Here is a 144,179-nt window from a genome sequence, read left to right on the forward strand (position 1 = left end):
GAAATATTTTTCCAGTCCGCTATGCTTACAGTTCTGCTACTTGACCTTCAACGTGAAATTCACTTTGAAATCACATTGAATTCCCTGCTATTTCCATTTCAGTGAACATTCCTGTTTATCTATTGACGTAGATTAATGAAATTCCTTGTTTGACATTGTTCTACTGAACAAAGAACTGGAAAGGAGCAAGGACAACCCAGTCAACTATACCCCTCACTGTCCACACTACAAGTTTAATCTTGAGGACTAACTTCAATGTGGGAACCCATAAACATGGGGCTTAGAGTGGTCACCTTGGGAATTCTCTGGGGGGGGGAAAAGCAACATGGGAACCCATATTCAGGTAATATGTTATTGCACCTGCAGTAATAGCCCAAAATGCTATATTCAGCAATCCTCTTCCTCCCTTTGTTGTGGGCTATTCTCTATTCTCACTTTTTAATGGTTATTTATTCACTAAACTTTGAACAGAAGCGAATTGAAATCCAACTCTTATAATTCAGGCTAAAATAGCCAAAACGGTCACTAGCACATAGTTAGCGAAGGTTTCCAGATATGCTATTTTCGCCCTAAATGTTGCCATTCAGACTTCAATTTATTACAATTCACAGTTTAGTCAATAAATCACAATGACTATTACAGCTCATTGTAGTGGTTATGGTGCGAAGAGTCTTCACACACGGACGTTTCGCAACACTTTGACAAAAACCAAAACCGAGCTCTATGAATACAGTGAGCGGTTACAGGTTTAGGGTTAGGAGTTACTGGTTTTGGCTGCAAGTTGCTATTTAAAGGTTAAAGGTCACTGACTCTGGGTTAGAGCCCATGGCTAGTTGTTTACTCTCAGGGTCAGAGGTTATTGTGTTAAGGTCAAAGGTGACTGTTTTAAGGTCAGAGGTCATGTTTTTCAGCATGTGCACTTGTTTTTTTTTAGCTTTACTAACGCAACAACATAAATAAATAAATGAAATCTGTATTATTTATTGCACTAAAAACAGGTTATTCTATAAAGTGTGACATTTGGGGAAATTCAAAGTGAATTGGAAATGCAAGTCTAAAATAAATTCCCTCAAATATCCCACATTACTGAATTCAGCTAAAAGTAAATACAGTATAATCTTTAAAACTTTATTATTATTATTTTTTAATCTGACATTAAGCCCTCCCTCACAGAAAGCACTGCATTGACATATAAAGCTGGTCTGGCACATTGATTATTACTATTATTTATTATCAATGACATAAAAATAAATAAAATAATAAACCCTGTCCCAGCATGGTGTAAACCCCTTTATCTCCCCAGTGTCATTAGATAAGGGAGATGAGAGGTAAATAAAATCAATAGAAACTAACAGGCAGGCCACCCAGTCTAGTGTGGAACTACAACTCCCATGATGCTTTGTCATGCTCAGAGCTGGCAGAGGATCACGGGAGTTGTAGTTCCATGCTGTTCAGAGGGGGCTTAGTGAACCCTGCCATACAGACTCCACTCTTTTGTAATGATGGCGTCACCCTCGCCCCGCCCACCAGCAAACGCGTCACCGTAGCCCCGCCCCGCTCTGACGTCAGGCCGCGGTGTCCGCCGGTCAGACCGGGCTCTCTCTCTCGCTCTCTGTCGAACAAGATGGCGGCCACAGCGCCCGGGGATCCCGGGACCCAGCTCCCGCCTCACCGAGCGGCCCCGGCCCGGATCGGGTACTACGAGATAGAGAGGACTATCGGCAAGGGGAACTTCGCGGTGGTGAAGCTGGCCACGCACATCGTGACCCGGGCAAAGGTAACCGGGCAACGGGGCCAGGGGGGGAGGGGGCGGTACCCCGGTGTCAGTCACCCCGAGACCCCCGGCCTTCACTGGGCCCCACACTGCGCCATTATCCCCTCCTCCTCCCTGAGATACGGCCTGGGGGGGCAGGAGGGGGGGGGGAGGTGTTTTTGGGTTGAAATATCCGGATTTGTGGTAAAAGGGGGGCTGGGATTTCCGGGATAATGGGGGTCCTGTCTGGGGGTGGAGGGTGGTGGGAGCAGAGGAAATGTCCCAGTGGCAGGAGAGTGGAGGGGCTTATCACCTAAATTGGGAAAAGTGGAGAATGGAATAGAAAAATGCAGATTTATTTTTTTAGCAAAAAAAATATCCAAATTGGAGAGAAAACAAATTATTAGTTCAGCTCTGTCATCCTGACTCCATTCTGTGTATATTGGTGGCCTACGTTTAGCCATCAATCTCTCTTTTTTTATTCACAATTCTTCGTTTAGTAAATAGACCCCCCCGGCTTTGGTAATAATGGTGGAGGGACAGGGTCCGGTTTCGGAGAGACTGACCGGTGTTGGGCTCAAGAGTGACGTTTTCATAGTCGAGCCCGGCCAAAGGAACCGGGGAGATAGGGAGAGGTATTGACAGCGGGAAGAGGATGCTAATCCAATATAGAAGGTTCCCATGGAAGAAGGCACCTTATAATTAAAGTATGAACTGTCACACTTAGAAATTTAAATTTTTAATCAGAATTGGAGAAAATTCTTCAAGCCGGCTAAGTATTTATTTCAGCTATTTTGGCCTAAAATTTGAAATTCCTTTTGAACTTCGGGAATAGTCCTCACTGTGGTTATGATGGCGATAACCAATTGCTGGTGTCAACGTTCCATCACTGCTTAGTTGGCTAACCTAGGTTAGTGAGTGTAAACGTTTCCATGTACCCCAAATGTCAACCTTGTTTGTGGGGACAAAGTACTCCGAAATCAACATATCCTTTGTAAAAACGCTTGCATATTGAAATTCTAGGGGCACTGATTGAACCCCGTTGTAAGAACCCAATAAGGTATGCATGCCTCAGGTTGAAGAAGTTTCACATAGTTATCAGTTACATAGGGAAAAGGTGGTATCACATGTATATTTGGGACAGTGTGACTGCTCTTACTTGGGTGTCGTATTTGCCCTGGGGGCGGTTGGTGTGAAGTATCATCTGCCTAATGAGAGTTGTGTTATAGATGTTTTGTCACCTGTCACTGGGATGTTTGTTGTAGAACATGACAGACCTGGCTCATGCCTCAGGATTTGGCAACAGAATTGTGAGATTTAAAGAGCTGCCACCTAAAATGAGGTGATGGTGTCATGGTGATGTGGAAGAAAATCTGTGATCCATTTTTGTGCACAGTTTGTTTCCATTCTTCTATTCAGTTTCCTTTGCAGTTGGCAATATTGTCACATCACCCCTGGTAGCAACATGATAATTGGTACCCCCAACCATTCCCCTGCAATAACAAATGGGATAATTACAAGGGCTTTGTGATTCTGTGTATACACGTCGGTCTATGAGCACAGATCACGCATATTCATGTCTACGTTTATCACCTCCAATATTAATCTCTTTTCTTTTCAAAAATCTGTAATATTTCTTCCTGGCTCATAACAGTTTGGGTTAATGCTTTCTCCTGGTTATATAATGCATCATGTAATAATTTAGTGTTTCTGCATTTTGTCATTCAGCTGCTGGGGCAGACAAATTTGTTAGACAAATAACTCCTTTGAAAGTTGAACTGTAGAACGACCTATTATGTTATGCTAGTGTTACATAAATGTTCCTAGAGAACATGTGAGCTTGAGTGCATTGATGGACATTAGGTAGCCCTCCAGTTGTTGATTTGTAAAATAAGCTATTCAACGGGAGCTTATTCTTCATCCGTGATTGAACATGTTTTTTGAGGTGTGGATTTTGCAGCTATATATAACTTGAGGTGTTGCTCATTAAATTAATAATAATTTTTATTGAATGATATGACTATTTTTCCAAATTTTGGTTTGCGTGTGTGACTAGTGCAATATCTTGGTTATAGTGGCCCCTTGAGATTAATGCTGCTCCTACAGTACATTAGCAGTTAAATTAACACTTCTACCACCCATAACTAACTTAATCTCAATGAAGTTGTTATGGGCACAAGAGTGCATGAGCACCGTCTTGCCTTCAGACATTAATACCGTTTTTCCAATGGTTTACCAGCAGCATTGGTCTCTGTGTCTGATTGCTCTGTTTGTTCTTCTGGCCACCATCCACTCCAGGAATGTTTGCTGTGGCTGCTGGTGATGGGCAGAGAGCGACAGCTGACTCTCTCCTCTTTTCACTAGTTTGTTCATCCTGTTCCCGGTCATAAAATAGATTAAATTATTGAATCTGTTTTAGTACAAAGCCCCCAATACATTCAAGCAGCCGTTAGTCAGGCTGGGATGGCAAAATGTAAACCGTGTTACATTCACAAGACTGCAGGGGCAGCATATATGCTCCAAAATCACTTAATTAAAAGGTCAATGTAATCACAATTAAGTTGTTATGGTGAGAGTATGTCCTGGGTGTGCCGTCTTACCCAAGAGGCTGGACCATAACAGTTTAACTCCAAATTTCCAAGAAAGTGCCCGTTTGCTCTGCCCAGCTACATCCTTTAGAGATCTGAGGCTTCAATCAGGAAACCTTGGATTGGCACTGCTGATAGACTGAAAGCATCGGCTACCCGTTTGAAACCTCGGAGGAATGTAGCTGGGTAGAGTGAACGGGCACTGTCTTTGAAATTTTGCACTTAAATTGTTTAACGGTGCTTTAAGATGAAGTGATTTTAGTGCATAGTGTCTGTTTGAGTCTTGATATCTGAGGTTTGCTGCTCACTGATCTAGTGCAAAGGGTTAGGACTGGAGGCCAGTATTTGCCTTTAAGACCCCATTAGATTCTGTTGTATTTCATCTTAGTAAACCTTAGGATCCTTGGTTCATAAAACTTTAGCTCATTTCTTGATTTTATTTTTTTGTTAATGGAACTTTTTTTTTTGATGTGTCTATTCTGAACGCTCGAAAGTTGGATGTAGTTCAACAATTACATGTTCTGTCAGCATATAATTTGAAGAAAACTTCATACATTCTATGTGAAAGATCTTTGTAAAAAGAATGCAGTAAACTTTTTTTTTTCTAGCAAATTACAGTTTTGTGTACACCTAATGTTGTGTTGATTTTCCACATAGAATTTAAAGAGCATTTCCCATATTGTGTTAAAAAAAACCCTCAAATTTCCTGTTTAAATTGTGCTATCACTTTTACTATCAAATTTATAAATTGGAAGAAAAATCTGTTAAAATATTTTTTTTTCTCAGCTGCCAATCATGTCTTTGGCACAGACTCTCTGCTGAGGAATTGAGTGGTAAAAGAGCGCACATGCTTTGGTTGCGATCCTAAGTCCTTAGCCTGTGCTAGGGGCATAGGAACGGACCATTTAGGCGCTGGCAGCAAAGCCACCATGTCATGGTCATGGAGGATATCTTATTCTGCTTGAGAAAATCAGTGAAGTGGCTGCATGGAGTGCGTGTTGATCAGAGGTTGGTGTTACAGAACTCTAATACCCACATCTGTAATGAGATCATGGTGTGTGATAGGAGAATTAAGCAAGGGGGTGACAGGTTTCCTTTAATACTTGTACGTAATTTAATCATTTAAGACACCTTATCTAGAAAGTTGACACCTCATGGTAGAATTGGGTAATTTTTTTGGGGAAGAAGATTCTTTTATGTTTATAAAAATTAGATTGTCCTAAGAGCTGTGTATTGCTCTCTATTTTGACGTGATCATTTTTCGGTATTTAAACCATCTTCTCAGATCAACCACCCAATAGTCATTCTATGCACCAAAATTAAAATCCGTTGATGATCAGTTATGAAAATAATTCCTCCGTGTCTGCATTTTTTTTTTTTATTTACACCAATTGGCTCCAGTATAAAACTGTTGTAGGAGATTTCTTCTTTAGTGGGTAAAATCTAGTTGGGCCATATGTTTGGAGAAAAGTCTCAATAAATCCACCTGGATACATATCTTCCAACATTCTTTCCAAGATTGCTACTGCTAACATTTTCTTCCATGGCAGACTTACTAATTCCCTCTCCATGCATATTTGTGTCTCTTGTTTTTTTTTTTTTTTTTTTTTAACACCTCCTCCCCCACAAAAAAAACCTTTCATTGACTGTGCTCAAGAAAATCTTTCTTTTATCTAACCACGACACATGACGAGAGACCGCTCATAGCCCAGTCATCTTTTTCTAATAGTGTACCATTCCCACTTGTGTATCATTCACATTCTAACATCCAGGCAACTATATATGTAAATGTCACTTTGTAAAGTAATACAGATCCTACTTGTTGATATTGTCCTTTTGTTTAGTGTCATAAAAAAAAATCTCTAAGTCTCTATCTTTTTAACCCCTTAAGGACCAAACTTCTGGAATAAAAGGGAATCATGACATGTCACACATGTCATGTGTCCTTAAGGGGTTAAAGGAACACCACATCTTACTGGAATGCTTTGTGTTAAGTGTGTTCTTTGGTTTTCATTTTACACTAGAGATTTCAAGAGAAACTGGAACTTTTTACAATGTATCATTGTTACACCCCCCTGGCTGTCTATCAAGCATCTGGTCATGTTACTCCCTGGCAGTTTAGCTATGTGGAGCTAAACTCAGTAGGCGGATAATACCCAAAGCACCTGCCTTTCAAAGACTTCTAATTGAGCTGCATTGGGATGGCTGTGATTGGACAGCCACAGAAAATTTGTGTGGAGTTAGAAGAGGAGGGCTTACCATGGCTGCAGATTTGGCAAGTTGTCTTTAGAAATACCCCAGTGAAAAAATGCATAATAGCGTTTTGGTTTTAATTTGGGGTATATCTACTATATAGTCATTAGAATTGTTTTTGGGCAGTAGAGTATCTTTATGTGATTTTAAAGATGACATCAACCCAAAGAAGATTATTTTGTGTATATCAGATTTCATTAATTTGAATACAGTATATCTGCGTTATTCCAACACTTTAACTTCTGTAACATGCTCTTTATATGGATCCTCTGATTATTTAATCAGCAAATAAGGTCATTGTCCTATAACACTGGCCTATCTGTCATGCTAAACTGAGCCATTGAATATTTTCATTTCTTTTCATAATCTCGTATTTTGTGTGTATATATGTATATGTATAACACAATAATACACCTTTTAATTCATATATATGTATGTTTTCCCTGTCTGAAGATTCATAATCATTTGGTGTTTTTTTGTCCAGGTTTGAAGATCCTGTTTTCCTCTCCAGGCAATCTCCAACACTGAGCTAAGAGTGGTGGTACTTAGAAATAAAATGTATGTAGCTTTCCATTTGCCCAAAAGTCAGTCCCAGCTTGGAATACCCTCAATACTTATGTATTTACCTTCTTCACTTAATCATAGACGCGTGTGCCACCCAATATAGTAAAGGCATTTTGCCATCCTTTTATAGCCATTTATATATTCAAATTTCTTAAGGGGACACTACACATTATAATCGCTCCAACTCGATTAAGTGATTATGCTGGTTGAAGGCCTTTGGCACTTCAGTGTTACACTATATTTGAGTGGTTTAAAACTGAATGAAGGTCCCTGGGTGCCCAGTCCCCTTTCTGCAGCTTGGGCACATTAGCCTGAGCAGTGATTCGCAACAGCAATTGGCTGGTGATGAGTTTGGTTAAGGCGTAGTGTAATGGCCAGGAATAAATCAGAAAAGTCTTAAAGGGACATTCAGGGCACCATAAACACTCAATCTCATTTGATTGGATAAACTTGTGTTAAACGGTTTTAAATTGGTTTAATTCTGAATGAGTGCGGTCAGATCCCTCTGTGCTTCTCAGGCTAATGCTTCTGCATTCATCTGAACAGCGATGGACAACAGTGATAGACTGAGATCTTCAACTGACTGTGTTCAGCCTATCACAAGCACACATTTCTTCTATGGATTGCTAAAGTGGAGTCTAATTTCTCCCTACCCCTACTTACATCAGGGGGTGGGCCTTACTCAATGTAAACCTTTTGAAAACGATTCAACATTGACCAAAGAGAACACCATGGGACTCAGGGCACTACCCACTTCATTGAGTTGAAATGGTTATAGAGTTTAGCTTGTCCTTTTACATTTTTCCTGTATTGCCACTTTTCGATTTTTATTAACATTCATATTTTTTTGTGTTTTTTTTTAGCATTGTTGTGGGGCCACCTTATTATGCCTCTGGATTCCTTCTCTGAGTCCTTTGGGTTTTCTGCAAACATTCCATTTTAACCTAAAGGGAAACTATAGTGCTAGGTAAACAAAGTTGTTTTACTAGCACTGTAGTGCCCCCCTTCCTCGCGCCCACCCACCCCAGTGCTGAAGTTAAAAACACTTTTATCACTTACCTGACTCCTGCACCGATATCCCTCAGCACCTAATGTGTATGTGTACCGAGCGCCTTGATCGCTTTAGGACTTCCCCCATAGGAATGCATGGTATAATGCTTTCCTATGATGTTTTGGGTGATGCTGGATGTCCTCATGCAGAACAGTTATCAGTTAGGTTGCCAAACCACCCAGATGTCCCTCTAGTGGCTGTCTGGTAGACAGCCACTAGAGGTGGAGTTATCCCTGCAAGGTAATTATTGCAGTTTATCAAAAACTGCAATCATTTCAATTCCCTGGGTAAAGGGGCACTGCGCCCAGACCACTTCAATGAGCTGAAGTGGTCTGGGTGCCTATAGTGTCCCTTTAAGTATACTTAAGTATATAGACCTCAATTTTTTTTCTTTTCCTGAGTAATAATTTTATAGATCTTTGACTCTGTTGGTGAACCCTCCTTTATATGTGTACATTTTGGATGCTTTATTACACAAGGCATATTGTAGATCTATGCAGGTAATGTTGAGTAGAATTCCAAGGTTTAAAAAAAGGCAATGTTATAAACATTTTCAATGTGGGAGATAATTATTAGCATCACATGTTGTATAAATTGGATAAAACAGCCAGTATCTAAAGTAGCTGGATGCAGTAGATTGGGAACATTGTTGTATATGAGAAGAGGTTAAAGGAACAGCAGATCTGTATTCAGTATTCTACGGCTATCTGCATTCTACTTCATATCCAGGGTACACCATGCAGCTGTCACTGCTACCAGTTATCCTTAGCAGCACTGCTGTGCTCCAGACGTTGCAGGTTTATACATCACTGCTCGGGACTGCAGTGTCTCTCTTATTCAGGACTTTAATTCATGCCCTTAGGAAGTGATTCATTGCCTTCTCAGAGCAATGTATTGAATGCGTTCATCAAGTGCGGAGTTTTGTTTAATATTTGATAGATACATTGTTCAGTGACACTGAAGGACAGTGTGTTTGCTCTGCTTTTTCAAGTGCAGACTCAGAGCTGACAGTACCTGGTGACATGGTCTAAGTTGTTGTCAAATAGTAAAATGGAAATTCCACCCAAAACGTGTTACGTGTAATACTTTTTCTGAACCGTGTTGGATGTTTGCCGTTGCACTCTTCTAATACACATGAATTACGTATTTCATAAAAATGTGCTGGGAGCAGCATTTGTCTTTATGTAGTACACCTGAGGCTTGTTGTTTTTGTCTCATGTGGTTATGTCAGCATAAACTGTCTCTTCCTTTTAGTCAGGTATTGGATTGCCTGCAAATCGTGCATGAGGAGTTTACTTTTTAACAAAGTTGCTAAGGAGGACTGCACATTCTTTCAGGTCGGTAGCTCGTTTTGAGCAGGTCCTTCACCTCTTGTCCCTGTTAATGTTCTGTATGGCATGAACTTGTCAAATATCCTCGTTCTGTAATTGGAGAGCATTGCTAAATGTTGGCACTTTATAAATGCTAATATTTTTTTTTAAAAATGGATACTTGTATACATGTACAGTATTTGTAGGTTTGTGTTGTAGAATAAAATATTTGTTGTACTCTGCTACTAGCCAGGCCTTAAAGTATACTTGCAACTAGAAGCCACGGTATACCCTCTTGGGGGGTGAATTTCTACTACTCCTTCACTCTCCACAACTAGTGGCAGAGGAAATGTTGAGCCCTGATAACATTTTAAGTGACAACAGGCACTACTTTGGTTTGGTGTTATGGTTTCTTATGTTTAAAAAAAAAAAAAAAAAAAAAGGATTTATATTTTTTACCAAAGCCTCCATCCTACATGTCCTCTTGCATGGTGAAACCCTGGGGAGACATTTGGAGGGGAAATATACTTGCGTAAAACAGTTCAGTGCCCTGCCCCCACCTTTAATTAACTTCCATAATCTGTTCCTGGTAGAGGAAACCGCATTACTGGTGTACTTTGGTGAATCTGTACGAAATGTGTCCTGTGGGAGATTCAATAAGACTGTGAGATCCACTGGAGATCCTTTTGTGTCTATGCAGTGAGGGGTCTCTAGATCAGTGCATTAAAAAGGTGTCTTTTCCCATCAGCCGTCATGAGTGGGACATACGTGAAGTTTTTCTGCTTGCTACATTTTGCCAAAAACAATGTGGGTGTTTTATTGCAAAATAACCACTAGCAATCTGATATCTTATGGTTGCCTGGGAGTTGTCATTGAAATTACCACACAGTCTGCATGATTTTCTTCTTAAAGGAACAGTTTAGGCAACATAGCAACTTAATCGAAATTAAGTTATTATGCCAGGTAATTTCTGTCTCTCTCACTTTAAGGGGTTAAACCATTCTCGAAAGGTTTAACCCCAAAGTCTGTGCTTCAGCTCCACATTTCACTGCCTCTCTGCCCTTCCATGTTCTAAAAATCTCTAAACCGTGAGGCCCTTGCAGAATTGGGCAGCAGTGCCACTTATTGGCTGAGAGCGGTTAGCTGGTGCTCTCTGTCAATCCGTGAAGCCCCCTTCATAAAACTGGTTTGAAAACATACGTTTCTTCAAGCAAGTTTTATGAATGAGGATTCACTAATTGGCTCAGAGCTTCAGAGCGCTTTAACCCCTTAAGGTGAGCTAGCCCCAGGGACCTCCTGACACCATAACAAATTCATTTTGAAGATGATGTTATGGGGCTCGGTGTCCCTTTAAGGATTCTATCTTTATAAAAAGCTCAAATTTGACCAAGTTGTTATCAAGTATGGCTTTTAACCCCTTGAGGACCAAACTTTTGGAATAAAAGGGAATCATGACGTGTCACACATGTCATGTGTCCTTAAGGGGTTAAAGGAAACCCAATTATTTTTTTACAAAGGTAATTGGAAGTGTTTGCTAAATAAATGATTTGAACTTACAAGCAAAGTTTTGTAGATCTGCAGCATTCTTGAATATAACTGGTACATTTTCAGTAGCTTAACTTAATAATTGATTTATGTTGTGTACATTCCAAATTGCATGGTCCAGTTATTCTGGTAGATTATTAAAATATATTTAGAAACTTGCAACCCCACTTCTGGAATAGTTTTAAGTAGCGATCAATTTCCGCTCACCCACTAGCCATTGGTGAATGGAAATCTTCAGTGCTGATTAAAAACACACAAAACAAAGTAGTCCCTAATTTGTCTAGTGATATATTTTTGACTGCTTTGAAATTTCATTGAAATTTCACCTGTCAATGTAAGTATTTCATTATTTTTAGTTTCTTGTTACCTATCTAGATGTCTGTCCGCCCCCCTCCTTTTTCTCCCCCCTTGTGAAGGTTTGAATTTATCTTTCAGCTCTTACTGTACTGGTCTCCATACTGCCACTCTGTCTCCTTGGCTGAGATCACCAAGATTGATCATCTCAGCCAATCTAACACTTAAAGAAGGGTTGGGTGGCTACTGTGCGCATGCACTGCAAAATACCCTGCTGAGTCAATCAAATGCTGCTCCAGGGGAGGTATACTGCACATAGACCACTTCAATGAGAAGTGGTGCTTGTGGCCACCTTTAATGTCTTTTGTAGTTGTCCCTTTAAGATATTAAATCCTTATGTCCCACCCAGACATCTCAGACTATAAACTACAGCCATAGCTGCTCCTCCCCCTTCCCCAAATTGAAATTCACATTTTGTGTTTTCTGTGTTTTTAAGTATTTCTGATCTGTGCTATCTCTGTTTTGTTTTTTTAAATTAATATTATTTCTGTGTACTAAACAAACCAGTAACATTGCGTTGGCTTTCAGAGCTGGTAATGATTCTACATGCATGCAATTTTAATAAACCACACCATTTATGGTTTACTAGTGAAAATGACAGCCCAATTAATGCAGAGAATATCCTAAGTATGTCTATTAATTTCATTATTGATTACTGCTGGTTCCCGACAGCCAGTAGAACGATTGCTTTCTGTGTATGAGGTTTATTGAAATATCATAGTGTCCACGTGCTCTATAATGTGCTGTGTAGTACAAAATGTTCAGCCCTTTGTGACCTGCTTCTACTTTTACACAATTTTGTATATTATGGTTAACACAATATAAACATAGAAATAAAAGATGAAAAAAAATCACTTTTTTTTATTTTTCCCCCGTCTTTGTTGCCGTAGTACAAAGTAATCGTTAACAAGTACAGGTGGCTAAAGATATTAAAATACCATACAGATGTGATGCGCATAAACATCTCGAGTGCCCCAGAACGTGAAGATCACAGATTTAAAAAATAAAATAAAAAAAGGAGATCTACTTGCCAGACATGTGTATTTATATAAACACTTGTTTTTCTACCACGTTACCCTTAATAGGAGATTTTCTTTTTTTTCTGGTATGTACACTACAGTACATTGTTTTGTTGCTGTGTTTGTTGTGGTTTATTTACTTATTCTTTTTGCACTTTTTTTTTGGTTACTGATCAGATAGATACTACTCAGGACATACTTGAAAACGAGAGAAATCTCAATGTATCTTTCCTGGTAAAATATTTTATAAATAAATAAACACTAGATCCGGCATGCATCACTCATTGTAAATCCGTGATATCTAAGCTTGGCTCTCCAGATGTTCTGAACTGCATTTCCCATGAGGCTCAGCTTGCCCCTACTCATTACCCATTCAGGTAATATATAGGTTCACAGTGAAAAAGGTACAGGTGGGCCTAAACAGTTTTGCGGAGACATGGAATGATTTATGGGTCATGTCATTTAATGGTTGATAATATTTGTTCATAGAAAAAAATGAAATGAAAATCCAAGTTAGTGGCATTCACCGCATGGTTTTTTGTTTTCTTGTGAGAGGAAGCTTCATTGGTGACTTTAACTGTGGAAGGTAATGACAGTATATTGGTGAATGCATCTGAAATGGTACATGCAATGATATTTATGTACTATGATATCCCGCTGAACTCACCGGGCAGGAATTTCCCTGTTATATCTATGTAGGAAATCTCTTAACAACCTCAGGACATATGAAGAAGGAAATTTGAAGGGTTAGGAGTGTTTTGAACCCAAAGATATTGAAGAAACTGGGTAGCCGGCTGTTGGCCAATTCTGCCACTGCTCAGAATTAGTAAATGGATGACTCAAAATGAACCCCCACCCACATAAATCTGATTTATGAAATACTAATTTACTACAATAATCAGTATTAAGAGCTATGCCTTGTTGGAAATAGCTGTGGGTTTATGCACTATTTAACTGTTACATTTTTTTTTCGTATTAAAGTATTTTGTTTATTATATTGACAAGATGATGCATTAAGAATTAGTTTTCACATCAGTTTGCTGGGGGTAGATTTATATGTAAGAATGTATCCATTGATCTGAAATATACTGTTAAGAATGCTTGGAATTATGAACGTCTTCTTCCGTCATCTCTTTGGCTGAAAGCAGCCAAACGTCTTATTCCAAACTAACTTTGATCAGGGTTAATGGATTTTATGAAATGATGGCAAATGTATGTTGATATTTTTCCCTTCAGATTAGAGGCAGTGCATTATGACAGGGATTTCTAATCTGGAGGAAAAATAAGGCAGGCAAACGTTCACACTTTTTTAGAACCTCCCACAAATCTCAAGCCCAGAAAATGGTGTTGTGCTCCCCCAAATCTCCTTTGTCACTATAAAGTGCATTTAACACCCAAGCTCCCCAGTTCTTTGCCTGCCGGTGGCAGATGAGGTATTCAGGCATACCCCTGTCTAAGCAGCAGCAAAGGTGTGAGGGAGCTGCGGCTCGGGAGGCTCTGCTTCAGGTCTGTTGTAACTTAAGAGTGCGTATTTTTTTTTTTTTTTTAAAGATATGTTTATTCATTTTTTCCTGGTCAACGTGGATAAAATAACTTTTTGAGTCAATATGTTTTTTTTTTAATTTTACATTTTATATGATTAACGTTCAGCCCTTACTAAAAGAGAAGCTAAGTGGATGCATTCTGGTTTGCTCACCTCACCAGTACACTGATGGTTATTGATCAACTCATGCAGGAGTCATGTTTTGCTCTGGGCAGAGTTATGAAACTGCCGTTGCCAGCAGTGTTGATAAGTGTTTGGTGATCTGCTCCTATTGTTGTAGTAAAAAATGTCTCCCATATACTTAACTTTTAAAAGAGCACTGTAGGAATACATCTTTGTATTGTTAACACTATAGGAACCCTTTGGCCTCCCCAGGCGATATAGATAACTCTCAATGCTGGGTCGAGTTACTCTTCTGCCAACGGTCATGGTAACCTAATGCACATACGGAGCAATACGCCATTTTGGATGACCGAATTCTGCTCTTTGTCTACAATTTTGTGCCCCAACCTGAAATTTTGTTCATTTTTAGGGTTATCTGGTGGAAGTTTTATGATAATAAAAAAGTTATAACCGTTTGTTTATACACTTGGTTTATGCTAGAATAAATATTTGATATTTTTTTTGCGATTAATGTATAAGTATTTTATTTAATAACCTAAGCTCTACTGTATTGTGGCCAATAAAAACAACCATGCTACATAATTCCATATTCCTTAAAAAATGAATCTTACAAGGAAAAAATGTAAAATACTTTTCATTGAATGTACCCCCTAATAAAATGTGTTTTTCTCTAGTTCCTGATCTGCCTTAGTAATACAATCGATCTCAGATATTTTTTTTTAATGATCTGTAAATATGATTTTGTTTAGAAAGAGAGGTAGTGTTAAAGTATACAAATTGTATCTATAAAATGGCATATTCTTTGTGGTTGTTCCATATATACATTAGGTGTGATTTCTACATTTTCCAGGTAGGCCTGCCCTCGTTTTGTTTTGTTGGCACTGGAGTTGATATTCTTTTTGAGGAAAATCAGTCTGTATATATTATTGATATTTCTAGATTCTGTGAGAAATGAATGAATATATGGCCGTGTTCTAGGAATACTTTATTTCCTATCACATTGGATATATACATCCTGATTTCCTGCGTGCACTCTCTAATTTTCTTCTTTAATGCAAATGGAAATTGAATAGGAAAAAAAATATCAGATGTATGATGTTATCCACATGAGGTTTTTTTTTTTTTGTTTCTCTAGAATTCAGATGTGGGTATATAGCATTGGTGGATTTACATATGAATGTGTGCAGTGTGGCTATTAGGCTGTGTTATGTGTGTGTGCAAGACTCTCCACCAATAGCTGCATTTATTGTGTATTTGGTCTCCAGGCAACAAGTGGATCAGATGCTCCGATTCTTCTAGGAAACTGCATAGCTTCTAAAAGACACACTAAACTGTTCCAGGTCTCAAACACGTCACTCTTCCCAGTCCCTGCACATAATATTCAGCTTGTCTTCCTACCGACTCCCATAATATCCAACCAAATATTAACATTTGTTCTTTACCTGTTCTCTCCTGTTCAATATTCAACAATACATTGTTCTCATTTTTATTTTAATAATCTGTGGCCCCAGCCTTTTGCATCCACTTTCTTTATGGTATTGTATCTTGAGAATACCATTTTCCTGCCTTAGCATTTGTTCCTGATCACAGCTAAACTCTATAATATTTCTATATAGAAGCTTTAAATGCCTTTAAAATTTTTATTTATCAATAATTCTCCTAACTGTTATCGTATATATTTATTTAGCCAAAAAAACATTTAATTATGTTTTTGCATACCACCCTTTTGGTACTTTCTAACCATTCGTTCTCTGACAAAATTAAAAACATTTCTTCAACGAACAAGTATCACGTTTATTTATTTTCTTATTTTTGGTTAAATATGCTGTCCCACTTGGCTAAAACATGCAAAGATTATTGAGCGGATCTGCTAATTTATTCTTTCTTCAATGGCTCTAAAGACATAAAAACAACAGAGCATTTAAGAAACTATTTTTGTTGCTATGGCAACTGGGGCTGTACGTTTCAAATATTTTAATATTTGAATAATCCCTTGTCTGCCATTGATTCCATAGAATGTTGTATAAAGACTCATTATCATTGCATCAAAATGCTCAATTACTTAAGCTACTAAAATAGTATTTACATTTTTCAATTATTTAAATACATTTAAATTGTTTCATCTCTAGCAAAAGATTTAGCCTGTCACTAGCCTCTAGTGTCACATGGTTGTAGACTGTTAATGTGCAAAAATAACAATGCTTCAACATTTAACATCACGTGGCATTGTCACTCTGCTCTTTTTTTCTTTTATTTTCTAATTTCATTCCACAATTGTCTTTCTATCCTCCCCACACTTTTCATTTTTAACTGTTTATAAATCCTCCTTATTTTTTATACATGCGATAAAGAAAGGACTCATTCTATACAGTGGTGCTTAGAGGGTCACTGTAGCCATTAGAACTATGATTTAGCAAACCATTTTCGAGCAGTTTAACAGTTAATGGTTGTCCCTGGCTCTTATAGCTCTCACAACACTGGAGGTAAAGCTGAGGCAGAGATTACACACTTCCTTGTAGCCATACTGATTCATATATGAATGGGCACTATGATAGGCTGAACATAGACAGCTGACACTCTGTCAATCATAATGCTTCTTTAGCCAGAGCAGCACAGGGTGGTATGGGCGCCTGTGGATTTGTATTAGGGTTAAAACATTTAAAAAATAATTAACAATGAATGGAAAGATGGTGCCAGGGGTTCCAGATACTGTAGACACGTTGGTGAGATGAAGCAGTTACAGTTCCTACAGTGTTTCTTTAAAGGGGCACTATAGTCACCCTTCAGGCATTTTCATGTAAAACTGCATTTTCAGAGAAACATGTTTACATTGCCCCTAGGGACACCTTCAAGTGGCCACTCTTCAGATGGCCACTGGAGGGGCGTCCTGGGTCAGGGCTGCACAGTAAGCAGCTCTGCCTTTCAGCGTCCCCACACTTTGAATGGAGACGCTGAATTTTCCTCACAGAGATGCATTGATTCAATGCATCTCTATGAGAAGATCCTGATTGGCCAAAATTGCATTTGGCCCCGCTCATGGCGATTTTTAGCCTCGCACTGCGCTGGAAATAAGGTGAGTTTTAAACTTTTATAGGGGGGCTAAGGGTGGGCAAGCCACCTATATGGTGGGTTTAGCACTCTAGCACTTTAAAGGACTTTAAAGGACCACTATAATGACCAGGAAAACATACTCGTTTTCCTGGCACTATAGTGCCCTGACGGTGCCCCCACCCTCAGGGCCCCCCTCCTGCCGGGCTCTAGGGGGTGGAAGGGGTTAAACTTACCTCATGCATTCAGCCAGTCCATAGGAAAGCATTCTCAATGCTTTCCTATGGACGGCAGCGTCTCCTCACTGAAAATCACAGTGGAAAGCACGCAAGCACCTCTAGCAGCTGTCAATGAGAGCCACTAGAGGCTGGATTAACCCTCAGTGTAAACATAGCAGTTTCTCTGAAACTGCTATGTTTATAGAAAAAAGGGTTAATCCTAGCTGGACCAGGCACCCAGACCACTTCATTAAACTGAAGTGGTCTGGGTGCCTACAGTGGTCCTTTAAGCATTCCCTTGTGAATGCAATTTACCCACAATCTTTCAGCTGAAAGAATCACACAGAAGGGCAAACTACAGACACCAGACTTTCTCCGCCTTGTGAGCTTGGTCTGTGCGGAGCCCTTGTGGGGTGAAGACTAATCTTTTTAGTCAAGTTTTTGACTTTTTGGGGGCTGAAGAAAAACAATGACAACATCTAATTGTACGTATTATTTTAATTTTATTTTACAGGTCTTTAGTTTATTGCCTTTGAGATACACCTCTGCGGCGCTCAACTAAAATGTGTGGTATAAGTATAAAAAAAAAAAGTTTAAATTAGAACTATCATTGATTTATACACAGGCTGTTAACGCAATCTATTGCCTACTTTTTTACTTAATTATTTTTAGTTTAGAGCTGTTGTCATTTTTAATTTTTGCAGGGGAAATTTACATTGTAGGCTTGCATTTCCTTGCACAGACAGTGCATCATGTAAATGAATTGGTATACCAATATCTGCAGATGACTGATACTTGCCTCATCTGTGCGATTATTGGTGCGAGGGAACAACTAATTGTCACTTCTCAAGAAGTAACTGTTCACTTTTAATTACCAGTAACCAATTTCAAGGATATCATCACATGACGAGTGAAAAATCTAATTGTCATAGAGACCAGTAATCAAAACCGTTAAATAGAGATGATGTCTATACACAGTGGCTTGTAAGGCAACCTTAAACATATGGTGCTTCTACCCCTATTTTCCCATCTTAAAATATATTTATTCATGTGAAACGATGGCTATAAATCGTGCTGCCAATCAATGAGACTGTACGTGAAGAAGCTAGTTACTCTAATGCAATGCACATCTTGCTAACTGGTGGGAGAGCTTCTTGATATTGGCAATTGCATTTTAAATTAATCTCTACTTACATAAGGATTGGATTTTTCTGTTTATATTTTTAGGAAAAACCCTGTTAAAAGTTGTTGTGAAATTGATAAAACAGAAGGTATTGTTGGATCTTTCTGGTTTCCATCACCTGGTATTTTCCACTTTGTTTACCCATTTATATAGCGCTTCACCCATACACTGTTTTTACTGCATTATTGAAAGATAAGATTGGGGTGGCACAGCAGCTGAATATTAGTGGGATTCCTTTGTATAACTGTATTTAACTTTAGATCTACATATCAGCGCTGGTACTTTACCTATTTTCTACATATGTGTATTTTATTGCAGTAAAAACTAACAGTAGTATAATAATATTAAAAATAAAAAAAAACATTGAGGGACCAGCCCCCAGATCTACATATCCATCAGTGTAGATTGTACCGTGTATTGCTGTTTCCCACTACTGTATTTTCCCTTTCCATAACGACTATATACCGGTATACTGCTGATGTTTACCACACAAAATGTTGCATAGACTGTTTAGGTTTTTTACGATGTGTTCAGTCCATGTGTCCTGGCTTTCAAGTGCTCTTCCTCCCTTTTGTCTGTGTGTGTCTGTTTTATTTTGTTGCAGGAATGCCTCTTAGAAGGACTGATGCACTATCACTGAACTGTTGACTAGGCGAGCAGGAGATCTGCTTAGTCAGATAATGATACCTGTCTCCTAAACCGTGTTCATTGTGAAACTGCAAAAAAAAAAAAGCCCCAGTATAGAATTATTCTACATAATATGCATGCAGAATAGCAAGTACATTTATATTTAAAGCAGCACTATACTATCAGGAGTACAAACATATATTACTAGCACTGTGTTTAACTAATTAGCACCCAATCCCACCTCAGATTGCTTTGAAAATGTTTAAAAACAACTTTTTTTTTTCGCATGGTGCGCCGGTCTCGCCGAGTTGGTTCCTCCTCCATGGTTGAGATCATTATCAGTCTAGATGGTCTCGATAAATCCATAATTTATCAGTAATAAGTATTGGGAGACTATTGCGCATGCGTGGCGAAACTTTGCACTGCACCAATCAACAATCTCCTTATAGAGATGTATTTAATCAATCTCTATGGAAACAATCAGCCTCTCCATGCAGAACATGGAGACGCTGATCAGCAGTGCTGCACTACACAAGAAGCACCGTCGTCTGAGTGACTGCCACTAGAGTTGTTTTATAGGCAACACAGTAAACACGGCCTTTTCTCTGGAAAGGCAGGGTTTACATTAATAAGCCTGCAGGGAGGGGCTATAGACACCAGATCCAGGTTCTGGTGGCTATAGTGCCCCCTTTAAGAAAAATATTGCTCTACCATGTGGGACGGGATATCTGGGAAGAACTCTTATAAAGATGAGCTGCCACTACTAGGATTTACCCGAAACCAATAATCATGTCAAAGTTTGTGAACCAAATGCTTGAGTCTGAGGGGGTGAAGAAATGAGAAATGATGACTTTAAGGAAAGTTACAGTCCTATTTTCCTCTTATATTATGTGTTGTGTTGTATAATATAAAGCTATAGTTCACCCTGGTCACGTTTATGTCTCTCCCTCCTGCTTTTGTATCTGCACTGAAATTGTACAGCTTTTGTTTTCTGTAATTTGATCGATTGTGTTGACTGGGTCACTATTTTTTCAGTGATTTGTCCCTCTACATTAAAGAGAGAACTTCTCTGAATTTACCCTCTAAATCCTTTTAAGGCATTGTCTTTACCCAGGCCTTTATGACGCAAATGGAAACTAATCTCCTAAAAATAAGACTGAGCTTCAGTTACCTTTTATAAAATGTTGTTTTTCTGAAACAATCTACTTTTGGGATGTATGCATTTTCATTCTAATGTTTACATGCATTCTGTAGCAAATAGATATGTTTAAACAATAATAGATCTTCTTAACTACGATCAGAAAATCATTCAAATTTGTTGGAGACCTCATACTTCATTGAATGGGTTTATAATTATTATTATTTTTTTCTATTAAAGTTTGAGGTTTCAATAAAGTTGAGCATAAATTAAATCTTTTGAGCTTTAGGTCGCCGTGAACCCAAATTCCTTTTGAAGTTAAGTATTAATTTGGAGCAAGAGTAGCAGGGGAGTGGTCAGATCAGGATATTGCATACAAAATAGGGGCATGCCGTGGCAGTTTCCCTTTAAGTTTACTATGCTTTCAACTCTGCTACTCTGGCCTTATGTTTGAAATTTAAATCAGTGAATAGTTATGACAACGTTTAACCCCTTTGGATGCCGGACATGTAACTCCACCTTCTACTGCATGCAGGGGCTCTAGAGTTTGGTTGAAGTTTTCGATATAGCACAATATATACTCACCAAAAACTACTTATAACAGGTGCATTTAACTACAGTATGCTTTGTCTAGGTGTGTATATGTATTTGGAGAAGTACATTCCTGTGTTGTTGTGCTGTTTATATTGAATGTCTCTTCCATAGTTACCAGCCTTGTCTTTTATCATTAAAATGTGTTCTGTTTTAGCTTCACTTGGGTTGAGCATTTTATGTTGCTTGTATTTCATATATTCCAGAATTCAGCATTATTTTTTATTTATTTATATTATTAGATGCTATATTTAATTTTGACCAACATACTACTTGTAGGGATGCATTCCAACTAGATTAGTGCTGGGTCTATAAATTAGTATTGTTTTCGTTTGGATACGTTGAGTCCTGTCGAAAAAATAGAAAGTGCTAGTGGGGTGTGTAAATCACATGCCATGGCCCCCCCCCTCCCCTTCTAGTGCTCAGAAGGGGCCGTGCCTTGCCAGACAAGCATTCAATTCATCCTACTTGTAAACATGAACTGTGGTAAGAAGTTGATGTGGGAAAAGGGTGTCAGCTACTCATGTGGTGATATTTGCTAAGATACGAATTTATCAGGGAAAAGAAATAAAGACCCAAAGTGAAATTCTTGCTTTTAGACGCAGAAAGGCGTCTTGCACATAAGAAGAATGTGGCCGTTTGAAAGCAGCTGTGGAGTATGTTTGCCGGATCATGTACCTACACACACTGTTTTCATTCTTTGTCAAACATCCCCCACATTTAAATATCAGTCTTCAATTAGTACCTGTCAAGATGCAGACAAAGTGGCGGTGATAGAATATTATGCTATGGGATTATCTTATCGATGTCCAATTATGAGCTTTCAAATAAATTTACACAGTTTAAAAAGAACCATCAAATTTTTTTTTATTTTTTTTATTTATCTATTATTTTTTATCTTTATTTTTTTTATCTTTATTTTCACTTTCTCCAATGTTGAAATTTTCACACACAAAAAACAGCAACATGGTTTTTAAACTTTTATATCAACTCATCGCAGCCTTGCTTTCCATGGGTTGACGTTTTTTGGGGGGAGGGGGATTCTTGCTATGTGAATACCGTATGGTGTTCACGTTCTCCAGAGTCTCATACACAGTCATGACAATGAGTAACGAATAGAAAATGCTTTTTAATGGGTATACGAATTACTCAAGCATCTGATGTACAAGGTCTTTTGAACGTCTTTAGTTAGAAGCATAACTTTTGAACCCAGATGCCAGTGTAGGTAATGGGTGTATTTCCAGGCAATGTGTACCTTTCATAAAGTGCAAATTGACAGGTCTGCTTGGATTAAACATTTTTAATTAATTAAATGCACTGAATCTGTATCTATATGTAAGGAAAATTAGTTGATATAGTAGAAACATAACTGCTTTAAAGGCAGCCAGCAAGTCTAAATGGGTGTCCATTATTTTTTTTCTGCTCAGTAGAGGACGGTATATTATATCTTGTCACCTTGACAAAACAACAAAGTACATTTGACTCTATATACAAAAATCAAATTCAATTTATTGAATGTTTTCCGGAGTCTCTTGTTGTCGAATAATGTTTTTTTTTCCTCTCCTCCCGTCCACTAGGTTGCAATCAAGATAATTGACAAGACTAAGTTAGATGAGGAAAACCTAAAGAAGATATTCCGGGAAGTGCAAATTATGAAGATGCTGTGTCACCCCCACATTATCCGCCTTTACCAGGTACATATTCTCTCCTATATTCACTTGTTGTACTTGGGTTTATCTGATTATTTGCATGGTTCTATCTGTGCCAGGTTTGTACTTAAATCAGAGAGAAACCAGAGAGAAATTTCTTGCTAAACCGTTTTCCATTAAAAACTTAGGAACATTGTAATTCTGCACAGTACCCGTCTCTCTAAAGAGATCATTAGTACTAATTTCATTCAATCCATGTACCTCACATAATCGGCTTCAGTCTCGGATGTACACATTTACCTGTCTGGCTATGCCTGGGGCACTTTCCGACACTAAGGCAAAGGACCTTGATTTCCCCTTTCTGTACGGAAATGATTTGCAACACTTTATTGCAGTACTAACAAACGGCCTAATTAAACGGCATGCACTATAAGATCTTCAAAGAAGTCTGTGATTATAACAATGCCACAGACTTGGTTGTGGTGATTGGGAGTAGATTTATTCCGTCATTCCTATTGCACTCTTCATTTCAAGTGCATTTTGTTAATATTAAAGGACTGCAGCTTTGAGGCCACTTCAAGTGACTTGGTTATTATAATGATTATTACTATTACTAATATCGGGGTGGGGGGGTTTGTAGACACAGTTTGCTTTAAATGGCTGATTTTATGGTAAACCAAAACTGCAGTGTACTTTGATGTGGCGTAAAATCTTATTGTTAATGTTTTGTTTCACACAATATTGTTGTATGTTTCAGTAGATGTTTGTCTATAGATTTGTTTCTTTTACTTCGCTTTGTTTATATTAGGGAGGCTTTGTAATATATATACACACTATCTCTGAATTAAAATCATTTCTGCCTTAAATTAACCTTTTGTAGGCATCCCTTATTAAACACCTAGTATTGCCACCATAGGTATGGGTCTCCCATCCTATCTGTCTTCTGTCTTCTTGGCTAGAATTATATCTGTGTCCTCTTTGCCAAACATATGCACCCTCCTTGCTTAAAGTGGCTCTGTCACCTAAAATTTACCGTTTTCCTTTGTTTCCTCTTTCCTAATCCGTTCTTAATTTCTGATCTGTTTCTCTGTTAAATAAAAGACAAAGTAGAGACTACTTTTCTTATGTATTTTTCCTACGTTTTACAAATGTGACAAAATGGTGGAGCTTCCTGGCTATTGCTGACCAATTGCTAATCCAATAAAGTGGGACTGGGCACCCGTTTCTCATGGTGGGGCGTCTAATAAAATAATTGGGGAGGACATGGTGTCCCCCACCCATGACCTATGTTTTGTAAATGTTAATTATTATTATTATTATTATTATTATTATTATTATTATGTGAAAATAGATACTTCAGGGTTGCATTTCAAAGTATGCTTTTTATAGTGGTTTCCCTTCAGTGAACTGCAAGTAATATGATAAATGGCATTTTTGTATGAGTGATACTGTTTTTAAGGATCTTTCTGACTCTGCAATGTAATTTGACTGATCTCTCTCCATTTCAACCTTCTCTATATTTCTTTTTCTCAAAGGTGATGGAAACCGAAAGAATGATCTATCTGGTGACAGAGTACGCAAGTGGAGGGGAAATATTTGGTAAGTGCAAGTTAGTCAAAATCCCTCAACTGAGGGCACCGGTTTAACCTATTTTGAGTTATGTTGTAGGCAAGATTTATGTGGGAAGTGTATTTTTGCGAGTTACAAAATAAAAAAGTAGCCATAAAAATATCCATTAGGACAGATTCCTCCTCTTGTATTTTGTTTCTCTCTTACAATCAGGACCAGTTTCTGGTGTCTTCATAACTAGTGTACTTCCTCCTGTCTCCCCTTTTTCTCCCTCTAGACTTGTACAACTTCACAATAAAGCATATGATCTCTTTTCTCGTATTCCCTGTCCGTTTTGTAGTTAAACGTCGGTTCTGCTGCAGTATCTGTCTTTGAAGTGTAGTTAGCAGAGTTTTTTTTATGTTGGTCCAGACACGACTGATTAAAGTCTATCCAGTCTAAACATTTGATGTGCCAGAGAAGTCCTCGAAAAGGTGGGGTATCCGCTACTGCTCTTTATTTCTCCTCCTCAACTCTTATCATGTATATACTCCTCCAGGTCTGGATTTCAGAGTTACTCTATAGATGTTGTAAAACAAGGTGTTGCTTGGCAGAGAAATAGTTAAAACGTGCCTCGTGACTGCTAATCATATGAGCCTGTCCTCCTTGCAGCAGCCTGACTCTGTAAACCGGATGTATAATGCGTGTGGGAGTCATAGCATCACTTAACCCCCTCAGCGACCAAAGGGCCCCACATTGGATGGGAAGATAGGTGGAGGGAGAATGGATTTATACAGCTTGTACTACTACCTTCTTATGATATCCAGATCACCTTGTCATGTATTATACAGCAGTAATAGGATTTCTGCTGTAGTATTAATCCATGCCGCTAAAAGGGATTAAAAATGGAAGGATTAAGTAGACATTGCTCATATGTCCTAATTTCTGAAGGTGCTAGGGGATTCCATTGAGCCCCTCTCTTTGGCTGAACATTCTGTTCTAAGTTCTGCTAACACAACCTCTTTCGCTCTTTTGAAAAACCCTCCCCTCCAGCTATCAGAATATTCGTTTTGTAGAGAAACACTTTGGTTTTTGTGCATTCTTCCAGCAACCACCCCTATAAATAGGACCATAGTCTTCGGTCAAACAGCAGGCATTCCTTCCCAAAGTACAGTGAGGAATCTTGCCTCTAATGAGCAGTGAGGCTGGGAAGGGGGTGGGAGAAGGGGAGCAGCAATAGGTTAGAACTGGTCCAGTATGGCTGTGACAGATATTTTTATATTTGTTTACAGTTTTTCATTATTTATTAATGCTAAATGTTTCTAAAATAATATTTATGACTGGGTCCTTAATCCTAAAGTTCTATATAGACACCGTACCGGAGTGCTTTATTACGCTATTTTTTTAAGTTGTGGCAACTGTAAATATTCAGTTTACCTTGAGCCTACAGTGTTAATGTTTGCACTGTTATTATATAAGGGCTTAAAAAAAATCCAGGGTATATGTCTCTATTAGGACTGTTTAAAAGCGCTTTCCTGGCTGCTAACTGTTATCAGTGGTCAGTATCTATGTGCCAGATGCCCAATGAGGTTAAGCTGTCTCTGCGTGATGGAGTAGCAGGAACAGCTACAAAGTTGCACTCTTTTACAACAGGTTAGCACTGAGATGAAATGGCATGACAGTATTTACTCCTGGTACTAAGCCAGAATGCAATGCTCAGGAATGCTTTGCTGCCATTTAGGGGAGGGACAGCTCACTTCCACACTTGATGCCAGGGACAGAGCTGCTGGCAACGATTTCCTCTTCTTTCTCTCTCTTAGAGGAGAGAGAATTATAAAACATGGTGTGTATGAATGTATTTTTGTCTGCTGAATGAATGTTTCATTTAAAAAAAACATATTTTTTATGTAATCGAAAAATTAGGCAACCGCACGTCTATTGCTTGTTGAACGTCCGTGATCGGCTATGGAGTGGAGTCATGTTAGCAACTCAACTCACACTGTGTCTGAGCTGCATTACGTACACATCCTTATAGGAAAGTGGAGGTGTGGCTGACTAGAAGGTTATGCTGCAGAGAAACTTCTATGTATTTATTTTCTCTCTAGCAAAACTTTGTGGAGAAAAATACAGCATGAATGAGGAAACCTGTCACTCTAATGTGATAATTTGAACATTAAGGAGGGTATTTATTAGTGTTCTGAAAAGTGACAGATAAATTCCATAGTTATTTTGATCATATTTATTAAGTAATTTAAAAAAGGATGTTTTTTTTATTTTTTATAATTCTTTATTTTTGCAGGTGAGGCAGTATGACATTTGTTAAAACGTTTACATGTTTAGTTTTTAGTGGTTACATTCTTTTAGCTTTTTAGTATGCAGGGCTCATCAGTGTGACTTACTGTTGGGTACTTGTGGCCCTTCTGGTTGTCATGGGGTGTAACTTGACCATATAGTCGCTAAAACATTCTAAAACCATTGCGCTGACAAAGAATAACATTAACGAAGGTACCGGTACAATGTATGTCAACTTATGGGTCTGAGGACCTATGTCTGGACGTTTGGATCTGAGCCTGGTTTGTGGAGGTCATGCGTTGCTCCTAACCATTAGGGACGTCAAGTGGAGGAGGGGGGTAGGGGGGTATAAAGGACTAGTTGTCAGTAGGCTCTGGTTGGGCCTTCACTTATGGTTGTCATATTTTAAGCACAGACCTTCTCTGGGAGTTCGACCTGGTTAAGAATGCAGTTAGTATAGAGTGGGAGTTTAAGAGAGGAAAGATTGAGGGGTAGCAATAGACAGAAACATCAGCAGTGGTGTCCTGGTCCCCTATGTTACGTATTCTAGTCCGTTTCGTGGGATGAAGGGGGTCATATTGGCCACGTCCCATGTACTGTTGGTGGCTTGGGCCCTCCGCTCTTGCGGACAGTCTTCTATTCCTATCGCTACCAGAAAGATGGTGGCCTCTGCCACATCGGTGGCCTTGATTTGCTTGCCTTCTTTTTTGACCATCAGAGCTCTAGAAGTAGTCCATCTATATGGTATTCCTGCTTAAGTCGTAGTGTGATGGGTTTCATAGTCTTTCTCCATAGCGGGGTGGAGAGGTGTAGGTCTTGGAAGATTGATATCTTGTGGGATTCAACGTCCACAGGTGACTTATTCTGAACAGCCCTTCTAAAAAAATGCAGTAGCTCTTCTGTGGAAAACATTTCTATCACAGAATATTAAATATGTGGTGTAGCTGAAAAGATTGTGCATGGTCAAGAATGGTAGGGTGCAAAAGAAGCACCAGATGAAAACCCCAAAAGATTTGACAACATTTTGCTGAAAATTGTTGGTGACACTTTGATAAATCTTCCCCAAAGTGTCTAATATGCAAAATCTCCATTTCAATCTTTTGCACATTATTCTTTAGCAACATTTGTTTCAGCTTTGTATCCCTAACGCTATAGTGTCTGTTTAGGTGACAGCACCCCATAGGAAAGCTTTTGGAAGCTAGTGAGACTATGTGGGAAAATGCGACGCTGTGCCAATCAAATGGCCTCTGTTAGACCATCTGATATTAAAATAACACAGTATTTCTCTATTTCGGTGCATGCATAGTTGACTGTCAGTGTAACCATTGCTGTTGTGGAGTACTACGGGGATATGGTACACCGATCACTTCATTAAATTGAGTGGTCTGGGTCCCTAGAGTGTCTCTTTAAATTCACAGATTAAAATGTACAAATACTAATTTGTAATAGTTTAATGGCTTTCATGTCTTGTTTGTGCTTTAAATATTGTTATACAGTTAGATGGAAAAGGTGTATGTATTTGTTTCATGGTTTGTTTTTTACTTTTCAAATACTATAAGAGCCCAACTGTGATCTTGTCATCCAAAGTGACGAATGTTGTGGTACTGTGCAAGATAACAGGAATATGACACCTTCATCTTACCTGTGTGTGAATCCAGACAATATAAGCAGTAGGTGGGAATACCACCTTTTATTAATATTGTTAACCATCCACTCTTTTGAATGACTTTTCCCTTTTAGGCTTTGCTGAGCATCACAGGAAAATGTTAGCAAGGTTAGCCATCAACGCCTTTTCTCCTCTGGACAAATAGCACTTGCTTCTCTGTCTAGAAACCCGAAGCAATACTTTTCCAGGCTGCGTCTTTTACTGAGCGTCATTCGGGATGTACTGGGTCTACAATGTGTTTCCAATTGATGTAATGCATCGTGTTTCCAGGACAGTCATCCTGTAAAACATTATACAGTGGTGTTACTTGTAAGGGGAATTAGGATTCATTCTATATTTGGGGTCCGTGAGTGAAATTTGTGTATGCTCTGCTTCCTTGTACTCACCTTTTTAGCATGTAGTGCGTGACTAATGAGTCTTGGGATTAGTAACAAGCTCATTCTCTAGACACCGCACCTGATCTTCAGCCCGTGGGAATGCTCTATTTTCACCTTTTACGTCCTTTATATGCTCTTCCCCAGGTTGTGCGTGTGTGTGTGTTTTGGAATTTTTCGTGTAGTTGATAGATTTGAGCACTTTCTCCCTACTCTATGTATGTTGGCCAAATGTAAACTGTATTTTCTATTTTCTTGACCGGATAGGTTTATTTACCTGATACCCGTTAGGTGTGATTTAGATTGCCGTGTAAGGGCTTTCTAGCTCTATACTTTTTTTTTTTTTTTTTAAATGGTTCTCTGAAAAGGTCATTTACCCTAATCAATAGAGAATTATAATGTGGAATAGATGTAACGGTGAAGCGCTATATTAAAATACTGTGTATTACAGTATTTTACGGTATTTTAATATAGCGCTTCACCGTTCCATCTATTCTACATTTTCACATTATAAGATAAGAATTTGGTGATAGAGCTGCTTGACTACCATCTATTTTACACATTGTGTTATTGACCCAAAAAAATTTTTTTATCCAATATATTAGCGCTGGTACTTCACTGCTTTTTGTAGAGAATTATAATGACTGAACTTGTGTAAGAATAGATTTCATTCATGTCAGGAATTAAACATGAGATCTGGTTCCCCTTTTTTATTACCTATTCAAAATGTATTGTGAAGTAACAATTGCTTGTTCTTTATAATCTATTTTCTAATTTTATTTATTTTGTCTTGGTCCATGTTTCATGGAGAACTCAGATTTCCATGTGGAAATGTTGGATCTGCATGTAACTTCCACACTCACTTATCTGAAAAATGTGTTGCATTACCCAAATAGTATAACTTATAATGAAGCAATCAGATAAAGTGCATTGTCCTATACCTCTCAACATTTTGAATATCCAGAGGGTCACTTTTGTCTTAAGGGGTGGGAGTGGAGAACTTGTTATTGCCAAGATGTTTTATCTAACAGCTAAATAATTCTAAGACATATTTTGCCCGTTCTCATATTCTCTGTTTTTGTTGCACTGTATTTGCTTTGGCTCTCACTAAGCTAAAAGGGTAATCCAGGTGGGGACCCTGTGCTCACTGTGCTTAGAAGGGTATCGGCTAAACCTTGCTGATGAGGCCCAAAGTAGGCCAAAACAATTGTCTGTGGTTGCTGTATGTCCCGTGCAGCGAGTACTTTCTAGTGACTAGTCTTTAGGTTCTGGACTGCCCTTATAGGTGGTATCAGTATGATATGCAAATAGTTCTCTTTGTAATGGCACAAGTGAGCAAAACCATTTTGGAGACCTGCGCAAGGACTATCCAAAGGACAAACTACAGAGTTTCTCTAAGCTTTGCCCTTTTACATTCTCTGGTTTTGTTGGAGAGCAAGTCATTGCCAATAATTATTTTATCTCACAGTTAATTAATTAAAAGGCATTTAGAACATATTTAGTTGCACAAACAAAACATTTGCTGGTTTCAACACATCATAAGTTGCATTACTGTAGTTTTATCTACACACACTGCAAATTAATTGGAGTTTTTTTGCTGTGCATATGCTCATAATTTTACGATTGTTAGTATTTTAAAGATAAGGACAAGAAAGAATATAATGCAAGTAAAAATTATTGGTGCAAAAAAGTATACAGCCATATTATTATATATACAATTTGTTTCTGGTAGCTGGTGTATTTTAGGTTTACGTGAATCAAACATTTTTAACTTTTTTCCTTTTGCCACGTGGGCTTTTTTGGTAATTTCTATATCCATACTCCCAAAATATTACTGAATATTTTCGTTGCGTTATCTTCTTCATGTACATGGGGCCCAAATTGCTTCTCGATCGTCAGTCATATAGTAAAATATATTGTTTGCTTTTTCTCGTCTTCGAAACGTAATTATCTCTGCTGCTTTGTTTATTTTCCTGTGTGGCCTGTCTGCCTGTTCCTATATTTTCCATGAGTCACCTACTTTTTTTTTTTTTCTTTCCCCCATCCCTTCTCTCCATGGCAGATCACCTGGTTGCACATGGACGTATGGCTGAGAAGGAAGCCCGTAGGAAATTTAAACAGATTGTGGCTGCCGTTCATTTCTGTCACTGTAGAAACATTGTACATAGAGATCTAAAAGCTGAAAACCTGTTGCTGGATGCAAACCTCAACATCAAGATCGCAGGTAAGGCGCTCGTTATAGAATAGGCTACATAACTACTGACCCGAATGCCACCATTTGGAACTTTCATCAGTGTCTTTAATGGACTTTTGTAAATTTCAAATGCTCTGTTCACAATGATATGATTGATAATATTTATCTACTGGCTGTTTAGATTTAAGTTACATTCTGCTTTCTCATCCGGTATAGTGGAAATAATGACTGTGGCAGCATTTATAAAGTGGTTTATGGCTGGGCAGATCATTGCCAATAGCACGTGCTCTTTAAGAACTCCCCGTTTTGGGCTTAGTTAGGGGTGGTGGGTGGATTGTTAAAAACAATTTCATAGTTTGTGACCAGTTAACCCTGAAATGATATTAATTGTTGTGTGGATAGTCATTGCCTGGCATCTTCTGACATTTACCTGGTTATTTTGAAACTTATGTTGCAATGAATAGCTTTCCACCCTTCTCAGACTCTTTTATTTTCTATATATTGAGAATCAGATGCAGACCAGTTACATGAGAGACAGACAAATCAGTCATAAACTACAATGAATCTATCTGATGATTTCATTTTTGTGGTTAAAGGGATCCATACATTGAGATAAATATAAAATCCAAGCAGACATAAGGCAAACCTGCTAATTGTTAAGGCTCCGTGCGTACCTGATTTTTTTTTTTTTTTTCTTATTCAAATTATATTCGTCATGATCTGGTGCCAGGTTTTTGAAAGGGTCTATGAATCAGAAATAACACCCGGAAAATACACATTTTTATGTATATATTTTTTTTAAAATGCAGAATCTTCTGTTTACCAATATCTGCGTTCTGTAAAAAAAAAAAAAAAAAAAGCTGGCCCTTCCTACCCCCGCAGGTTTACGATTATCTCTTTCAGTGCGTGGTTAGTCAGCAAATGGGTCTTGTTTACTCGGTATATTAGGACAGGTTGGTTAGCTAAAAATCTAAAGATGATAGATTAGGTCTATTCTATATATGTTTTGGTTTTTTTTCTCCTTTGATACAAGTGTTTGTTATATGCGAGGCACACGGAAAAATCATGTATAATTTGTGAGAAAACAGACTGTGAAAGGCTTAAAGGGAAAACCTAAACAGCTCATGGAAAAATAGCTGTTTTCTTTGGCTTGGAAGGACATGGTGTCGACTTGTGTGATATCACAGAAAGTGTCTGTTGATTCCTCATCTCCTTATCTGCTGTCTGGAAGCCAGGCCTTGACGAATTTACCCTGCGTTTGGGAGCAAGGCAAAATTAAACCCTGCGCTCAAACTCACATTACTGCTGGGCGGCAGCAATGACTACACTACACATCAGCCCCAACATGTACAATAATCACAAAAGAAAAAAGTTACTTTCGCACCATCCCAAATATCTGCGCACATTTACATAACTGTTTTTTTTAGTATCACTCCAATGGCTATTAAATTGTAAGCTCATCTGCCACGTCAAGGCAAAACCTCTAAGGTGGGTCCTACACTAACAATTCACCTTGCTTATTTCAGCTTAAAGGTAAAATCTGAGGCCGTGGTATTTTTCTAAACCTCTACACACACATTAACTTGGGGTGTGCAGCAGCACTGTAACATGGGTGTGTAATACAAGAGCAAATATAAACATACAACATTAAGATCTGCGCTAAAACTCCCACTACTCCTGGGCGGCAGCAATGACACATCAAATCCGAAAATCAAAGAAAGTTACTTGTGCACTATCCCAAATCCTTATGCACGTTGATATAACCGGTAAGTTTAATGGCCATTCAAGTGTAAGCTCAACCTGCCACGCCAAATTTCCATTAACTTTGAGTGCCAGAGGTGGTCTTGTATATCATATCTCATCACTCCTACCCCCATACCAATATCTCTCTGTTTCACGCACACCCATATGATTTAATTGGATGTATTCTCCAATACATTAGGTATGGTGGTTTAGTGATACCTTGAATGCAGAGTGAGTGATTGATTGTTGCTGCTCCTTCACAGTGTGAAACTGCTGTGATAGAGGAGACTTATTAAATCACACCCTCACAATCTCTGTTACAGTTTGATTTATATTGCAATGGACCAATGACAACAAGATGACAACATCTTGTGCTGAAGAATCTCCTGATTCATGCTGCTCTTTCACAGCGAGCCGTTAGGGACCCAATATTTCAGGTGGCATTCATAATAAACTGGAGCCGCCCCAGACTTGCCAGATCTGGCACCATTTGTGTTAAATTATTCGCTGTTGGGAATATCTTCTAGATTTCTCAAATTCTCATATAGCAGGACACAACAAAGCCCCGACCCTGCAAGTCCTTGTGCATTTCACATGAAGGCACAAACCATGCACTTCCTTGTGGGTCAGACAGAGGGGATGGGAAGCGGAGTTTTGTTTTTTTAAATCTCCCCACCAGGCATGCGGCAAAGAGACCCAATCCATGTCCATTTCTGTGTTGCCACGGCAGCCTGGCATCTTCAAATTGTTGAGCACCTCAATGGCAATAAAGCTCAAATACTCAACACTGTTTTCATCGTTCAATAACATTCAAATATTACCAAGTCCTAGTTAGAACTGAAAACGGAAACTGTATCTGGATGTAACATTTAATTTACCTGGAGTATAGAAGAGGACTTCTTTTGTTTCAAAACATATTGGCAAGCATGGCCTCCTGTTAAAATTTCATAGTCATTTTTAAGATATCCACCCCAAAATCATTGTGTGCTTACTTGGCAACACCAGGTTCCTCCTTGGTGAATGTCTGGTGGGCTTTATGGGGATTTGATGCTAAGCTTTGAGGAACTATTATTGAGATATCTTGGAGTGTCAAAGAGCATCTTTCTCAACTTTTCCCACCGCAAGTGTGAGTGGCCAAGCAGACACTGAACATCAATTACAACTGCATGAGGACAGTCCCATCTAAAATGCACATTAATAGGGTGGCCAATCCTCACTATGACTTCTCAATGTCATTATTATTACTGTATTAAATTTGTAAATATATTACAAAAGTGTTTTTGTTTTTTCTCTCTCTTAACTGGGATAATGGCCATAAAGGTTTGAGGGCTTTTCCCACCTTGTTTACTATACTACAACTGACAGGTAAAGTATTTTAACAGTGTAGTGGATTTACCCCCAAAGAAAATATGCATGTGTTTTTTGTTTTTATGCTTTTTCTTTGGGGTTAAAAGAAAACATCACTTGCAAAAGCTGCAGACCTAATGTCTGGAGCTTTTGCAAGCCCTTCTGTTTTTTCCCCAAATACAGGTTTTTCATTGATCACACTCTATTGTGGTTTTCTAATGTTTCTCAATAGGCTGCAGTACAGCTCATAGAGAAAGGAGGAAAGCAGGCACACGCTAGCACAGCACACCTGTCTGTTCGCTTTCTGTGTAATAGCGCAACAGTGTCTGGAAGCATCTCTTACATAATAATGTTTTAGCAGTCTGGGTACCTTTTTATCAGGTTCAGCTGTATACATTATCCACTAAACTGTGATTTGTCAGAAATTTAAAGTGAGAATTTTCCTATTATAAAATTTAAAATTCTAGGTCAAAAAAGCCAGCTGCTTTTTAGTTTGGCTTTTTAGTCTTAAAATTGGAAATACCTTTTGAAAACACTTTAGTGAATAACCCTGTATAGAATTCATAACAGTCTGTACAGAAATCACTTTGAGAAAAGCAGAAGCAGTAATTTCAACTTTCTTGTTTAGAAACCATCTTTTTTTTGTGTAGTTTAACATTGATCGGTATAGTTTGCTCACTTGCAGTGTTTGGCTCCAGTCTGTCTTGTGCCTAGGAACTTGGGAATAAGGACATCCCGACAGGAAGAGGCACAAGCAGCATAGGTGGAAGCCTGGGTTTCAGCCTTTTAACCTAACAGATCTGTTTGCTTTCAATCATAAAAGCTGAACTGTATGTGACTTACAGGAATAGCCGAGCTCTTGGCCTCGTAACGCCTGTTTCCAGTTATTAATTTGATCTGGACCTAGGCAGTGTTGCTGACGGATTATTGCTAAACCACTATTTTGGGGAATGAAGTACAATATTACAGGATGAAAGCGCTTTTAAAGTAAGGAGTATTCGTTCAGGCAGACTTTTCCTTTAAATGGGTTTTGGGACAGAGGATAAAAGTAACCCTGAAACAAGTTGGCATTTAATTCAATATGCATTGTTCAGACTAGATATGGAAGTAATATAAAGATTTAAAGTAGGCAAATAAAGAAAACTTTCGGGGTGCAAGTAATTAATGTGAGCTGGCTATTCGTGGGACTCTTGTGGGGTGGGAGCTGGTTTCTAAGTGCTCTGGAACCTCCCATCTGTTGTTTGCCTTGGCAGCGCCTGAAATCCGTCATCTGATGAGTAGGCTGCACTTACTGTCAGAGCTGCTTTGATCCCCTGCTTGTTTTTGTATTTTTATTTCAAAGATTCTAAAAAAAACCTTGAGTGTTTTAAAACCCATCTTCCTGCCCTTCTCATTCTCCACTCCTTTCATTCCTCCTATATCTCTTTTCCATTGCATGCGTTCCTTGTAACAATGTGAGCAGAGCTGACAGACCTCCTCTAGTGTTTTATATTCACGTGTGAAAACCATTTCTGTCCAGTACATTTATTGAGTGAATGTTTTATTTACGTTCTCACCCTGATTGATTTTACTGTGCTGTTATGTTAAGCCTGTTTTGTGAATATGAGAGGCAATTAGATCAAAAATAGTAATTATGAATTTACATCAGTAGAAAACTGGCAAGCTGCTAGTACAAACCATCTGCTACATTGAGATATTCCACATATACCTCATCAGACAAGCGTATCGGCTTCTCAGCATGCAGAGCTACCCCGAACATGCTTGATTCAAATACCGCGTTCCAAATAGTCTAAAAGGTTTTTACTGAACACCTAGAGGACCATTCACTAGGTGCTGAACAGCTTCTGAGTGATTGGTTGCTTTAATTTGACTGTTTCATTTGAAATGTTGCTATGTGAACCACATTTGGCTATTCACAAACCGCAGATTTGGTTATTTCAGCCATGTTTGCACTACTACACAACTACCATTTGGTTTCCTGTTGTAATTGTCCAAAATTCCCTGTACATTGGCTTAATCTGCTATTTCCGAACAACCAATTTGAGTCCTCTTAATTTGTTTGATGCAATTCCACTTACACAGAGCAGATAGCTTGCACGGATAGCAGTGAATTAGCCTATAACTGTACTCCTTAACTAGATCTCTACTTTTATTTGTTTTCTGATTTGTTTTTTTTATGATGCAGGTACATTTGGTTGCTGTTCATCTAGATCCATTTTCAAGTGAATTTCCCTACTTCCATTAGATCCATTTTAAAATACAGTAGTATTTCAGTGTAGATTCCGTTCGTTCAGTAGCCTTAAACTCAAGATTCCGCTGAATGAAATTGGCTGAATTTGTTAAAGCATATTCTACTTAGAAGACCGTGGTTATTAATTGACAGCTAGAATAATCTGCACCCACATTGTACAACCATAACATCTGTTAGATGCTGAATAAACTGCATGTTTATTACAACTGCCTGGATTTTTTCATGTTGTATATGGCCAAATTAATTTAAGCTCATTCATTTTTTTTTTTTTATTATTTTTTTTACCAATGCCTTAACCCCTTAACCCCTTAAGGACCAAACTTCTGGAATAAAAGGGAATCAGGACATGTCACACATGTCATGATTCCCTTTTATTCCAGAAGTTTGGTCCTTAAGGGGTTAAACAAATTTGACAAATATTTGTTTTGAATATTCTAATCTTGAGTACTCGAAATAGTCCCAAATTCTCAATTTTCCAATATTACATGATGTAAGCTCTGTATATTTTAGTAAACATCATCATTTTCTTATTTTGAAGTGTGCGTAGTTTTGTAAATCACATCAGTAGTATTAAGTTGGAAAATCTTTTCATGCAGTGGTGCACTACATTCACATTTACCATCCTTTGCACAGACTTTGGATTCAGCAACCGGTTTACCCCTGGACAGCTTTTGAAGACCTGGTGTGGGAGTCCTCCCTATGCTGCCCCGGAGCTTTTTGAAGGGAAAGAGTATGACGGACCCAAGGTTGATATCTGGGTGAGTGGAAAATGTGTATATTTGGGTACAGAAGTGCTTAATTGGATTATGTAATAAAGGTTTTGAAAAATCATAAGGGCAAGAATGTAATGGATCTTGAGTTTTTTTTTCCTACCATATGTCAACATTGAGTAGTGTTTGTTCATATTTATGTTTATAATGGCATATTGTGAGCTGTGTACGAGACGGTGTATGACAGTGTGGCAGTCTAAGCTAGTAACGCAATAGACATATTCTTGGAGTAGAGTGTGACTCCCAATTGTTTGATACTTCTAAATCAACATCATCCTTCGTACTCTTGGGTTTTTTTTTTCCTCTCTGGGCAGAGTTTGGGAGTTGTCCTGTATGTGCTGGTCTGCGGAGCACTTCCTTTTGATGGGAGCACCTTACAGAATCTCCGTGCGCGGGTCTTAAGTGGGAAATTTCGTATCCCTTTCTTCATGTCCACAGGTAACTGGCTTAATCTGTCTGCTTTTACTGCATCAGAATAAAGGCCTAGATTTTAATAGCTTTTTATAAACGTCTAAAATGATTTAACTTTTTTTTTTTTTTTTTTATTGTGATATTGTTTATTTTTTATTTTTCATGTGATATATTTTTTGATATGATAAAACAATTTCAAATTGTTATCCAAAAGTATTAAATCATTTGAAAAGCTTATCCAAAATATTAAAGGAACACTATAGTCACCTAAATTACTTTAGCTAAATAAAGCAGTTTTAGTGTATAGAACATTCCCCTGCAATTTCACTGCTCAATTCACTGCCATTTAGGAGTTAAATCACTTTGTTTCTGTTTATGCAGCCCTAGCCACACCTCCCCTGGCTATGATTGACAGAGCCTGCATGAAAAAACAAACTGGTTTCACTTTCAAACAGATGCAATTTACCTTAAATAATTGTATCTCAATCTCTAAATTGAACTTTAATCACATACAGGAGGCTCTTGCAGGGTCTAGCAAGCTATTAACATAGCAGGGGATAAGAAAATCTTAAATAAACAGAACTTGCAATAAATAAAGCCTAAATAGGGCTCTCTTTACAGGAAGTGTTTATGGAAGGCTGTGCAAGTCACATGCAGGGAGGTGTGACTAGGGTTCATAAACAAAGGGATTTAACTCCTAAATGGTAGAGGACTGAGCAGTGAGGCTGCAGGGGCATGTTCTAAACACCAAAACCGCTTCATTAAGCTAAAGTTGTTAAGGTGACTATAGTGTCCCTTTAAATTAAGGCCATAATTAGTGTCTACTTATTTCAGTTATTTTTTCTATCTTGTGAAAAGGCAATGCAGATATTATTACGCACATCTTTTTGTGCATACTGTATTAATATACAATAGAGCAGTTAAGAATAAAATAGAAGTGTGAAAATTATAATCCATAACCTGAATAGGATGAACTAATACCCCCTGAAATATTGTACGTGTTTGAACTCATAATCACCGTCTTTTACGCTGTTTTGGTATATTTGCATTACTTGCCGTGTTTTCTGTGCTTTATAAGTAATGTAGATAGATACTGCATTCTCAAGTGATCCTTAACTTTTGTATTTAATAAACCACATTTGTTTTGTTTGAACTAAATAACTGAAACCAAAGAATAACTGAGTTTGTTTTTTTATTTTCTAACGGGAGCTATTAAAATTGCAATTGCCTTTCAATTCTCCATAAGTCAGTGTTCAGTGAATTCCTATCTTTTACACAGTGACATGAGAACAGAGTGTTGTTAAACAGTGGTACTTGCTACCGATGTACACCCTTTGTGTTTGAATATGTCTCGTTTTTCCAATTCGTCTCCTTTCTTGCACAATATGCTTTTTAGTGCAGGCCATTTCCCCAGACATTCCTGAGCCAAACATTTTCATCAAATAGCAACACACTCACTTAAAGCACCACTGCCCCCTTTGAGTTTTTCATAATGATATAAACTTTATTTATATAGACTGCAGTCAAAAAGGTATTCTAAGACAAAGCTTCTGTGGTTTGATCCATTTGTGTTATTGTTTTGTATCCTCATTAAGCTTAGAACAAGTATATTGCTGTTTAGATCTCTTCTACATGCATGTGGAATAGCGATGGGGCTTGTGGGACATGGTGGCAAAAATTTGATTTACATTGGTTTAAATTGATGTGACACTGTTGGTTAAACTGTTATTGTTGGTATATTCGTATTGGAGTCATTAAATATCTTCCAGGCTTGTTTAACCCTGTACTGACCTCTGTCCCTCAGAATGTGAGCACCTGATCCGACACATGCTGGTTTTGGAGCCCAGTAAGCGTCTCTCCATGGAGCAGATCTGCAAACACAAGTGGATGTGCCATGGCGAGCAGGACCTTGAGTTTGAAAGAGTGAGTCTGACACACATGGACATACACTTATCTGTAATACTTTTTATGGTAATTCACTAAAGTGAGAATTGCAGTGAATTTCAAATTTATGGACAAACCAGTTGCCATGGAAACAGAACTGACTTGGAAAATGTTTCCAATTTGAATATTTTGGCCTAAATTTTGAAATTCACTTTGAATTCCTGGCATATCTCACTAATCTTCCGCACTAAGTGCAAAAGGGTCACAGCACCCAGACCACTTTAATTAGCTGAAGTGGTCTGGGTTCCTACAGTATCCCTTTAGGCCATTTGGATTCCAGTTTGCATCGGCTGTAAATTTATTTATCTATTTATTTATTTTTAACAAAACCCTGCAAAACATTTTGCTTTGGTTTCCCATTCCTTTAACAGGCCATGAAATTCTGAGTTCACTTTCGGTCAAAAGTGTAATTTCATTTGTCATTATTCAGTACCATTTCTTATTCTCTCCACCTTTTTGCAGCTAATAGCAGAGTGCCAGAATGTCAAACTCGAGAGACAGAGGGAGCCTTTGAATGAGCAAGTCCTGCTTACCATGGCTGAAATGGGTTTGGACAAGGAACGTACTCTGCAGGTGAAAACTGGTCCTTTACACCTTCTCCGTTCCCTTCAAAGGAACCCTTTAATTGTAAAAATGTTAATATTTTTAAAGTCAGACGTGTTCCTTAAATTTAAAAAAAAAAAAGTAATTAAACGTACTGTAATTCACAGAGACTAGAGGCACCCTTCTTGCTGAAAGCAAAACAACCCTATCTGAGATTATCAATCATGATGAGAAGCATTGGGACACATGGTAAATGCATGACAGTCCATGCTTCTCAAGACTCATTTGGTCCAATTTCTGAAAAAGGCAATAATTTACATTTCCATAGTAAAGGGGACAGCATCTATGCACTGATGCCACTTCATTAAGATGTCGTTTTTGCTATTAGGAGTGTCCCTTTAACTTCTGTCTTCTGTTTTATTGCTCTCATACCTCTTTTTGCTCCTCAATAGTCTTTAAGAACAGACGCCTATGATCACTACAGCGCTATCTACAGTTTACTTTGTGACCGTCTGAAACGTCATAAGACTCTTCGCCTCCCGGGTACCCCTCCTTGTATACCTCGCCCAGTGTCCTTCCCAGCTCTACCAGTTCAGGTAAGATTCAAGGCCATCTGGAAATTCTAATATGCTGGCAAATACCCAAAGTATTTCTTACTTAAACCACACAGAACAATTATTACTTTGCTTCTGTCTCTACACTATCAATCATTGTGTTGTTCAGTTCATGCTTTTGTTAGCATCCTTTCCCATGTATAGTGACCCGCATGTGTCTCAATCCTATGCAGGTGGAAGACACTGGTAGTGCAGTAAGTATGAATGTTCCTCAAGTTCAACTCATCAACCCTGAGAACCAGATTGTTGAGGTGAGCAAAGGAGATGTAGATTGATAAATAATGCAGTAACCTTTTTATCGTTAGGAACACTCCATTGATATATATTTTTTATTTATTTATATATTTTAGTAGATTTACCCCCAATGAAAGAATAGATGTATTTTGTTTTGCATGTTTTTATTGGGAGGTATGTGAAAAAAAGGCAACTTTGCAAGCCCTCCCCTCTTTCTCCGGCACATACTTTCAGTCCGCACCGGGTAATGCTCCTTTCAGAGGTTTCTCGTTGTTAAGCCTTTGTGGTGGAGCTGCACACACACGTTCATGGCTTTTCCCAGCTTCTCAATGAGCTAATGGAAGTGGAAGATAACCTCCGGGGATGTTTCTGCCATGGTGCCCCATGAAAAGTTGACACATTTTTGTGCCCGTTTTGGCATTTTCTAATCTGGTCTGGAAATGCAAGTGTTTATGCAAATATCTGTACATCCTTAATTAGCATTAATTTGTTTACATATTTTGAATCTACATCTTGTGCACATGAGTAACCTGCCATGTTTAACCCTTTCCATGCAGACTAATGGCACTATGAACTTGGATAGCGATGAAGGGGAAGAGCCTTCTCCAGAAGCGTTGGCTCGCTATCTCTCCATGAGGAGGCACACTGTGGGCGTGCCAGACACCCAGTAAGTTGCATTCTGCAGGTCAGATTGCGCAGTTAGATTTTTGTACAAGTTGTCGATTTTACTACTTAATCATGTCACAGAGTAATCACCAGAAAAGCAAAGTTCCCGCTAAATTAATCTCTACACCTTGAATGCTTTTAAACTATACAGTCTATGATCTTGTTTGAATTTTATTCCCATGCATCTTGGCATTAAATTTTAATATTCCATATATCTGGTGTATATATATATATATATATATATATAAACAAAATAATACTTAAGGCACTCACCCCTGAATGGTGTATGGATATATCTTGCCTTCGGTGCTTCCGGCGTCCCATATATATCCAGCAATAAAGTGGAGCACTCAGAAGGACTTCGTAATCGTGAATTTATTAATAAAAGTAGTTTTACATCAGCATGTAAGTCCTGTGATTCGACGTTTCGGCCCCTCAGGGTCTTTTTTGAAAAAAGACCCTGAGGGGCCGAAACGTCGAATCACAGGACTTACATGCTGATGTAAAACTACTTTTATTAATAAATTCACGATTACGAAGTCCTTCTGAGTGCTCCACTTTATTGCTGGATATATATATATATATATATATATATATATATATATATATATATATATAAATATACACACCCACGAGAGCGTGTTTAATGAACTCCAATAAATGACCCTAAATAGGGAGAATTTACTTGGGTGGTTGGCAGATCAATAGAACTACAGGAATTAACCCTGCACTCAAACTGCCACTACCCATGGACAGCGAGGGTGGCTATTCTTCAGATGTATTAACAAACCCAAACATGTTACCTGCTTAATATCCCTAACCCCCTTTTATATTTGGGATAGGGTGCAGGTAACTTTGCCCCAGTTTTTCTGATGTTAATCATGTTTTCCTAACTAAGGACCCGATTTAATAAGCTTTTGCAATCATTCAATAAGGTTAGGAAAACTTTCTAAATTATTTGTTTACAAAAGTTCCATAAAAGTAATGGTGGCTTCTACAGATAATGAACTGAAACAGTTTTTCTTCCGATATTGAATCATTTGGAAATCTTTTTATCCTGTATTTGAACCATTGAGTCCTTTGAAATCCTTATTAGAGAGAGGCCTGTGTTTTTATTATTCTACTGCATGAGAGGAATGATTATTTGACATATAGCCTAGCTTAGATTCATTAAGTCATCATTTTCCTATGACTGACCATATGTTAACTTTATTTCAGCACTGAAGGGGGAGCTGAAGAGCTACAGAAGATGATTCCTGGGTTCCCAAGGATCACTCCTCAGACTCCATTCCTACCAGTGACTCAGAATGCCAATGTTATGCACACGTTGCTTCCCATGCCACCCGGCTGCCATCTCGAATACAAGGTACAAACTAGCATTCAGTGTTAGTCAAGGATCAATCAGAATTGCTTATAAGCACATATATGAGTGCAGGATATTTGCCATTAGATTTGTGTTTTAAATCTATTTAGCTTATTTTTTTTTTAACTCTTATAGTTGAATAAACATTAGTAAATTTAGAGTTGCAGGAATTCCAATCGATGCAAGGATGCAAATGGCTCTAATTCCATTAATCCGGTATATTCTGTCGGTGTTCTTGAGTGTAGTGCAATATGCACAATTGTATATTTGGAACATCTTAGATTTATCTTTGGTTATCTTAGAGCACACTTGATCCATAATGTTTGGCTCCAGTGAAAACTCAACTGATGAGCTATGTTGGGGGTCTAAGGCAGCCAAACCAGTTTACAATGGCTTCATTTTCTTACAGCATAATTTAAAGGGGCACTATAGCCACAAGAACAACTACAGCTTATTGTATTTGTTCTGGTGAGTGGAATCATTCCCTTCAGGCTTTTTGCAGTAAGCACTGTCTTTTCAGAGAAAATGCAATGTTTGCATTACCGCATAGGGATACCTCCACTGGCCACTCCTCAGATGGCTGCTAGAGGTGCTACCTGGGGCAGTGCTGCATAGTGTGACTGACATTCAGTGTCTCCACCTTCTGCATGGAGACACTAAACTTTCCTCATAGAGATGTATTGATTCAATTAATCTCTATGAAGAGGTGCCGATTGGCCAGAGCTGTGTTTGGTTTTTGCTGGCTCTGCCCTTGATCTGCCTCCTTGACAGTCTTAGCCAATCATATGGGAAAGCATTGTGATTGGCGCAGACGATAACTTCTGATGATGTCAGCCAAGCAGGCAGATCAGGGGCAGAGCCAACAGCTGCAGACTTGAACAAAAGTAAGATTTTACTATATTTAGGAGTGCCATGGGGGCTAGATGGTGGTTTTAACACTAGGGTCAGAAATACATGTTTATGTTCCTGACCCTATAGTGTTTGTTTAATGCAGGGCCACTAGATTATATCATTTATCATCCCTGGAGGCAGAAGAGAAAGGTTAGTAATTTCATATGCAGCCACTTTTGGCCTTAAAATTGTACTCTTTTCACTACATTTGTACACCTAGTCTTGCTAAACCATTATGCTTATATTTTCATTTTCATTTTATTTTTTTATTTTTTTTACTTTTTACATAATAATCACTGTACACGTTTAATGACCTACCACTCATACCTTCATGGCAACTATTGCATTTTGACTTTGCTGCCACCCAGTGGCTCTTGTTTTCTTTTCTCTGCTCCATATGTTCGCTGTGACATGCTGGTGTTTTTAAGAAACAGACACCACTTGCCTAATGATATTAAGGATGCTTATTACAAGATAATGTCTTCCTTAACACCGAATGTGTTAATTTGTGCGCTCTCAATTGGGTGCTTCTCGCCCTCTGTTTTGTTTAGTTGTGCTTTTCTTCGTCTTCTTTGGTTCCAGCTCAGTTTACATGCCTCCATTTTGCATAATATTAGCTAACTACTAGCCAACTGCTAGTATTTCTCTTCCCAACAGACCACCATCTTTCCTGCCATGTTTTCAAAGACCGGTTTAACGCAGTTGTCCCACTGTGGGTTTTGTCTTCCATTACTAACTGACAAAATATCTCTATAGAAGCCTTGCATTTGCAGATCTACCTGCATCCCCAGCACACATGACATTGGCAGCCCAGATCTCTGTTCCAGGCTGACAAATTCTCTGCATATTTTGCATCTGTTGTCAGCTGACACTAGTTGTAGAAATGTTCTCCCTTAACCCCTTAAGGACACAACTTCTGGAATAACATGGAATCATGACGGAATATTTCCATCATGTGTCCTTAAGGGGTTAAGGCAGATGGCCTACATGGGGAAGACTGCACCCCTCCCAGTGTATGTGCCCTCACCAATTTATATTTTGAACCCTCCCTTTCTATTCCTTTCGCCTCTCCTGCCCAGAACACGCACATGTGCTCTGAGCCTGTGAAACGGACCAATCACCGGCCTGTGATTGGACCGCATGAGACCCCAGTGATGTTGGAAGGGGGAGCAGAGAATCAGCACCAGGAACTTCACCCAGCACCGGAAATATCCCCTCCTCCAAAAGGGATAATAGGGTCAGGAACACAAACATGTATTCCTGAACCTATAGTGTTAAAACCACCCCACCCCCGCTTAAACCCCTTTAAAGGTAATAAAACTTGGCCTATTTCCAGCTCGGCAAGAGTATTCCGACACTGGCCCCACCCCAGATCCGCCTCCTGCTAACATCACCAGAATTTCTGATTTCAGCCAATCCAGTGCTTTCCTATCTGAGGAGTGGCCACTGGAGGTTTCCCTTGGGGGCAATGTAAACACTGCCTTTTCTCTAAGTGAAAAGGCCTGCAGGGAATTGTTTGTAATCACCAGATCAAATATAATAAGCTGCAGTTGTTCTAGTGACTATAGAGTCCCTTTAACCCCTTCCCGACCGCGGACGTATCAGGAACGTCTGGGAGAAAACGGTCCATAATGACCTTGGACGTACCTGGTACGTCTGCACCTATTTTGAGCTCTGGAAGCTCTGATAGTATAGCAGTGATGCTCTGCATGTGATGAGTGCCTTGAGGGGTCCTGGCACTCAGTGCATATATAAGAATATATATATATAAAAATAAGTAAAATGATCAATATTAACTCCCCCCCCCCCCCCCCCCCACCCCCCTTTTTTTTCTAAAGGCAGTGAATCATGGGGCTTCTGGGGGCGTCCCTAGCAAGCCGCATCATAAGGGGCAGGCTGGGGTCATCCAATCACAGCTTGCCCCATTAGCAATTTCATCCCAAGTGTGTTCCCCATTTCTCTGATTAGTGTGGATCTGCCTCCCTCTCTTCACTTGTGTTTTAGTGAGAGAGGGAGAGAGATCTGCGGTTTAGCTAGAGAGATTTAGGTATTTATAGGTAGGGATTTGTAAAATCTTGAGACCCAAAGGCTCTTTTCAGAGCCATTAACCCCTGTCTTGCCAGTGATCACTATAATCACTGTTCTACTGTTTGTGCCCTTTTTTTTTTTTTTTTTTTTTTAGGGGTTCATTTTTTGTGATTTTTTCTTTTTTCTTTTTTGAGACCCAAAAGCTCTTTTCAGAACGATTAACCCCTGTCCTGCCAGTGATCACTATACAGATCACAGGCTCTTGCACAGCATCACTTATTTTGCTGTCTGTTCATTTTTTCAGGGGTTAATTTTAAAAAAAATTTTGTGACAGGTCACTAAGTAAAGTGATTGTGATCATGTCACATGGGTCACGGAAGACAACCAACGCTGAGCAGTCATATGCCACCCTTGCGCTAGAGTCTGACGCTTCTATGTCAGACTCTGACCCTGGTTTTGACCCTGCCAGGTGCTCAGATACATCATCACTAGATACAGTGTCTACTGCTAGTGATGTATCTGGTGATGTCGTATCTGTGCCTGCTAGTCCCCCTGCCAGAAGGAGACGTGCTGCTCCAGCTGGCAGAACTGCTGAGGAGTGGGTAGTGCCTCATCGCCAGAGGCCAGATATCCCATCCTTTACTGCAAATCCTGGCATTAATTTGGATGTCACAGGATTTAGCCCTCAGCAGTTTATGGAGGTGTTTCTGGGCGATGATGTATTGGGGAACATTGTCGCCCAAACTAATTTATATGCCCATCAATTCCGAGCTACAAATCCGGACTCTTTTTTGGCAAAGCAGCAATGGGCCCCCATCGATGTGCCAGAATTTAAAAGATTCTGGGCATTGACTATGCTGATGGGCATCATAAAGAAGCCCCATCTGCTCTGCCCCCATTTACTCCCAATGTATGTCGAGGAAGAGGTATGAAATGATTCTGCATTTCATGCACTTCAGCGACAACAGCCTATGTCCCCCTAGGGAGCATCCCCAGTTTGACAGGCGGTATAAAATCCGCCCCCTGATTACCCACTTTGCTGCCAGGTTTGCAGAGGCTTATACACCTGGAAGGAATATATGCGTGGATGAATCCCTGATGAAGTATAAGGGAAGGCTGGGATTCAAGCAGTATGTTCCTTCCAAGCGCTCTAGGTATGGTGTAAAGATGTATAAGCTCTGTGATAGCGAGACTGGGTATACTCAGGCCTTCCGGGTGTACCAGGGAAAGGATAGCCACCTTGACCCTCCAGGTTGCCCCGAACATATGGGAACCAGTGGCAAGATTGTCTGGGACCTGATATTCCCCCTGATGAACAAAGGGTACCACTTGTATACTGACAATTTTTATACAAGTGTCCCTTTGTTGAAGCTACTGTACTGTTTTGATACAGTAGCTTGCGGCACAATTAAAAAGAACAGCACAGGTTTCCCAGGACAACTTGCACACACCCGGCTACGAAGGGGGGAGACCTCAGCTCTGCGCCAAGAGGAGCTGTTGGCAGTTAAGTACAGAGACAAGAAGGATGTGTACCTTCTTACCACCATCCACACTGAGGGGACTGTGGAGGTCCCTGTACGTGGCAGAGCTGAGAGAACGAGGAAGCCAGTGTGTATCAAGGCCTATAACTGTCATATGGGTGGGGTTGATCTGGCAGATCAGCTGCTGCAGCCCTACCTAATTATACGAAAGACAAGGGCCTGGTACAAAAAGGTTGCAATCTACCTAATGCAGATTGCAACCCACAACGCTTTCTTGTTGTTCAAAAAAGCAAACCCCGGGACGCAACTGAGATTTTTACAGTTTCAGCTCCAGATCATTTTGGGAATTTTGTACCGTGATGCACCTGCTCCCCGGGCGGTGATGAGAGAGAGCAGAGTTGGGGCTACACAGGGGCAGAGAAAAGATAGTGTATATTACTGTCCTGATTGCCCTGGACAGCCTGGACTCTGCATTGGTTACTGCTTCAAACGATACCACACGCTGGTCCATTTTTTATTTATTTTTTAACATTTGGCGTTCAAATGCTCTCCTAAATCACAGTCAAAAAGCGGTGTGCGTGTGTAAAATTGAGGATTGAACAGTTACCTCCACACATATTTTTCAACTTTTTTTATTTTTTGTCTGGCTAAAAAAAAGTTGCATCAAAGTACTCCACATGCAATACCTCGGGGTGTCTACGTTTCAAGTATGTACCCTTTTGTGGCGATATATAAAACTGGGATATGTGATAAGCCCCAAGCTAAAGATAGGCCTATCAGAAGAAATACTCTCAATTTCAACTCAAATTGAAGTCATAGAATTGTAACCGTACCTTCCAAAAATCCTGGCAGACCTATGCATGGGGGGCATGGGTGTCCTAAGGAGGCCTTGCAGAAAACAACCCGGGGAGTTTTCTTGCAATAACCAACAACGGGCTCTCCTAAATCACAGTCAAAAAGCGGTGTGCATGTGTAAAATTGAGGATTGAACAGTTACCTCCACACACGTTCTTCAACTACTGTGTGTGTCAACTTTTCAAATATATGATGCCGAGTACATATTGGGGTGTCCTTTGGCAGTAACACCTAACAAGAGCTTAGAATCTATGCCCAAAGTAGAATGTGTGAGTGAAAAATAACACCACAAAAACGTTTGACAGAGACTGGTGGTAGAATTAGTGCATGTAAAGTGTTGAAATGCCACCATGTGAAATGCCCTAGGGTGTGTACTTTTCAAAAACATACAGTTTGACGGAGGTGAATTACATTGGCCGGCTTCAGACATGTTCCAACTGGGACATGGGTGCATGATGGCCAGCTGTGGGTTTTTTTTTCATCATATTTTACTTTTTTTATTCTAGTAAATTATATGATATGATGAAAATAATGGTATCATTAGAATGAACATTTAATAGCGAGAAAAATGGTATATAATATGTGTAGGTACAGTAAATGTGTAAGAGGCAAATTAAATCTAAACACAACCACTGCAGAAATGTAAAAAGAGCCCTGGTCCTTAACGGTAATAAAATTGAAAAATGGCCTGGTCACTAAGGGGTTACACATTTGTAGCTGTCATGGCTTATTTATTCAGTTATGGTGGCATACTTTGTGCAAGAGGGTTTCCGTTTAGGTATTTATTCTTTCAGTCTATTCTTTACATCTTTTGGCACATTCCCCTTTGGTTTGGCACTTCTTCCTTCGTTTCTGTTTTCCTTTTTGTGCATTTAAGTTTTCTTCTGAATTCTGCTTTTTAGACTTTGCATTTTATTCACTCGTAAATGGTCAACATTGAGTAATAATGTCTACATTCTCACTAAATTAAAGAATGATATAATCTATGCATTATGTTACAGTTCTAATTCGCTTTCCCCGTTCCAAGGCTACTGTAGTTAGATCTGTTTTTTGGCAGGTTCCAGCCCAGCCATAGACTGTGTCCTCTGCAAGGATCATCTTGTTTTGATATTATATTTATATTAAATACACTTTTCTATAAATCCTGTGAGTGCTCTTTTTTTATATTTTATATATCACATCACAAACTTTTTTTCTTATTGCTTCATGAATAATACTAAAATACAGAGTTGAGATCTTAAATTTTACCACAGCATCTATGCACCAAAGCTATATGACATACTAGGAGCTTACATACAATGTGCCAAATGACTGTAGTAAAATTAGTATAGCTTGTCCTTTCAGGGTTTTTAATGTGAACACTGCCTTTTCAGAGAAACTGCAGTGTGTACATTTCTGCCTAGTGACACCTCTAGTGGCAGTCACTCAGACGGTCCATAGACTTGCTTCCTGGGTCACTGCTGCACAACGTGCAGCACTTTTAGTGGCTCCACGGTGTGCATGGAGGCGCTGAACGTGTCTCATAGAGATGCATTTGGCTCGGATAGTTACGTTTGAACTTCGCTAAGGATGTGGCGCAGTGGCAGAAATCCGCACGGCACTGGAAAAAAGGTACAGGTTTGTATTCCTGATACCATAGTGTGCCTTTAAGTAACTCCAGTACATTTCTGGTGGCTAGTTCACTTTAAATAAAAATGTAATTGTCATAGTGAAGGTTCGTTTCAGAATGGAAAAGAATCGCTGAGTAAGAATGTTAAAACCACACAGTTGCAATATGTTTAACTGCCATAAATAAGTCTCAGAGGTTTCTTGTAGTTTTTTTATACTGGGTCACCTGAATCAGGAAAATCCACGATTTCTCATATCTGTAGGCATATATTTGCTATTCAGTTTGGACTAGTTGAATGTTCCACAGAGCTTTTGCAGTGTTATACAGTCCTATCTATTTATTGTGTAGGATAAATCTTATTGCAATCCTTGCAATGATTCTGTCAACATTTTCTTTCCTTCCTCTTACCCTAATCGATATACAAACTTTCCCAGGGGTCATAACTATTGATCCACGTCATCACTATGACTCTAGAGTTGCTAAAATATACTCTCTTCTTCTTTTTTTTTTTTTTTATATACCTTGCTCTAACCAGTCTTACTCATTTTATATTTTCCTCAGGAGCAGTCTCTTCTTCAGCCACCAACGCTACAGCTTTTGAATGGGATGGGTCCCCTTGGTCGCCGAGCATCAGATGGAGGCGCTAACATACAGTTACATGCTCAACAGCTTTTGAAAAGGCCACGTGGACCATCTCCCTTGGTCACTATGACAACTGTGAGTGTCCGCTCAGTTCCAAGGCAATGCTCTCTTGTTTGCCAATGTATCCCTTCCCATGATTTTAGACTATCCCATCTTTGTGTGGCATGTATAACACTTAAGGGTTTTTTAGAAAATTCCAGGAAAAAGTTAGATATGATCAGTAGTGTGTTAAAAATGGCAAATTACTTTTGCTAAATATTTGTATGCAAGTCCTTTATTTAGGTAAATGTTATGTGACCTTGGAAGCAAAATACTTGCAGATTGGGAAAAGCGATTCGGCGGAATCTGAGTGACTCTATAGTCACCAAAACAACTTAAACTTAATTAAGTATTTTTGGTGTAAAGATAATGACCCTGCAGTTTCACTGTTAAATTCTGTCATTTAGAAGTTAAAAAACTTTGTTTATGCAGCCATAGGTACAGCACCCTGCATGTGACTTACACAGCCTTCCTAAATGCTTCCTGTAAAGAGTCATCTAATGTTTGTACTTCCTTTATTGCAATTTATGTTTAATTTAGAAAATCTCCTGCTCTGTTAATAGCTTGCTATACCCTGCAGGAGCCTCCTGTATGTAATTTAAGTTCACTTTGCAGAGCAGGAGACAAACATCTGATTGAAAGTGAATCCATTTTTTATTCATGCAGGCTGTGTCAGTCACTGCCAGTTGAGCTGTGGCTTGAGCTGCATAACCAATAGTGATGTAACTCCTAAATGCAGTGAATTGAGCAATGAGACTTCAGAGGCATGATCTATACACCAAAACTGCTTCATTAAGCTAAAGTCGTTTTGATGACTATAGTGTCCCTAATATATAATGACTAGCACTTCTTTGTACTGGTGCAGAGGAGTGACATAACGTAGGTGTGGTGAGTGGGCACTCACTGACATTACAAACATGAATGGTGGCACAATAAATGCCCCAACCAAAAATGAATGTAATGTTTATTAAAAGGAGTGGGATAGCGTAGGAAAGCCCATCCACCATCTCCATAAGTATATTCACATCTCAACACATGATTAATTGTTATCCCATCACCTACATCACATATGTGAGAGTATGGGGTACACACAATGGATGCTGCTCCCATGGTCAGTCAGGGATATCACTGAGCACGATGTCTTCTTGATGAGGGTTCCCATGGACCACTTGTTTTTGTAATTGCCTACAACCCAGGGGATAATAAAATGTGTATGAACAGACTTTGCTGACCACTTTACTAGCCCTGACATCGCCAAGCCCCAGGTATTAGCATGGATCTCTTGGTTACTTGGGAGTTTAGTTTCTTCAGTTCTTTATTTTCTTGGGATTTCTTCAATTGTAGTGGAGTCACTGGCTAAAACAGGCAAATTCGAATCTCCAAACGGTTTCATGGGGAAATACTGAAATCCTAAATTATTGTTGTTGGACATTTTCTAGCAGTGTTAGTTTAGCAGACATCAATTTGTCACATATGGGGTTAATCTCAGAGGTCCCCTTACATTTGGAAATTCAAAAGTTAGGTTAGTGTCTTACCAAATGCACGCTTACTCTATCTATGTGGGTGTCTTCAGATGACTATTGATATAATAATGCACAATTGACAAAAAAAATCTCCTCCCAACACTATAATAGGTGAGTAAATCAAATACAATAAAAGATATAAAACATAGAATAATATATTGTCAGTGATTGTGAGAGAAATAGATATTGGTGGTTAATTTACAGGTTTCCTGGTAACGGAATCTTATTTCTATCTGTAGAATTAACAAACTGTATAGTTTATGCTGATCGTATCAGAATATAGAAGCTCTTGTGTGACTATCACCTTGTTTAGAGTGGCCCTGTAACCTGACACTTTCTTTCCATAAATGAATATAACAAAGTTTCTTGATTCACACAGTCTTACAGCTGACATTTCCCATAATGCAGCATACTTAAAATAATTTATTTAAATTCATTTTTAATCAATATAAATTCGATTCCAAATAGAAACTTTTTATGAAATCCATATGTCCAACCTTAGTGTAACGCTTATTTTTTTCGAAACTATGCAGAAACACCTCATCATTCACATAATATGGCATTTGTGTGCTGTGGTTAATTTTGTTTGGTAACCATGCTTTGACAATTACTTTTCTACCGTAGGCTGTACCTGCTGTTACCCCGGTAGATGAGGAGAGTTCAGATGGGGAACCTGATCAGGAGGCTGTGCAGAGGTGAGTGCATTTCACACACTTTTGACCATTATTCTTTGTAGCCAACTGTGTACAGAATAAGGCTCCCTCAACATAAAGGCCTCAAATGATAATATTTATTTATGTAGTCAAATCTCATCCTATGTTATTGCATGGAAATAAGCGAATACATCTACATTGTCTTTGTGAACAATATTACAAGCTCTTGCCTGTTTACAGTCTGTCCCAAGCAAAGCCTGGGTGGGACCTGTAGGTACATGTAGAACTGGGACTTGTTCTGTAGAATTATAATAAATCCCTGGATGGAGACAATGCTGTTCTTGAACACTTGGTGGCGCTGGGATATTGGTTTTTGATGTGATGTTGGGAAAGAGGATCACAAAATAATGTGCATAAATATCCTTCCAAAGGCTGTTCGTTTTATTTGAAAAACGGTTGCATTACTAGACTTCGTCTCACAAAATGTTACATCTTTCTTTTGGAGAGAGTTTCCGTACAATACATTGTGGCATTGGTAATACACTCTTACATGCTCACTGTGATAAATAAAAACTGACGGCATGCGTGGTGCAACGTCACTTGGATTTCATTTAGCTGTGCCCTAATATAACATTGGATGTGTGTATCTATTGTAACATCTAGAAATATGTATTGTTTCAGATATCTTGCCAATCGCAGCAAGAGGCACACATTGGCAATGACTAGTCCGACTGCAGAGATCCCTGCTGATCTTCAGCGTCAACTGGGACAGCAACAATCCTTTCGAAATAGAGCTTGGCCTCCCCACCTTGCAGCTGACCCCCACCGGTGAGCACATGTTACATGTGTCTGCTGCACAGTACACGTCTAATATGTTTTTTCCTTGCCATAAAAATACAAAATGTCCTTTGTGTTCCCGGAAGGATCTGACCAAAGGTGCCATGTCGACCTTTGACCACTGAATGCACACGGCAGCAAGTAAACTTTGTATGACTGCTACCAATTGCCACGCTGGAGAAAACACACACACGCTGTTTACCTAGAAAATAAATTGCTACATATCCTAGAAACCGTACTGATCTGATCTAGGACAGTTGTAGGATGTATGTCAGCCAAAAATGCTTAAATGAATACTATAGTGCTATGGGGAGGGGGCGGGTGCTAATGCGCATGTGCCGCGAACGCCTTAGGCTCTCCCATAGGATAGCATTGACTTAATGCTTTCTTATGGGGATTTTAATGACACTGGATGTCCTCATGTCGAGTGTGAAGACATCCAGCATTAGTTAAACAACCTAAGGTCCAGTAAAATCCCAGAAGCACCACTAGTAGCTGTCTTAGTGCTGTCTCTAAGTGTGACAGGGAGCGTGCACCAAACCGCTGAAATTAGTTGAAGTGGTCTTGATGACTATAGTGTCCCTTTAAGCACTGACTGTCTTACTCCTGCAATGCAGTAAAGAGTAGGGTGAAATTGAGGTGCTGTTATATTTCTGTAAATTTACATGGGACATTGCCTTCATAGAATTTCCCATTTTTCTAGATTTCATTCTTAAGGGAATTCTGCTGTATTCAATCATTTCTAAAGTGAATTAAAGTACACACTATTAATTTAGTATTATTTATGTTTCAGAGACCTTACTTCAACAGTTTGTGTGTTATGCATGCAATATATGGAGCTTTCCTTTTTCTGCATACTGCTAAAATGAAACACTAGTTTAAATTACATAGTTACATAGTTAGATAGCTGAAAAGAGACTTGCGTCCATCAAGTTCAGCCTTCCTCACACCTGTTTTTTGCTGTTGATCCAAAAGAGAAAAAAAAAAAAAAAACCCCAGTTTGAAGCACAATTTTGCAACAAGCTAGGACAAAAAATTCCTTATTGACCCCAGAATGGCAGTCAGATTTATCCTTGAATCAAGCAGTTATTACCCTACATTGAAAGATTATATCCTTGAATATTCTGTCTTTGCAAGTATGCATCTAGTAGCTGTTTGAACATCTGTATGGAAATTAGTTCTCCTTAAAGGGACACTGTAGTCATCAGAACAACTACAGCTTAAAGTAGTGGTTCTGATGAATATAGTCAGTCCCTGATGGCTTTTTGCTGTAAACACAGTCTTTTTATAGAAAAGGCAGTGTTTACATTAACGCCTAGAGACAATTTCAGTGGCCACTTCTTAGGTGGCCACTGGAGCTGCTTCCTGGATAAGTGCTGCACAATGTGCAACACTGCCGTTCAGCGTCTCCACATTGTACATAGGGACACTGAACTTTCCTCGTAGAGATACATTGATTTGATGCATCGCTGTGAGGCGATACTGATTGGACAGGACATTGTTTGTGCTCCGGCTCACCTCTTTGACCATCTCAGCCAATCCAATGCTTTTTCTACGGGTAAGCATTGGATTGGCTGACATCAATTCTGATGGTGTCGGCCAAGGAGGCGGATCTGGGGCAGGGTCAGCGCCGGCAGAGTGGATAAAAAGGTAAGTTTTTTTCTTTCCTTTTAAGCAGGGGTGCAAGCCACCTAAATGGTGGTTTTAACATTATATGGTCAGGAATACATTAGTGTGCTTTTGGACCAAATCCATTTTGGGAAACGTCTCTAACGATCGTAGGTATATACTTCGCTACATAAAAAGACAGGGTGTTGTGCGGGCTTTGGTTTTATTATTCTCCTGTCTCGGAAGGGAAAGATGCTGAAATATTTAATTTAAAGGGACACTATAGTTACCAGAACAACTACAGCTTAATGTAGTTGTCCTGGTGAGTATAATAGCTCCATTCAGGCATTTTTTGTAAACACTGCCTTTTCAGAGAAAAGACAGTGTTTACATTGCCCCTAGATGGCCACTGGAGGTGCTTCCTGGCTCAGGGCTGAACAGTAATCAGCCCTGCCGTTTATGGTCCCCATATTAAGCCAACTCTAATGTACAGCAATGATTACAGCTCTCCATGTGAGCCTGTAAAAAGACCTGGCTTAGAGAACATATAATACATTATGCAGACAACAACAAATGTGAGCAGTAGATATATATATATATATATATATATATATATATATATATATATATATATATATATATATATATATATATATATATATATATAATTTTATTTTTTTTAGTTGTCTTGGATTCATACCACCAACCCATCATTTGTAGTATACTCTGCAAAACACATAAAGCTATACACCAAAGTGAGAATTGTCTATAGAGTATCTCTGCTTCAAAATAAGCTATTTAATCTTTAATACCTAATTGGCGGTAAGCATGAATATGCCAGAGGAATCTTACCCAGCGTGGAAAGCTGAGTGGTATAGGTGTTGTGATCGGTCACCTATTACATTTTAAAATAGTGGTATGTGTTGGGTTGTTTAGTTGGTTCTTTAGCAGAGCCTAAAGAACAAAAATACAGAATTTTTGCCAAAACACAGAAGAATTATCGTCTGTGTTCAGGAAATACACAGAGGAAACTAAACAAATGCCAGCTGTTAAATCCATACTTCTTGGGGAAGTAATGTTAATTTATCAGCATTCCACTTACAAACTGATATGAAGCCTCTCAATCCTTTGTGCAACTAGGTAACTAGGGTATTTTAAAGGGCCAGCACAGTTTTTAATTATTTTGATAAATGGGTCAAAATTTCATGGAATCATATAACTATAATAACGTATTGTAAGAAGGAAAAAAAAAACTAAAAACTGGTAAAATCCAGGCACTGTAACATGCTATGATGCTGAGTTATAAGTCATTGACCTACCCTTGTCTCCATTTTACCCGTTATTTATTACTCCACAATACGGTATAAGTATATAGCATATACTCAAATACAGTAAAAAAAAAAAAAAAAAGTGTGTCTGTGTGTATATTTATTTATTTATTTATTTATACATGGCTCGACAAATCCCAGGTCGCCCTGGCGACAAGGACTTTACTCCTTGCGCCTGAGATTTGTTGGCCCATTCAGGCTGAAGTGGTCAGCCGCCTATGAGTGGAGGCGGCCGGCTCATAAAAAGCATGGGCATGCGGTCGGTTGGCCAGCCATCTGATAGAGAGCGTGGGCTGTGCGCACAGGCATGAGGCGCCTGGAGGATTGAGACAGACGGTCTGGTGCACGAGAGAGCTGTAACCTCCCTCCCTGCTCTGCTCCCTCGTGCGTCCTTCAGTGATGTCGGGAGCCGGAAAATGACGTCATTCTGGGCCCAGCATCACTAAACAGCGCTCTACGGAGATGACTGAAGCCCCACTGGACCCGAGGGAAAGTCAAACAACTCCAGCTCCAGGTAGGGAGGCTGGGTGGTCACCTTAATGTATGTATGTGTGTGAGTGTATGTGTTCAGGTGACTGGTCCCCCTTCAATCACACGTGTAAGAAGTTTTTACTCCCCGTTTTCCCCCCATGCTGTGCTTGATCTCAGCCAATCCAATGCTTTCCCATAGGAAAGCATTGGGAGGCTATTGCGCATATGTGGCAAAACGCCATGCTGCGCCAATCAGCATCTCCTTATATAGATTAATTGAATGAATGCATCTTTATGGGGAACATTCAGCATCTCCTTGCAGAGCGTGGCGATGCTAAACGTAGGTACTGCGTACTGTGCCGCATTAACCCAGGAGGCTGTGTGAGTGACTTTCACTAGACGTGTTAATAGGCAACAATGTAAATATACTGCCTTTTCTCTGAAAAGGCAGGGTTTACATTGAAAAGTGTGGAGGGACAGGTTGTAGAGACGCAAACTACATTAAGCTGTAGTGGTTCTGGTGACTATAGTGTCCCTTTAAGAATTGTATTTTTGATATTGAAAAAACTGGCTTCTAACTTTTTTTGCTGGATCCTAGATTTAAAGCAAATTTGTCAAGCCCTGTATTTACACTGTTTTTAATTTATTTTTGTATAATTTATGTAATGTTAAAATAGTTCTCTCAAGTCTGAATCATACTTATAAATTTCTTTAAAAGATAAAAAACAAAACCCAGAAACTCTCTTCTGGATACAGATGTTCTGGTTCTGCAGAAATCAAGAAGTGGCTGATTTTCTCATAATTTTTTAAACTGTTCTTTACCTTTAACCTTTATTGAATATTATAAAGGGCTGTAGTTGCCACCTTGATAGTATCCAATATTATTTAGTTTTGTGCCAAAAGGTTTTACAACTCCAGAAATGTTCCTTTAATCTATATGGAAGTACTAGTCCCTACGTGTAGTGCCCCAATATAGTCACTAGGGGACTCAATCGTCATTAGGCTGTAGTAAAAAACATACACAAGATAGAACAAGTGTCAGACGGGAGTACAAAAATAAGTGAACAATCTGCACTCAGGATGTATGTGTTTTGACACTTGTTATATGTCTGAGTGCTGGCAGATAAGTAGGGATACTGTAGGCTTGTTTCAGCCTGTTGGACAGAGCCTTCTGTTCTACAAACGGAGCACAACCCCCTACTGATGAGGTGTATAAAACGTATTTCCACAAAATTAAACACTATTGGGTACTATGTAGGTGGCAACTACAGCCCTTTAAATACATTCAATAAAGGTTATTTTTCTCCTCTTTGTATATCCCCACCTTTTTGATGTTGATTTTCTCACATTGAAAAGCTAAAACACTTGGTTGAGTGGACAACCAGATTCGACTCTAGGAACTCTTTCCTTTTATGTTGTGTTCTCCTTGGTAAATGAAACCATTCTGTAGTTTTTATGATCCAGGCAGTACTTGGGTGATTGTCTAGAACACTCCTACTTGGAGTGCTTCCTCTTTTGCAGTAGTTGTGTGATGTCACTTGGCGTTCAGCCTAATGTGACTCACCTTTGCAGCCGCAGTTATAATAAATATATTCTCTTATGGTGTTTTTATAATTTTGTTCTGTGTGCAGTTGTGTAGATGTGATTGCTTATCGTTGCCTTATATGTGGCATGTCATTCGTCTTCAATCCTCAAATATATCCATCGAACACAGTTTATTCATCGACTGTTTCTTCCCACTTTCTACAATCTTCTCTTTTCAGATCCATGTATAAAGACTCAAATACCCTTCATCTTCCCGCTGAGCGTTTCTCTCCCGTGCGCAGGTTCTCTGACGGTGCTGCCACAATACAAGCTTTCAAAGCTCACCTGGAGAAAATGGGCAACCATAACAGCAGCATCAAACAGTTACAGCAGGTAACTCGAAGCCCCCCAGATTCATATATAGTATTATGTTTATTTTCCAGCGCTTACAAATCAACATCCTTTAGAAATAACACAGGAGTCTGTTTTAAAACATCCATTACAGAATGAAAGGAAACACATTAAATATTTTAAATGATTGCTCATTAAGGCCTTTATTTAATACGCTTTGAAAATAAGTTTAATGCCGTTAGAAAAACGTTACAAATAATTTATCTGACAGAAGTCCCTATTAAATCCTATGGAATTCTTTGTAAATGAATCATTTGGAAATCTTATTAAATAAAAGCTGGTGTTTGCCAGGAAATGAGCGGGAATTGTAACGTTATATAATAGAAGGGGGAAAAAAATCGACCCATTTTTCCAGATCTGAATTTTGATCTAGAGATTGCAATTCCTTGATTAGTTACCATTTTTTTTGGTGGTTTACTGAATTGCTCTGCTTTCGAAATGTATCATTTTAACCCCTTAAGGACACATGACATGTGTGACATGTCATGATTCCCTTTTATTCCAGAAGTTTGGTCCTTAAGGGGTTAATAAATAAACCCTCTTTAGAAAGTCCCCTAGAAGAGTCTTCCTCTGATTTCGCTTATTTCTCAGACTTCTCAAAATGTGGATACGGTTCGATAATTCGCAAATAGTATATCGCGTGAAATTTGTCAAACTGAATCTAGAGTTATACACCTATAAAAAAAACAAATGAAATAAAATTTGCTTTAAAGTATTGACAATCTATCCCGTTCCTTGCTAGCGCACTTTGTGTTTTTGTCTTTAACTTGTAAACCTTATTGTTACTTTAATGTAACATTTGACCACATAAAGTCCTATTCATTATTACAAGAGCATCATTTAATTTTTTTTTATTTACTTGTTGTGATTTGATTTTATTGGGAGCTCCCCGATGCTGTGTTCGTACTCAAATAATAAAGGGAGCTTCTGAGAAACCATGTGAACCTCGTCACTGTCTTAATACTGTATATGGAAGACACTGGATGTCTGTGTAACTTCTCTTTGGAACAGTAGCTATTTTACTTTTCTCCAATGCAGGCGAGCAATCCCACAAGTGATTTATATTGGTGATGGGATTGCAGTTTAGTCAGTGGCTACTTGTTCACCCTTTGTAGGAAGGTGCAAGTAAGAATCTAATTCACCGTGTGTAACAGTGTTTGTTTGCCATATGGAGAAAGACAATCTCGTCTTTTCACAGGAGTGTGAGCAGCTGCAGAAAATGTATGGTATACATATGGATGAGAGGACACTGGAACATACACAGCAGCAGCACATTATGTATCAGCAAGAACATCAGCAGCACTTTCTGCAGCAGCATCTCCAGGTACGAGAGAGTCCATGAACTCCTTACCGGGATCCATTAACTACAGCTGGTAGACTATGCATTCACGACTCATTATTTGACCTCTGTCCCTTTTATAACATGCCTTAAAGGGATCTTCAGCATCTTCAGTTTTCAAACCTTCGTTTATAATGCCAATTTAGGAATTACGCATTAGAGCCTATAGATCGGTGATGGCTAACCTTGACACCATAAATTGTTTCTGGACTACATTTCCCATGGTGCTCAGCTAGTTTTTATACTCTAAAAGTTAGCTGAGCATCATGGGAAATGTAGCCCAGAAATAATTCATGGTGTCTTCTTTGCCATCACTGCTGTAGATCATGGGAGGAATCCTTCTGGTTTGCATTGTAAACACAAATTTGTAAAGTGTTCCCTTCTTGTCTTTGGTTAGGACTGTATCTGCCCCCCACAGCCGTCACCCCCTCTACAGACCTCAACCGTGGCACCAGCCTGTGAAAATCAGCCAGCTCTGCTTACCCACCAGCTTCAGAGGTATTGTCTTTGTCTGTAGTGTGTTTCCCCGTTGGTGTAAGACCTAACAAATTCCAGACCTGGAGTGTAGTGAACTGAAAGATATGAGAAAGCACTAGCACTCCAAATCCTCCCCACCCAAAATGCTAATTTTTCATACGCTGTTATTTAAAAAAATAAATAAAAATGCTACGCACATGATATGCTAGTTGCTATTGAAGCCTAAAATGCTTGATGTATCTACCTGTTAATTTGTAAATGGTGCATAAAGAGAGCAAGCAACACATCTGATAATCTGTCAATGTACTTATCTCGTATTTATTTTTCAATTCCAAGGGCTTTTTAGAAATCAGTGTACCTTGAAATGCCATAAGGTTATATATTTGACTCTGCGTCTGTTTTTTGCACCTACTAAGTGCAACACCACCTAATTGGCTGGTATTTCTTTACTTTAATATTATAAATGTCCCTAACCTCAATCTGTACCCCATATCATTATATTGTCCTATGTCTACTCCTGAACAGGCTCAAATAAATGTTTATGCAGAGATTGTTTTATTTCTGTATTTATTTTGAAGAGGCTAATGCCCATTATGTTCATAGCTTGTTCTTGTCTTTTTAGGTTGCGAATTCAGCCTTCCAGTCCTCCCCCAAATCCAACCAGCAATCACCTTTTTAGGCAGCCAAACAGCAGCCCTCCACCGTCCTCCAGTGCCATGCTCCAGACTCATGGTATGGTGTCCTCTATCCATCTCTATATCGTATCTGTATGTGTGTGTGTATATATATATATATGTATATACTCTGTATATCTGTATGATCTGTATATCTCTCTCTCTGTCTATATCTGTGTGTGTGTGTGTGTGTGTATATATATATATTATTTTATTTTATTTTTTTACCAGGGGCCTCAACTTCTACTCCATATCAGGGGATGCCTCCTCACAGTGCTATCTATCAGCCTTCTAGCAGTGGCTCTCCCCCTCCAAACATGCCACTGCCTCGGATGAATATCCAGCCGCAGAGCCAACAGTCTGCACAGCAAGTTACCATCCAAGTTCAGGAGCCATCAGATATGCCAGGATCCTCCCGGGGTGTGCCAATCAATCCTTGTGCCAACCATATACAGATGCAGCAGCGAGCTACGTTCATGGCATCTTTGGGCTGTTACAGTCACAGACCCTTGTCCAAGCAGCTGAGTGCAGACAGTGCTGAAGTGCACAGGTACGTAAAGGGCTTTGCTGTAGTTGTAAAAAGCTATATATTTGGCAAAGGAGAAAAGTGTAGCAACTGGTGGTGGAAGAGATTATAATAGCAGCTTCATTAAAACTTGGAACAGTCACTGTTGATTAAAAACAATTGTCTCAAAATTTTTGAATTGTCCGGTGCGCAATGTATTGCTGTATCTCCATTTACTGCAAAGTGCTATCCCATAATTCCAGAGCCTGTTTAAGAATTAGAAGTACTTCACATATTCATAATTAAAATAAACTCTTAGGGGCGTGACCTGGCTTAAAACATGCTTAAATGTGTGCTTATAACAGCTGCCTAATTTGCTGTTAAAGGGACATTCCACACACCTAAAGCACCTCAGTTCTTTATATTTGAGTGTTTCTCCCCTTTATTGCAGCTTTTAAAAGTGCTGACTTTTTTCCCCCAGAAACCGCACTTTTGTAACGAATTTCACAAACACTTGCATGCCTTCTCCCACAGATCCCATGTTAGCCCTGTCTGCTGCCTCCCTTGCTTTCAGTGTGGAGAACTTGGGCTGAAAGCCTGTACACACTCGCCCCTGATCATTAATTGTAGGTTTATCTACTAAAATGTTTAATAAAAATGCAGTTGTGGGGTAAAAGGTCCACATGGACAGTAGTCAGCAGGAATTTTATTATAGTATTTCAGCATGATTTTACCACTTGTATATCCTTTCAGCCACTTACCCTTAAAGGGATACTGCAGGCACCATTAGTGCTTCATCGCATTGAAGTGGTTATAGTGTCTAGTCTACCATTTTTTGTGTTAATCAAGAGTCCACAGAAACGTATCTCCTCTGTGCTGTTAGGGATGACAGGGTGGAAAAAATGTTTTATTTAGATTTCTTTTATTTATTTATTTTTCTTCTTTTTTTACTTACATCAGACTTCTTTTAATAAAATTAATTTGAATTAAAAATCTGTCTGGAGGATAGCCTTCTATTTTAAATAGATTATAGTCCAAAGGTTATTCAGCATGTAGCCTTAAACTGTATATTCATGGAATATTTGCATTCTAGGTAAGTGAATTCCATTAGTCCAAGTTCATTGAACTTGTGCCTGCAGAGATAACTTAGAGCTGCATTGAATCCATGCATCTCTATGAGGAAAATTCAGTGTCTCTATGCAGAGGATGGAAACACTGAAAGTGTGCAGCACTTCCCCAGGAAGCACCTCTAGCAGCCATATGAGGAGTGGCCAGTGGAGGTATCCCTAGGCTGTAATGTAAACACTGCACTTTCTCTGAAAAGACTGTTAAAAATAAAAAATAAAACAACAAAGCTATTTGAAGGTTTTCCAATTTGCACCAGAAAGGTGGAAATAATCTGTCTTGACTCCATAATGGCAATTGGATTTTTAATTGTAACAACAACTTGTTCACACACACACATTTTTTTATATCCTTACATAGTCTGCTTTTGCAAAAAATATCTCTTTTAAAATCCAGGTTATGTTTTCTTTGAATTCCTAACACTTCACACTTTGCTCAGTAACCTTGCATATCATGGACTGTCTAAGTACACTACAGGCACAGAACAGTTGGAATGTAACTGTGTGTGTGTTAACAGCTAAAATGCTTTTGTCCCAATAAGTTAATAATGTTTTTCTTTTCCTCACCAATTCCAATTACCCATGATGATCTTTCAGTCTGAACGTGGGCCGCTTCTCCCCTTCCACAAACTATGACCAGACCCACCTCCACCCTCACGTATTCCCAGATCAGCCTCGGCCTCCTCCTGTCGGGTACACTTCCACAGCAAGCACAGGATACAATACTTCTGGTGGCACAGGGTACCAGCAGGTCATGAAGGTACCTCAAATGGAGCAGTATCCTGGTTTCCCTGCCACCCCCCAGCAGAACTACAATCCCTCAAGTCTGCAACAGGCTTTACTATCCCCCACCCCTGCCACCTATACCAGGCATCACCAGCAGTTGCCTCACATGTTACAGGGTCTACTCTCCCCTCGTCATTCTCTGACTGGCCATGGAGATGTACGCCTGCCCCCTGCTGACTTCATGCAGCTTCTCAAACAGCACCAGCAACAGCAGCAAGAGTTGAATGAACTTTTTAACCAGCACCTGAGCCAAGGTGATGCTGGGAACATTTCCTACCAGAGCTCACCTGAGCCCTTCCACCACCTCCTTCAAATCCGAGCACAGGAATGTATCCATCCAGCTCCAACTGTTCCCTCATCATCCAGGTACCACCCAGCCATGCTGCACTCCGAGAGCATGGAGGAGGACAACTCTGGAGATGGACATGGGGTGGGCGAGGGAGAAACTGTCAGACCCCTGGTGAAGCCCTGCCAGGAGACTGGACATGGAGATACAGAATCTATGTTGGGGACAATGACAATTAGGGAGCAGGAGCTGGGAACACAGCAGTACCAGTCGCAGACCTACAGCCGGACCAAGCCTACCAGCAGAGGTAAGAGTTGCACATTGTAGAAAGAGGAAATGGTGCAAAATGGTTTTAGAGACAGTTCTACCTGATTGCTATAGAATATCGCTTGGTATTCTAGATAGATGTCAAAATCACACCTACACATTTTAAAAACTGTCACATCCCAGGATTTCCTTTTCTTTATATGCCTGTTAACTAAAGTGATTGGTGATATTCAATATTTTATTCAATAGTGTAATTTCCAGAGAAGTGACACTTTCCCTTTAAATTATTTTGGCTTGAAAATAATCCGTGATGATTGGAGTTCAGGGCATAGGACAGCATCTGTAATAAGGTGCTGAATTAAACAGGTGAAACTGCAGTGTGCTAGCGCTAATGCATGTGCTACGTAGATGCTGGTTAAGTAAAATATTATCTAAACAGCTTGACAAAGATACCAGCTGCCCTTACCATAAATGATTCATGTGTCTAGAATCCCTTTTATTCACCCTTTGCTCTCCTCCCCTCCTGCACACACTTGTCTCATTATCTCAGTGGCTTGTTATCTGTCTGATTCTTGGACTTTCTGGAGGTAGAAGCATCTCACAGCCTTTGGACACACAATGTATCGCTGTACTTAACCCATGCTTTGCCTCTCTTATGGAGGAAAGAACATTTTAACTGCTTAAAGGGTTACTCAAAGCACCTTGACTACGTCAGTGATTTAAAGTGGTCATGGTGCATGGAGTCTGTATGTGCAGTGTTTTGCTGTGAAATTTGGCACACACCAAGTGGAATCCCTTGGCTGCTGGAGTAGTAATTCCACCTCTGCTACTAGGCTAACAACCTGGCTAATGTTATTCCTGTGCCATTTATTCATTGGCTGAGAGCAGTCAGCTGATTCATACGCTGGAAATGTGTCACCACAGTAGCAGGGGGCCTCAGAGTCCACTGGGACCCAGGTATAAAGGCAAATCATTGCTAAACAGATTGGCAAGGGTACTCCTGGCGTTATAACCACTGTCGAGCTGACCCGTTAAGTTAGGTTTTTAAAGAACATTTGCATCTTGCACATCACGATGCTAGAATAAAAATCTTTACTCTGTTCCACAGTAGGAATTATGCTTTAATTGCTGGAGTTTGTATAACAGCATCCTAGTGGAAGCTATAGTTAACGTAATGTAACATACCGCACTCGGGTATTTTTCATTGTTCAAATATTTTGGAGCTTTGTCATTGTAAACTTGTTTCTCTTAATTTTTTGTAGAATTACAAAAGTCCTCTTGCTCACCTGGGCACTGTCATATTTACTTTTTGTTTAGTAATATTGATTATCGTGAAACTTGAAGGTCCTCTTCACTAACATAACTACCTGCGCGTAATCTCAGATACATTGGGTAGTGGAATAATACATAATGAGTACCATATTGATTTGTGAGAGACATCCTCAACTGTAGTTTTCCCAGGAGGAGCTGCTGCCTTTTGGAGCTGATCAATGTGAAGCTATTAGTGAATATCCATTCGCATCACACTCTAAGCACCTTACCCACTAGAACTTATTGTAGTGATTATGATGAGTGTTTTTTGTGCTATCCTTCCATTTTTTTGTTGAGCATTTGGTCATAAAAACACATAGCATTATCAGCACCCAAAGACTAGTCCCCTCTTCTGCAGCTTACTTGTATGGTAATATGTTGCGTGCAATGGAGGCAGGTTTGCACAGTTTGTTGGGGCAATTGCGATTGATGGTTGGATGAATAATACAGCAGGCAAAGTTCCACATTATAACACAAAGTGCACTGTGTATAAAAAGGCGCTTAATAGATGATTCATGTATATGTGTATATATATATATATATATGTGTGTGTATATATATGAGCGAGCGCAAGCAGCTGAACTCTCATGTAAATTCCTTAAAATTACGTAAAAATTATAGCAAAGAAAAATGATACCCAGTGGAGCGCTAGAAAGTATTATGTTCAAATTGACACTTACCACACTGGTTCTTTCTAATTACTGCACGGTTGCTGAATCCTAACCAGGTTGAGACTATTGCTATTCAGCTGAATGCTACTTATGACCTCTGCGCAGGTCACATGTTATGCTACAATAAAAAACTCTTGGCTTCAACTTACCACAACCTACTCAACAATGAAAATTCAATTCAAACTGCTCAGAACCACCTAGCACCACCTTATCGATAAATTGCAATCTTTAAGTTTGGATTCCAATATTGTTGAATGGGTAAGGCAGTGGCTGAGTGACAGGCAACCGAGGGTTGTAGTCAATGGAGTATATTCAAAGCTTGGGCTTGTCACCAGTGGGGTACCTCAGGGATCTTTACTTGGACCCATTCTCTTTAATATTTTTATTAGTGATATTGCAGAAGGTCTTGATGTTAAGGCATGTCTTTTTGCTGATGACACTAAGATATGTAACAGGGTTGATGTTCCAGGAGGGATAAGCCAAATAACAAATGATTTAGGTAAACTAGAAAAATGGTCAGTTGTGGCAACTAACAATTAATGTGGATAAGTGCAAGATAATGCATCTTGGACGTAAAAACCCAAGGGCAAAGTACAGAATATTTGATCGTCCTAACCTCAACATCTGAGGAAAGGGATTTAGGGGTGATTATTTCTGATGACTTAAAGGTAGGCAGACAATGTAATAGAGCAGCAGGAAATGCTAGCAGAATGCTTGGTTGTATAGGGAGAGGTATTAGCAGTAGAAAGAGGGAAGTGCTCATGCCATTGTACAGAACACTGGTGAGACCTCACTTGGAGTATTGTACGCAGTACTGGAGACCGTATCTTCAGAAGGATATTGATACTTTAGTGAGAGTTCAGAGAAGGGCTACTTAACTGGTTCATGGATTGAAGGATAAAACCAGGAAAGGTTAAAAGGTTACACTATAGTCACCTGAACAACTTTAGCTTAATGAAGCAGTTTTGGTGTATAGAACATGCCCCTGCAGCCTCACTGCTCAATCCTCTGCCATTTAGGAGTTAAATCCCTTTGTTTATGAACCTTAGTCACACCTCCCTGCATGTGACTTGCACAGCCTTCCATAAACACTTCCTGTAAAGAGAACCCTATTTAGGCTTTCTTTATTGCAAGTTCTGTTTAATTAAGATTTTCTTATCCTCTGCTATGTTAATAGCTTGCTAGACCCTGCATGGGCCTCTGTATGTGTAAAGTTTAATTTAGAGATTGAGATGCAATTATTTAAGGTAAATTACATCTGTTTGAAAGTGAAACCAGTTTCACTAAACCTGCGTTATTTAGCTAACCTAATTTAGGTGACTAATAGTGTTCCTTTAAAGGATCTTAACATGTATAGCTTGGAGGAAAGACGAGACAGGGGGTATATGATAGAAACATTTAAATACATAAAGGGAATCAACACAGTAAAGGAGGAGACTATATTTAAAAAAAGAAAAACTACCACAACAAGAGGACATAGTCTTAAATTAGAGGGACAAAGGTTTAAACATAATATCAGGAAGTATTACTTTACTGAGAGGGTAGTGGATGCATGGAATAGCCTTCCAGCTGAAGTGGTAGAGGTTAAGGAGTAAAGGAGTTTAAGCATGCGTGGGATAGGCATAAGGCTATCCTAACTATAAGATAAGGCTAAGGACTATGTAGATGCAAATATCCATTTTGATATCTATCCTAGCTGTCCATATAAGAGTTAATTTGAACAAAGAATGAATTTGGCAAAAGGAAACTTTCCCTTCCTGCTCTTGTTCAGCTGTCAGATACAGACTAGATCACCAGGCTGGTAAGGATGTGTAGGTTCCTGTGAGGGTAGAGGAAACTGCACGGAACTGCTAACTGCCTTACCTTAGACTGACACGTTATACCTCTGCATAGGCAGCAGTGCATATACTTCGGTTAAGATTTAGCTCAAATACTTGCAGCATACATACGCTGACTGGATATTCAGATGTTGCGAATTGCTCACTATTACCCATGTCGGAATTGCTGTGAAATGTTATTTGCCCTACCTTTGTTTGACATACTATGCCTCTGCGTAGGCAACAGTGCATCAATTTTTTTTTTCAAACCCGTGCTGTCTGCTACTATTTTGCATACGAAATAAAGAAACTATTTAACACAAATAGACACTTACCCTTCTACGTATAAAGGAAGGTATATTGGAACCGGGATATCTAAACCAAGAAAAAATAGCAAGATATGGTGTAGTATGTCAACAATTACAAAGTGGCATATACGTTTATATGGACCAAACTCACATTGTATTTAGCCCTATAGGGATAGGCTCAAATCACATTTGCAGGGGTATATCAGGTAAAACCAGAATTCTTTAAGATTTTGACTCGGAAGTTCTCAAATAAAAGGGAAAAGGAGAGAGAAAATGCTTCCAGCTTAATATCGTCAGGTATAGTAAAGAAGGGCATGGCTTTATGTGCCCGGTGAGCCCTTGTTTTGTCGAAGTGCTCAAATGGTTTGAGAGAATATGGGAGGATGGCACCCAAAGATTCCAGGCACCATAACCACTACAATATGTAAAGGAGCACTCCAAATTCAATTGAAGTCCTTTTATTGTGTGGTGTGTGTGCCCTCTTTTTGCAAAATGGTAAAGACAAAAACTAAAGTAACAGGACCAGTTGTCTGATCGAGAGCTGGGTTCTGTATTAACTTATAAAAGTGCCAATTTCTGTTGAAAACAGCTAGGTGGAGCTAAACTCAAGAGGCCGCAATTGCCCAGAACACCTGCCTTGCAAAGACTTCTCATTGAACAGCATTGGGAAGGTTGTGATTGGACAGCCACATAATGTCTAGGTGGAGTTAGAAGGGAGGGCTTGCATGGTGGTAAACAGGAGATCTGCCAAAAAAACATAATTAAATGCATGTATGTTTTCATTAGTGGTACATCTATTAAATATGGATTTTTATTTTATTTGGATTAGGGAGGTGGAGGGTCTCCTTAAATTTTTAATTTTTTTTGCATTTGTTTGTATACACAGTTGTCTGATTTTATATCTTTTCTTCATAAAGAACCTTCCGTGAAATGCATGGACAGGGTCTCTCCAACACAAGTCATGGATGTTCCGGACCACAATGGAGTTCCCTACCCCCCCAGGGGCCCACCCAGTGAGCACTCACGTTCCAGGATGCTTCAGCGACACCACACCATTCAGACTAGCGACGATGCCTACGTATGTTTACATTAGATTAAAGACTTGGTGTGACGAGAGTAATGAATATTTGTTGGTATCATACAAGGACATTAGCAGTTACCGGATGTCTAGAGGTTAAATGCTAGTGCTTACACATAGGAGATTTACTAAACTGCCATGTTTTGAAACGTGATGAAACATTGTAAAAGGGGAGGACTTGTCAATTGGTTCCACTAGTTTCAATGGAGATTGCTTTACTTTTAGTAATTACTGCTCATTTTCCCCAATATTGTAGAAAAATCGCAGATCAGAAAAAACTTTAATGAACCCTTGCGGTTTGGAAATCATAACTTATATAAAGTAGCAATGTGTATTTTTGATTTATTTCTTTTGTATGATAGGAGATTGCAAAAGAAACATTCTACCTACATTGACTGCATACATCTTCTTCTTTCCCAGGTGCAGTTAGATAATTTAGCGGGAATGAGTTTAATGGCAGGTAAAGCTCTAAGTTCGGCTCGTATGGCGGATGCTGTTCTAAGTCAGTCTTCGCTCATGGGGAGCCAGCAGCTCCAGGATAACGAAGGCGAGGGTGAGCATTTACTTTCCCTTTAGTCTTATTGAGCTCATCAAACTTACTCTTATTTCGTATCATTTGTTTTTCTTTACTTGTCCTTTCTTTATCTCTCAATCTGTAAATAAAAAAAAATGTTTAGACTGGGGTAGCCAGCAGCTCCTGGATGGAGAAAACAAGGGTGAGCTTTAATTATTTAAGGGTTCTGTCAAATTTATTTTTTTGTGTATTTGTTTGTTGTGTTTTCTTTTGCTTCTTCATTGATTCCTTCTTTCATCTTGTCTTCTTACTCTTGCATCCTCTTCTTGGTTACCCTCTGTCTGCATGATCCCCACCTCCTCCTCTGTGGATGCATGACCCATCCCCCTTACTCCCTTTCTGGGGCGCATAGACAGTACTCCTTCCTCCCTCCCTGTGGATGCATGACCCATCCCCCTTCCTCCCTCCCTGTGGATGCATGACCCATCCCCCCTCCTCCCTCCCTGTGGATGCATGACCCATCCCCCTTCCTCCCTCCCTGTGGATGCATGACCCATCCCTCTTCCTCCCTCCCTGTGGATGCATGACCCATCCCCCTTCCTCCCTCCCTGTGGATGCATGACCCATCCCCCTTCCTCCCTCTATGTGGATGCATGACCCATCCCCCTTCCTCCCTCTATGTGGATGCATGACCCATCCCCCTTCCTCCCTCTGTGTGGATGCATGACCCATCCCCCTTCCTCCCTCTGTGTGGATGCATGACCCATCCCCCTTCCTCCCTCTGTGTGGATGCATGACCCATCCCCCTTCCTCCCTCTATGTGGATGCATGACCCATCCCCCTTCCTCCCTCTGTGTGGATGCATGACCCATCCCCCTTCCTCCCTCTATGTGGATGCATGACCCATCCCCCTTCCTCCCTCTGTGTGGATGCATGACCCATCCCCCTTCCTCCCTCTGTGTGGATGCATGACCCATCCCCCTTCCTCCCTCTGTGTGGATGCATGACCCATCCCCCTTCCTCCCTCTATGTGGATGCATGACCCATCCCCCTTCCTCCCTCTATGTGGATGCATGACCCATCCCCCTTCCTCCCTCTATGTGGATGCATGACCCATCCCCCTTCCTCCCTCTGTGTGGATGCATGACCCATCCCCCTTCCTCCCTCTGTGTGGATGCATGACCCATCCCCCTTCCTCCCTCTGTGTGGATGCATGACCCATCCCCCTTCCTCCCTCCCTGTGGATGCATGACCCATCCCCCCTCCTCCCTCCCTGTGGATGCATGACCCATCCCCCTTCCTCCCTCCCTGTGGATGCATGACCCATCCCCCCTCCTCCTTCCCTGTGGATGCATGACCCATCCCCCTTCCTCCCTCTATGTGGATGCATGACCCATCCCCCTTCCTCCCTCTATGTGGATGCATGACCCATCCCCCTTCCTCCCTCTATGTGGATGCATGACCCATCCCCCTTCCTCCCTCTATGTGGATGCATGACCCATCCCCCTTCCTCCCTCTGTGTGGATGCATGACCCATCCCCCTTCCTCCCTCTGTGTGGATGCATGACCCATCCCCCTTCCTCCCTCTATGTGGATGCATGACCCATCCCCCTTCCTCCCTCTGTGTGGATGCATGACCCATCCCCCTTCCTCCCTCTATGTGGATGCATGACCCATCCCCCTTCCTCCCTCTGTGTGGATGCATGACCCATCCCCCTTCCTCCCTCTGTGTGGATGCATGACCCATCCCCCTTCCTCCCTCTGTGTGGATGCATGACCCATCCCCCTTCCTCCCTCTGTGTGGATGCATGACCCATCCCCCTTCCTCCCTCTGTGTGGATGCATGACCCATCCCCCTTCCTCCCTCTATGTGGATGCATGACCCATCCCCCTTCCTCCCTCCCTGTGGATGCATGACCCATCCCCCTTCCTCCCTCCCTCCCTGTGGATGCATGACCCATCCCCCTTCCTCCCTCTGTGTGGATGCATGACCCATCCCCCTTCCTCCCTCTGTGTGGATGCATGACCCATTCCTCCCTCTGTGTGGATGCATGACCCATTCCTCCCTCTGTGTGGATGCATGACCCATTCCTCCCTCTGTGTGGATGCATGACCCACCCTCATTCCTCCCTCTTGCATGACCCATTCCTCCCTCTATGTGGCGAATGTCCCCACCCCTTTGCTTCCTCCTTCGTGGTGTATGTCCCCACCCACTGCCTCCCTATATGTGGCTCACGTTCCAAACCTTTACTTTCTTTGTGGCAAATGCCGTTTATCTCTGATGTAGGTGCCCACTGCTTCCCTCTTTGTGGTGCATGACTACCCCCCAGGCCTTTCTTTCTGTGGCACATGTTCCCATAGGCCTCCAATTCTGTAGTGCTTGAGCCTTGTACTGTGTCTTCCTTTCTGTAGAACTTGCCACCCTTCTCCCAGTAGTGCATGGGCTCCCCCTGGGCATGGGTTTGGTTTCTATAGTGCGTTGAATCCCCATGCGGCTCTCCATAATATCCTTGAATATCTCTTGTGCAGCCATTCTTATGGTTCATTTGTTACACTGTTTTGTTCATCACTGCCATTTACCATGTTGCCTTTCTCCACTTATTTCTTCCAGCATGAGAATTTCTATTTTTCTTTTTACAGATTGTGAGAGAAATCCTGAAGCAACAGACCTGTCTGTGATGGGTGACAATGGACAGCATATCCCCAATTCCTGCTACCCCAGCACCCTGCTGTTGGGATATAAGCACACAGATATGAACTTCAGCATGGAGCAAGCGGGAGTGTGAGGAGAGGTAAAATGCCACATCCATTTCACTTTAAGACAGATCAGCCGACACATTGATGGCCATGTCAATACTACAAAATTCCTTTATGTACATGTGAATTTTGAATAGTGTGCAAACTTCTTGTTTTGAGTTCAGATCGGGACTAAATGATTATCTATTGCTGTGTTTGAGTGCAGTGTTTACTTTATATATTTTTATATCCTGTCTGTCATAATGTTTGATTAGAGGACAGCTTGTTGCACCAGACATGTCTTTTCCAGTAACTTTGCTTGTGAATTAGTGTATACTTCCTAATCTTTGCTTGTTGATCAATAACCTCATTAGATATTCTAATTTGTCATAATTGAGTGATTCGGCAAGACCTGACGTTGGAGCACACACATCTCAAGAGGTTTAACTAATCCATTATTGGCCTTTTGCAGGTTATCTGTCAAGACATAGAGGGTCCCATCTTCTGAACACCAACAGTATCTGCAGCTTTGGAGCCAAACTTCAACCGTATTCCTTCCAACTGACCCCGGTGCCGCTCCATTCCCCACAGACTTATTCTGGAAGTCGTCATGCCCTTTCCCCCCATTATGGTTCTTATTTTGTTACTCTGTAAACCCACACCTTCTAAACAAGAATCGGGGCTGCCACAAAAAGGGGAAGAGTGAATGGTGGGGAGATGTTGTTTTATTTTGTAAACATGAATCAGACTATGAGGTTCTGCCCATGTAGACAGAGGAGGGAAGGAGAATGTGAGTTTTCTTTGCAGGAAAGCAACAGGGAAAGTTAGGGTAATGGAGTATTTGGTTATTTTCAAATATTGAAATACCAGCAAAAGAATCCCATTCAGAAATATGGCAGAAGAACTGGCAAGAGGCTTTTGCCCCATCCGTTAGTGTATCTGCTGACATAGCTGGTACTTGCGCTGGTTCTGATGGGAGAATCTGGCGTCTGCGGAAGGCTACTTGACAGGAAATGTGGTTGTCTGAAGATGGGCTGGCAGGAGAAGTTGGCTGTTAAGGTTGAGGGTTGGTAATGAGGAGAGTGTGTGTATGCCATAGTCGATCCTTTAATGACCTGCTTTCTCTTAGTTTTTGAGACATAACAAAGACACTACACTGGCCAGTAACTTAATCTATGAACGTCACACAAACCCCTTTTTTTGTAATTTGCACTATTTTTTTATTGAGAGTCTAAATAGCTGTAGCATTAGCAGAGACTTCAATTCATTCTTGTTGAGTGAAGGGAAAGCCAAAGAATAGAAAGAATCCTCTACAAGGAGGGCACATAGATTTATCATTTATCTCTGAATTTCGCTGTACATATATTATCCAGATGTTTTCACTTTTTAGGGTAGTAATGTAAGGGTAACTCAATCTGTCAAATGTTCACTAAAGGGAGAGACTCCTTTCCTAATTTCAAGGTATATGTCCAGGTATAATTCCAGTCTTCAAATAATACTAAGGGCTTGGATTCCAGCAGTTATCCGTGGCATTTTACATAAAGTGGTGCTATTTTTTATTTTTTTTTAGGGGTGGCATGGAAGACCAAAATGGACTATAGAAAGATCAATCTATGTTCTGATGGGCTATTAAGTAAACTCCAACCATTATGGGGCTATACTCAAACCCCCTTTCTTACATACACCATCTTCTTCCACCCCTGCCCTTAGGGTTATTTACCAGAAATGTATTGCTTTGTTGTCATAACAACGTTGTTCTTAAAGACCAATGTCCTACTTGCTTGGTAACAGCAGGGCAATGTGGACATGCTAATGATGCTTTTGTAGGTTTTGCACAAGATTGTCATGGCTGCAAAGAAATGTCATTTGTCCATAAGGTTTTAATTTAAAATTTTAAGGTGGTGTCACTACTGTTTCTCTACCTATAAGGCACCGGAGTTGCAAATTGTGCACTAGTTAGACGTAGCTGTGTATGAATGACTGGTCCACTTCTAGAGATTTACTGCATTTAACCTTTAGTTCCCGTCCGAGATGATTTATATATATATATAGCGCCTGTAATACAAAGCTTTAAAACATATTTCCTTCCTTTCAGAGATCGAATTAATGTTTTATAAGTCAGCCCCACATAGTCCATTACCAATAAATATATTAATAATACTTCCTAGATTTTTAAAATTTTATTTGATATTTTTTTTTAGATTCATTCTCCTGGAATCCTTTTCCTAGATTTCAATTTGGTATTTTTATCATGTCACCTAGGCGTTGTGTTACTAGTGGGGATACAGCGAAACAAATGATGTACACACTGTGCTAAGATAATTAATGATATACATCCAAAGGAAAGGATAGCTTCATATCCTGTCTGTCAGGACCCACAGTGAATGCATACTGTTAATGTATTGTTAATGAATTATGTATTCAAAACATCTGTGGGTCTTTGTATATTTCCAGTTTTAACTAGCATGACAATCTTTCTTTTTGGGGGGGTGTAGGGGGTTATGATCTATGCCCAACCCACATGCTGCTCACAACTGTTTAGGTAACTGTGTCCACGGAAATTGGTTACCTGACTATTAAGTGCAGTCATGACTACCTTTGTAATTGGACCCTGAATCAAGCGTTAGGAATATATATATGTGTATATATATATGTGGTTCTGGGGTTTTACAAATGAACAATTCATTGGTTGCAAGCTTATTTTAAATGTAAGTTTCTAGAAAGCTTGCTGACAGATCTTGGCCTGTTATAATCCAATTTGTGATGTTGATGGTCTTCTGTTGAAGAAGCAGTTTTTAAATTAGTTTATAATTAATCAGCACAGCTTCCCAGAGTCTTTTAATAACACTTTTTTTTTTTTTTTTTTTTTTAAACCTTTTCGCTTGTTTAGTGTTCAAATGACTGATTAATTCTCGTGTAATCCCATTCCGTTAATCTGTGCTGAATTATTTTTGTCACATAGCATACAGTGTTCTTAAACATCCCATGAAAACCCTTTCACTTACAGGGTAATTTACAAACAAGAGAATTCAGTTTTTAGGTGCACCCCTCCCCCCTCTGCCTCTTTAGGGTTAAATCTTACCTTATTTCCAGCCCTTCACGGGTCTGCAGGCACTGGCCATGCCCCTAATCCGCCTCTTTGGCTGACATCAGAATTGATGATCTCAGCCAATCCAATGCTTTCCCATTGGAGGTGTCCCTAGGCTTCAATGTAAACAGTCTTTTTTTATGAAAAGACAGTGTTTACCCCAAAAAGCCTGTAGGGACTGACTATACTCACCAGAACAACTGCATTGAGCTGTATTTCTAGTGACTATAGTGTCCCTTTAAGGTCAGAATAGTGAAGCTGAAAGCATACCTTCCATTTAAGCTATTTTTACCTTAAATTTGAAATGTCCCTTTGGATTCTCACTTTAGTGATTAATTTTGTTAGTGTTTTGGCTAATGTTTGGGATTATGAGTAAAATTGTACTAGTTTTGTTAAACTTGGTTACTAGGGCTCAAGTTACAAGCCCTACTAGCTCTCTGTATTTAGCAGATTTTCTATACTTGGTTCACGGATTACTGTAGGTGCTAAAGTCTCCCCAGCCTGCACTCTGCGCTTGGTCTAATGCGGGCACTGGCAGGCTTATTCTAGGCTCAATTACCTCCATATCAGAAACAAAGCATATTACGTGCAAAACTACCTAGAGGGTAACACTGCTGCAGTGTATAGTATTTGTCCAAATCACACTTCATGCTGGTCAGCCGTTGAAAATAACTATGCCATCAACATAAGTGAAGGCAGCAATAGACGCTTGAAGGGTTTCCTTACTAAACCTAAACCAAGAATTGGCCATTTATAGAAATAAAAACGACTGAAATAGCCAAAAATAACGATTTGCCAGCTTCACAATTCAAGGTTTAGTGAATAAACCAATACTACGTTACAGTTAAGCACTATATTAGTGAAAAACACACTTCTCTTGCAAGGCTAAATTTTGTTGTTGCAATTCCAGGGCACTTTGTTGTAATTGTTTCATGTGGTCCACTGATGATTCACCGCTGAGACGTTGCCCTATAGTAACATACTCAGTATGTGCCAATGACTGATTTCACAACACCATGTGAAAAGACATACATACTATGGATGTTAATGGCATCTGTTGCCGAGTCAGTTTCTGAAACCAGACGTGCACTTTGTGAATCTCAGTCTCCGTCTGGGGGGAGAATAAATATAACCTATACAGTGCCAACTTCTCCTGTCCACCCATCCTCAGACATGTGGATCCCAGGCAGTGCCCGCAAGGTGCTTGGGAGTTTAGGCCTGGTGCAATATGCTACTTATTTTACATAGAATTATTTTTAATTTTTTTGTTTTGTGTTTTTTCCGTTTGTCATTTATCATGATCAGAGTTAACCCCTTGTGTGCCAAGGAGGCATCGTACCCAAATGGCACCAAAGGCTTACACTCTGCAAGTGTTCCATATGGAGTATATTTGGGGGACTGTGTAAATGTTGGTTATGCATGTGTTGTATACTTTAGTGACTGAGCATGTATATAAAGGCAGGGCTGCTTGCAAATCATCATATTAATGATCTGGTGATTTGTGTCCTGATTAAGCGGTCACAGTTGGTGATCTCCTAAATCTAGCTGACACATTTGCAGATCATTAAACATGGTGTCTAATACCATTGTTTACTATAATCAATACATTAACTGACCAATACTAATGTTATGCTACCTATATGATAGGTGCTGAAGATGAGACATATCCTCAACTTAAAAAAATCCCCCATAGACTTGACACATGCTCTAAATTAATTGGGAAATACAAACCATCAGCATGTTTTTTTTTTGTTTTTTTTATTAGTGGCACCTTGTATAGTACACTCCAAGTAGTATTATGCAAGTGTGTTCTCAAATATGGACTCCCCATAAAAACAGGAACATTCTCACAAAAAAACTTAAGCCCTAAAGCCATTAGGCAGTCTATACTTCACAAACACAAACAAGAATTTGTGCTGCACTTTGACCGTATAGACTTTACAATATGTATTGCCCCCGATCCCTCTCTAAACACACAAATTCCTAAGTGTCCAATAATCCTTTTGCTGCATTGCCAACCCCCAACTTTTGCACAGATCACTCACCCTTTGCTCATATCTCTTGTCTTCATCCCAATTTCACACTGCCCATCCTTTGTCACATACTGAACAATATCAGCATGAGGCATGTTATCTCTAGTCTTTCCCACTAAGCAAAATATTGAAAGGCATTTGTCAACGTGGTGAGCTGGCACAGCTGTGTTAGAAAGTTGTGTAAAGAACCACAGAGCAGCTTGCATACGTGCTAAAAAATAACAATCACCCTGTCTTTATATACATGGCGTGTATGTGCTGTCCCTGTACTCATTATTTTATTTTCGGGCAGTGAGGCCTCTTTCTCTTACAAACACAAATATCTAAGAATATGTATAAAAAAAAAATCCTTCTGCTGTTCAGCAGGCCCCCTTCCCATACTTTGTTGTAAGAAATGTTTTCTTTTTTTTGTCATTTTTTTCTTTTGTTTCCATAAATGTTGTTATAATTATTATTGTTATTATTGATAATAAAACAAAACAAAAACAAAAGACGTTTGTGTTTTAAGAGAGTAGAATAGAGGGTTACATTACTGAGCCCCAATCATCGTGTTCATTTGTTTTTCGATTCATTTTCCATATTTTTATTTTTATTTTATTTTTTTTAAATAATTTAAACTGCTCGAGTTGCACAAGGGTCTCTTGAATCTGAGTAAATTCCTAAAATGTTTGTTTGTTAAAAACTAAGCTCAAACACTATTTTTTGTGCAATTTGTAAGCTTTCATTAGGGGAATTTTATTTAAACTTTTCACGAATGCCATATCAATGGTAAACGGTCTGATTCCAAGACTGATGCGAAATATAATATTAGTGCATGGGGCTTGAAAATGTGAGATTTTTCTCCTGTTTTGTAACTAGATACACACTGGGAAGCAAACTTGCTATTTCAAAATTGCCTGCAAATATGGACATCCCTGTATGTCTGTAACATTCCATGACAGTGTCACAAACAGCGATTTTAATTCCATCTTAAAAGCATGCTATTCAGTTGTCATGAAAGGAGGTGTCATTATTGTGGGACATGGTTAATGTATTTCAAAATGTTATTACCAATATTAGGAGAGCAAATCTGCTTCCCATTTCCCTGCTACAATGTAAATGATATTGGGTGGTCCAAGTGAATTGATCACAAACGTTTACTTGTTGGCATGCATTTGAAATGCCATGTGCTGCTCAATATTGTTCCTATGATTAGCAGATAAGTCATAGCAGACACTGTTTGGGGCAATTTGGAAATATCTCTTGACCCATAAAGAATTAATGGGATCTGTCAGTCAAAACCGAGAAGGAAGGGATGTTATACAATGTTTATTTATTTCAGTGCGCTGTGGCATTCAGGAGTTTGGGCTACTTTTAGGCCGCTGCAGCCTCCTGGTTCGACACGCTGAGTGCTTCACAGCCACATTCCAACAACCTCTAAAGTAACTACTGATATTTTCTTGGAGTAATGGTGGATGTTATGTAGCTTTGATTTGCATGCTTTTTTTATATGCATCCTTTCCTTGTCTTCTATTCTTACATTTTTTGTATGCTTCCTTTTTTTATTTTATTCTTTTTTTTTTTTCTTGAAATTCCTGCCGGAACAGAAGTTGGAACTTTGCTTTTTTTTCTGCTTCTTGAAATATGCAAATTAGACTCTTACATAAACTTACATACCCAACCATTCTGAAAGATATACATATTATACAAAATATATATAATTGTATCAAGTCCACCCGCTGATCCTTCTTTATAGCATGGGTGGGCTACCAGAAGAGGACGATATATTGACCATTATCTGCTGACGGAGCTGCTAAGGGCCAGTCTATATATTTGGTCAAAATTTGGCCTTTCTTCCCATAAACGTTCACTTGATCAGACTGTACAGCTTTTTGGGGGGGAAGGGGTGCAGCTTATAAAATATAGTGCTAGAATAAAGGATTATGGATGAAATATTGCTAATATGCTACCACAATAAATCTTACTTCAAAAACATTTTCTTAATAACTCCTCCTAGAATACATGTTCTAATAATTTAAGTTAGAATCTATTTGCTCAAACAGCTAGCCTTGCTCTAGAACTCAAATAACCCTTTGACTTGCAGAGAACTATAGGAGTTTTGGCAAAGCAGCTGTGGACATACATGTCTTTAGTACAAATGTTCTCCCTATAATTAGCTTGATGGTGCACAGTTGATCAAGTGACGTTAATATACAGCAGATAAATCTTGATATCTTCAGCAGCCATTTGTGGGCTGTTACACCTGCAAAACAATGCAAAGCCAGCATTTTAAAATTTTGTGACCGGTAATGTCCCATAAATGTGTAGAAATTAGTTTTAAACAGGAGAGGATTACAAAGAATTGAGATATATATATATATATATATATATATATTCAACTTTTCATCTTGTCTGGTTGGTCACAATTCAGAACCAAAGTAAACATACGAATTTACTGCCTTGCAGTAAATTATTAATTTGGATATACCAACGAGATATAATGAATATTTGTAACCGGAAAAAAAACCTCACAAACTATATAATACAAATGGGTAAGTGATCGATGGGTTCCACATTTGACATCTCAATAGGTACAAGGCTGATGTCATGTTAATTATGGTTACTTGACTCAATGGGACATAGGTTACACGTTTCTGAGCTGTGGAACCAGCCCACATCAGCACAAGCTGCTCTAAAATACAGTTTATTTAGCTTAGCGGGTCAGAGGATGTTCATTTGGACTTGATGGCAACATCTGCCTCTGTAATGAAACCAGATTTCACCTGTACAAAAAAGCTATGATCAAATGCATCTTGCAGGGCAACAATGATTTCAATGCAGCCTTGTGGTTAAAAAATGTTTTTAATAAAAAGGTGAATTAATTAGTTTTTTTGTTTTTGGACGTTCTACTCCAGAAGTGGACAAATAGTAAATCCAGCCTATTGAGTGATGCTTTGCCAGCCTCCAATATTTAACAAATACGTATTTACCAGATCTGAAAAATGAAATGTAGAAATACACAATGTTGTGTTAACTCTATCCTGGAACTGAATTATTTCATTGTAGCTTACTCTCAAAGGTTTTGCATCTGTCTGTTGACAGAGAGGAAGAGAAGGGGACACAGAGGTTATGTATAAATGTGATATGAAAATTGGTACTACGTTCTATAAATGGGGCCATCACCATAGAAACGTACAGGCACCATGCTTTGATGACCTCTCCTCTTTTACATGTTTGCACAGCTTATCAGAACACAGCATTTCTTAAACAATGTTCTTTGATGTCTGTGTTGCGTCTCCCATTATTTAATGTGCCAGGGCTAAACTGGAGTGTGATCTCTGTAGCTAAATCTTGGTAGGAACACTGCAAGCACCATAACCTGTGCACCACACTGTAGTGGTTATGGTGCCAGGAGAGCCCTTACACCACCCACTGTTAGTTTTATAACGGTTTGACTGTTCACTGGCTCCCGTTCTCTGCCTCCTCTTTGGCTCTGTGAGGGCCACAAGGCCGGGCTTACCCAAGACAAAGCATGCAACTTTTCTTGTGTGAAAGTAGTAGAGACGGAGTGGCGTCCAGCAGATATCCGAGATAAAGTCAAACTTTCTTAAATGGTTCGACTCCTTTAAATGGGGGTACCAAACCCAGTACAACTCACTGTTCGGATTGTTCCCTTAATATAAATAAAAAGAAAGCCAAGTCCTATGACAAAGGTTAATACAAGTTATAGGTGTAATGTGGGGTAATTGTAAGACACTTCCCTTTTATGTCTTCTCCAAAAATTTGGCAATAGCCAGGCATTCACATCAAAGGTTACTACTGTGTCAGATTTTAAGGTTATCACAGTGTGAATGCAAATTTGTATATTGTTTATTCTTACGTTATTTTACGTAAGATAAACTGTAACACCCATCACATTTTTCACAACACTAGAATTATAAAAAGTTTGTCTGCATGTTTGCAACCATCCTTCCTATGTCAACTGAGAGCATAGAGAGAGATCTGTGACTTCTATAGTCTAGATCGCCCTTGCTTGTGTTACTGTATCAGTGAATGAGGTATCTGATACATGCAATGAGAGAATTGATTTATCATTTGTGTGATGCCATCAGAAATGGCAGTCTAGTACAGTGCTTAACTGTTATTTTTTTTCCCCCTCCTCCCCTACATGAAACCAGCACACCTGGTTCTGTTGCAGTTTAGCTGTACACGTCACTATAATAACGACAACCCTTGTGTTCATGGACAATATTTATTACCCTTACAAGAAATGGTAAATCCAGGATTGGCTGAGATTCATTTTTTTGGGGGGAAATGCCACATAACCTAGATATGTCCCACTCAGATGTGTTTTCTAAATCTTTATCTTACTACATAAAGCGGTAAATCGATTTGAAAGTGTCCCTTTAATGTAAAATTACCAAGTTACAGTGACTGTGAGCTCCGTGGGTAGCTGTATGGTTCTCTGTACACATCATACAAAGACGTTTATGGGAAAGGGGTTGCATTGAAATCATCGTTCTGCAATTTGTATACTTGATTTCGCTTGCGAAGGGCGGTGGTATGTCTGCCATATCTTAGAGTATCCAGGTGCATTAGTTATTTGGTGGGTTTTATGGTAATTGTGCTACAGAGATACATTAAAGGGACCCAGTCCACTTAATCTCAATGACGTGGTCTGAGTGAGAAAGCCCTGTCATTTTAACCCTGTAATCTAAAACTTTGTCGTTTTGTAGGAATGACAATGTTTCCATTGCAGGGCTAAACATGCCTCTAGCAGCTGACTTCCTGGAATGAGACTGTTCTCAATCAAATTCTTCTCACAAGGAGCATTTGATTGGCGCAGGGTGGTGATTTGCTGCACATGCGTTTTAACCCGCCCATGCTTCCCTATGGAGAAGCATTGTATTGGCTGAGATCCTCAATCTATATGATCTCGCCCTGCAGGACAGCAGCATAGAGACCAACGCGGCAAAGGTTAAATGGTAAGTTAAAAAGGTTTGTTTTGTTTTCACCACATACAGGGTCTGGTAATCATTACTAGATCATTATAGCATTAGGAATATGTTTGTAATTGTAATGCTATAGTGTTCGTTTAAAAATAATAAATATAATTTAATGATAAATGCCAATAAATAGCTGTATCTTAATGGTTGGAAACAATGGCTGACGGCCGGCATTGGTCACTATGGCTGGGATATTACCCCCCCACCCCTCTTTTAGATGCATTGCTCAAGGGGCCGGATATCTGGTCATCTCACTTGAGCTTTTATCTCGTAAACTGCAAAATATACAAAATGTTAACTATTCTTAAATGCCATAGGATAACCATTATCATTGTATAGATATATTTTTTTGAATTTTGAACCTTTTTCTATGAATTTATTCTGCATTACTTTGCAGATTAACGATCAGTGAATAAAAACGCACTACTGGTCACCCATCAGTATACAGAGAAATAACGTGTATTATGTTGGAAAAGATAGCAGCCCTAATAATAGTAAGAGTATATTATATAAGAGTATAACATTTTTTAATCATATAGAATAGAATGTTTTACAGCAGAGAAATAGTATCTATACAGATGGATTGTTAACCGTAACCAAAGAATATGAGAAGTGGTCCACAGACATCAGTAGTGCATTGCTTAACCATCACTACTGAAACGGATGAATTTAGGTTTTCTATTGTAATACTGTTTTGGACAGATACACATGCTCTTGAATTTAAAGGCGCAATGTCCTATATTGAAGCTGAGTCTTGCTTAAGACATTGGATTCCAGTTCGAGCACTGTAGCCTGCCCTGACTTGTCTAATTGGCATTAACTTTTTTTTTTTTTTTAATTAACCTAGAAATTTAAGATTAAAGAGTTTAGCCACTTCTGAATATGATAAGGATTTATCAAGAAACAAGATTTTATTTACAGCCGCAAATCTTTACTAAATTAATCCATCCATACCAAGCTCATTATTACTTCCTAAAAGCATAAACAAATTCATAATGTTATGTCTTGGCAATCGATAAGATGTCCCTCACCACGCTTCAAAAAAGTTCACACTGCAAGATCAGAAAATGTCACTTTTTTTATTTTTAAACTTAGATGACCAATTTCAGGGTATGACCGTTAAGGGAAAAAAGTGTGACAGGGATGAATTAAAATCCATGCTACAGCAGGATAGTCTAATACCAGTCATTAAGCTTATTAATGAACTACAACAGAGGTAGATTAATTATAAATTCCCAGGTGTCAAAAATCGGCTCCCAGTCGAGTAAGATTGGCAAAGGGTGATAAGAGTAGGGCTTAATCTTATGAAGATCTTGTCCAACCCTGGCCTACAACTCCCATGACATATTGCAAGCCACTTGCTACTGACCAAAATTTGTGAGTTGTAGTTTTCATAAAGCCCGAGATCTGGTATTTGGCTGCCCTCGCTTACTATGTGTATATATATATATTTTTGTACAAGCATATGTCTTGAAAGAACGTATGCTTTTATAGACTGTGCTTACGTAATGATCTGCATCATATCTTGTCAAGAGGTTTAATACAATGGTAGCATTTTCAGATCGATATATTGTTTTTGACAGGCTCCAATAGTGTTAATGTCCCCAAATGATGAACTTGTACATTTTTGTGACATGGCGTGAGCCGCCTCCTTTGCATCCAATACACGCAGGAATCCGCTGAATGTAACAGAACTGCTCTTTAACTGAAATTTGTCCAAAGTTAAATAGTTTTTTTTTTTTTGGTTGAACTTTTTAATTTAACTATTTATGTTAAAACTTAAAAATATAAAAAAAAAAGTAAGAAAAATTGTGTTTTAAAATGGCTGTTTCAGTAATAAATATAAATATATATATTTTTTTCTTTTTCTGTTTCATGAGGTGTCAGAAAATGATTTTGGAAGTGAATTCCTGGAAATAAACTTGTGATATGCAGATATTGTTGAAGGCGTCAGTCTCTGTTTATTGGAAAGACTTTGATAATATTTCACCCCCCCCCCAATTATTATTATTTATTTATGTTATATATTTCTACGTCTGTGAAATACAAACACACATTTTCTTTATCTGACCTCAATCTGATGTTTCAGCTGAGTCAGGTGATGTGACAAAGCAATTCTTAGTGCACAGATAATTGCTCCTAATATGGCAAATGGCGGATATGCTGGCCCTTGAAACATGCACAGTGATTGCCGGTTTAACCCCTTAAGGACACATGACATGTCATGATTCCCTTTTATTCCAGACGTTTGCTCCTTAAGGGGTTAAACAACTCTCTTTACTCTATTCCTGTGTGCTTGTGTCTTCATAAAATACATAAATAACAGCAAAGGGCTTATTGTCCTTATCTAAATTATTGACAAAATGTGACAACGAGCTAAAGAAAGCTTGTTTCAGTGACCAATCACATTTACCCACAATTGATCAGTAAAATTATTCCCACTGAAAGAGGCCAGAGGAGAAATTGGCTGCATCCAGATATTGGGAACTGGTGCAAAGAAGAAATGATTATAAATAAAGGCAAGGGGCGAGGTAATATTTTGAGATATTGGGGCATAAAGAAAGGAAACCAATAAAATATAAATAAAAATGGAAAAAAAGAATTTAGAGGCTAGTTTTGTTGATTATCTGCAGTAGTGCACATTAATGATGAGGCAAGCACAAACTTTTATCATGTCTCCCCTCTAGGCATGCGATTGCTGTGTTCGAGGTGACCTAAAAGCAATTTTTGTGTCATTCCTCAGTCAGAAATTGTCTGTAGTAAGCATGTATGTGTCAGTGAGCATGTCTGTAGTAAGTATGTGTGTCAGTGAGCATGTCTGTAGTAAGCATGTGTGTTTCAGTGAGCATGTCTGTAGTAAGCATGTATGTGTCAGTGAGCATGTCTGTAGTGAGTATGTGTGTCAGTGAGCATGTCTGTAGTGAGTATGTGTGTCAGTGAACATGTCTGTAGTGAGTATGTATGTGTGTGCCTGTCAGTGAACATGTCTGTAGTAAGCATGTATGTGTATGTCAGTGAGCATGTCTGTAGTAAGCATGTATGTGTATGTCAGTGAGCATGTCTGTAGTAAGCATGTATGTGTATGTCAGTGAGCATGTCTGTAGTAAACATGTATGTGTATGTCTGAGCATGTCTGTAGTAAGCGTGTATGTCTGAGCATGTCGGTAGTAAGTGTGTATGTATGTGTATGTCTGTGAGCATGTCTGTAGTAAGCATGGATGTATGTGTCAGTGAGCATGTCCGTAGTAAGCATGTATGTGTATGTCTGAGCATGTCTGTATTAAGCATGTATGTCTGAGCATGTCGGTAGTAAGTGTGTATGTAGTAAGCATGGATGTGTATGTCTGTGAGCATGTCTGTAGTAAGCATGGATGTATGTGTCAGTGAGCATGTCCGTAGTAAGCATGTATGTGTATGTCTGAGCATGTCTGTAGTAAGCGTGTATGTCTGAGCATGTCGGTAGTAAGTGTGTATGTAGTAAGCATGTATGTGTATGTCTGTGAGCATGTCTGTAGTAAGCATGGATGTATGTGTCAGTGAGCATGTCTGTAGTAAGCATGTATGTGTATGTCAGTGAGCATGTCTGTAGTAAGCATGTATGTGTGTCAGTGAGCATGTCTGTAGTAAGCATGTATGTGTCAGTGAGCATGTATGTCAGTGAGCATGTCTGTAGTAAGTGTGTATGTCAATGAGCATGTCTGTAGTAAGCATGTACATGTGTCAGTGAGCATGTCTGTAGTAAGTGTATGTGTCAGTGAGCATGTCTGTAGTAAGTGTGTGTTAGTGAGCATGTCTGTAGTAAGCGTGTATGTCAGTGAGCATGTCTGTAGTAAGCATGTATGTGTATGTCAGTGAACATGTCTGTAGTGAGTATGTGTGTGTGTCAGTGAGCATGTTTGTAGTGAGTGTGTGTGTGTGTGTGTGTCAGTGAGCATGTCTGTAGTGAGTGTGTGTGTCAGTGAGCATGTCTGTAGTGAGTATGTATGTGTGTCAGTAAGCATGTCTGTAGTGAGTATGTATGTGTGTCAGTGAGCTTGTCTGAAGTAAGCATCTTTGTGTATACCAGTGAGTTTGTCTGTAATAAGTTTGTGTACCTGTAAGCTTGTCTTTCTTTGTTAATGATCTTGTGTGTCAGTGAGATTGCCTGTCTGTGAGCCTGTGTACCAGTGAACTTGTGTGCTTGTGTTAATGAGATTGTCTGTGCCTGCAGTGAGAATGTGTGAGTATGCTTATTTTTACTAATATTTATAATTTAAAAAAAGGAACATACCAATAATAAAAGTATTTATATATCCTTTAGTGAGAATGTCAAATATCTCTTTATAACACTTAAAATATGGCTGTGTCTTGCTTCCCCAGATTGAGTTATTCCAATTCATAAACATAGATTTTAAACACACACACACACATACATATATATAGATATAGATATATATATATATAGATATATATATAGATATAGATATTCATTCCAAGTCAATCACACTTCTGTGAAATAAAACTGTCCACTTAGGAAGCAACACTGAGTGACAATCAATTTCACATGCTGTTGTGCAAATGGGATAGACAACAGGTGGAAATTATAGGCAATTAGAGCACGTGACAGACGTGACAGAGTCTGGAGACGCTGTGGAGAATGTGCTGCTGCCTGCAACATCCTCCAGCATGACCGGTTTGGCAGTGGGTCAGTAATGGTGTGGGGTGGCATTTCTTTTACAGCCTCGATGTGCTCAGGCCTCGATGTGCTCGCCAGAGGTAGCCTGACTGACATTAGGTACCGAGATGAGATCCTCAGTCCCCTTGTGAGACCATATGCTGGTGCGGTTGACCCTGGGTTCCTCCTAATGCAAGACAATGCTAGACCTCATGTGGCTGGAGTGTGTCAGCAGTTCCTGCAAGACGAAGGCATTGATGCTATGGACTGGCCCGCCCGTTCCCCAGACCTGAATCCAATTGAGCACATCTGGGACATCATGTCTCACTCCATCCACCAACGTCACGTTGCACCACAGACTGTCCAGGAGTTGGCAGATGCTTTAGTCCAGGTCTGGGAGGAGATACCTCAGGAGACCATCCGCCACCTCATCAGGAGCATGCACAGGCATTGTAGGGAGGTCATACAGGCACGTGGAGGCCACACACACTACTGAGCCTCATTTTTACTTGTTTTAAGGACATTACATCAAAGTTGGATCAATTTCCTTGACGAAATTTTGCGAAATCTATATATTGACTAGTGATTTTAACTAGCACAGTGCACCGCTAGTTTAATGAGAGGAAGTACTGTGACAGGTACCCTTTAAATTGCATTATGTTCTACTTCAAAGGTTCCTAACAAGTTCATTATAAAGTTCTACCAGAGACGTACAGTCACCCAGGTCAGGTTTTATAGTGTTAATCTAAATGTTCTACTCTAATCTAATCTAAACTCAAAGTTTCTTAAGAATGTGCATGCAATATTCTTCGACAATCTCATGTAAAGGATTTCTAAATGGGGTTTCGATATGTGAAACTGGCATTTTTTATTTATTTTAAATCTATGGAAGGAACCTAATTTATTTGTGTTGCTAGATTATCCCATTAAAACAAAGTTACCTATCGACGTTTCAACCTCTTCGGGAACTTGAAAAAGACCTGCGAGTGCTCCCACCCGTATATCTTGTTTAATTTCAACGCGGGATCACACCAACGCATTATTTAATTTAACCATTATATAAGCAAGGAGAGTGCCAAGTTTTTGTTTGACAGTATGTATGTGTATATACACACACACACACACACACAATCTAATTATATACCACTGGGGTTCTAGACAGATTACAAACCCTGATCAGTGTTTGTAGATATCTGGGTGCGCCGGGGTAGATAATATAGCTGATGATATGCTTAGCAAACTATGACAGCTGGATGGCTTGTTATTCAAAAGAGGATGTCCTGTGTTTTCTTACGATGAGTTATATCATAATAGATACCCTGATTACTTATAATCCACACAGGGTTATTCATGAAATTCACAATTTTAGTGATTTGAAATCCAAATGGTTATATTTAAGTTAATAAAAAAAAAAAAACTCACGCTCAGTTGCAAAATGTGTCCAAATTGTCTATTTTAGAGGATATTTCACCCATTGGATGTCAGATCATTACTGTTAGATGTTTAGCGAATGTTTTGCACCTGTCAGTCACGCCAGATTCAGGTTGGATGGCGGAATATGGGTGAAGATGGGGGAAACATATAATCCTCATAGAGATACCCCTTTACCCATTTACAAAGATCAAACTAAATAAAATGACTTGAAAGGAGAGACAATCGATTCAACCACATCTGATTGCATATAGTCTGCTGTGTTAGTACATTGGTATAATTTAGAGAACTTAACAGAGAGGGTTTGAAAGACAACACACATTTGTAATTCGATGTATTGGAAAGGTTTTTAATTCCAGGAAGCTGTAAGTATTGCAAACAGTTGAAATTCATGCTAGAGCTATTCATTAACCATCATCAGGCTATGCAGACTGTGATACAAATTGTATGAAAAGAGCTTGCACCTTTAAAGGGACACTCTAGGCACCATAACTATTTCACCTAATTGAATTGATTATGGTTCTTGGATTCCACTGGATTGGATTCCAAAACTTTAGTTTTAAACAATTTATAAAATTGTTGTTTTCTTTTTTCATTTATTGCGCCTTCTTTTTTCCCTTCTCTTGTCTATTTCTCACTTAATATGTAAATGTCAACAAATGTATTGGCTGTCCCCTAACCATCATCAGTCATAATTTTCTCCCCTCAATCATCTGTTTTTTTGTGGGTTTTTTTGTGCCGCCATCACGACACAAACAAAATGGTTCACCCACTGCCTGTATTGTTTGTTTCGTGATTCGTACATATAGCATTTTGGACGAATCATTGATTGCCTAAATTTAGATGAATCAGAATTTATTTGAAACTGAATGCACTGAACTCTGTTTTTTTTTTTTTTTTTTTTTAACTCCATAATACTGAAGTGGTAAAACATGATACCCATAGTGCCAGCTTCGCTTTGCTGCATTAACCCGACCAGCAATTAGCTGAGAATATTATCTGACCAATCTCAGCCTATCACAGCTGCCCATCGATGGTATGAATTGGTATGTAAGGCTGTTTTAGCCACATTTCCAGGCACCATAAACGTCCATGAGATGACTTATTAAAGCCGCATATAGTAACTCTTTAAGTATCATAATTGCTGCACTGATCAAATAGTGCTGACATATTATCTCATGTCAGGGCAGATGGAAGTCCCCGGATTTGTGAAATCGGCATTGACACATACTGTGTATGTTACTATAGGGCAAACACAACTACTTAGTCCCAATTTGAATCATCTGTGGATTCAGAAACTTCACATTAATTACATTACATTGTACTTCTTTCATGTGATGATGTCTTTGACCTGGAATTCAACAACAAGATTCAGACTTGTGAGAGGAGTGTTCCCCCCCGCCCCCCCCTCCCCCCCCCCCATTGTATTAATGCACTAGATCTAAACTGCTGGCCGATGTAAGAAGTGTCCCCTGGGCCATAAGCATAGAGGAGTAATGGTCAGAATTCGAATACGACCATCCGTCTTCTGATTCATTGCAGCAGCAGGTGGGCTCGCTATTGTCACTGTACTGCAGGAGAGAGGTGGCAGGAAGGAATTTTCGAGGGTTCTTTCGGATAGTCGGATTGGGTGAGAGAGTGGGTTGGTTTGATTGTAAAGAAAATATGGTCATTGTTTGTGCTTGCTCCCCAAATTATGCAATTCCTCTCTTCAGGGCAGGGTTGCCAAGGCCCAAGGATGTCGTAGTGGTAATTACTCCCAGGTCACCAGCTTACAAGGTCTGTCAGGTTAGTTACCAAAGTGAGAATTCAAAGTGAATTTCAAATTTAAGGCCTGTGTAGCCCAACTAGAAGTATAGCTGACTAAGATAATATTTCCAATTCAGCTATCCCGGCCTTGAAACTCACTTTAAATCCTAACTTTAGGATATAATGCTCTGTATCTGCAGCCTCAGCAGGATAGGATTCGTGCATGTGCTAGCCCAGCTGGTGGTCCATGAACTAAAAGCTCTCCTGGCCTGGACTACACCCTCTGGGATATTTCCCGGGAGACCATAGTACCTGGGCTGGCCAGGCTGCTGAACTATGGTAAGTAAATATGAGTTCTGGAGATGACTGTAAGTAGCAATGTGAGCTGTCAATGGGAATGGGATTAATAACAAATAAATCCCAATTTACACTTGTTAAATTATAGTAGGATGCTTCTGAAACAACTGTGTATTTGGTTTTCTTAGCCTCGGACATTTGCGATATCATGTTGTGCCTTGACAACCCAAATCTGCAGTAAGCTTAACAGTTTTCTTCAATCTAGCAGTTTTATGCTCACTAGCACTGAGCTTAGTATTATCTGTGCTTTTACAGCCATTTGCAAATATTCCTGCCCTTTGCTCATCATCTTAATCACATCTGCCAACGTTTTACAACTCTCTAATCGATAGGAAGTTTTTTCAAACTTCTCGTGTTTCTCGGCCTCACTGAGGTCCTTAAAAACAATTTATTACTAAGAACATATTATACAATGGGTGCATTGCAGTTAATTACCATTTTGTTATCCTACTACCTCTAACCGTTACTTAGCAAGGATTCTTTTATTTTCTTCCTTGCGTCATTTCTTCTAATTTTACTATTTCTTAACTTTTCTTTAATTTACTGCTTTTACTTTTTTCTTCTTTGTTTTTATTTTTTTTTTTATTTGATAAAAAGGCTCAGTAGGTGCACACTCATGTTTCATGGATTGAGGTTAATGGATGTTATCAGCAGGTGAATGCTCTGGCACAAGGAAATGATTGTCTACGACTGATTATACACACAGGATGATGTATTCGCCTTATTTCACTGTTCCGACTGGTCTCCAAATGCCCCCCAGATGAGCATTCCTGGCGATGAGATACAATGATCCTTTCAAAGTAGAGATCCCCTGCTAGCCAAATGTAGGAAGATCTACACACATTTTATATTTGGAAAAATGGATGCATACATTGGCACAAACAAAGATGCCCGATCTTACAAACATAGACACAGAGTCAAATACCTACATCTACAACCACACATATACGGATTCCTACAGATGGGCAAATACAAACATCTACACTCTCATACGAACACCCGCACAGAGATATATACACCTATTCATATATAAAGCATGGCTAGCGGGCTTTGAAGGTGGTAGTCTTTAATGCAGCTACTCCTGGTGGCCAGATACAATGCTCGTGACTTTTTGGTGGGGGCGTTTGCCCTGGTGTTCCCCTAATTTATTCACCAATGGCTCTAGAAGCTTCCAGCCAATCCGGGGTTCAACTGTGAGTCACTTTGATGTTTTTTTGATGTGGACATTAATTTCTACATCAATTTACCAGTCGGCGGTGTATATCTATCGCCCACTGCCCGCTGAATAAATAAATAAATAAAAATCACCCTGGTGGCAAATGGAGGTGCAGTTCCTCAAATAATTCCTAATATTAGATACACTGACAGGGATTTCACAGTGTGAATTGTCAACAATTCTGAATACATTTTATGGTTTAAACCAAAATAGCTACAATGAAAACTTAGCTCATTTGTCAAATTTATCCAATTCAGCAGCTGCTCTGATCTAAAATTTGAAATTCACTTTGAATTCACTGTTTAGTGAATAAGCCCTTTAAGTTCATACAGATGTGTATTATATAATCACATATCAAACTCATGTATGTGTATATTTATATATATGTATATATTTTTTAAATTCTTTATTTTGTCTTGTGCATAGATTGACAACATACGTGTAGCGCCACGACAGCGTCGACATGCGTTTCCTTAACATTTCACATCGTGTCAGTTTAGACAGCACCTTTTTTTTTATATTAAATGAGAGTATCAAACTATTAAACATCGTTTTCATGTTATTACAGGCTAAGCTAGACATGCATGGATATTATTTTTTTATATATATAATGTGTAAAATCAATGTGTGTGTAAATAAATGTAATTTGACATATAGTAAAATTAAATAAAATAAAGTGTATAAATGCTATTATCAGACTCCTTGGATAGAGCATGAGACAGCAGAAGTGTTCCCATCTCATCATCATGAACTTTAAACCCCAAGTTCCACATGTCAGACTGCAGATCCTGCTTATCTCAGCTGATAAGTTTCAAACTGTGCGTGTTGGCAGGGGTATAAAATGCAGACAGAAGCCAACAGCACTCACAGGACAAGCACCAGCCACAAGAAGCACAGGTAAGAGATTACAGCAGACTTGGTGAATAGCCAATGCTCCCTTGTGTGGGATTCCTGGGGCAGCTTTCCTGGCACTAGAAATCTGGCTTCATTTTTGGTGATAAAGAAGGAGGGAGTGATCATTTTATTTGGATGAATTTGTTTTTTCTTCTCCGTTTCCATGATTAGCTCGGTCTCATCTTATTGAATCTGCCTATTCACTAAACATCGAATTGTAGTGAATTGGAAAACAAAATTTCAAAGCGTAGGAATAAAAAGTTCTGAGTTACAAATGATTCTCCAGCTTAGTTACAGTCACAAATTTACTCTGTTATCCAGAATGTTTTAATTCGGTTCTTCATTTCACCACAATTCAATGTCTAGCAAACAAACTTATTCGAAAGTCATTATATAGAAATATCATCCTATTATAATAGCCGAGAGAAACAGAGATTTCATATTTTTAAAATCCACTCTATTTCCTAATTGTATATTAATTAATGACTAATTTTTACATGTCCAAACTACATTTTAAAATTTTATTTAAAAAATAAATTTTTATGTTGACTTTGAGGCTGAGAATTTGAATCCTGCTCGAAGTGAATCTGCAAACAGGAATGAAACATTAAGCCTCTATTGCCGGGATTAACCCCTCCATTCCTGAGGTGGCCTGATATGTTTCTTACTTTATGTTGTTTTTTTAATATGGTTTTGCTGTGATGATTAATAGACAGAAATCTTCCTCGCAGCATTTACGCGAGCCGCCTTATTACGGGTTTGTTATTATTTTGCTTTATGATATTTAAAATATTACATTATACTTTAGAAACCACTAAAATGATTTGGGACATATTGTAACTGCACGTCTTCTCTGTAACTTTACCAACGTTAACTTAATGCTGTTGCAAATGTTTCCGATGACTTGCTGAAGAGCCCCAAGAGCCCGAAACTGGCTGTGATTGGAGATTCTTTCCTTCCCATTCCAAAATGTTCTACTTCTCTCTGAAAATGTTAAAAAAAAAAAGCACATGGGAAAAATGTGGTTGCTCTTTCTTAAGACGCTATTTACTAAAGTAGAAATTGTGAGGAATTCACCGGGGATTTTGTAAAGTTAAGGACAACATAGCTACATTTGAAACATAACTAACTGGAAGAACTTTTATAGTCTGCCTCCAGCGGCCTAAAATTCTCTGTGAATTTTTTGCACTTCGTAGTTATGTGTGTGTGTGTGTGTTTTGTATGTTTTCCTTATATTTGCTTATATATATATATATATATATATATTGTGTATTTATTGCTTCCCATTCTGTTCTTTTGACTCTGAATGTTATGACATGAGATGAGCGCATGTTTTTTCTTCATTTTTGGTTATTTCAAATGTATTTCATTAGAATATGTTTGTGATTCTCGTTTCTTACTCTGTATGTTTTACAGCTAGCACGAACAGGTTGCAGCCATGAGAGGCTTCGTTTTCAGTCTTGTACTTCTCTTCCTTGCCGGTAGGTAGTCACGATCACAGGAAAACACAATATATTAAACTGTTGGGTGAGCATGATGAGGATCGTCATATCTTACACGTTACCAACCTAAAGGGTTATGTCTGATAATTACTGCTGGAGAGATGCCTGTTGGCAAACTCTCCTGCATACACTAATATCATATTTATCCCTTGACTGTATACTGTGTGATTCTTTACGCTGTATAGAACAGAATTAATCCCCAACTATTGCAGGACTACAATTCTCATGATTCTTTGAAAGCCTTAATATCTAGCCAGTGATGGTTACTAGAGTATTGATTCCCCTTTAACCATTGTTTCTAAAAAAAAAAAAAAAAAAAAAAAGAAGAAAAAAAAACCTATTGAAATAAAATGGAATGGAAGATACATTATATAAAGAATGTAGCTGACATCTGTGATACCCCAGTTTATGCTAAATCCCTTCTAAGATTTTCTAGAAAAACAAAATGGCTTCTCCCTGTTGCCCTATTATGGCACTGCGGCTATGTATATTTGCTAATATGAGCTGTTTTCATAGAGAAGTTTCTAGAAGATACATTGCATTTTCAAAATATTTAAAGCCTGTTTAGGTTAAGGGATATCCTGTTTTATGAAGTTTTGGTTTAAACAGCTCCCTCTTGCATAAAGAGTACATATGGTAACTCAATGGCAACAGTGTGACTGCATTAAAAAAAAAACTATTAACCACATGAAACCATAAAATATAACAATCTCTCGGTATCAGTCTTGTTTCGGGCATCTGTCACTATTGTTAAATCACATTCATTTTCTATTACTGTTCTCTACAGGAACCCAGGCTCGGTACCCTTGGCAGAATGAGGAGCCCCACACTCCACTTCAGCAGGCCCGAGAGATCATTGACTCTTACCTAACCAAAGTTAAGGAATTGGGCAAAGAGACCGTTAGCCAACTGGATGAGTCAGGATTTGGAAAGCAACTTGAGTAAGTTGCCAGTTTCAAGCTGGGAAATAGACCTCCCAATATTTTAAGTGTACAAAGAGGGACTCTTTAATTTTAGGGGTCTGAATGGGGATGTGGCCAGTAATGGGGTTTGTTCTGAGATATTGTAAGTGACTTACTATTAACAATTCGTGAAACTGAAATTTAATTTAGAACAATAATAATGTATCTTATTTGTAAAGACTGATTTCTAAACACATTTATTGTAATTAAAAGACATGTTGCTGTGAGTATTATTGCTCTGGAGCTCCAAAAAAAGAGTGACAGAGGGAAATGGGCCCAGAATAGAGACTGTTCATCTTAAGTAGGGACACTTGGGAGGTATGGAAATGAGAGGGTGGAATAAAGATATCATTGACTTCTATACAATGAAATTCACAATGCCCAACAATAATATAATAAAACGATAGCTTGACCTGGTGCTGATAAACAAGGCATGGCTTTGAGATTAGTCTCGAGTTAATTAATAGACAATAAAAATCTCCCCTTTTATCTATAAGAATAAAACTGTACTGGGCAGAGGAAAATGTGAAAAATGACTATTTTCATAGTAGAGTTTATTTAATAAATTGCAGTAAGTCGTGCAATGTCTGAATAGCAAATTTGGGGCTAAAATAGCTAATATGGAAAAATTCTCCTATTCAGGGATAGTCATAATTTGGCTATTTCAGCCCGAGTTTCTACTCCGGTTTCAGTTCACTATATTTTTTAGAGTTTACTGAATAACCCTGATTGGAGATGATAAAACTTGATCCAAATTATTTACAAGTTTATTTTAGGATTCTAATGGCATCTTTGCAACTTTTTAATTAACATTGGTAATGCAGTCTTTATTGTTATGGCAGATTAAGTTATTGATGTCATTTTTGTAATTATGCTATGTTCTTACCCTTTCCATTTAGACTGAAGCTAACTGAGAAATTTGAGGCCCTTAGCAGCAATGCCCTTCAGTTGAAGAAAGAGATTCGTCCCTATTTGGATAATGTCAGAGAGCAGGTGGCTAAGGAAATTGGGAAAGACATTCCGATTATCCAAGAGAAAGTTCGCCCCATCCTGGAAGCTTTCCATAAACGATGGATTGAGGAAGTCAAGGCATACCAGCAGAAAGTAGAACCCCTGGGTGCTGAGCTGCGTAAGCAGACCAAGGAGAACTTCGAAGCCTTCAAAGCCAAGGTCCTGCCCTATGCCGAGGAACTTAGGGACAAGCTGCGTACTGAAATTGACACCCTACGAGTTAAATTGGCCCCTTTAGGTGAAGAAGTGAGACAGAAAGTTGCACAGAAATTGGAAGAACTCAAGACCAACGCAAGTCCCCGTGCTGAGGAGATCAGAGCCCAGGTTGCTCAACACATCGAAAACCTGAAAGGGAAACTCGCACCTCTGGCCCAGAATCTCAGAGAGCGTCTTCAGCCCCACGCAGAGGAAGCAAAAAACAAGTTGGCTAAACTATTAGAAGTAGTGAGGGCCAGGCTTAACCAGCAAGCAGCATAAACCCATTCCCTGTTCAAAAACTTCATGAAGCCATGGTGCTATCAAAATCGGTATCTCTCGATCCATCACATCAGTTTCTATTCCTTTTACCATACAAATAGTACTGATGAGAGATAATATGTTAACATGCTGCTAACTTACCATTCCTCTTTTCACTTTGTAGCGCAGGAGATAATATATTAACATGATTTTAAAATCTACTTTGCTGTTTACATATTACACATTGCTTACCTCCTTCTTTAAAACAACATACCTATCTATTCTAAGGTTTCATTGACTAAAATAAAATGCGTTGGTAATCTATTGCTGGTGTTCTGTGTGTGTTCTATTTTTTTTTTTTTTTTTCAATTTTACTTTCATTTGGTAGTTTTCCTCCTTTGTTTCATCTTAGGGAAAAATGACAGTCAGTCATCTGACTCATCCATGTAAACACCATCAAAGAATACATAAAAAAAAAGGAAATTATTGGGAGGCGGGCAGTATGGGTTCAAATAGGAACACAAACGTATGGCAAAAATAAATGAATTAATTAATAAAAAATAAAAATAAAAATAAAAATAGAAATGAAAAATAAAATGAAAAGTCTACAAAGTCCTCGAAAGGAAGATTTTCAAAAAGATCTTGGTGAAAAATCATTATCAAATTTATGAAAGGGTTTTATAATCAGTTACTGAATAAAATAATAAAATAATAGGATAGGACTGTATCCCGCTTACAGACATATCAAGGCCAAATAGATGTTAAAATTACTTTGCTATTTAACATCTAATTCCTTTTTTTTTCTAATTAGTAGAAAATGTAATGGAACCTACTGTCACTCAGCTGGGATTAGATGTCAATTCCCATCATCCTCCGCAAAACCATTGCGGAGGATGATGGGAATTGACATATTATCCCTGGGTCATAGTCACGTGACATAATTAGATTATTTCTCATGCAATTAGTGGGATCTCCCATGATTATTTAGTAATATGTTTTAATTTCGGATACTTTGCCAAATTATAATAAGTGTTCATGAAATTTAAATATTTCGCAATTTTGTTTCATTTCCCAACACCTCCTAATATAAGGGTCAGTGTTTCTCTTCAAAGCAATGCAAATTCTCATTGTTCCAAACAAACCAAATGTGTCCTGTACAATACTGAGGAAATGAAGAACCAAAATGGGAGAACAATTAACTGTACCAGAATTACTGATATATTCTAAATGGAATTGGCAGGGCCATTACAACTTGGCCAAATATTCATACGGAACACGAATAAAACAGGAGGACATGTAGATGTAATAATGAGCTAGTTGCTGTCTTTGAATGGACTTAATGGATGAAGCAATTGCACATGGTTTGAGGCAACAAAACACGAAAAATGCCGAGGGGGGTGAATACTTTTGCAAGGCACTGTAAAAATAATACTCGCTAGGTAAACATGCGGAGGAGCATGGTATAAAGTTAAACACACATCTAGTTGTAGAAGAAATGCCAGACACGTGAAGTTTTGTTTAGGTATAAACATGCTAATACAAGTCTAGCTAGACACACATGTCTACATGTATGATACAGGCAAAACAGTGGTATGAAAAATGCAGACATAGTCTCAGGTAACTATAAACGATATGAAAGAAAAAAAATCTATTAATGCAAGTTTAATTATCCTCATTCCCTGGAGTGAAACAATGTGAGATCAGACAATTCTTTCTATTAAAAAATAAGGGTAAGCAAGGGGGCGGGGAGGTGCAATGAGGAAGATAAGGATTAAGATCCGAAGAGGCCTTAGGTTACCTGTTAGGACCCCCTTTCATTCTTCACATAGGGATGGTTAATGGGACCATGGACATTCATGGATCTGGGGACCCTGCCTAACCCCTGGCTGTGGGCAGTCGCCTAGGTCCATGGTTAATTCTGGTTATTCCTATTCTGCAACCAGAAACCAAAAACGATGATGTCTCAGTATTCAAAATAACATTATAATCTTTTATTTCAAATATGTTGCTTAATTTCTTAACTTTTTGGTTTACTTCGATCTCTTACTTCAATATGTCATGTGATGTAAATACAGTTAAAATGAAGTAAAAGTTAATTGCAAAATGCGAAGTGGTTTTTCACGAACGTCCAAATGCTTTAGAAAAAGCTGGGGCGGACTGTCTGAATTAACTTGAATTTAGAGTGGATTTCAACATGTCCAGATGCTACTGCATGGCTAAAATTTGGAATCAAATGCTGAGACTCAACAAAGTTGACTACTATCTGCATGCAAATGTTATTCAACCGAATTTATATAAATAAAACATAACATTTTACGTTATATAATGAGTTGCATATGATTATTTTATAAATATATATTCAATATTATTTCATTTTAATTTTTAATATTTATTTTAACCCTTTTACCAACCGTTGCTTGTTCTGACTGTAGGCTAATACAGTGGATTTTTGCAGTTTGGACCTAATCCAGACTGGAGAAGCTTTTGTATAATAACGCAAGTCTGATACTTTCAGTAAATGAGTTTGGTGCTGCATGGTCCAGCTTTGTTCTATAGAGCAGGAGAAAGTAGGTCCAGGCACTCAAGGCTTCTTCAAAAGCTTGAAGAAGGCCTCTGTGTAGGCCAAAATGTTGCACATCCAGTTTTAAATAAATCTGCCATTTTAAAGAAACCTTGAGTGCTTGGACCTTACTTTCTACCAATATCTACACATTTTTTTCTTCCAATCTGGTCTTTGATGCACCTGGTTTTCACTGTGAGAGTGCGGTATCCTTTATCTTTAAATCAATATTGTTCTATAGAGCAGTCAAGATACCCCAGGTGCAAAAGACCCAATACAGGAGATGTGGTCACAGGCACTTGGTGGAACCCAACTATCTTCTGGAGTGGGATTCTTAACAAATAAAACCTTACTGATAGCTTAATAACAGTTTTCCCACTGACACGTGTGAGAAAATTCTATTCAATAACTGGAGATCTTAATATTTCTATATAACAGAACCTAGCCCCAAGCTGGAAACATTAATCGAGCAAACTATAGTGTAACAAACTGAATCATTTTTCTACTCCATGGAATTTAACCTGCGTGTGACGTTTACAGTTTTTGTTTGTTGTTGCTCTGAGCAAAATCCAAAGTTTACTTTTAGTGATTACCGATCCAAACAGCAAACTATATTCACTTATTTGATGATAAGACATGTTTTTTTAAATTATTTTATTTTATTATAGTGTTCATGATTGGTATGTATGTCCACATAATATTTAGAGGCCTTTTTTTAAAAAAAAAAGGTTACTAGTGGCCCCTGAACCTTTGTAGCCACCATGTCAGACATTAATTAGACCTTTATAAGCCATGCAGGCACTCCGTATCTGATTGGGCACATGCCCAGAAATGGGTGGCTCAATCCCTATATTTACCGGCGGAAAACTTTCCTGATCACAAGAACACCTGAGCACCCTGAGTTGGTAAGGAAGCTTCGTATAATGTCAACTATCAGCATAATATGAGATTTATAAATGTGGGTTGCAATTTGTATTTTCTTAGATTTTCTTTGATTTTCTGTAACTTCACGGGAATTTTAAAATTGTTTGCTCATGCCGTATATTTAGCTATAAATTATATATATATATATATATATATATATATTTTAAATAAACTTAAATGTAGAAATCCACATTTGTATTGTAGAACTGGGCACCTCCATATTGGCTCCCTGTCAATTATCTTGATACATTTTGCTCTTCTTTGCTGTTACTAATAGGAAATATAAAGGGGGAAATCTGAAATAATATTTCTGTTCCGCTCCTCATTTGCATTGTGTGCCATGCTTGTGCCAGGATGGAGCTGTCGCTTGCTAAAATGTTATTATACATTTTAAAAGAAAACGGCACACATAGGGACTTTTCAGTGTTTTATTCAATGGTGTTATTTGCAGAGAAGTTTGATCTTACAAAAATAGCAGTCAAATGGCAGCAATTAAGAGGATAAGCAGAAGGGTATGGTGGACATCATGTAGAAGTAATACAAAGTAGAAAAATTAAACTAGCATATTGTTTGTATAGAACTGTAGGTGTGATTCAGTATAGGAAGCACCTCGGGAGCTACCAGACCGGAGAGATTTGGATTCTAGTGAAGGAAAAATTGGAAGATCAGTGAACATATTATTATAATAGATTATTTAGCTGTAGAGAAGGACCCTCGCCAATGCTGACTTTGTACTGAGTATAGAGATTGTGAGAGTCCAGAACTGAAGGGACTAGATGAATCCCGAATAAGGAATATTGGGTTGTCTGAAGAGAAAGTGCAGATACAGATTTTTGTTCAGAAATTTCAGTGGTGGATAAATGGTAAAGACCGACCAAATGAATGGAAACTGCAGGGAATTGTGGAGGGATAGAGAACGCAATGGAATTTTGGCTTCTTTTTTAATCACTCCAGTCACGGACCCGAGTACACGGCCGTTATCCACGATTCTTGAAGGGGAATATGTGTTATAATTTGAAAAGATTATACTATAGTAGGACCAATGGTGTTTTATAACGATAAAATATTATCGAAAAAGAAAGTCAGTTTCACTCTACCCATAAAGAAAATACACAGACCTCTCTCACTGGAGTAAAAGCTCTCCTATTTATTACAGTTTAGTATATCACAACCAGGGTAAATAATTTTTGTGTTGTAAAAAAAAAAAAAAAAAAACACCAATTCTTCCAAGGTCGTTTACTGAAGTGAGAATTGAAAGTGAATTGCAAATTTCAGGTCAAAATAGTCTGTTATGCTTTTAGTTGAGCTTCTCTGGCCTTAAATTTGAAATTCGACTTGGTTTCCCTTTGGTATTCGGTAAATAACCTTGCTGGTACTACGCCCTGCTTCTGTACCCACCTCTAGGCATGTATAATATGACGAGGGCACTACTTTATGGTCGTCACAGCTGCTGTTATTCTGACCATTTCATTATTTTCCAGGCAGAAGACGATAGCCATGAGGTTTGTCATTGTAACTTTGTCGCTGCTGTTCCTCTCAGGTATGTGGCCGTTTGTGTGTGTATGTTCGTATATTCTCTGCAAGTAAAATAAATGGCAAGGACATCAAGTATCATTAGGGTACTACTGAAATGGCCAAAGCTACTACAAAGCACATCGGGGGTTCAATAGAGTTGACACAGAAGAAGGATTCAGACATGTAATGGCCAGACCCTGCATTCCTCATTTTGCACACCTGGAGCTGATTTGTCTGTGTACTGTATTTAGAATGTTTATATGTATCTATAATAATTAATACACATTTAATCAAGTAAGCACTTACCTTTAAATATTTTTTTTGCTTGGTGAAAGAGGCTAGTTGCAACTGCAGCCCAGTATGGAAACTAACATTCATCTCAGGCAGGTCAGGTTATGTATTGTCCAGTGCTGCCCCAGGTTAGTGTAGTTCTGCGATAGCCGTGGGTCTGCCTTTTGGTCACCCCTGTTTTAAGTCCTTCAAGATCCATGATCAGAACTAGTCATTGTCCTTGTGATGCTTTCGACATGCTTTTGTTCCTGAATGGAAATTGAGGGGTTTATTTAGGCAAAAAAAATTAAAATTAAAACAATCTAGGAAAATTCTCAAATTCCATTATAGCTATGACTTGGCTATTTTAGATTTTGTCTTGACATTCAGATTTTCAATTTTCTGTATTTGGTAGTTTAGTGAAGCAATGCCCTTTTATTTTGTTTCACGAATTAGTCTCTGTGGAACTCCAAACAAGTTAATTGTTTAGAGGGTTACTCATAAAACCCCTCTACTGACATCATTCACCTCGCTTAAGTAGGACAGATGTCAGGGAGGCCTGGCTGAAGGGAGGACATTCTGTGCTTGCCGATGGCAAAGGTCCAATATGCACAGAATTCACATCTAGCTCCGGCCTGTCTAATAATGCCTAATGATGCTACTGGAGGTGGGGTTACAACTCTGGCAGTTGAGGGGTTAAACTCTGTATGTGCATCGTTTCATAGCACACACAAACCCCGGGCACCATAACCCCTTCAAATCAGTAAAGCTGGCATGGTGCTTGGAGCCACCCGTTAAATATCCGTGATTGTCTCCTTCTGTTATCTTCTACTAAGAATTGCTCCAGATAGTAGTTTGTAAAATTGTAGTAAAAGCTCTTTCAGGTGAGATCACGCCCAGGATATTCCAATTCAGGTCTTGTACTAACACGGACACTTGAAATGCAACCACCAAGAAACGTGTGACCTGCTCTCCCTGATTCTGTCACTCTATCCTACAGGAACTCACGGGGATTTTCTGTGGCAGCACGATGAACCTAAAACGCCTGAGCAAGATGCTAGTGAAGTAATAGCAAACTTTTTACACAACACCGTCAGGCTGGGGGAAGACGTTTTGAAACAACTGGAGTCATCAGAAGTTGCTAAAGAGTGAGTTTTATATAGTGCAATAACACTGCCTATAATACAGTTATATGTGTAAAATTATCCAGCACCGAACATAACACAATGAGAGAAGAAGAAATATGATTGGATGAAATTTAAACAGATGGTTAATCTCTCACCTCCATCTAATGCCACATGTTGTCAATCATACTAAGGTAATAAGAGAACAGATAGCATGGGTAAAAGAAAGGATACTCTAAGTCGGAAAAATACAAATGAAATCGATTCCCTAAAGTGAGAATCATCGAACTTAAAGTGAATTCAAAGTAAATTTCAAATTTAAGGTCAAAGTAGCTGATCTGGCAGTACAGCTGACTTGGAGTTTTATCTAGTTTGGCATTGAATTTACTTTGAATTCCTGGCAATTCCCATTTTAGTGAATAACTCTGTAAGAGTTTCTCCATGTGCAGCGTTACTGTGAACATTTCAATGTGTGCAACACTAGTGTGAATGCATGTTAGGAATACCAAGTGATCAGTGTCCGCGAGTGCCTGTCAGTGTCAGCGTCAGTATGAGTGCCTGTCAGGAATACCAAGTGATCAGTGTCCGCGAGTGCCTGTCAGTGTCAGCGTCAGTATGAGTGCCTGTCAGGAATACCATGTGATCAGTGTCTGTGAGTGCTTGTCAGTGTCAGCGTCAGTGTGAGTGCCTGTCAGGAATACCAAGTGATCAGTGTCCGTGAGTGCCTGTCAGTGTCAGCGTCAGTGTGAGTGCCTGTCAGGAATACCATGTGATCAGTGTCCATGTGTGCCTGTCAGTGTCAGCGTCAGTATGAGTGCCTGTCAGGAATACCAAGTGATCAGTGTCCGTGAGTGCCTGTCAGTGTCAGCGTCAGTATGAGTGCCTGTCAGGAATACCAAGTGATCAGTGTCCGTGAGTGCCTGTCAGTGTCAGCGTCAGTGTGAGTGCCTGTCAGGAATACCATGTGATCAGTGTCCATGTGTGCCTGTCAGTGTCAGCGTCAGCGTGAGTGCCTGTCAGGAATACCATGTGATCAGTGTCCGTGAGTGCCTGTCAGTGTCAGCGTCAGTGTGAGTGCCTGTCAGGAATACCATGTGATCAGTGTCCGTGAGTGCCTGTCAGTGTCAGCGTCAGTGTGAGTGCCTGTCAGGAATACCATGTGATCAGTGTCCGCGAGTGCCTGTCAGTGTCAGCGTCAGTATGAGTGCCTGTCAGGAATACCATGTGATCAGTGTCCGCGAGTGCCTGTCAGTGTCATCGTCAGTGTGAGTGCCTGTCAGGAATACCATGTGATCCGTGTCTGTGTGTGCCTGTCAGTGTCAGCGTCAGTGTGAGTGCCTGTCAGGAATACCATGTGATCAGTGTCCGCGAGTGCCTGTCAGTGTCAGCGTCAGTGTGAGTGCGTGTTATGAATACCATGTGATCAGTGTGAGCGGGTACCTGTCAGTGTCAGTGTGAATGTGTATCAGAAACCTGCATGTTATCAGTGTGAGCGGGTACCTGTCAGTGTCAGTGTGAATGCATGTCTGATACTTTGTATGTGCAGAGTGTCAGTATAAGTGAAGTTCAGTTTTAGTTGAACTATTATTTACCCTATTTAAACCCCTTCATGACAGTTGCACTATTATTTCATTCTCTATCCCAGGCACCTATCTCCTTAATGTCTGTAAAATAGATAAAACAGAAGTTAGGGAGAATATATATTAGAGAGGGAAGCATTTCTCCCAACTCCCCACAGTCTGCTGTTTAAGACCATTATTGGGTCAGATGGAAGGGGATCCTTAGATCATTGCACCTTGAGCATGGCTGCATCCTCAACACCAAGCCCTCAGTCCATCAAGCACCAGGTGATGAGCAGTCTATTCAATCATGGCTGGATATATATGATCCTCCTCTGATGTCTAGTCACTTATGATGCCCACGGCTGGATGCTGCTAGCTGTGCATTCTATTCTAGAACCTCCAGAGAAGGTTGTAACTTTCCCCTTCAAGAGCATAGACATCTCCGTTGGTCACAGTTTAACATTCCTCATTGGTTGTCAAGCCTCTGAACACCCTTGGTTTATGTTCTGGATAACACATTCCTATAATTATCCTGCTGATCTGTCATACACAGTTACATAGTAACCCAAGTATAATAATCTAGGTTTAAAAAATGTAAGAACATCATGTTCTGCCTTTATAATACTATTACGTTGCATATAAATGTCATGTTACATTTGTCCCCAAATGAACTCCTCGTTTCTCCCTTCCATCTTTTTGACTTGCTTTCTACGTGATAGATCTAGATGATTTTCCATCTAGAATTAAAAAAAATCGATCCTATTTGTTATGATAACATGTTAATAACCTTATTTATTTTTTTTATTTTTTTTGCTAGACTGCATGTTAAGGAGAGAATCGAAACTTTGAAAAAAAATGCCAATAACTTTAAGGAAAAAGTTGATGACTATGTGGATACTGTGTGGAAGGAAATGGACAAAGAAATTCATGACAATTACCCAGTGCTGAGGACGAAGGTGATCCCTCTCCTTGAGAACTTCTATAAACAATGGGAAGCGTACACTGTGAGCTTGAAGAAGGATGTTTCTCATTATACAGTATCCCTTTTCTCCGATATAAAAAGAGGTCTTTTCAGCTACTTTGAAAAGTTGCGCCCCCTTGCAGAGAGTGGCCGTGACAAGTTACGTTCTGAAATCGAATCCCTTCGTTCAGACATAGTACCTTATTTGGATCAGCTTCGTGAGGAGCTGGAAAGGAACCAAAAAGAACTAAAAGGTGATATGGAAGAGAAGTCTAAGGAAGTGCATGCACTGATAGACAAAGGAGTTGACGAATTGAGGGAACGCTTTAAACCCTATCTAGAAAATCTGAAGGAGCAAGTGTCTCCGGGGGCTGAGGAGCTGAAAAAGAATTTGGAGAAACTGCTTGAAGAGGTCAAAGCAAAACTCTACAAAGAAGCTTAAAAGCACCTGTACAGGTTGATGTAAGAAGGAAAGAGATACACCCTTACATTTTCCATCCCTCCATCATTACTAGACCCACCACCTCATTCTAACGATTTTTGTCAACAAACATAGTAATTATCTTTTCCATCACTTAGTCTCACGTGACTTAATAGATCTGATCTCTTATTGTATTCTCTACCACTCAATTTCTATGTCGGTTTTCTTTCTTTTTGTTAATCAATTTATGTCGTTTTTCTTTATTTCTCCCTGGATTCAAGCCCTCTATAAGAAGTTATCTCTTGATGGTCTGTTGACAATACTATTTGTTTTATGCAAAAATAAAACTATTTTCTCAATTCTTCATTTTTTTAAATCCTTTCTTGGTTTGTCAGCGCATTGAGCCTTGTCTTTAGAACAAATATGTTATGAACCTGTGACACTCCAGTAGTTATTGCCTGTCTAATGAGGGCTATATGATGACCAGGCCAAATAAGTAAAGCGTTGCTCCCACCATCATGACCACGTCAGTGATTTGAAGTAGTCACGGTGGTGGAGTCAGTATGTGCAACAGAGATATTGTGGTGCTGGGGGAAAGATGCAGCTAAACTCAGCCCAAAACTCTGACAGTTCAAACAGTGGGAGAAATCCTCCCCTCGCCAGCCTGGAGCCCACACATGCACTCTGAGCTGGCAAATTGGTCCAAACACAGGCTTCACTATGAGAAAACTGTGACTGGTATATGCAAGTGCCAAGAGAGGTCACGATGGGGCATGGACAAGCAGCACTGGTAGTGCTTTGAGTTAAAACGATTTCTGCAGAGTTTTACAAGGGGAGAACCTAATAGGTATGCCTCATATGGCAATTAGTATGCAAATCAATTATTTTTAATCAGGGTTGGACTAACCCTTTAGGAATAAGTCCAGTAGTGTGGTAGGGTTAGAGTCTCAATGCTGCAAGGAAGCTTTATTTTGTACATAAGGTAATGCTTGGTCTACTTTATAGTTCAAATGGGAACTTTCTAACTATCCATGTTACTAGAGGTATCTCAGCCCCCGGTATAACAGAACTTTTTATCAATCCATTTTGCTACAATTTTGATTGACGCAGATACAACTTGGCAAATTTTAAAAGGAGAGATGGGAAAATCAAGATAAACTGCTAATTGTGTAAACAATATAAGATGCAAAACCTTATTAGGAGTTTTGCAGATATAACATTTTATTGCAAACTCCTGTGTTTGAAAAGTAGAAGAGTAAAGTCCATTTTTATTTACTGGTTTAACTTTTTTTAGAGTTTTTTTTTTTTTTTTTTTTTTTTTTAAGCGGTGACTCACAGCGAGCAAATCTGCTGTGAATTTCACATTTTCAAACACAATCTGATCCAATTCGTGGAATTACTGAAAGCAAAAGTTGTGTAAACGAAAGAAATCGATAGGTTTATGTTGAAAAAGGTATAAAGTCTACAGATGTGTGGGAGTTTTAGGTTAAATATCAATATGAGACTTCCTGTCCCCTCCGAGGTAATGTTCAACCTCCGTGGGTGCAGACTAAAATACAAGTGTCATGTTTGTCATATGGGGGCTGTATGTTGTAAGTGTTATGTTTGTCATGTGGGGGCTGTATGATGTAAGTGTTATGTTTGTCATTTGGGGGCTGTATGATGTGAGTGTCATGTTTGTCATGTGGGGGCTGTATGATGTGAGTGTCATGTTTGTCATATGGGGGCTGTATGATGTGAGTGCCATGTTTGTCATGTCGGGGCTGTATGATGTGAGTGCCATGTTTGTTATATGGGGGCTGTATGATGTGAGTGTCATGTTTGTCATGTGGGGGCTGTATGATGTGAGTGCCATGTTCGTCATGTCGGGGCTGTATGATGTGAGTGTTATGTTTGTCATTTGGGGGCTGTATGATGTGAGTGTCATGTTCGTCATGTGGGGGCTGTATGATGTGAGTGTCATGTTTGTCATATGGGGGCTGTATGATGTGAGTGTCATGTTTGTCATGTGGGGGCTGTATGATGTGAGTGTCATGTTTGTCATGTGGGGGCTGTATGATGTGAGTGTCATGTTTGTCATATGGGGGCTGTATGATGTGAGTGCCATGTTTGTCATGTGGGGGCTGTATGATGTGAGTGCCATGTTCGTCATGTCGGGGCTGTATGATGTGAGTGTTATGTTTGTCATTTGGGGGCTGTATGATGTGAGTGTCATGTTCGTCATGTGGGGGCTGTATGATGTGAGTGTCATGTTTGTCATATGGGGGCTGTATGATGTGAGTGTCATGTTTGTGATGTAGGGGCTGTATGATGTGAGTGTCATGTTTGTCATGTGGGGGCTGTATGATGTGAGTGTCATGTTTGTGATGTAGGGGCTGTATGATGTGAGTGTCATGTTTGTGATGTAGGGGCTGTATGATGTGAGTGTCATGTTTGTCATGTGGGGGCTGTATGATGTGAGTGTCATGTTTGTCATGTGGGGGCTGTATGATGTGAGTGCCATGTTCGTCATGTGGGGGCTGTATGATGTGAGTGTCATGTTTGTGATGTAGGGGCTGTATGATGTGAGTGTCATGTTTGTGATGTAGGGGCTGTATGATGTGAGTGTCATGTTTGTCATGTGGGGGCTGTATGATGTGAGTGCCATGTTCGTCATGTGGGGGCTGTATGATGTGAGTGCCATGTTCGTCATGTCGGGGCTGTATGATGTGAGTGTCATGTTTGTCATGTGGGGGCTGTATGATGTGAGTGCCATGTTCGTCATGTGGGGGCTGTATGATGTGAGTGCCATGTTTATCATGTGGGAGCTGTATGATGTGAGTGCCATGTTTGTCATGTGGGGGCTGTATGATGTGAGTGCCATGTTTGTGATGTAGGGGCTGTATGATGTGAGTGCCATGTTTGTGATGTAGGGGCTGTATGATGTGAGTGTCATGTTTATCTCCTGTCCTATTGTGTTTATACCCCACTGCCTCTAGACTGTGATTTCTGGATATGATGTTAATATACATTGTTAATGATAATATAAACTAACAGAAGAGGTTGGTAGAACTGTTGACCCATTCCCTGGCCTACTTTTCTCTTCAGTGAGAAGATTACTAGCCCTAAGCATGTGTAGGATTCAAAAAGCAAGCAAGCCCACAACGGTGAAACCAGGGTATAAAACTTTAAAAATAAAGAAATGAAATCAAATAAAATATGGTTGCAGGGAAAGGTGAGTTTTACTTACCTAAACCATTCCTTCCATCTTCCTCTGGTCGGTCACCTTCAGCTCCTGGTGCTTTATCTGACAGGAGCTGTCAGTGCTGTTACTGTACCCTCGTGTATACGTAAAAGTACAAGACTGAGCCTTCTGATACCAAAGGAGACTCCAATAATGCCCATTTCCCTAAATTTGTATAATGCTCTTCTACATTGATTTCTGCACCCTAAGGTTCAGGATTTAAGAGATCTTTTTACCAAGATGAACCGAAATTCATATCTGAATGGAGACAGGGAATAGAGTCCCAAAAGATGTGAAAAGATGTAAAAAGTGAGGTAACAGTGAGGGAAACAGTAAGGCTTCTGAATGGGACAGGTCCATGAGATATACCGTATTTATCTTCATGAGTGCACCTGCAACATATGGCAGACACTGTAGGAACATATTGAGCTCCTTTAACTTCTATTATTATTAAAGCAGTTATGTGCTATCCAGAACACAACACTGAAGACTTGTTCCCTTATATACAGATACTACAGGTAGAGAAAATGGGAAAGTTTATCCAGAAATTATAATTGATTGAGTAGAGCAGTTAGAAACATACAGCTTTGCAAAAGAGTGGGGTGTGCCTTGGACATGCCCTTGTAAGGTTAGGAAAGAAACTAAATGTCCAGGTTTGAAATGGTTTAGTTGATCTAATAATTTGGTAAGTTTTATGTTAAATTAGGTTATTCTAACCCTTTTTATAAAATCGTTTTATTTAGTCTACAGTGCTCTACTGGGAATTATTCTCTAGGCGACTCCCTTATAAACCTGCAAATAAAGAATAAACTTGCCTGGACTTCATCTCTTGGCAAAGCCCCCATTGCTGGGTTACATGCTTCCACAACATGTAACCTGTGCCTGCTAGTGAGCCAATGAAATGGTTCTTATAGGGAAGCATTGATTGAACCGTTCTACCAGATCACAGCGCATGCACACACGTCTGTTAAAATAGGAAAGGGTGGGCAGGGAATGGGTGGAATTAAAAAAAAGGTTAAAAAAAAATGAATTGCTATCAATGTAGGCGGCGGGTCGGGAGGGGAGATCAAAGCCTTGCCTTGCAGGAAGTCTTGCAAGTAAGAAGCTCGTTATGCCTGTTACTAACGTGCTGTGCACGCTGACGACAGACATCATTATTTGCACAGAATTCACAATAGGTAGCTAAGGAACAGCGAGTTCTTTGTTAAACGTGTCCACAACTTGTTTGACTATCCTGATCTCTGTACTCCTGGACCCGGCCTGGCATTACGTGTATTTCTCTATCCCCTGACCTTGGTTTGTTTCTTGACTCTGCTATTCTCCCCTACTATAGGCACTGTGTTATGCCAGCCAATCTAAGGGGCAGTATTACGTCACTATCATTTGTATACTATTAGGATGATGGACAGAGAAGAAGATACCACTAAGCACAGTGAAAAAACTCCGTATATATGGAAAAGAAAAAAGCCTCCAGACAAGTGTTCCCTCAAACACCCACAAACTCAATATGAACAAAAAAACAAAACAAGGTTAGCCTTTTATGAATGAAAAATACTAAAATTGCAAATACAACCTTAGAACCCTAGGTAACAAATCTGGTGACTGTAGTGTCCCTTTAACTATTTCAGTCAGCAGAATTGGTTATGTCGGTTAGTGTTTCCCTCTAAGTAACTTTATGTATTTCTTTTCATTGCTGATTTGGATATTTACAGATTTAATCTAGACCCTATCATTGCCGAGTACTTCTGAAACGTATAAATAAAAATCGAGCTCTGTGTATTGTTCGTGCATTGTAACTGGTATTATTTATTTTGACAGTTTGTGCCACCTGGTGGTAGATGTTTCTTTCACTTGTGTATAACCCTTATAACCCCATGGCACCATATTATTTTGTTTGTAATAATTTTTGATTTTGTCCTTTAAATGGGCTTAAGTCCATGCAAGGACAGATTATATATTATATTCGATCATATATATATTTATATATTTAAATTAGTGACCTAGTCACTAGTTAGACTGGTAGAACTGCACATTTGGGCATCTACCTGTTGAATGAATCCTTACCCTGTAACTGGGTGCCTAAATCCTTACCCTATCCTTACTATTTAGTAGTTATACCACCCCCTACCCCCACACCAAAAAATAAAACATGCACATAAAGCTTGCACATTGATGCAGGCTCTCATTACTATGTCTCTATGTGAAGCATACATAATAAAAAATATACAAAATACAGAGAAATATATAGTGAAGTACATCTTGTACAATAATTATCTCCACTTGATCAAGCCTTCCTTGTGAAACGCGTTGTGGATATTTTATACTGCTGTGAATACTTTTTTTGTTTTAATAAAGGTATTTTGTCTCCTTCCATTTGCGAGTGTGTCATTTTACTTTTTTATTTCTGCTTAATTTTCTACCTGGCATCCATTTTATGTTCCAGTGAAGACTACTCCTAAAGAATACCACTTCTGCCCTATAGAGTGAGCATACAATATACTTATATATACTACAGAGTGAGCAGTTTGTCTGCTCTAGTAAACGTGAGTGACCATCTATTACTTAATTGGCATTTTTTTAACCAGTGAGCACTATTGTTGTCTCTTAAAATTCTTTTATGGTCTACATATTTATGAAACATCTACCTAACAACATATCATCACGTATCCCTAAGTGGAGATTGTACCACTGCATGCTATTCATACTATTCATACTAGAGCTGGCTATAAGCTCTTAAAAACGTGAGTAGGACTATATTAGACTTTTTATACTGGTATTATCTATCTCTTGGATATATTGCACTATTAGTTTTTCCTTTTGTTTTTACATATGGATGAATACCCTGATCTGACATTGTTTTAGAAGAATTATTCCAGACATACAGTATTTGAGGCTTTATCTTCTGCCAAATTTTATTGGGACTTTTACTGGACTTCTTCCTATTATTTTTTTATATTGGATTTTTAATACATTTGTAACTACACTTTGTCTATTCTGTTTTTGCGCAACCTTATCTCAAAACAACTTTAGTTTAAAAAAACAGTTTTAGTGTAAAATCATGCCCCTGCAGTTTCACTGCTCAATTATCTGCCATCTTGGAGTAAAACCACTTTGTTTCTGTCCATGCAGCTCTATCCACACCTTCCCTGGCTGTGACTCACACAGCCTGCATGAAAAAAAGGGTTACATTTTCAACCAGATGTTAACTTGCCTTAGTAGTTTTATCCCTGTCCTGTAAATTGAGCTTTAGTAACTTACAGGAGGCTCCTGCAGGGTCTTGAAGCCTTTGAACAGAGCAGTAGATAAGACATTCTAAATTAAAGAAAATGTGCAATAATGTACGTTTAAACATTGTATCTCACTTTACAGGAAGTGTTTAGGAAGGCTGTGCAAGTCACATGCAGGGAGGTGTGACAAGGGCTGTATAAACAAAGTGATTTAACTCCTAAATGACAGAGAATTGAGCAGTGAGACTGCAGGGGCATGTTCTATACACTAAAACTGCTTCATTAAGCTAACGTTATTTTGGTGCCTATAGTGTCCCTTTAAAACACACATTAGATGCACTGTGAAGGTTAGGTTGCAGTTAGTTATATTGATTGAGCTTTATTTTAGGTTATAAATCCCTTTTTAAAATTTTTATTCATAAAAAGGTTTTATTTATAATAATTCATTTCACACAATTACCACACTCTTTCTGACCTACATCCTAACCTGCAGTGTTTTTCTTTTTTGCACAATAAAACAAGATGTAGATCAGCTGTTAGCTCCTGAAGTATTTTGGTGACAGAGACAGAATACACAAAGCTATGAGTGGTAATCACCAAAAATGCTGTAAGAGAACTACAGAACAAGGACTGTGCCTGTGTTTCGACACACACACACACACACACACACACACACACACACACACACACACACACACACACACACACACATACACACACACACACACACATACACACATACATATACACACACACACATACACACATACATACACACACACACACATACATACACACACATACACACATACACACACATACACACATACACACATACACACACATACACACATACACACATACATACACACACACACACACACACATACATACACACACACATACACACATACACACACACATACACACATGCACACATACACACATACATACACACACACACACACATACACACATATACACACACACACATACACACATACACACACACACATACATACACACACACACATACACACATACATACACACACATACACACACTAAGAATTGTTGGGTGAAATTAAAAAAAACAAGGTCAAAATAGCCAAACTGAAAATATTTTAAACTCCCTTTGAATTCTCAGTCATAACAATGTTCAGCTTAGTGAATAGCTCTGTAGGTCATTGTTATATTCACAAAACATCAAATTAGACATTGCGGGAAGACTTGGAAGCAAAAAAATGCATTTATCCCTTGCGAAAGCTTGTCCTGTATGAGCACATCCACAATTCATGCCGTATTTAGAACAGCCATTGCAGGGCAGATATCTAGCCGCTGGCTGGATGAACTAATTATATTTCTGGAGAAAGTCCCACAAAATGAAATAATTAACATCAATTCCACAAGCTGAGGTACTGTCATTGCTACGTCGGCCAAACCCACCACGAAGTCTCCTTTTAGGTACTCGCATACTAGACAACATCAGTGTTGAAAGATTCACCTTTAATCTAACATATAGACTAATAAACTACTGCTGATGATAATCATTATTTGGTTCCTTTTGTCCTGTTTTATGAAACTTGCTGTTTTAGGAGATTGTTTGTATGTCCCCGCATAACCCTACTCTGACTCATTATTGTGTCTCTGCACTGTGAACCTTTTTCTTTAATTTGACAGTTTTTATTGTATTTACCTTCAGTGCATCACACATAGAACAGATGTGCATTACACAGTTGTCATACACACAATTGCGTTACTGGGTTCATTCATTCCCTTGACATTAAACTTTTGGTCTGTATGTTCCCTGTGCCACACAGGTTGCTAAACCCTACTGATGTGTCTTGCTATCTGTCACCGTTCTCAGGTATTCGCCGTGTCTACGGAGACTCATGGCCTTACAAGTATTCTGTTCGTCATTTCTCTTGTGATTAAGAAGGTCATGAGCACTGACTGTACGATACATTAAGCATATAGTTATTTTGTTTTTAACAGAAACTAAATCTACACAGTCAACAAGCATAAAAGTAATACAAATTAACACACATGTTATAAATTTATGATCGGTGAAGTGGTCTTGCATGGATATCCCTCAATTGCCCCTCTCCATCTTAGTGTTGCTTGTTTGCATGGTATTGTTTTTTTTTTTTTTTATTCATTTATTTTTTTCCTTTTCCTTTCTCATTCTTCCTCGCTTAAACTTACAAGAAAAGCATCCCATCTCTCTCTAACTTGTGTGAAATATTTTTCTGGTTTCATGTGGTTGTGGGCCATCTTTTAGTATCTCTAATTCAATGAGATTTGGTTTATTAGTGTGAGCTTCGTCGGTGCTAGTTGTGTCTTCCACGCTCTAGCAATAAGTAATACTGCTGATGTTAACAGGTGGAATAGTAATCGCTCTTCAATTTTGTCTAGGGAATTTAGGAGTAGGAAGAGCAGGCATTGCTCCATGGTCAGCTCCCATGTTTTATTCAACAGTGCTGTTTCTATTTCTTCCACTTTTTTCCAAAAGGTTGCATCACCCCACACGTCCACCAAATGTGGCCCATCATACCTATGTCTGTATTACATCTCCAGCATGTGTTGGGGGAGTTTGGATATATTTTCAACAGTCTATCTGGGACCATGTACCATCTATACTACAATTTCCTGATAATCTCTAAGTGCGATGCACAAGATGTTTTGTCTTTATGGGCCTCAAATGCTTTTTTTCCATTGGTCTTTACTTAGGGGATGCCCTAGTTCTTTGTGCCAAGCTGATTGGAAGGGCATTTTTACTTTTGTGCTATTTGACCGGAGCAAGTTATATAATGTGGAGAGTATATTTTTGGGCGGTGTGTGTGCAAGGCATATTGTCTCTATAGCGGAGTTGTGTGGGGATAGGTTTTTTGTAACTTGAACTCTTGTTAGGAAGGACTTCAGCTGTAGGTATGAAAACACGACTCTATTGGTTAGCTGGAAGATAGCTTGGAGTTCCGGAAAAGGTAATAGCTTGCCTTCCTTGTATAAATGTTTTATTTTTATACACCCGGCCCCTGTCCACTGCGTGTGGTCGAAAGTCGGAATACCTACTGTTAAGCTCAAGATTGGGGACTTGGTGAAGTTGATTCAGGTTCTCCTGGGTTGCCCTTTATCTCATCCCATGTTTTTAGTGTCAGGGCCGTGGTTGGGAGAATATGTGTTTGTGGTGGGTGTGCATGTTTTGGGAGCCAGAATAAGTTTCTCAGGCCCTGCTGACATGCCCAATAAGATTCCACTAACGTCCATTGTGGTGGATCACCAGTGGAGGTGAAGGCCTTGACTGCCGCCAGTGGTGCTGCTCTATAGTACTCACGGATATCAGGCAGTCCCAGTCCCTCCCGTATCGGTTGTTGCAGTGTTGTTGTGGCCACTCTAATTCTCCTCTTCATCCAGACAAAGAGCATAATAAATACAGAAATTTCGTGAGTAGCATAATTTTTACCCTGGCTAATCTCCTCAGCCAGGAAAGGTATTTGCCTTCCCATGCGGTCAACGTGGTGGTGAATTATTTTAAGAGTTTGCTGTGGTTCATTTCAAATAGTTTGAGCAGGTGGGATGGGATGTTTATGCCCGGGAATGTCAGGTAGTCAGTCCTCCAATCAAAGGGGAATGCCTCTTTGAGTCTGTTGAGGGTGTCTGTCAGAATGCCCAGCCCGATAGCTTGTGTCTTAGAGACATTGAGTTTTTAATACGAGTGGTTCCCATACTCTCTGATGGTAGCCACTAGGTTCAGAAGGGATATGTGTGGTTGGATCAGATTCAGCAGTACGTCGTCGGCAAATATGTTTGCCTTATATTCCCTGTCTCACACTCTTACCCTGTGTATTGAGGTGTGCTGCCTTTTGATGGCCACCAGCAGCAGGGCCGCCACCAGAAATTTTGGGGCCCCTAACTCAGCTCAGGGTCTGGGCCCCCTGGGGCCCGCCTCCAAATACCGCCCACTGGGTCCACACACAGACACAAACACACACACTGATACAAAAGGACACAGATACATACTAACAGACAGAGGCGGCTCTAGACTTTATGAGGCCTTAGGCGAAACGCAAACATGAGGCCCCACTAACAAAAAAGTGTCACATATACACATTGATGCACTGTCTAGCTGTGTATGTGCCTGAGAGTGTGTCTGACAGAGAGTATCCTTGTGTGTGTGAATGTATGTCTCTGTGAGCATGTTTGCGTTTTTGTCTGAGACCCTGTGTATGGGGTAGCTGCTTGAAGTGTGTTGTGTGTATGGGGGGGGGGGTGATGGTGAGAGGCGGGTGATGGTGAAAGGGGGGTGATGTGAGAGGCGGGTGATGGTGAAAGGGGGGTGATGGTGTGGGGGTGATGGTGAGAGGGAGCGGGGGGTGTGATGGTGAGAGGGAGCGGGGGGTGTGATGGTGAGAGGGAGCAGGGGGGTGATGGTGAGAGGGAGCGGGGGGTGTGATGGTGAGAGGGAGCGGGGGGTGTGATGGTGAGAGGGAGCGGGGGGTTGATGGTGAGAGGGAGCGGGGGGTTGATGGTGAGAGGGAGCGGGGGGTGATGGTAATGTGACAGGGAGCGGGGGGTGATGGTAATGTGACAGGGAGCGGGGGGTGATGGTAATGTGAGAGTGAGGGGGGGTAATGTAAAAGTGAGGGGGTAATGTAAGAGTGAGGGGGTAATGTGAGAGTGAGGGGGGTAATGTGAGAGTGAGGGGGTAATGTGAGAGTGAGGGGGGTAATGTGAGAGTGAGGGGGGTAATGTGAGAGTGAGGGGGTAATGTGAGAGTGAGAGGGGGTAATGTGAGAGTGAGGGTAATGTGAGAGTGAGAGTAATGTGAGAGTGAGGGGGGGGGGTAATGTGTGAGTGACGGGGCATAATGTGAGAGTGAGGGGGCATAATGTGAGAGTGGGGGGGGTAATGTGAGAGTGGGGGGGTAATGTGAGAGTGGGGGGGTAATGTGAGAGTGGGGGGGGGTAATGAGAGAGTGAGGGGGGTAATGTGAGAGTGAGGGGGGTAATGTGAGAGTGAGGGGGGTAATGTGAGAGTGAGGGGGTAATGTGAGAGTGAGAGGGGGTAATGTGAGAGTGAGAGGGGGTGATGTGAGAAGGAGGGGGTGATGGTGAGTGGGGTGAGGCTGAGGGTGGTGATGGAGGGTTATGCTGAGGGTGGTGGGGGTGAGGCTGAGGGTGGTGAGGGGGGTGATGCTGAGGGTGGTGGGGGAGTGATGCTGAGGGTGGTGGTGGTGATGATGAGGGTGGTGGGGGGTGGTGAGGCTGAGGGTGGTGGGGGGTGAAGCTGAGGGTGGTGGGGGGTGAGGCTGAGGGTGGTGGGGGTGATGGTGGTAGGGGGTGAGGCTGAGGGTGGTGGGGGGTGATGGTTGTGGGGGGTGAGGCTGAGGGTGGTGGGGGGTGATGGTGAGGGTGGGTGATGGTGGTGGGGGGTGAGGCTGAGGGTGCTGGGGGGTGATGGTGAGAGTGGTGGGGGTGATGGTGAGGGTGGGGAGGGGTGATGGTGGGGGGTGAGGCTGAGGGTGGTGGGGGGTGATGGTGGTGGGGGGTGAGGCTGAGGGTGGTGGGGGGTGATGGTGAGGGTGGGGAGGGGTGATGGGAGTGGTGGGGGGTGAAGGTGGGGGGTGATGCTGAGGGTGGGGGGTGAGGCTGAGGGTGGTGGGGGGTGATGGTGGTGGGGGGTGAGGCTGAGGGTGGTGGGGGGTGATGGTGGTGGGGGGTGAGGCTGAGGGTGGTGGGGGGTGATGGTGAGGGTGGGGAGGGGTGATGGGAGAGGTGGGGGGTGATGCTGAGGGTGGGGGGTGAGGCTGAGGGTGGTGGGGGGTGATGGTGGTGGGGGGTGAGGCTGAGGGTGGTGGGGGGTGATGGTGAGAGTGGTGGGGGTGAGGCTGAGGGTGGTGGGGGTGAGGCTGAGGGTGGTGATGGTGGTGGGGGGTGATGGTGGTGGGGGTGAGGCTGAGGGTGGTGGGGGTGATGGTGGTGGGGGGTGAGACTGAGGGTGGTGGGGGGTGATGGTGGTGGGGGGTGAGGCTGAGGGTGGTGGGGGTGATGGTGGTGGGGGTGAGGCTGAGGCTGGTGGGGGGTGATGGTGGTGGGGGGTGAGGTTGAGGGTGGTGAGGGGTGAAGCTGAGGGTGGTGGGGGTGATGGTGGTGGGGGTGAGGCTGAGGGTGGTGGGGGGTGAGGCTGAGGGTGGTGGGGGGTGATGGGAAGGGAGAGCCTACCTTTCCCTGGTGGTCCAGTGGGTTCCCTGGTGGTCCGGTGGCCACTGCTTCCGGTCTGCAGCTCCACATAGCTGCAGACCATGTAATCTCGCGAGATTTCAGAGCGTTGCCGTGGTAACCCGCGGCAACGCTCTGATTGGCCAATTCTCGCGAGTCACATGGTCTGCAGCTCTGCACACTGCGGAGCTGCAGACCAGTGTCTGCGATGGTGGCCGGGCAGCCAGGAGGGGCCTCGCACCCGGCGGCATACCGGGCACACTCTGCTCACAGGCGGTTTAGGCGGCCGCGAGGCCCCCGCCAGCGCGAGGCCTTAGGCGGCCGCCTAAACCGCCTAATTAGAGAGCCGCCTCTGCTCACAGACACACATACTGAAACAGACATACACGCATACAGGCATACATACTGACACACACATACTGAGACATACACACAGGCATACATAGTGACAGACAGACACATACTAACATACATACAGACACACATGCAAGAGGACATAAAGACACATACATACATACAGACAGACACCGACATACATACACATTCATACATACAGACACTGACATCCATACACACATACATTCATAATGGCATACAGACATACACAGACATACATTCATAATGGCATAGAGACATACATACATACAGACTGACATACATGCAATACAGACATACTGACAGACATACATGCATACAGACATCCATACACACATACACATACACACAGACCTACGTTCATAATGATATGCAGACATACATTCATACTGACATACAGACAGACATATATACATATATAATGACATACAGACATACATACAGACAGACAGACATACATGCATACAGACATACATGTATGCATACAGACATACACAAACATACATAGACAGACATACATACGTAGACATACATGCATGCAGTCAGACAGACATAGACATACACACAGACATACACACAGACATACACACAAACATGCATCCAGACATACATACATACATACATACATAGACATGCAGACATACATACATACACAGACAGACAGACATACACATACATGCATCCAGACACACAGACATACATGCATACAGACAGACATACACGCAGACAGACAGACATGCAGACAGACATGCATGCATCCAGACAGACATACATACATAGACATACATACATACATACATACATACATACATACATACATACATACACATACAGACAGACAGACAGACATACATACAGACAGACATACATACACACACACAGACAGACAGACATAGACATACACACAGACATACAGACAGACATACATAGACATACATGCATACAGCCATACACATACAGACATACATACATACATACATACATACACATACAGACAGACATACATACACAGACAGACAGACACACACACACACATACATGCATACAGACACACAGACATACATACATAATATGAGTGGCAACAAACAAGTTAGGTTTTTAATATGTCCAGGAACTGTTTCTTTGACATACATACATAGACATACACACAGACATACAGACAGACATGCATGCATCCAGACAGACATACATACATACATACACATACATACATAGACATACATGCATACAGACATACACATACAGACAGACAGACATGCATACAGACAGACAGACACAGATAGAAAGACAGACATACATATACATGCATACAGACATACATACACACAGACATGCATGCATCCAGACAGACATACATGCATACAGACAGACAGACACATACAGACAGACACACATACATGCATACAGACACACACATACAGACATACATACATACATACATACATACATACATGCACACACACAGCTCATTTTCCAGCCACCCTCCTGTCTCTTACCTTTTCTTTGCAGGAGGGTGGCTGGGGATGATGGGAGTCGGCGCTGCTCCCTCTTCACTGCCTGGCTCTCCTTCTTCACGGCTGGCCACGCGCGCGCTCCTCCCGCGCGGAGAGAGCTGGGAGGAAGTGACCACTTCCTCCCAGCAGCACTTTTTTTTAATTTTTTTTTTTTTAAAGGGGCCCGGTCGCGCTATACAACGGCCACAGCGCTGACCGGGCCCCTGAAGGAGGGGGCTAATCGGGTGGCCCTAAGTGTGTGCCCCCCAGGGCCTCCGGGCCCGTGACAACTGTTATGGTTGTCACCCCCTGATGGCGGCCCTGACCACCAGTGGCTCCAGTGCCATCACATAAAGTAGTGGGGACAGTGGGAACCCCTGGCGGGCACCACTGGAGATACTGAAGGGGTCCGACACAAATCCTGCATTCAGGACACGACCTGACGGTGCATGGTACAGGGCTCTGAGCGCTGAGAGGATAACATTTTGTTTTTGAATGACCGGTCAAAGAAGGTGACCAACTAATTCATAATTAATTTTCACTGAAGACATGAATTAGCAAAGTAAACCCCCTGCCAACTGTAAGATCTGTATTTTTGTAGTATCTTTGTATTCAGACTCTAAGTGGCCATATTTAATGTTTCTTTTCTGCAAAAATTTGAGGAAATATTTTTGATTAGTTCATCATAATCAAGAAAATAAATATAAACCCATCTGGCATAATTAACTATAACCTAACATACAAAGCGCACCTTACATGTGTGGGAACCTGGAGTGACCCTTTAATAATATAAACCCACCCAGTATTACTGTAACATATCCTACACAGTGCACCTAATGTGTGTGGAAGCCTGGTGTGTCCCTTTAATAGTATAAACCCACCCAGTTTAACTAACTGTAACCTAACCTACACAGTGCACCCAACGTGTGTGTGAGCCTAGAGTGTCCCTTTAATAATATATAGGGGGCAGGGGGCGGAGGAGAAGCAGATGGAGCTTGGGGCAGAAAAACTGGGGAGTCTGGGGCAAAGAAAAACATATACATTTAAAATAATAGAATCTATATTAAGAACAAACATTTTGCTAATATGAGGGTACAATTTATGGAAATGGGCTGCCAAGGGGTACTCAAGTGAAAAAAAAGGTTGGGAACCACTGATGTACACAACTTGATGTGATGTTCAAACCCTGTTAAAATCCATTTATTGTTAAAACTAGCTAACTTTTTTCATAGCCAAAAACTATTTGATGTCAACATGGGATCAATTGCAACATCTGCTGCTACTGTTGATTATTTCTGCCCTAGCTGGAATCATTAACTGCTGATTTGGGCCAAAATAAAACGTTGCTCTGTTTGATGGAGTTTGACCCATTATTTATATTTGATGATGTTCCCAGTGTTCTGTTTGTGAGGAGAATCCAAAGTATAAGATTAGGGATTTAACATCAACAAGCCAATTTACTAAACTGTGAATTTTCATAGATTAAATATGAATGGAAAACTGAGGCAAAACAGCTGATCCGGGAAAAATTCTCCATGTCGACATTAGTCACACAAATTGGCTACTTTTGCCTCAATTTTACAATTTGGATTCATTTTGTGAAAATTCTGAGTTAAGCGAATACTCCAAAAATGTTTTTGTAGACATCAAAACTTCTGTTTATTTGTAAAGTATGAAAAAAATACTCAGTTTTAATATGAAATATGGTCACACCATACTTCTAAACCCTATTTTCTCTTCATCCTCAGGTTCATTTTACAGTTTCTCCTGGGGAAGAGTAGACAATGAATGGCTAATGTCAATTTTGTACATATTTCTATGTACAAAGTTGCTTTGATTGGCTGAGAAAGGTCAGCTGACACGATGAATGGCTGGCGAGATCACCATCTGGTTTCTGTAGCTCTGCAAAAGCCAGATACAAGTCACTGGCCATAGAGGTCTCTCTGCGCCCGGAGAAGACCTGGGTAAGAGTGTGAACCGTTGTAAAATAGTTTTCCCCATTACTGGGGCTAGGGTACTATTCACATAATATGATATGGGGTCTTGTGAGCTTCTTACCTGTCAGCAGACAGTTTTCTGAAGGGGAAGTCTTTCCAAAACGTCTACTCCCAAATGTTTACCTAGATAGTTATTACTGTTTATTATAGGATTGCATGAGGTGCTTTGTTTTGTATTCTCTCCACATCATTTTATCCTTTTTTTCTTTAGTTTTTTTTTTCTTTAGACTGATTTTGATATCCCCTTTCCAGAGTACAGGATCTGGGATTTGGGGAGTCCTGGCCTGGTACAGGGGGAAGGTTTGACATTCTACAAGAGTCTGGAGGGGAGGTTTATAAGGCACTGCCTATAAGCCTGTTCTCGGTAGTTGGCAGCAGTTATTCTTATATGGCTGTTTATATAAATTTAACATAAAGCTGTGGGTTATTTTACAACTTTACTTCGATGTTATTACTGTTTAAGCAATGATTTTATGGTTTGGGTAACAATTATTGCAAATCCATTTTATCGCCACATTCTTCTCACTTGGCAACACTATGATGTGTACAATTTATAAGATTCTGATATACAGTATATTTGTGGGGCCATAAGCAGTACATGTTATGAATGAACGTGTTGTATTTTTTCATCATTTAATTTGTATAATATATTTTGCAGCGCTGTACAATTTTTACTAATTAAAAATATGTGAAATAATATAAATTTTCACGATAGGCATTTTAGCTGCCCTTCACCCTGATTTTGTTCTCACTGGTATCAGCCATATGACCTTTGAAGTCCCTGCAGGCACTTCCTATCTGATTGGGCATATGCCCAGAAGTGGGCGGCTCATACAATATATCTACCAGTGGATGCCTCTCCTGGATCACAGGAACAGCTGTAACTATTGTGGTAAGAGAGCTGTTTGCATTATTTCTGTGGACCCCAAAGAATGAGATTCATGTTCATTTGCTGTAGTTGCTCCAGATAGCCCATGGTGGGGTGGGGAGAAGTTGACGTGTATTTGTGGATCACTAAGTGGAAGAAGTTGAACAAGGGCAGTAGTGGGTCGGAGAATAGTGTGTTAAAAAGGGGAAAATAATGAGTGTGGAGGGGACAGTGCAGAGGAAGATACAGAGTATTCTCTGCACAAAAAGTTCCAGTCATATTGTCTATGTAGATCTGAAGATAGAATGAAGTTTAATTAAGGAATGCTGAATAAGTGAAAAGGAATGTCAGTCGATGATTGTCTAGTACAGAAACACTTGAGATTTCCTATGTCTGCTTTCCAACGGGTACTGGCTGGGTAGAGTGACTGCTGTGTGGATAAATATCCTTAATTTTAAAAAAAGACTTATGTTTTATAATTTAAGTAGTGTACCAAAAATAAATGTTTCCCTTTACAGTGTTATTGGAGTATATATAATGTAAGGTAGTTATTAGGTAGTTGGGTTGATAGTAAGTAGGTAGATATGAAGTTGGAAATTAGCGGGTAGTTAGATATACAGTAGGTAATTGCATATGAAATAGGTAGGTATACACTAGTCAGTAGGGTAGATAGTAGGTATAGGAGATAGTTGTATATTTAGTATGTAGGCAGTAAAGCTATTCAGAGGATGTTTGGTGAAGCACATGGACCCAGCATGGCAGACATATTTGGGCTTTGGAGAAGAAAGAAAAATATATAGGACAAAGATTTAAAGAGAAGCAAAGGAGTGGATAGGAAGGATAGATACAGCAATGATTATTAAGTTATAGGGTTCTCATGGTGCAAGGTCACTGGAGAGGGTGAAAGTCAACGACTTCAGTGAGCAAACACGCAATCATTGAGATGTTGGGCTGTGAACAGAGAAAGTACAGGGACAGATGACGACATGGACCTCTTTATTGGATTTTTATTTATATTGTAAAATAATAGCTTAATCGCTAGTGAGTAGGAACTAGTAAAATTACTCTACCTATAATGAATTTTTCCATGTCTGTTGCGATATGGCATATCCCAAGTGGCGTGGCAATATTTATTTCTGGTGAATTACTTTTGGCATCATCCGTCTCATGTTTTCTTTTTACCATTGCCCATGAATGACGTACAGTTAGTTTTTCTTTGATCTCATACCAAACTATTTCTGTCCACTGGCACTGTCTCTGTTTTACAGGTTGAAGGAAAACATAAATCGCAAACATGAAGATCCTGATTTTAACTTTATCGGTTCTGTTCATCTCAGGTATGTGGAGAAATATCCCCAATAAACTATACCTTACTGAGTGTATTGAACATATCTTAGTAAACATATTCACAAGTTTAGAACTTCCTGAATTAATAAAAAGTATGAGGTACCTTGGAACTTCTCCATTATTGATCATCAAGGTTTTGTTTGATAAATTATATATTGGTTGACATGCAGATATACTAACATACGTGTGCTATGAAGGCAGCAATATAACATGAGAAGTATTAAGGATGGACAGGGCAGGAAGGGAGTGAAATGTGCATTAATGACATTGGCCTGAGATTTGTGTATTCAAGAGATATGGAGATAAATAACACAGATATTTGGAAGGCTGATGAGCAGCAAGTTTCAATAGTTAAGGTAAGAAATGAGAAGGGCACGAACAAGGCCCTCAGTTGCAGCTTGCATTAGAGAGGAGTGATGGGCTTGAAGTTACATCAGACTGAACGTAGGGATAAACTGTGAGACCTGAATGGCAAGTAACTCCAAGGCAGTGCAGCTTAGGCGATTGGGGTAATGGGTGTTCCATTTACCTGTAGGGATGTAGGGAAACAGATGGAGGTGGAATATTTGAAGCGGGAAAGATGAAAAGTTCAGTTTTAGAACGTGTAATCAAACGGAAGAGATGCAGAGATAATATATAGGCCACTCGTGATGCTAAATGTAGAAGAAAGTAAATCATTAGTTACCCGTAAGAGCTGTTTCAGAAGAATTCAAGGAGCTGAAAAAGTAAGTTAGATTGATGTAAACAAGCCGGTCTAGAAGTTTAGAACCGAAGGGAGATGTCATAATAATGACGTTTGGATAAATAAAATACTTGAAAGGCATTGACTGCCCACTGTGCAATAGGAGGTAGGACGTTTCTTGATACGTAAAAATGAACATAGCCTCCCTGTAGTGAATGTGGTACTTGGAACGTGCCTTTAATTAACTATCCTTTTCCTTCAGGAACGCACGGGCGCTTCCTTTGGCAGAGAGATGAACCAAAATCCGATATATCTGATGTATTTGAAAAATTTGTAGAAAACATTGTTGAGCTTGGATCAGAGGCTGCAGACTACGTGAAGTCAACAAGCAATGATAAAGAGTAAGATTTATGTAATGTTACATATTTTCCAGTCCCCCTTACATTAGTTAATGGATAATGTGCATAAAGTGATTTGCTAACTTATTTATAGACATGTGCAATTTGTTTAGGTCCGAATTGAAATTTAGACAAATTTCAGCAATTCGGACATTCGTATGCTTCCCCTAGTAGGGTTAAGGGTAGGATTAGGGGTTGGGTTAGGGGAAGGGTTAGGATTAGCAGTAGGGTTAGGGAATTTCTGAAGTCCCGAGTTCCCAAAGTGCCGAACTGACGAAGTCCCGAATGGCTGAAGTGATCCGAATTTATTGCCCATGACATTCCCTACTCACTTATAAGCCCCGATCTCCGATTATCCAGCATGTAACAAGTACAGTCAATAATGTTCATCTTTAGAACGACAGGCAATAAACTAATAGAAAGGAGTCTATCTATCTATCTATCAAGTATTTATATAGTGGATGCCTGGCAACTCTTGACCTGGGGTTGCTTGTTATACGTAATACGTTCTGGATGTAACAAAGGCACAGGATATTGTTGCGTGGTACGATGTGTTTCCATGATATGGGTGGCAAATATGTTATAGGTGCTGGGTGTGACATCAGAGTTACACCACAAAAAGTTGAGAGAAGAGTTGAGACCACATTCCCACCCCTGTGTGTCACATTATCTTTAAGAACGAATATGTTTTTCACAAATACTGAACAAACCACATTTCGTACTTAAAAATATTAATATCCTCATCTTTTATCCTGACAGGCAGAAAATTAGGGATACAATTGATGCATTGAAGACCAACTGTAATGATATCAAGCAAGCAATTAAAACATATCTACATTCAGCTTGGAAACAAGTGGACAAGGAGCTGGATGAGAAGTATCCAGTGCTTAAGAAGGATGTCCTCCCCCACTTGGAAGAATTTGGAAAACAATGGGATGAGTATGCAATGAACATGAAGAAGGATATTTTTATTTACACACTAAACTTATTTAATGGCCTAAAAAATCAAGTGGAGAAATTCTTTGAAAATATACGACCGGTTGCAGAGAAAGGGCGTGACAAATTACGCTCCGAGGTAGAAGAACTGCGTAACAAAATAGCTCCCTATTTGGAAGATTTGAAAAAGGAACTGGAAAAGAATCGTAAAGAACTGCATGGTGAATGGTCCAAGGACTATATTGCTCAGGTAGAAAAAGAAATCGATGAGCTAAGGGAATCTATCAAACCACATTTAGAAAATTTAAAGAAGAGTGTGGTGCCTCATGCTAAAAATGTGGAGCAATATCTGGACAAAATAGTTCAGGAAATCAGAAAAAGTTTGTATTTAGATTAAATATATCAGTAGAATATGGACTAGAATCGTACTTGTATTCTATCTCCATGTTTACAGTTTAATAAATATCGTTAGAGTCAGTCACATTATTCTACAGGTGTTTAATGTAAATGTGGTGGGTTGTTTTTCGATCACTTATTCGTACTATTAGCTATAGTTAGTTTCTATTGTTCCCTTATCTACACTTACTATTTAGTTTCTTTCTTTTTTCTTTGATTATCTGAGCTGTAGATTTCGACTGGGTCTGTAGTCTTACTTTTTTTGCATATGAAAATAAAATAATTTTAGCATTTTTGGAGTTTGTGGGTTGATATGTATTTTTATTTTAGTTTTCATGTCTGTATTGTGCATGTCTTTTTTTTTTTTATCTTTATTTTTGATCATGCATAAGAAAACAATACAACCTGCATAGCCACAAATGCAATTGCAAGAGTATTTAAAACACAATGAAATAGATAGCATGATATATAAAAAAAACCTGTCTTTTAAATCTAAGATTTTTCTCAAGTCTAACTGCTTGTTCTTAAAAAGTTGGTGTTTTGCAACCTAAGTTCAAAGGGAACAGTCAGTTCTCTGAAATTTGCACCACTGAATAAAAAGAAAACAAAACAAAAAAAAAAACTTGTGTTAATCTTTTTTTTTTCATGAAATTCTCTGTTTTCTTGTAAATTTGTGTTACAGGAACACTATAGGGTCAGGAACACAAACATGTATTCCTGACCCTATAGTGTTAAAACCACCATCTAGCCCCCCTGGCTCCCCCTTGCCCCTCCAAATAGAGTAAAATCTTACTTTCCAATCTGTTCCAGTCTGCTGCTGCTGGCTATGCACCTAAACTGCCTGCTTGGCTGACATCATCACAAGTGGTGATCTGAGCTAATCACAAAGCTTTCTCATAGGAGAGCATTGGATTGGCTGAGACTGTCAAGGAGGCAGATCAGGGGCAGAATCAGCACAAACCAAACACAGCCCTGGCCAATCAGCATCTCCTCATAGAGATGCAGTGAATCAATATATCTCTGTGAGAAAAGTTCAGTGTCTGCTTGCAGAGGGTGGATACACTGGATGCTAGTCACACTGTGCAGCACTGCCCCAGGAGGCACCTCTAGCAGCCATCTGAGAAGTGGAGGGATCCCTATGCTGTAATGTAAACACTGCATTTTCTCTGAAAGACAGTGTTTACAGCAACAAGCCTGAAGGTAATGATTCTACTCACCAAAACAAATTCAATAAGCTGTAGTTGTTCTGGTGACTATAGTGTCCCTTTAGTGTTTTAGTGGATGAGGTGCAGATTACATTTAATGTTATTTTTTATACCTCACCTATACCTATTTGTTAAATATAGAGATAACTAAACCTAACATTAAAAATTCTTGCCAACTTACAGTTCCCCTTTATTCCCTTATTGCCGCAGTGCATTCTAAGCTGTCCTGCAAAAAGCCAAGCTTTAACTCTGCAGGATGGCATCGAACGCTTCCTCCTCCCACCGCAGCTACAATTACCTCCCTTTTCGATCTCGGTCGGGGGGGCTGCCTGAAATCCAAAACAGTATCCCTGGAGCACCTCCGTTGCCTCTAAGGCCCCTGTGGGCCATGTGATCTATTGATCACATGATTACAATAGCAGTTATTACCCTACATTGAAAGATTACATCCTTGAATATTCTGTTTTTGGAAGTATGCTTAATGAAGTGGTCTGGGTGCCAGGTCCCTCTAGGATTAACCCTTTCTGCTGTAAACATAGCAGTTTCAGAGAATGGGTTAATCCAGCCTCTAGTGGTGATACCGGAGAAACTGACGGAAGCGAAGCACAGAGAGATGGACACAGGTTTCTTCAGGAAGGAAGAGATTCTTTATTGGATCACCGATCGGGACTCAGAGGGACTAGCGTCACCAAAATACCACAAGTTCTGAGCCCCGGACAATAGTGCAGGCTCCTTATATAGGCACATAACTCCTCCCATAGTAAGCTCCACCCGCACATTCTCTTGACCAATCAATACAAATAAGAATTAACTTCCTGCTTGACCGCATGGCTTGTCCAGCACAATGGAGGAGGGGAATACTACATCCTGTATTCTTGCACATGCTCCGTACACTACTGATCGTATCTTGCCTCGTGCAACCAACTGATCGATACGTCAGCATATGCACGTACACATGCCACGTGGTAATCTCGGCCTACTAAATTTATTTTTACCGAGATTCCACCACAGTGGCTGTCTCATTGACAGCCGCTAGAGGCACTTCCGCATTTCTCACTGTGATTTTCACAGTGAGAAGACGCTGTCGTCCATAGGAAAGCATTGAGAATGCTTTCCTATGAGACTGGCTGAATGCGCGTGCGGCTCTTGCGGCGCATGCACATTCAGTCGATGACGGCAGAAGAAGGAGGAGATTCCCCAGCGCCAAGGGAGCCCAGCGCTGGAAAAAGGTAAGATTTTAACCCCTTCCTCACCCTAGAGCCGACGGGAGGGGGGCCCTGAGGGTGGGGCCATCCTCAGGGCACTATAGTGCCAGGAAAACGAGTATGTTTTCCTGGCACTATAGTGGTCCTTTAAAGCCAGCATATCATTCCCGTATTATAAGAGTATTTAAAGCAGGAAGGAGTCCAAGGAACCTACATAGAATTTTCCAGCTGAGGAAGCCTATTGGCGAAACGCGTCAACGGAGAGCAGTGAGCACTAAGATTCTATTTTTGGACTTTAGCCGAATAAGTGTATTTCTTTAACTATTGTGTTTTTTATATTATATGTTTTTTTAAGAGTAATAAAGTATTTACTTTTTATACACTTACGGCACTACCTTTTCCTGCAATTATAAAGAAGGAATGTGGTCCTTAACCACAAATGCGACTTGATTTGAGCCTATTGGAAGGCTCTGGGTTTGTGAGTACCTAATTGCACTTTACTATTACCCATATATAAATCAACAATATCACACTATATATTTTTTCTTTTATGCCAATCACCTAGGACAGAAACCGAAGAACATTTGGACGCAAAGTAGGGATAGGGTCGCCTTAACGGACCCTAAAGCGCAAGAACTTGAGCTAAGTTTTTTTAGCTCAGAAAATTGTGAGTTGTTACTTGGCACTATACCTCACACTTAAATAGTATTGTACAGTTTGCACTATGATTTGTATCTCTATGTCTTTTACTTAAAGGGAAATACAGATATACTGACACCCAGGCCGTCTATAATATGAATAGGACCTTGGGCAAAGCATTTTCTTGGGCCCCCTAGGCCCTGCCTCTTCCCACTCCCCCCAATTACACCCAACCCCCAATCACACTGACAGACCTACTGACACATACACACACAGACAGATATATTAAAACATTCACAGATACATACTGACACACACATACACTGACACACAAATATATACTGGCAGACATATCGACACATATTCAGACATACTGACACACACACATACATACATACATACACACACAGACACATACACTGACAGACGTATTGACACACACACACAGACATGCTGACACACACACAGGCACAGGCATTTCGGTTGTTGCTGGTTCCAGGGCCGGATTAACACAGGGGCGGATGGAGCTGCAGCTCCAGGCCCAGGCCCAGGTCCATAGAATAGGCCCATTTAAGAAAAAAATATATATATATTTTTTTGTTTTACACACTACTCTTAGGTTTGCCACCTGACTGGTATTTTAAGGCACAGCCTGTATTTGAGGCTGCCTGGCCGTGACGGTATTGCATTAATACCAGCAATACAAATGCAAATATTTTTCTCAGTATAAACGGAGATTACTCTGAAATACCAGCACCGGCAAGTAGTTACAGCATCTCCCTGCCTCTCTCTACTCACTGATCTGCGGGGGAGCAGCTACACAGCACAGAGAGTCCAGACAGCAGCTCCCAGCCTGCAGAGACAGACTACAGCTCAGGTATATGAAGGATGGGGGGAAGGGCAACAGGGAGACATGGGGACACTGAGACACTAGGGGACACTGTGAGACGTGGGGACACTGAGACACTTGGGGGCACTGTGAGACATGGGGACACTGTGAGACATGGGGACGCTGAGACACATGGGAATGCTGTGAGACATAGGGAGACACATTGGAACATGGAGACACTAGGGACACAGTGTCTTCATTTCTCCCAGTGTTCCCATGTTTCCCAGTGTCCCCAAATGTCTGTGTCCCTATGTCTCCCAGTGTCCACATGTCTCCCAGCCAGTGTCTCAGTGTCCCCATGTCTCCCTGTGTCCCTAGTGTCTGTGTCCCCATGTCTCCCAATGTCTGTGTCCCCATGTCTCTGTGTCCCTAGTGTCCCTATGTCTCCCAGTGTCCCCAAATGTCTCAGTGTCCCCATGTCTCCCAGTGTCCCCATGTCTATGTCCACAAGTGCCCTCATGTCTCCCAGTGTCCCCATGCCTCCCAGCCTGTGTCCCTAGTGTCTGTGTCCCCATGTCTCCCAGCGTCCCATAGTCTCCCAGTGTCTGTGTTCCCATGTCTCTCAGTGTCCCTAGTGTCTTAGTTTCCCCAAATGTCTGTGTCCCCATATCTCCCAGCTTCTGTGTCCCCATGTCTCTGTAACCCCATGTCTCCTTGTGTCCCCATGTCTCTCAGTGTCCCCATGTCTGTATCCACAAGTGCCCCCAAGTCTCCCAGTCTCCCCATGTCTCTCAGTGTCCCCTAGTATCCTAGTGACACAGGACACACTGAAACATGGGGACACTGGGAGAAATGGGGACACAGACACTGGGAGACTAGGGGACTGGGCGACATGGGGACACTGACACTGATACATAGGGACACAGATGCCAGGTTGGCCCTCCAATTATTTGGACAGACATGCCCCCTTTTTGGCATGTGCACCCCTTTCGGCAGTTCTGGTCACTTGATTCACATCAGTAGCCCACCGTTTTACCCTGCCCATTGACTTCCTGCTTTACTGGACACTGCTGTTAGGGGCTATGGATTTACTTGAAAGATGAAAGCATAAATTTGAGAGAGATTAGCATAGAGTATGTGTTTTCTTATAGCTGCATCCTTTAAGTTTCCCTCCAACATTAACTCCATCAGATACATGATGCTTGAGAGGTATGACTGTTTTAGTGTTTTTGGTCGATAAGATTCTGTAATTAGGCCCATCATAATTGTCAGCACCAGGCCCACTGGGCTCTTAATCTGGCCATGGTAAACATAATATCCAATAATCCTGGGAAGTATGGGTTTCCCTTTAATAGGTGTTAAAGAAACACTACAAACATTTATTCCTGACAATATAGTATTAAATGAACTATTGAGGTCCCTTGCCATCCATTCGATCGCATGGGAAAGGATTTTTACTTACCATTTTTTTTCACACTCAGCGCTGATCTATTGACAATCTCAGCCAATCATTGAGAGGTTATGGCATATTGCACCAATCAGCATCTCCTCATAGAGGTACTAATATCCTGGTACTTTCGAGCGATCATTGGTATTTGTGATTGTCAACGTTATCAAAGTCAGACAGATTTTTCTTTGTTTGAATTGCAAAATTCAATAAACTGTACATTAAACAAATTGCTCACAAAGAATAGGTGACATGCCCCCGCCACCCCACGGAATGATTACTTCCTATCATACAATTAATGCGATCACCCCAACTGTGAGAAATAAACACAAAAAACTAACTTATGGAAACCGTCTGCAGCGTAAAGGCTGTCTCAGGTGTGATTGCCTAGCTTATCAATTTATGATTCCGCAGGGGGTTTTATGACTTCAGCAGAATTTCAATAATATGAACTTAATCACTTGTTATCTGCCAAGTGTTCTTTACAAAGAATCTGTCCTTAGTGAAAAACAAAAACAACATATTGCATAATAAACGTGAAATAGATTCTGGTAACAGAGTGTCTTGGTGTATGAGGGCATTGAGAAGACTGCCATCTTGTGGTATAGAGTGACTGTTTCTGAGATACGATATATTATTTAATTGGTTGCTCTAAAACTAAGGCGTTCTAATCTGTAGTCGGTATCCGTGTGCAACTGATGCTCCTTGCAAACAACATGACGGTAGATAAGAACCATTCGGTCCATCTAGTCTGCCCAATTTTCTAAATATTTTCATTAGTCCCTGGCTTTATCTTATAGTTAGGATAGCCTTATGCCTATCCCACGCATGCTTAAACTCCTTTACTGTGTTAACCTCTACCACTTCAGCTGGAAGGCTATTCCATGCATCCACTACCCTCTCAGTAAAGTAATACTTCCTGATATTATTTTTAAACCTTTGCCCCTCTAATTTAAGACTATGTCCTTGTGTGGTAGTATTTCTTATTTTAATATAGTCTCCTCCTTTACTGTGTTGATTCCCTTTATGTATTTTTGATGATTATTATTATTAATGGTATTTATATAGCACCAACTAATTCCGCAGCGCTTTACAATATTATGAAAGGGGGAAATTTACAATAAATGAGACAAGTACACAGTGACACAGGAACAATAGGTAGACGAGGGCCCTCCTCAAACGAGTTTACAGTCTAGATGAGGTGGGGTACAAATAAACAACAGGACAGCAAGGGTGACAACCACCAAACAAGGTGGACAAGTAGCAGAGCTGGAGGTGAGAGTGGAGTATGGCTCTTTAGGTGAGCGAGAGACAGATTAGGATAAGTATAGAGAAGTTACTCAGGGAGTCCATAAGCATTTCTGTTTTGAGGGACTTCTTAAATAATTTAAGACTAGGGGAGAGTCTGATGGGGGTAGGCAGGCTGTTCCAAAAGTAGGGAGACCTCGCGAGAAGTCCTGCAAGCGCGAGTTAACAGTAAGGGTGCAAGCAGCGGACAGGAGAAGGTCACCGGCAGAGCGGAGAGACCGAGAAGGGGCATATCTATGAATCTGGGAAGAAATGTAAGAGGGGCTAGAGTTGGTTAGAGCTTTATAGGTAAGGGTTAGTATTTTGAATTGACACCTATAGGATACAGGAAGCCAGTGTAAGGGTCGACAGAGGGGCGAGGTATGGGAGGAGCGACGGGTGGGAAAGATCAGCCTGGCGGCAGCATTCATTATCAATTATAGCGGGGCAGTTCGGCATTTGGGGAGACCAACTAGGAGAGAATTAGAGTAGTTCATGAGAGAGATTACCAGATCATGAACAAGCTCCTTGGCAGCATCTTGCGATATTTTTAAGGTGGAATTGACAGGTTTTAGCAACATACTGGATATATGGCGCAAAGGTGGGGCCAGGGTCAAAGATAACACCAAGACAACGAGCTTGCAAGGATGGACTGATGCAAGTACCGTCGACTTGCAGGGAGTGCGAAGGAAGAGGATCAGCATCATGAGGGGGGGAAATAAGAAGCTCAGTTTTAGAGAGATTGAGTTTCAGAAAGCGGGAGGACATCCAATCAGAGATTGAAGAAAGGCCAGAGCCGGTGCAAGGATTTTTGCCGCCCTAGGCAAAAGAAAAATTTGACGCCCCCCCATGTGACATCACAATGCCCCACCCATATGATCTGCCATATGAACTAACGCTAGTGCTGCACACTGTATTTACATTAAAAAGCCTGCAGGGACACGCTATAGACACCGGAACCACTTCATTAAGCTGCAGTGGTTCTGGGGACTATAGTGTCCCTTTAACCCCTTAAGGACACATGACGTGTGTGACACGTCATAATTCCCTTTTATTCCAGAAGTTTGGTCCTTAAGGGGTTAAAGGACCACTCTAGGCACCCAGACCACTTCAGCTTAATGAAGTGGTCTGGGTGCCAGGTCCTTCTAGGGTTAACTATTTTTTTTATAAACATAGCAGTTTCAGAGAAACTGCTATGTTTATCAATTAGTTAAGCCTTCCTCTATTTCCTCTAGTGGCTGTCTCACTGAAAGCCGCTAGAGGCGCTTGCGTGATTCTCACTGTGAAAATCACAGTGAGAGCACGCAAGCATCCATAGGAAAGCATTATGAATGCTTTCCTATGTGACCGGCTGAATGCGCGCGCAGCTCTTGCCGCGCGTGCGCATTCAGCCGACGGGGAGGAACGGAGGCGGAGAGAAGGAGGAGAGCTCCCCGCCCAGCGCTGGAAAAAGGTAAGTTTTAACCCTTTTCCCCTTTCCAGAGCCGGGCGGGAGGGGGTCCCTGAGGGTGGGGGCACCCTCAGGGCACTCTAGTGCCAGGAAAACGAGTATGCTTTCCTGGCACTAGAGTGGTCCTTTAATGTAAATTAGAGATTAGTGTCACTAATAATATACCTGATTGCCTACTTACAACCAGATGCAGATGGTGATGGGAACTGGCTGCAGTTTCGCTGCACTGGTCTGGTGTAGAACCGGATCTCTGGAGGCTGTTTGTAACTGTGGTCACAAAATTCAGTGTTCTGGGAGAACAGGAAGCAGCTCAAGGTCTGGGCCCCAGGGCCTGACGGTGGGTATGCCCATAAGGCCCACTCATAAGTCCACCTATATGTTCCACCCATTAAATTCGCTCACAGGGACTGTAGTGTGTAGGGTATGTGTTATGTGTTATTGTAGAGGATCTAATGTGTGTGCTTATGGAATGTAGTGTATAGGCATAACAGTTTGTGTGTAGTGGAAGCAGTGTGTGTTTGTGGTTGTGTGTAAGGGATCCATGGTGTGAATCTGTGTTTGTATGCATAAGGGATGCAAGGTGTGTGTCTGTAAGTGTGTGCATTGAGTGTTTGTAAGAAATGCAATGTTTCTGTGTGTATGTAAGAGAAGCAGTGTGTGTGTGTTTGAATGTGTGTGTAAGGGATGCATTGTGTGTTTCTGTGTATGTATAGGGATGCATTGTGTGTGTGTGTGCGTGTAGTGTGAAAGAGCTCTCCCTTCTGTCCCTTAGAGCTCTCCCCTGCCCCTTAGTGGTCTCTCCTCTCCCTCCACCCTCCCCTGGGGGTCTCTTCTCCCACCCACCCATCCTCCCTGTGTTTTCCTCACCTCCCCTTCTCCTCATCTCCACTTCTCCTCACCCCCCTCTCCTATGTTCTTCTCACCTCCCCCCGTGTCTTCTCACCTCCCCCCATGTTCTCCTCACCTCCCCTTCTCCTCATCCCCCTCTCCCTGTGTTCTTCTCACTCCCCCCTCCCTGTGTTCTTCTCACCTCACCCCCCTCCCTGTGTTCTTCTCACTCCCCCCTCCCTGTGTTCTTCTCACCTCACCCCCCCTCCCTGTGTTCTTCTCACTCCCCCTCCCTGTGTTCTTCTCGCCTCCCCTTCTCCTCACCCCCTCTCCCTGTGTTCTTCTCACTCCCCCTCCCTGTGTTCTTCTCACCTCACCCCCCTCCCTGTGTTCTTCTCACTTCCCCTCCCTGTGTTCTTCTCGCCACCCCCTCTCCTCACCCCCATCCCTGTGTTCTTCTTACTCCCCCCTCCCTGTGTTCTTCTTACTCCCCCCTCCCTGTGTTCTTCTTACTCCCCACTCCCCTCTTCTTCTTACCCCCTCCCCCTTTCTTCTTACTCCCCTTCCCCTCTTCTTCTTACTCCCCCCTCCCCTCTTCTTCTTACTCCCCCCTCTTCTTCTTCTTCTTACTTCTCCCCTCCACTTGTCTTCTTCTTACTCCCCTTCCCCCCTTTCTTCTTACTCCTCCCTCCCCTCTTCTTCTTACTCCCCCCTCCCCTCTTCTTCTTACTCCCCCCTCCACTTGTCTTCTTCTTACTCCCCCTTTCTTCTTACTCCTCCCACCCCTCTTCTTCTTACTCCCCCCACCCCTCTTCATACTCCCCCTCCCCCCTTCTTAGCCCCCTCCACTTGTCTTCTTCTTACTCCCCCCTCCACTTGTCTTCTTCTTACTCCCCCTCCCTTGTATTCTTCTTACTCCCCCCTCCCTTGTTTTCTTCTTACTCCCCTTCCCTTGTTTCCTTCTTACTCCCCCACCTTCCCTCTTCTTACCCCCCTCCCCTCGTTCTTCTTACCCCCCGTTCTTCTTATCTCCCTCCCCTCCCCCAGTTCTTCTACCCCCCCCTCCCCCAGTTCTCCTCCTAACCTCACCTCCCCTTCCTGTAGCGTGGCCGAGCTCCTCTCCGGTCCGCGGTACAGGAGTTTTGCACTTTCTGTCAGTCCGGCCAGGTCGCGGAGCGGAGAGGAGCTCGGCCACGCTACAGGGGAGGTGAGGCAGTGCGGCAGCCACCTGAGCGCTCTCTATAGAGAGCTCAGGCGGCTGCCTAGTTCACCTTATAGGAAGCGCCGGCCCTGAGAAAGGCAAGGATGTTAAATGTTTCTATCATATCCCCCCTGTCTCGTCTTTCCTCCAAGCTATACATGTTAAGTTCCTTTAACCTTTCCTGGTAAGTTTTATCCTGCAATCCATGAACCAATTTAGTAGCCCTTCTCTGAACTCTCTCTAAGGTATCAATATAGAGAGATGGAAACAACTGAGTGCTATGTCAAGTTGTGCTACTGGAACGCCTCCATGGCCATCCCAGCCCATTACAATCACATATTTTGTAATGTTGGGAGGTATGCATGTGTGCCTGCCTGACCACACACAATGACAATGGGATGCAGTAATTCAGGGGTGGCAGTTCACAAAAAAAAAAAAAAGTGGCTTGGGTCTATTGCAGTTTGAGGCACTGAATTATGTAACTCTATCTTTAAATCTGTTAACACCCTGACATGAGGTTGAATTCCAGAAATGATAACAAGGAGATTGTACAAATGGCAGGTTGTTACAAATACTGAATACCAAGTGAGGGTGCCAGGCAAACAGGGCAGATTTAATTGGCAGCAAGTGACTTCTCCGTAAACTGGATCCACCGCAAGCAAGGAAGAGGAGCAGTACGGTCATTGGGTAGAACCAAATGTAATTATAAAAATAAAAAAATAAAATAAATGCAAAGCATAGTAAACTGGAATAAGACTGGGGTGGCTGAAGAATATTATCCCGTGTCGATTTCCTTCCTTTTATTCCATCTCTCCATAGCAAGCCTTTTTGGAGATGATGTACCAGTTTGGAATCACATGTGATGCTGGTCATTTTGCAAATACACACAAAATAGATAAATGCCTTTGCATTGATGCAATTTCCAAAAGAGCCATTAGATGTCAGTAGAGATCAATTCTGGTGCTGAGTAATTAATTTGTGGCAGTCATAGTGCTGCTCAAATATTTCTTCAGTTTGACCTAAAGAATGTCTGTTTACCATTATGTATACACCCTAAAAATATATAAATCTGTATCTATTTCATATGCAGCCCTTGTGGGATGTTGAGATGCTCGTTCTGCTACTTGATTGGGACCACCCTATGTTTCTGGTCTTATAGCGCAGCAGGCATGGTAGAAGGGGACAGATTGTCACAGTGTATATTAAGTTTATGTTTGGGGTTAGCTGTAATAAATGTTTTCTTAAAATGTTCTCTTTTCTTTCACCTGCTAGATCGAATAGATTACTGTGACACCTTGTGGTTTCTGAAGAGAACATCAGTTGGTATTCTTCAAGGATAAATCCGTTTATTTCACCAGTATTTTCGATAGATATTTTTCACTGTAAGCATGAATTTGGCATTAGTGTAGATATCATTATTTAGCAAAACTGTACTAATTATATCCCATTCATTGTGTCAAATCTGCGTTTCAGTCAAGCATATTTATAATTTATTTTATCAATGTTTTCAATTATGAAGATTGGCTTTAGAAACCTATTTTAATTTAGTGCTTTAAACATATTATACTATCAGGTGATGCAGCCTGATGTTTGGTTACTTGCTTTTATTATGACTTTTATATCTCTGTTTATATGATATACCTATACATGTATTAATGATCATAAAACAGTATTAAAGCGTTGGTCAATATCAGCGGTATATTACATTTTAAAGGGGACAATGGACAAGGCAAATGAGTGAAGAAGGAGATAGTGAGGAATGAAGTGGGTAAAGGAGAGATATTATCAGATATGGATTAAGATCCCACGGCAGCCTGAGCAGGTTACAGATGGTTAATGGTCCCCATGAGCCCTGTCTATCCCCTGGGTCCTAGGCAGCCACCTATGGTCACCTTTTGTTTAATACTGCTCTGATTATTATCCAATATTATAGGGATAGACATACAATTTTTTAAATGGAGAATATTAGTCTATAGAAAAAGCAAAAAATGAATAAGGTAAAAAAAAGAATCAGATCCTATATATGATGGCATGAGATATGACGAGGTGTTCAGACATGATACAGTTGAGAAGTAAGGCATAGTATTCTAGGACTGGTCCCAGTGGAACCATAGACAAGCTCCATATTTGGAATCTCACCCACTTGCTTACCCACTCTCAAAAAGAGGTGGCAGTGGTTTCTCTCCAATGCAGGGGATCAAGGCCTTCGCTGCAGTCAGCAGTTGTCTACGCAAGGAGGTTTTGAAGTTTGAAAGAGATGGTGTGTGAGGAGAAGAGATAAGAAGGCTGAAAATATATGAAACCAACTGAACCGGAAAATATTTTGTCCCTAATATATTATGCTGTACGGGGTGTGTATATCATAGGAAAATTCAGGTGTCCAGCATTATTGTAGTAATAAATTACTGAGAGCACTTATGAATAATATGTAAATAGCAATATGGCAGTATGTCAATGATACAATGTAAATGATGTCACTATTCTAAATGACAATCCCCATACCTAAAGCCACTGTCCCCTAAGCCTGCCACTGGTCACACCGATTGGTCAGGAGCACCATGATCATCTAGGTTCATACACTGACATCTCTGGAAGCTGAGCAAAGGCATGTGTGTTAGTTTATGTGTGTGTGTGTGTGTGTGTGTGTGTGTGTTCGTGCATTTGTTAGCATTAATCTCTGGTTGTATAAATAAACTAGTGTGTCTAAGTGTCTTATAATGTCACTGTATGTGTCTCTTATTGTTCTATAGTTAGTCTGTGCATGAGTTCTTGTGGGCTCTCCAGGCTGGTTCCATGTGTTTTGGGTCCCTGTTGAAAAAGGTTATTAACCCAGTGACAGAGTGTGCGTTATACTCACCTACCATCAGGGCTCATATTTTGTTCCCAAATCATCAGCATCGAATCAGTTAGAGTTAGACCTCAGCTTTCTATGTTCTTCATGCCTGCTCATTGTGATCTGTGATCTATTATCCTGCTCATAAAGTCTATTCTATTTACAAACTGGGATATTTCTCCATAAACGTGCTTGTAGGAAGTTGTGATTTCATTTTGCCATGTTCTAATGGAGTATACTTTTCATAGTTGAGCCATGATAACGTTTACAACACCACAATATAAGTCGTGATTAGCTCCAACATCACTTCAGCCCTGAAGGTTTTGAATTTGAATATCTTCTGGGATCTCTGATGCACCATGGCCACCAACCCACAAACAAGAGAAGAGTGATGGGACTAAGGAATTCCATGTGAAGAATTTTAAACTTTTAGTACTGCTATCATTCCCATAGCTTCAAAGCAGGATTAACCATGACGCAACCAAAAGCTGCCACCAAGGGCCCTGGGGTAAGACAGGGGCCCCATGAATTTAACTGGCTTTATTAACCATCCCTACAGGTATAAAAAGGAGGCCCAAACCGATAACCTGCCTATGGGATCTTAATCCTTATATGCTGAATTTTGTGTTTTTAAACCACATATCTTGTGTCAAATGTATTTTGCAGTGAGGAATGCTATGCTTTGATTTTACTCAGTATAGAATACAGTACAGGCACAGCACATAAAGAAACATATGCAATGGTGTTATATATGGAAGGCGGTAATTATCTCTTGGAAAATTATATCTAAGCAGAAAAACTGACACTTATTTTCCAGCAGCGGCATAAGCAACTATTATGAAGAAATATTGTTCTAATTTCCAACTGTTCAAACATTTAATTTAAACTATCTGGTGTCTATTTGGCAGCGTGACGTTTCATACCCATTAAGCCAGCACCTACAATTTAAAAAGAAATGGAGAGTTCTTTTTGTTTTTTTCTAACACGCACCTATCAGCAATCCATACAATGCAAATAGACTTTATTTATGGGGGTGTTTTTTGGGGGGTGTGGGGGTGCAGGGAAGGGGGAGTTGCCAACCCAATGGGGTCTGGGGACCAGCCACTGGTTCCAGACAATGTATAGACATGGTTTTTGGGACCAAGCTATATAAGTAATCTAATAGGAACTGCATGATCAGAGAGTTGGGGTCCTACAGGCAAACCTACAACTCTATCCTGCCAATGTGTACGTTTTAAATGTCCCTGAGGATCATAACAATGATGCTTCATCATGATGGCAGATAAACCCTAACCTTCAACCAACCTCACACCTACACACCCTTAATCCTAAATAGCCCTAAAACACCCTCAACTCTAAAGACTTTTAGCTCACTGTGAGAGAAAAATCTGTGAAATATTTTTTGTAAAAATCCACCAGCTTGTCGAGATTATTAACAAATAATATATATATAATTATTGTACTGTTTGAGAAACAGAGGAATATGTCTTATCTTAAAGCAGCAGGACTATGAGGTGGTATGGAACGTTTTGGAATTCCCGTTGTGTTCCATGCCTTTTCACTAACAGTGTTATTTTCTAAAGTCAGATTTGGAAGTAAATTCAAAGTGAATTTCAGATTTAAGGCCAGAGCAGCTGAGCTTAAAGCTTAGCTTACATAGAGAATTTTTCTCGTTTCAGCTATTTTGACCTTAAATATGAAATTCACTTTGAATTCACGTTCAGTTCTCGATTATTTAGTAAATAACCCTGCAAGGTTCTCCAACTCTTGTACAAGTGATCAGTCATGTGTGGATTATTATGCAGAGACCTTAACATCCCACTCTACAATGTACCTCAGACACATTGATCAGCCTTTATTAAAGCCACAGCCAATGTGATCTGGTCATATTTTCAAAATCTAACTTTGCCAAGTTTTGTCAGGGTTAAAAGGGCCATTTTGTCTGTTCATTTTGGAAGTCATGTTAATTTGACAACTTGCTTCAGAAGTGTCTTTCTGGTTCTAGGATAGAAAATGATGTCTGAAAATGTCAAGATGTAATCTTTATTGTGGTTGAACATAATGGAAACAAACGAATCTTCCTCGAGAATCTTGACATAGTTGTACCCATTGCTTTCATGCCACCGATGACCTTATCGTACAATATGTAATTAGGAATTTTTATAAGCTTTTTTTGCCACCAATGTACCATGTCTTTTGTCAACTGTCATTTTCCTCATTTAGTTTACTGCCCTTCTGCAGACACTCCTTCTTTCTTCAGGAGTCAAGAGTCCATGAATTATGTCTTCTCCTATCTTCTGATGCTGATCCTCCCAACTCAACATTTATTTGCGAAGTCTTATCCCTAACAACACGGTTGTATTTATATCTTTGTGCGTTTACATTTGATATCAACATGCGCATTCATGTGATATACTTTTTAATTTTTTTTATTTAATTACCCTAACCATGGAAGGGGTCTATATACATCTTCCTTAAAAAAGAAAGGATACATTTAAAATAATATCACCTGTTAAAACACATGGGTACTCATTTTCTAAATTAGAAAGTTGTGAAGCTTGGCTCGTAAGCAATATTTTTAAATTAAGGTGCAGTCCTTCATTTTCACAACTCTTTTTGATCCACTTCAGAAGGTAATGTGGACATTTTTGTTGTAATGCATCACCTGTTTTCTCAAGTCTATTTATTAGTATCTAGTTGAGACTTTGGGATATGTCCCTCCACAAGGAGTCTAATTTCTCCTGCACATCGTCAACTGAACTGACACTGTCCTGAAAGTCCCATGAGGCAGGAGACAATTTGTGTTGCAGTTCTTCGGTTTCCATATTAATGACACGAGTGAAGTCTTCAATCTGTTTTTGAGTGTTCTTGTGGAATTCCTCTACCTCCCTCTGGACCTGAGCTGCCATTTCTTCCATATAGGGTGCTACAGGTTCAAGTGCTGCTTCTTGGCCCTGGGGAAACTTTTGCTTCAGTTCTTTTGGATAGGACACCAACTGCTCCTTCAACTCATTTAGATTCTTCTGGATCTTCTCATGAAGATCCTTTGCATTCCGAGTCAGTTTCCGAGATAAATCCTGCACTTGCTGACTCAATATCTCCTGAGATGTTTGAGCATGAGGAGCTAGGTTTCCATGTAACTCTTCTACTGCGTGATGGATCTCTAATAACAAGCGATCAGCCAGTGGGTAAAAAACTTGCCCGACTCTGCCTGTGTGAAGGGCTATATGGTTCTCAAGGATTTCCCCCAGTCTGTGTAAAGCTTCCATCTTGTTACCATCTCTGTATGGTCCAAGCTGTACATGAAGTTCTTGGGCACCCCATTCCACTTGCTCTTTCAGCTCTTGAGTGTAGGGCAGCAGACGACTCCGTAACTGATCAAGGTTACTGCTGATCTTTTGGTGTGCTACATCCATATATGGGTATAACTTCCTACGGAGTTCCTGTATCTCCCTGTTGATCAACCTGCGCAGCCCGTCAGAGTCCTCATACAGTCGCTTCTGTAAGCCACTTTTCAATGGCCCCAAAAAGTTGCCCACATAGTTAACTCCATTTTGAATACTGCCCTTCAGACCGCTATAGGGAATAAAAGAAAAGCAAACAAAAAATAATTTTTTTTTTTAACAATTAAAAGTGCGACAATGAATGTTATACCTAGCAACCTGTGGTGGTGAAGTCTAGAAGATGGAGTTTTACCTGAAGTGTACATGGGAAATTAAAGTACATATTTAGTGAAGGTGGACAGGGGAGGTGACAGTGTCTACCCTTAACAGCTCTACCCTTCCATTGAGGTGAGGGGGAGGAGGGTTATGATCAGGCTCTCGGGGTATTAGTGATCCTGTGGTTCTCAGTATACGTTAAATAATTTGTATAACTTTTTTACAAACAGGCATTGGATCAAAGACCAGCAGTACAAATGTAGTTCATCATAGAGACAAAAGGAAGCAGAGACAAACTATAATTCATCATTCTTAACAATATACACTGGCTACAGCTCCACCTACTGTCTAGTCTGCCAACCCATTTATTCTAAGTAATGAATGATGTTGCTACTGTAGTATGTAACTGAATAAGCACTATAGAAATCAGACAAAATCTTTAATATTCATGC

General features: G+C 40.1%; 5 protein-coding genes across 5 annotated transcripts in view; 4 read left to right on the forward strand and 1 right to left on the reverse strand.

The window, feature by feature from the left end:
• The first annotated feature begins 1,570 nt into the window (after positions 1-1,570).
• On the forward strand, positions 1,571-74,432 carry SIK3 (SIK family kinase 3). The gene is made up of 26 exons (XM_063436545.1): positions 1,571-1,777; positions 22,486-22,602; positions 24,093-24,156; positions 30,500-30,661; positions 36,606-36,730; positions 37,057-37,180; positions 38,958-39,076; positions 39,560-39,670; positions 40,093-40,236; positions 40,428-40,505; positions 41,046-41,155; positions 42,373-42,520; positions 49,943-50,098; positions 52,210-52,280; positions 52,920-53,066; positions 58,246-58,399; positions 59,616-59,741; positions 60,154-60,254; positions 60,856-60,965; positions 61,139-61,457; positions 63,134-63,915; positions 68,900-69,060; positions 69,481-69,613; positions 69,738-69,776; positions 72,215-72,366; positions 72,783-74,432. The coding sequence occupies exons 1-25, from the start codon at positions 1,625-1,627 to the stop codon at positions 72,358-72,360; spliced, it is 3,900 nt and encodes a 1,299-aa protein (XP_063292615.1). The 5' UTR covers positions 1,571-1,624; the 3' UTR covers positions 72,361-72,366; positions 72,783-74,432.
• Positions 74,433-92,673: 18,241 nt separating this feature from the next.
• LOC134578104 (apolipoprotein A-I-like) lies at positions 92,674-96,972 on the forward strand. The gene is made up of 4 exons (XM_063437095.1): positions 92,674-92,720; positions 94,134-94,198; positions 95,007-95,160; positions 96,081-96,972. The coding sequence occupies exons 2-4, from the start codon at positions 94,156-94,158 to the stop codon at positions 96,667-96,669; spliced, it is 786 nt and encodes a 261-aa protein (XP_063293165.1). The 5' UTR covers positions 92,674-92,720; positions 94,134-94,155; the 3' UTR covers positions 96,670-96,972.
• A 3,100-nt stretch (positions 96,973-100,072) lies between these two features.
• LOC134578153 (apolipoprotein A-I-like) lies at positions 100,073-106,351 on the forward strand. The gene is made up of 4 exons (XM_063437156.1): positions 100,073-100,113; positions 101,614-101,672; positions 102,918-103,065; positions 105,421-106,351. The coding sequence occupies exons 2-4, from the start codon at positions 101,630-101,632 to the stop codon at positions 106,004-106,006; spliced, it is 777 nt and encodes a 258-aa protein (XP_063293226.1). The 5' UTR covers positions 100,073-100,113; positions 101,614-101,629; the 3' UTR covers positions 106,007-106,351.
• Positions 106,352-123,338: 16,987 nt separating this feature from the next.
• LOC134578029 (apolipoprotein A-I-like) lies at positions 123,339-127,443 on the forward strand. The gene is made up of 4 exons (XM_063436996.1): positions 123,339-123,409; positions 124,654-124,722; positions 125,677-125,815; positions 126,572-127,443. The coding sequence occupies exons 2-4, from the start codon at positions 124,680-124,682 to the stop codon at positions 127,143-127,145; spliced, it is 756 nt and encodes a 251-aa protein (XP_063293066.1). The 5' UTR covers positions 123,339-123,409; positions 124,654-124,679; the 3' UTR covers positions 127,146-127,443.
• Positions 127,444-142,357: 14,914 nt separating this feature from the next.
• APOA5 (apolipoprotein A5) overlaps positions 142,358-144,179 on the reverse strand; it is a 6,989-nt gene continuing 5,167 nt past the window's right edge. The window contains exon 5 of the mRNA XM_063436760.1: positions 142,358-143,644. Within this exon, the coding sequence (XP_063292830.1) occupies positions 142,762-143,644 (883 nt within the window). The 3' untranslated portion in view covers positions 142,358-142,761. The remainder of the gene's footprint in view (positions 143,645-144,179) is intronic.

This window comes from Pelobates fuscus, chromosome 11 (assembly GCF_036172605.1).
Source record: "Pelobates fuscus isolate aPelFus1 chromosome 11, aPelFus1.pri, whole genome shotgun sequence".
Taxonomy (NCBI): Eukaryota; Metazoa; Chordata; class Amphibia; order Anura; family Pelobatidae; genus Pelobates; species Pelobates fuscus.

Excerpts from the sequence above, each read along its gene's own strand:
- SIK3 (XM_063436545.1), top strand. The coding sequence starts at position 1,625 with ATGGCGGCCACAGCGCCCGGGGATCCCGGGACCCAGCTCCCGCCTCAC. Across the intron at positions 24,157-30,499 it reads AAGTGGAGGGGAAATATTTG|ATCACCTGGTTGCACATGGA; the intron begins GTAAGTGCAAGT and ends TCTCCATGGCAG. Across the intron at positions 52,281-52,919 it reads GATCAGGAGGCTGTGCAGAG|ATATCTTGCCAATCGCAGCA; the intron begins GTGAGTGCATTT and ends GTATTGTTTCAG.
- LOC134578104 (XM_063437095.1), top strand. The coding sequence starts at position 94,156 with ATGAGAGGCTTCGTTTTCAGTCTTGTACTTCTCTTCCTTGCCG. Across the intron at positions 94,199-95,006 it reads TGTACTTCTCTTCCTTGCCG|GAACCCAGGCTCGGTACCCT; the intron begins GTAGGTAGTCAC and ends TGTTCTCTACAG. Across the intron at positions 95,161-96,080 it reads GGATTTGGAAAGCAACTTGA|ACTGAAGCTAACTGAGAAAT; the intron begins GTAAGTTGCCAG and ends CTTTCCATTTAG.
- LOC134578153 (XM_063437156.1), top strand. The coding sequence starts at position 101,630 with ATGAGGTTTGTCATTGTAACTTTGTCGCTGCTGTTCCTCTCAG. Across the intron at positions 101,673-102,917 it reads GTCGCTGCTGTTCCTCTCAG|GAACTCACGGGGATTTTCTG; the intron begins GTATGTGGCCGT and ends TCTATCCTACAG. Across the intron at positions 103,066-105,420 it reads TCATCAGAAGTTGCTAAAGA|ACTGCATGTTAAGGAGAGAA; the intron begins GTGAGTTTTATA and ends TTTTTTTGCTAG.
- LOC134578029 (XM_063436996.1), top strand. The coding sequence starts at position 124,680 with ATGAAGATCCTGATTTTAACTTTATCGGTTCTGTTCATCTCAG. Across the intron at positions 124,723-125,676 it reads ATCGGTTCTGTTCATCTCAG|GAACGCACGGGCGCTTCCTT; the intron begins GTATGTGGAGAA and ends CTTTTCCTTCAG. Across the intron at positions 125,816-126,571 it reads TCAACAAGCAATGATAAAGA|GCAGAAAATTAGGGATACAA; the intron begins GTAAGATTTATG and ends TTATCCTGACAG.